The 119,172-nt window shown below is 50.9% G+C and overlaps 1 protein-coding gene across 1 annotated transcript; it reads left to right on the top strand.

Moving 5' to 3' along the window:
* Positions 1 to 9,947: 9,947 nt before the first annotated feature.
* OTOA (otoancorin) lies at positions 9,948 to 111,210 on the top strand. Its single transcript, XM_036310021.1, has 31 exons — positions 9,948 to 10,197; positions 31,601 to 31,692; positions 32,023 to 32,051; positions 32,137 to 32,167; positions 32,269 to 32,296; positions 33,978 to 34,065; positions 36,209 to 36,340; positions 38,759 to 38,994; positions 43,058 to 43,161; positions 48,743 to 48,843; positions 50,207 to 50,346; positions 52,274 to 52,397; positions 53,770 to 53,985; positions 56,853 to 57,020; positions 57,672 to 57,809; positions 58,728 to 58,783; positions 58,949 to 59,066; positions 61,388 to 61,461; positions 63,729 to 63,864; positions 64,774 to 64,964; positions 67,544 to 67,637; positions 68,211 to 68,340; positions 70,826 to 71,013; positions 73,577 to 73,732; positions 79,683 to 79,825; positions 80,023 to 80,159; positions 80,633 to 80,730; positions 82,900 to 83,095; positions 84,582 to 84,636; positions 106,739 to 106,913; positions 111,079 to 111,210. The coding sequence occupies exons 2-31, from the start codon at positions 31,602 to 31,604 to the stop codon at positions 111,208 to 111,210; spliced, it is 3,705 nt and encodes a 1,234-aa protein (XP_036165914.1). The 5' UTR covers positions 9,948 to 10,197; position 31,601.
* Positions 111,211 to 119,172: the final 7,962 nt, after the last annotated feature.

The following is a 119,172-nucleotide window of genomic DNA, read 5'->3' as shown; positions in this document are numbered from 1 at the left end:
GCCTGCAACCCAGGTACTTGCCCTTGACCAGAGTCAAATCTGAGACCCTTCAGTCCATGGGCTGATGCTCTAACCACTGAGCAACTGGCTACGGTCCGTTCCTTCTTTCCTCAGCCAATGACACCATCACCTACCTACTTTCTATAGCTTTGACTACTCTAGGTCCCTCATATAAGTGGGATCACACAATATTTGTCCATTTGTGTCGTAGCATAATAGTCTCAAGGCTCATCCATGCTGTGGACTATGCCAGAATTTCTTTCCTTTAAAAAAGAACATTTATTTTTCAATTACAGTTGACGTGCAATATTATATTAGTTTCATGTGTACAACATAATGATTAGACATTACCTGACTTACTAAGTAATCATGTCAATAAATCTCACACCCATCTGACACCATATATAGTTATTAGACTATAATTGACGATTCCCTGTGTTATACTTACATCCCTGTTACTATGTAATAGCCAACTTGTGCTTCTGAATCCTTTCGCCTTTTTCACCCTCCCCGCAAACTCCCATCTGGCAAACGTCAAAGTGGTCTCTGTATCTGAGTCTATTTCTGTCCTGTTTCTTCAGTTATTTTGTTTTTTAGATTCATTTATTGATAGACTGGAGGCCCGATGCACAAAGTTCATGCAAGGGGCTTGGCTCCTGCCGCTGCCACGGCCACCTCTGCCTTGGCCCCCGCCACCACGGTTTCATCCAAAAGGATGTCCAGTCTAATTAGCATATTATGCTTTTATTATTATAGCTATGTATTTATTGCCATTTTATTGTTCTTTTTCTTCTTCTTAAAGAAGACTCTAACATTTCATGTAATACTGGTTTGATGGTGATAAATTCCTTTAGCTTTCCCTTGTCTGGGAAGCTCTTTATCCTTCAATTCTAAATGATAGCTTTGCTGGATAGAGTAATCTTGGTTGTAGGTCCTTGCTTTTCATCACTTTGAATATTTCTCACTACTCCCTTCTGGCCTGTAATGTTTCTGTTGAGAAATTAGCTGACAGTCTTATGGTAGCTCCTTTGTAGGTAACTAACAGCTTTTCTCTTGCTGCTTTTAAGAGTCTTTTTGTCTTTAACATTTTGCATTCTTTTTTAAATTATTGATTTTCTAGAGAGAAGATAAGAGAAACATTGATGTGAGAGAGAACCATCAATCAGTTGCCTGCCACATGCACCTCCACTGGGTATTGAACCCACAACTAGGTATATGCCCTGGACAGGAATCAAACCTGTCACCTTTTGGTGTATGGGATAATGCTCCAACCAACTGAGTCACACTGGCCAGGGCTTCACTTTTTGCATTTTAATGATGATGTCTTGGTGTGGACCTCTTTGGGTTCATCTTGTTTGGGACTCTGTGTTTCTTGCACTTGTATGCCTATTTCCTTCACCAGGTTAGGGAAGTTTTCTGTCATTTTTCCAAATAGGTTTTCAATTTCTTGCTCTCTCTTCTCCTTCTGGTACCCCCATGATGCGAATGTTGATTTGCTTGAAGTTGTTCCAGGGGGTCCTTACACTATCCTCATTTTGGGGGATTATTTTTTCTTTTCGCTCTAATGATCTGACTGGGTGTTTTTTACTTCCTTAGATTTCAAATTGCTGATTTAATTCTCAGCTTCATCTACTTTATTGTTGATTCCTTGTAAATTATTCTTCATTTCAGTTAGTGTAGCCTTCATTTCTGACTGGTTCTTTTTTATGGTTTCCATGTCCTTTTTTATGCTATTGAAGTTCTCATTAAGTTTATCTACTCTTCCCCTAAGTTCATTGAGCATCCTTATAACCAGTGTTTTGAACTCTTCCTTTAGTAGATTGCTTTTCTCCATTTTGTTTTAGTTCTTTTTCTGGAGTTTTGTTCTGTTCTTTCATTTGGGCCATGTTTCTTTGTCTCCCTGTGTTTGTTTCTATGTCTCCTGGACTTGGTAGAGTGGCCTAATGTAGTAGGTGTCCTCTGGGGTCCAGTGGCACAGCCTCCCTGATTACCTGATCTGGGCACTCCAGTTGTGCCCCATCCACTGTGTAGGCTGTGTACACCCTCCTGTTGTAGTTGAGCCTTAATTGCTGTTGGCATGTCAGTGGGAGGGATTTATCCCCAGGCTGATTGGTTGCAAGGGCTGGCTGCGACCACCAACCACCGTGGAGGATCAGCTGTGCGGGAGCCCACCGTACAGCACAGGACTAACTTTAACAGAGCTCTGGTCATGCTGAGTCTAAGCCTTGAGTGTGTCACTGTGGAGGTGGTTGGGTGATGCTTCAATATGTTCTGAAGCTGTCCACTGGTTAGGCTGGCTCTGGGGCCTCCCGGGAGGTTCAGGCCAAAGTCAGTCACTGCCTGTGCCCTGTGTAGGGCCACCCAGCATGAGATACAAGGCAATCTGCAGATGGCTGATGCTAGTGCTGGGCCTGGAACCAGTTAGCGAGAGGTATGAAGCATGCTGAGACCAGATGCTGCCTGTTTGTAAAGTTTTAGGAAAGTCTGAAATGTGAGCCAAGACAGGCCTTTCTTATGGAAAAAAAACCCTGGAAATGGGTTGGGTGGGCCCACAAGTTGGGTGGGGTGGGGGTCTCAGGGAATCACCAGAGTAGGGAAAATAGTGTTAGCCAGGTTGAAGGAGTTTCAGATATGATGCCTGCCTCTGGCTCTGTGGGGGAGAGCTGATTGAAGGAATAATGGCCTCAGACAGCACTTTCGTCTGGCAGAAAGCTGTCCCCCCAGCTCTCTGACTGATGGCAGACAGTTCGGTTCCTCCCTGTGTGTCCCTGCTGCCTTTTAAGCTACTGCCCAGCGCTGGAGTGCAGAGGGAGTGTCTGAGTAAGTCCATGTGTGTGGCCCTTTAAGAGGAACACCTGGGACTCCAGCAACCTCCATGTCACTCAGTCATAATCCCCACTGGTCTTCACAGCCAGAAGTTATGGGGCCTTCTCTTCCCGGCACTAGACTCCTGAGCTGGAGGGCCCTGGTGTGGGGTTGGAGCACCCTCACTCCTCAGGGGGAACCTCTTCAGCTGAGATAGCCCTCCTGATTGTTATCTGCCACACATGGATGTGGGACCAGCATGTTCCGTATCTCTGCCCATCTATGAATCTCCATGTGCCCCCCCCCCTTCTCGTTAATCCTCATATGAGTGGAAGGGAGGAGGAGAGACACACAGAGAGAGAAACATTGATGTGAGAGATACACATCAATTGGTTGCCTCCCGCACCAGCCCCGACCAGGACCAGGGATCAAACCTGCAACCAAGGTCCATGCCCTTGGCCAGAATCGAACTCGGGACTCTTCAGTTTGTGGACTGACACTTTATCCACTGAGCCAACTGGCTAGGTTGTGGCTTCTTCTTTAAAATATAACTTGCCTCCCTTTTTCTTACTCTTTAAAAAATATATATATTTTTTACTGATTTCAGAGAGGAAGGGAGAGGGAGAGAGAGATAGAAACATCAATGATGAGAGAGAATCATTGATCAGCTGCCTCCTGCACACCCCACAGTGGAGCTCAAGCCTGCAACCTGGGCATGTGCCCTGACTGGGAAATCAACTGTGATCTCCTGGTTCATAGGTTGATGCTCAACCACTGAGCCATACTGGCTGGGCTCTTTTCCTTACTCTTTTTCTTTCTTTCTCTTCTTTTTTTTAATGTATTGATTTGAAAGAGAGAGGAAGAGAGGGAGCAAAAGAGAGAGGGAGAGAGATCTGTTGTTCCACTTATTCATTGGCTACTTCTTGTATGTGCTCTGACTGGGGATTGAACCTGCAACCTGGGTATATTGGAATGACGCTCCAACTAATTGGGCTACCCAGGCAGGGCTTTTTAAAGAAAATATTAAAAGAAACAGCAAAATTCACTGGTATTTATTAGGTGCTTGCTTTACATAAACACTCTGCTCTTATTGTAAATACAGTTAAATGAACAACCCTTGCTTGGTGGCAGTATTTTTTCCTTTTATTGGGGGTGACACTGGTTAACAATATTATACATCCCATCATCGGTACACTGTATTGTGTGTTCACCACCCAAAACCAAGTCTCCCTCCTTTCATCACTGTTTCTCTCCACTATACCCCCTTCCTCTCCAAAAAGAATAAAATACCTAGGGATAAATTTAACCAAGGAGGTAAAAGACCTGTACGCAGGAAATTATAAGACAATGAAGAAAGAAATTGAAGAAGATCCAAACAAATGGAAGCATATACTGTGTTCATGGATTGGAAGAATTAACATCATTAAAATGTCCATATTACCCGAAGCAATATATAGATTCAATGCAGTCACTATTAAACTACCAATGGCATATTTCACAGATCTAGAACAAATATTCCAAAAATGCATAGGGAACCACAAAGGCCTGAATAGCAATAGTAATCTTGAGAAAGAACAAAGTTGGAGGATCACACACTACTGATATCAAACTATACTATGAGGCCACTGTAATCAAAACAGCCTGGTACTGGCATAAAAACAGACAATGGAACAGAATAGAGAGCCCAGAAGTAAACCCACACCCTTTAGTCACCAATATTTGACAAAGGAGGCAAAAACATACAAGGGGTAAAGATAGCTTATTCAATAAATGGTGTGGGGAAAATTGGACAGATATGTGCAAGAAAGTGAAACTAGACCACCTTCTTACAACAAACATAAGAATAAACCCAAAATTGATTAAAGAAATGTTAGATTCAAAAACCATAAAAATCCTAGAAGAAAACATAGGCAGTAAAGTCTTGGATATTTCTTGTAGCAACATATTTTTTTCTGATATATCTCCTAGGGCAGTGATCGACAAACTCATTAGTCCACAGAGCCAAATATCAACAGTACAACGATTGAAATTTCTTTTGAGAGCCAAATTTTTTAAACTTAAACTATATAGGTAGGTACATTGTTATTAACTTAATTAGGGTACTCCTAAGCTGGCCTTTGCTAAAAACTTCCTCAATCTGACTGAGGTACGTTCACTGAGGTCGACCCCTTCCAACGCCCCCATCCACACTCGTCTTGTATAATTGTTTCGTCTATCTCCTTTCCGAAAACCGACTTTTGCGCATGGGCTACGAAGTTTCAATCGCACTGCACGTGGTATTTTGTGGAAGAGCCACACTCAAGGGGCCAAAGAGCCGCATGTGGCTCGTGAGCCGTGGTTTGCTGGCCACTGTCCTAGGGCAAGGGAAACAACAGTGGGTCCTTTTAAATTCTCTAGTTGTAGAACTTCCATTCAGGTCAATTTCAGGTGTTTGTGGTATAGTTTAGTTGTAATTTTGAGGTGGTTGTGGGAGGATGCCAGTACTGCCTTTACCTATGCCGCCATCTTGACTGGAAGCCTTCTTTTCTTTTTATGGCTTAAAAATACTCCATGGTATGTAGAAACTGCATTTTGCCTATTCATTCATTGGTCAATGGTCACCTGGGTTACTTCCACCTCTTAGTTACTGTGAATAATGCTGCTGTGAACATGGCTGTACAAATATTTCTTTGAGTGGCTGTTTTACTTTGCCGGGGTCCAGCCCCAGCGGGCCAGGGGTTCCCAAAGGTGTGGATGGAGTCGGCGAAGAATGATTTACATGGAGACAGCGTTCAGCTAGTCTCCGTGGATCTTCCTGTGCCTGGCTGAGGCCACAGAGGAAGATCCTGAGGCAAACTGAGCCTTTATTTTATAGTCAGAGGTAAACAAGGTAGTGGTTACCAAAGTTACCCTGTACTTGTGAGTTTCACTTGTTTACACTGTTCTTGTGAGTTTCACTTTTACACTGTTCTTTTTTTTTTTTCTATTATGATCACCAGATTATTTATTCACTTGATTCTTAGATTCACTTGTTGATAGATGCATGTTTGTTGTTCATAATTTGTATCTTTACCTTCTTCTTCCTCTTCTTAAAGGATACCTTTCAGCATTTCATATAATACTGGTTTGGTGGTGATGAACTCCTTTAGCTTTTCCTTATCTGTGAAGCTCTTTATCTGACCTTCAGTTCTGAATGATAGCTTTGCTGGATAAAGTAATCTTGGTTGTAGGTTCTTGGTATTCATCACTTTGAATATTTCTTGCCACTCCCTTCTGGCCTGAAAAGTTTCTGTTGAGAAATCAGCTGACAGTCATATGGGTATTCCCTTGTAGGTAACTGAGTTTCTTTCTCTTGCTGCTTTTAAGATTCTCTCTTTGTCTTTTGCTCTTGGTATTTTAATTATGATGTGTCTTGGTGTGGTCCTCTTTGGATTCCTTTTGTTTGGGGTTCTCTGTGCTTCCTGGACTTGTAAGTCTATTTCTTTCACCAGGTGGGGGAAGTTTTCTGTCATTATTTCTTCAAATAGGTTTTCAATATCTTGCTCTCTCTCATCTTCTGGCACGCCTATAATTCTGATGTTGGTACGCTTGAAGCTGTCCCAGAGGCTCCTTACACTATCTTCATATTTTCGGATTCTTTTTTCATTTTGCTTTTCCGGTTGGGTGTTTTTTGCTTCTTCGCATTTCGAATCTTTGACTTGATTCTTGCGCTCCTCTGGTCTGCTGTTGGGTGTCTGTATAATATTCTTTATTTCAGTCAGTGTATGCTTAATTTCTAGTTGGTTCTTTATCACAACATCGAGGGTCTCATTAGATTTCTTGAGGATCTCACTACATTTATCGGCGGTCTCACCAGTCTTTTCGAGGGCCTTACTAAGTTTATCGGCAGCTTCTAGACAGTTCTTGAGAGACCTTAAAAGTGTGGTTTTGAGCTCTATATCTTCCATTTCTGACATTTGCATCCTGTTTCTTTGTCTCCGCATTTTTTTATCTTTTCTTGGTGCACCCCCTAGTGGTCTTTGTGCACAGTCTTGTTGTAGTTAAGCCTTGATTGTTGTTGGCAATACCGGGGGTGATTTGACCTCCAGGCTAACTGGCTATTACACTGTTCTTGTTCTTGCTGCACTTCCCTCAGCCCAGATAAGATCTAGGGAGCATCACAAGGTCAAGCCTAATTATGCTTAAGAGGACTGTGCCCTCTAAGCTGGGACTTGTTTGTGACTTTGCCAACAGGCTTAGCCCTATAGCTGCTCCCCACATCACTTCTTTCAGGAATTTCTCCAGAAGTGGAAATGCTGGATGGCATGGTAATTCTTTGTCTAATTTTTGAGGAACCTCCGTACTTTATTTCAGCGACTGAACCATTTTACATCCCCACCAGCAGTGCACAGGTTTCCAGTTTCTCCACATCCTCACCAACACTTGTCATTTTCTGCTTTTCTTTAGAGTAGCCATCCTAATGGGTGTGAGGTGGTATCTCATTGTGGGTTTTTTTTTTTCATCTTCTTTTTGCATTTCTCTAATATTTGTTTTTATAGCACAACTTTATGGCACTGGTTCATTTACTAGTAATTTAGTTTGCTTTCTAAATCAATAATCACTGATGGGAGCCAGTGTTCATGGACATCAAATACTTCTTTTTAGCTATAAAATGTTATACTTTTGGAGCGTTAGAAGAATATCATTACATCACTAGAACTTAAGACTTCCCTTTGGATTTTGCAGTCAGTATGCTGTATTCATGTGGATTAAATACAAGGCCATTTAAAAATGATGTTTGGTACATGTAAAATGAAAAGTAAACATTCCCTCCCTCCCCCCCTCCTCAAATGAATGACTATGTAAAACTGGAATGTCATACACCTGTATTTCTTAAGTTCTGGAAAGTAATTAAAAACAAATAAATGTCCAAATGCTGTTTTCTTATAGCCTTTTCAGGAGTCAATACAGAATATTGGTTTTAAAGGCCTCTGACCCCTCAGCACTTTTCAAGTGGCAGGGTCCAGGTGCTTGAGCAGTCCCTTTATACTCAGCAGGACAGAGCAGGTTTCCTGCACTGGATTTTGCCATCTTGTTTTTATTATTTATTATAAGATGGCTACGACTGATCCTAAAGTCCTACCAATTGCCTATATATATAAAACCCTAATATGCAAATAGACTGAATGGCAGAACAACGGAATACCGGCTGCTAAGATGTGCACTGACCACCAAGGGGGCACGTGTGGAACATAGCAGGTTCGGCTGTGGCAGGATGGTGGAGCAGGTGAGTGGGGGCGCCAGATCAAGGCAGGGCACCCGTTGCTGTCATTGGGGCGAGCCTCTGGTGGTTACTGAAAATTCTTTCCACCTGTGTGCCGTGGTCCCGCCCAGTGCTCACACCCACTGCTGGTGCCGGCCACAATAGTTCTGTGTCTTCAGTGGGTGTGAGCAGGGCCAGCCTCTCAGTATGTGGGGGTAGTGGTGGTGGGAGCAGGGCTGCTGGCAGAGAGGGAATTGGGGGCCACAGTGGGAGGGGCCAGGCAGGGGCATGGAGTATGGGCCGAGATCCACCCCTGTGCCCACTGCAGGCTCGTGGCCCACAGTTCTTGTCAAGGTGCTCAAATTTGTGCACTGGGCCCCTAGTTGCATTAAAAGTACATGTCTATTATAGAAAATGTAGAAATTACAGGTGAAAAGAAGAAAATACTAATAAATTTTATCTTCCCCATAACCCTGACAGCACCATTAACATTTTGATATATACCCATCCACTCTTTTTCTATGCATATATATATCCACAATACAAATTTGCAAACTTTTAACATTAAAAAACTGAAAAATGAAAAGATACTTTTATTCTTTCAAGATGAATCCTGTGAAATTCATAAACAGCTACTTTCTAAACAAAAAAATGACAAAGATGGAAGACATCATTTAGGGCTTGAGAGTAAGCTTCTTGTTAAAAGTATTAAACTAAGAGCCTGAGGATAATGGGTGTTTTTGAGGATGCTGGTATTGTAACTATTTATAAATAATATAAATAACCACCAGATGAGCAACAGAACAGTACAGTTGGCAATTTCTGAAGAGAATGTCTAATTTTGTCACATAAAATGTCAGCATTAGTGAATTCAGTCATTACTTAAACGCTCTCAGGAATCGCGATGTTCCATTAAACATGGAGGATCGCGAGGCGGCCGCTAGAGTTCACAGTCACGTTTTCACTAGGACAGGGAAGGGTTAGGCCTAATCCCACCTCGCAAACCGAGTATTTCAGCATTTCCTTTCGGTTTTTTATAAAAGTGCATTCCAATGTATTACTTAATATTTGGCTTTTTGGATATAAAATCATTTCTTTGTGGTACTGTTGCTTGGTCTTTGTTAATGCCCATTTTAATCAGTGTATAACCCATGGAGTGGATGTATTATAAATTACACATCCATTTCTCTATGGTGGACACTTACTTTGGGTCTCTTTCTACCACCACCACTTTTTGTTGTTTATATACTATGTATGTTGCTGCGGCAAATACCTTGGTGCACAAACCACAAACCATTTTTACTTCTGAGGAGTGTTTTTTTTTTTCTTTCAGATAATTTGGTCACATTTACCGAACAAGGGGTCTGAACATTTTCATAGTTCTTCTCATTAAAAATATCTTCTTAGCATGAAAAATTCCAAGCACATAAAAAAGAAAGGTCTTAGGACCGCTCCTCACATCCTTCAGCCATGATCACCTCGTGGCCCATCTTGTTCCACCCACACTCCTGCCATTCCTCGGTCCCCATCATTTCCAAGCAAATCCCCGCCATCATATTCCAACTTTGTAAATATATTCCTTTAAAGGATAAGCACTCTTTTTTTTTTTTAATATATTTTATTGGTTTTTCACAGAGAGGAAGGGAGAGAGATAGAGAGTCAGAAACATGATCAGCGCCTCCTGCACATCTCCTATTGGAGATGTGCCCGCAACCCAGGTACATGCCCTTGACCGGAATCGAACCTGGGACCCTTCAGTCCGAAGGCCGACGCTCTATCCACTGAGCCAAACCGGTTTTGGCAAGGATAAGCACTCTTTAAACAGAGAGCCACATCGCACCGTCACACTGAAAAACCCAACCGTGAAATAGCTGGCGCCGATTGTTCCAGCTGTCCCGGAGACTTGGATCCGGCCCAAGCAGAGTCCCTCCGGGCGGTGCAGTGCGCGCTCCGTTCAGAGCTGACCCTCCTCCCCGCTGGCAGCCCGGCAGCGCGAGCCAGAGCGCACGGTTGTCTGCGTGGCTGCGGGGTCTGCAGGGGGAGCCCCAGGCGGGCCCGTGACCCGCGCAGCGGCCTCGGCCTCGGCTTCCACCCGCGCAGGCTGCGCCGCCCCGCCCCGCCTCGCTCCGCATCCCCACGGCGGTACTCGGAGCAGGGAGCGGGCACCGCAGGTGAGGCGCGCGCTGCAGCCCTAGAGGAGGACCCCACAGGGCCAGGCTCAGGGGATGCGGGCTGGGGGTTCGCCGCAGGGTCTCCCAGGGAAGGGGCACAAAGCATGCATGGGGCGGCAGGTGACAGGGGGCGGGCAAAGGGCGGGGATGGAGGCTTTAAGGGGTCCCAGGAAGGTGGCGTCCATGGGAGGGGTGTGTGTGTGTGTGTGTGTGATGAAACCTCCAGGAGAGGGATGCGAACCCACTTAAGAACAGCAATGACGACAACTCTGTAATATTCCAGTGGCAAAAACAATGATAATAATGGCTACTAGTCGTTAAGTTATGTGTGCCAGAGCTGGGCTTAGTTACCTAATTCACCTCAGAATTTTGTAAACAAGAAATGGGAAAATGCAGGGAAAGCAAATGCTTGGATACTAGTATGAACTTTAATAATGTTTGCATAGCCTTTGTCAGGGAGCTAGCATTGCCACCCCCTTGTACAGAGGAGGAATGAAAGCCCAGAGAGGTTAAGGGGTGTGCCCAGAGGCACACAGCTAGTAAAGGGTGGCCCACCTTCCAGCCCCCTCCTGTTCCTGCGGTGGGGCCAGCTGCCCGGAGCCTTAGGCTCCTGGCTGCTGAGCCGAGAGGCCGGAGAGCAGAGCTGGAAAATGCTGGGGTCATTCAGCCTGGGTTTGGGATCTGGCCCTGACGCTACAGCTGTGTGACCAGGGCCAGGCCGCTTGGCCTCTTGGAGCCCCTTTCCTCATCTGGGAAGTAGATAATGGTAATATTTGCCTCGAAGACCCTGCAAGGATGAAGTGTCAGGCGTGTAGAGGGGCAAATACTGAGTTCTCTCCTCTTCAGCGGTTGCTGGGATCTGCTTACCCGGCAGCGAGGCCGCCACGCATTGGGCACCCCTGCCATTCGCTTGCTGCCTGATCTCTGCGAGGCCTGAACTCCTCTACGAGACTAACCCTCAGGGCTGATGGAAAGAGTAGCCGGGAGGCAGGGCCTGGCGCCTGGAAGATGCTCAGTGAGACCATTTCTCTCTCTCCCCCGTTCATTATGGAATCTCCAGCTTCCAATTTGTTCCCTGGAGACTGAGAGGAAGAGGCATGGCTTGTCCAAGTCTCACCGTCAGGGCAGGGCTGGGACAGGCGCGCAGGCTCCATGCCCCCAGTTCAGGAAGTGCTCATCCTTGGAGTTCTACACCCTTGTGAGCCTGGCCATTCCAACACCAAGGTTTGAAATAAAGTCCAAATCCAGTTCAATCAGCCCGGTACCCTACAAGCTGGACAAGTTAGCGCATTTTGCATTATAGTAATGAAACTGGTATCTTTTTTGGGGGAGGGGGAGAATCTCCAAGTTGGTATCTGCAGCCCCATACGTAGGTGTCCATGATACAGATCTTAAATGGAGCCGCTTTGCAGGCAGTAAAACTTCATGTCGTTGTGAATAGTTGCTTTGCGTCTGGGATGGAATGCCCAGCGGTGGAGGAACCTCCCGGTGTCTTTGCAAGTTTCATAGGAAATGAAATGCGTCTCATCCGTAAGGTGAGCGGCGTGTCCTGGCTCCCGGACAGTCCCAGGAAACTGGACTGCTGGTCTCCCTGCTCATCCAAATGCTCCTAGTTTCTCAGGAGACTGTCTTGAAGGCTTGTGGTTATTTTTTGCGCTTTCATTTTAGGTTCCAACAAGGTGGTCCTGCTTGCCTGATTTCCAGCCCCTGCAGCCAATGGGGGGTCTAAGGGGCGGGGCCCAGGGAGAAAGCCATTGACTCCTAATCACCATTGCCCTGCTCTGCCTTTCAGGCCTTTTGGCCTGAAATGGGAATGAGCCAAAGGACGTTTCATTCAAACCCAGGGGCTGGGTTTCCTTGGAATGGGCGTCTGTCAGTAATTGTAAACTTCTCTGCAGAGTTAATGGGAGGCTGTACCAGAAGCACAAGCAGTGTCATTGTCCGGGAAACTGGAGAACTGACTGAGGCCAGTGCCCCAGGGCAGCTGACCAAAGGGCAGGGAGAAGACAGGGCCCTCGGGCTCCAGAGCCAGAGAGACCCAACCCAGCAGGAGTTGCGGGAGGCTGGAAAGATGTCCTGGGGCAGGACTGGTGGGCAAGCGCCGTCTGCAAAGGCTTTGAACCCAGTTTGGAAGGCGCAGCTTTGGTGTCTGGAGGTTTCTGAAGTTTTGGTTTGTTTTTGTCCTGGGCAGTAAAATGAGCGGAACTGTTTGCAGAGCTGGTTGTGGCAGCCCCCTGGGAGGATAAAGAATCTATTTGCATAACAGGCTAGACAACACCAGGGAACGCTGTGGAAGAACGGATGCCTCTGAAATACTCTGGGAAGTTGTGCATTTGGGGTTCCCGTCAAGTTCCTGTAAAGAGGGGTATCTGCACCTGGGGCGTAAGCATAGTGTAATTCCCAGACTTCATCTGACCTGACCCAGGAGTGGTCCTCCCCCTCCACTTGCCCCTGAGGACACCATATCCTCATGTTTTCCTTAGCCCTCTGCCCATTCCCATTCCTCCGCACCTACCCACCCTCCTTTATTTCATTTTTACAACATACACATTTTTTACAGTTGATAGCATTACAGATGTTTCCTATTTCTACCCCACCCATGATCCCCCTTCTCCAAGCCCCTACCCACCCACCCAGGTCTTCACCACCCTATTGCCCATGTCCGTGGGCTGTGCATATCAATATATATAAAAAGCTAGTGACCAGAGCGCTCTAACGACTGGAAGGACCGGTAGCTCTGACGCCCAAGGCAGCCAGCGAACCGGCCCATCTGGGGTGGGGCCAGTCAGCCAATCTCCCATGGCCCCTCCCCCTGGCAGCCTGCCCCTGATGGGCCTCTCCCACCCCAATTGAGGGTGGGGCAGCCGACCAACCCCCCTCCCCCCTCCCCCCTGGCTAGACCTGCTCCTGATTGACCCCTATACCCCAATAGGGGGCAGGGGGGCCAGCCATCTCCGCCCCTGATCAGCCCCCTCACTGCATTTGGGGGCAGGGCCAGCCGGCCCACCACCCACAGCTCCTCCCCACAGCTGGCCCCACCCCTGATCAGCCCCCACCACCCCAATCGGCCCTCTGTCCCTCCCCCCAGCCAGCTCTGTCTCCAATTGCTCCCCCCCCACCCACCACACCAATCATGGGTGGGCCTGGCCTGCCAACCTCCCATGGCCCCTGCCACTGACCCCTGATCGCCCCCCCCCACCCCATTTGGGTATGGGGTGGTGGGCCCACTGCCCACAGCCCCTCCCCACAGCTGGCCCACCCCCAATCGGTCCCCCTACACCAATTGGGGGCCAATTGCTCGCAGCCCCTCCCCCCAGCTGGCCTGGCCCTGATTGGGCCCTGATGGAGGTGGGCCAGCTGGCCAATCTCCCACTGTCTTCTCCTTTTGACAGGCCCAGCCCCAATCTGCCCCAATTCGTGCACTGGGCCTCTAGTAACAATATAAGTGCTTTGGTTTATGTCTTATTGTCCCCCCATTTCCACACTGAGGTGTGTCAGTCTGCTCCATGCCTCCAGGCTTCAGGCCTTATTTTGTTGGCCAATTCATTTTGTTCATTAGATTCTACAAATAAATGAGATCATGTGCTATTTGTCTTTCTCAGTTTGGCTTGTTTCACTTAGCATAATAGTCTCCAGGTCCATCCAGGCTGCCCCAAAGGGTAAGAGACCCCTCCTTTTTACAGCTGCATAGCATCCCATTGTGTAAATGTCCCACAGCTTTTTTTAATCTATTCATCTACTGATGAGCTGTTTCCAGATCTTGGCTATTGTAAATAACATTGTTATGAACATAGGGGTGCATATATTCTTTCTGATTGGTATTTTGGAGGTTTTAGGATATATTTCCAGAAGTGGGATCACTGGGTCAAATGGAAGTTCCATTTTTAAATTTTTGAGGAAACTCCATACCGTTTTCCATAATGGCTGCACCAATCTGCATTCCCACCAGCAGTGAACTAGTGATCCCTTTTCTCCACATCCTCGCCAGCACTTGCTGTTTGTTGATTTTTTGATGGTAGCCATTCTGACAGGTGTGAGGTGATATCTCATTGTGGTTTCAATTTGCATTTCTCTGATGATTAGTGGCTTTGAGCATATTTTCATATGTCTCTTGGCCATTTGTACGTTCTCTTTGGAGAAATGTCTATTCAGGTCTTCTGCCCATTTTTAATTGGATTGTTTGCTTCCTTTTGTTGAGTTGTATGAGTTCCTTATATATTTTGGATATTAACTTCTTATCAGATGTATCATTGCCAAATATGTCCTCCCTACAGTGGGCTCCCTTTTCATTTGTTGATGGTTTCTTTTCCTGTGCAGAAGCTTTTTATTTTGGTGTAGTCCCATTTGTTTATTTTCTCCTTAGTTCCCTTTGCCTGAGGCGAGGTATTGGCAAAAATTCTGCTATGTGAGATGTCTGAGATTTTACTGCCCATGTTTTCTTGTAAGATATTACGGTTTCATGCCTTACATTTAAATCTTGTACCCGTTCTGAGCCTGTTCTTGTGCGTGGTGCAGGTTGGTGGGCTAGTTTCACCTCTTTGCACGTGTCTGTCCAGTTTTCCCACACATTTGTCGAGGAGACCGTCTTTACTCCACTGTATGCTCTTGCCTTCTTTGTCAAATATTGATTGACTGCACTGGTGTGGGTCAATTTCTGGGCTCTCTGTTCGGATCCACTGGTCTAGATGCCGTTTCTTGTGCCAGTACCAGGCTGTTTTGGTATAAAGGCTTTGTAATATAGTTTGATATCTGGTATTGTGATCCCTCCAACTTTGTTCTTCTTTCTCAAGATTGCTTCAGATTTTCAGGGTCTTTTATAGTTCCATATAAATTTTTGGAGTATTTGTTCTAGTTCTGTGAAGTATACTGTTGGTATTTTAATAGGGATTGTGTTGAATCTATAGATTGCTTTGGGTAGTATACACATTTTAATGATGTCAATTCTTCCAATCCATGAACATGGTATACATTTCTACTTCTTTGTATTTTTCTCTATTTATTTTTTCAATGTCCTGTAGTTTTCCAAGTATAGGTCTTTTTCCTCTTTAGTTAAATTTATTCCTTGGTATGTTATTATTTTGTTGTTGTTGTTGCAATGGTAAATGGAATTCTTTTTTATTTTCTCTTTCTGAGAGTTCATTATTGGTGTATAAAAATGCCATGGATTTCTGGATATTGATTTTGCATCCTGCTACCTTGCCTAATTCATTAAAAAGATATATTTTATTTCAGAGAGGAATGGAGAGGGAGAGAGAGATAGAAACATCAATGATGAGAGAGAATCATTAGTTGGCTGCCTCCTGCATGCCCCACACTGGGGATCAAGCCCACAATACGGGCATGTTCCCCGACCGGGAATTGAACTGCAACCTCCTGGTTCATAGGTCAACTCCCAACCACTGAGCCACACCAGCTGAGCCCTAATTCATTTATTAAGTCTAGTAGTTTCCTGGTGGAGTCTTTAGGGTTTTCTATGTACAATATCATGTCACCTGCGAATAATGACAGTTTTACTTCCTCTTTTCCAATTTGGATGCCTTTTATCTCTTCTTCTATGATTGCTGTGGACTTCCAGGACTATGTTGAATAAGAGTGGTGAAAGCAGATATCCTTGCCTTGTTCCTGTTCTTAGGGGAAACACTTTTAGTTTTGGCCTATTGAATATTATGTTGGCTGTAGGTTTGTCATGTATGGCCTTCATTATGTTAAGGTATTATCTCTCTGTTTGCACTTTACTGAGAGTTTTTGTCAAAAAAGGGTGCTGGATTTTGTTGAATGCTTTTTCTGCATTTATTGATATGATCATGTGATTTTAATCTTTCATTTGGGTTATGTGATGTATCATATTTGTTGATTTGCAAATATTGTACCCGTCCTGCATCCCTGGAATAAATCCCATTTGAGCATGGTGTATGATCTTTTTAATATGTTGCTAGATCTGATTTGCTAATATCTTGTTGAGAATTTTAGCATCTGTGTTCATCAGGGATATTGGCCTGTGATTTTCTTTCTTTGTAGTGTCTTTATCTGGTTTTGTATTAGGATAATGCTGGCTTCATAAAAAGAGCTTGGAAGTGTTCCTTCTTCTTGAATTTTTTAGAATATTTTGAGGAGGATAAGTGCTAGTTCTTCTTTTAATGATTGGTAAAATTCACCTGTAAATCCATCCAGTCCAGGACTTTTGTTTGTTGGGAGTTTTTAAATTACTGCTTCAATTGCATCAGTTGTCATTGCCCTATTCAGGTTTTCTGATTCTTCCTGATTGAGTTTTGGAAGGTTGTATGTTTCTAGGAATTTGTCCATTTCACCCAGATTGTCCAGTTTGTTGGCATATAGTTGTTCATAGTATTTATTTACAATCCTTTGTATTTCTGTGGTGTCTATTTTTATATCTCCTCTTTCATTTCTGATTTTATTTATTTGGGTTCTTTCTCTTTGTTTCTTGATGAGTATGGCTAGGAGTTCATCACTTTTGTTTATCTTTTCAAAGAACTAGCTCTTGGATTCATTGATCTTTTGTATTGTATTTTTTGTTCTCTGTGCATTTATTTCCACTCCGATCTTTATTATTTCTTTCCTTCTACTTCCTCTGAGCTTTTCTTGCTGCTCTCTTTCTAATTCATTTATTTGTAGGGTTAGATATCTTATTAGTGCTTTTCTTGTTTTTGAGGAAGGCCTGTAGTGCTATGAACTTCACTCTCAGGACTGCTTTCCCCATGTTCCATAGGTTTTGGGTGGTTGTGTATTCATTTTCATTTGCTTACAGGAAGTTTTTAATTTTTTGCTTGATCTCATTGGTAATGCTTTCATCGTTTAATAACATGCTATTTAGCCTCCATATATTTGATTGTTTTTGAGGTGTGTTTTTTTTATTGTAGTTGATTTCTAACATCATGCCATTGTGATTGGTATTATATAAATCTTCTTGAACTTGTACAGACTTGTTTTGTGCCCTAACATGTGGTCTATCTTTGAGAATGTTCCATGTGTGCTTGAGAAGAATTTATATTCTGTTGCTTTAGGGTGAAATGTTCTGTAAATATCAGTTAGATCCATCTGATCTAGTGTGTCATTTAAGGCCTCTGTTTCCTTGTTGATTTTCTTTTTTGGTCTGGAAGATCTATCCATTGATGACAGTGGGCTGTTAAAGTCCACTACCATTATTGTCAATCTCTCCCTTAAAGTCGATCAAAAGTTTTCTTATGACCCTAGCTGGTTTGGCTCAGTAAATAGAGTGTTAGCCTGCAGATCAAAGGGTCCTGGGTTCAATTCTGGTCAAGGGCACGTACCTCAGTTTCAGGCTTCTCTCTGGCCTGGGCCCTGGTCAAGGCTCATGCAGAAGGCAACCAATCACTGTGTTTCTCTCACATCGATATTTCTGTCTTTCCCTCTCTCTAAAAATCAATGGAAAAATGTACTTGGATGAGGATTAAAAAAAAAAAAAGGTTTTTTTTTTAAAATGTACTTGGTTGCTCCTATATTGGGTGCTATATGTTTATTAGGGTTATATTTTCCTGTTGAATCATTTCCTTTAGTATTATGAAGTGGCCTTCTTTGTCTCTTGTTATGGCCTTTGTTTTGAATTCTATTTTGTCTGATATGAGTATTGCTACCCCAGCTTTTTTTTTTTTCTTTCCATTTGTATGGAATATTTTTTTCCATTCCTTCACTCTCAGTCTCTGTGTATCTTCTGAGGTGGGTCTCTTGTAGACAGCATTTATATGGGTCATGTTTTCTTTTCCATTCAGTCACCCTGTCTTTTGACTGGAGCATATAATCCATTTACATTTAAGGTTATTATTGATAGATATTTATTTATTTACATTTTTATTTTTGTTATACCTATGATCCTCTCTTTCCTTTTCTTCTTCTTCTTAAAGCAGTCTCTTTAACATTTCTTGCATTGCTGATTTGGTGGTAATGTACTCATTTAACCTTTTTTTAAATTTCACCTTCAATATTAAATAATAGCCTTGCTAGTTTCAATAGTGTTGGATTTAGGCCCTGGCTTTTCATTATTTTGAAGACTTCATGCCATTTTCTTCTGGCCTGAAGTGTTTCTATTGAGAAGTCAGCCGACATTTTAATGGGAACTCCTTTGTAGGTAATTTTCTGTCTTTCTGTTGCTGCCTTTAAGATTCTTTCTTTGTCTTTAACATTTGCCATTTTAATTATGATGTGTCTAGGTATTGGTCTCTGGGGGTTCATCTTTGTTTATGCTGTTGAGTATCTTTACCATCATTACTCTGAACTCTGTTTCAGATAAATTTTTTTTATCTCTGATTCATTTATCTCTTCTTCTGGAGAATTCTCTTGTTCTTTCATTTGGGGTTGCTTTTTGTCTCCTCATTTTGGCTGTCTGTTTGGGTTTGTGACTATGTATTAGGTAGATCCTCTACATCTCTCAATCTCTAGTGCAGGACAGTGTCAAGCACTGTTTCTGACTAATTAGATCAGGCAAAGACTCCAAGCCTTCAGAGGCTGCCTCTGCCTACAGACTGATAGGATTCTGACTAGAATTGCGCCCCCCCCCCCCCCCCCCCCGCAATCATCCTCAGGTGTGGAGAGTTTTTCAACAGGGTGGGATAGTTGCTTCTGCCTGGAGGCTAATTGTTATTTAATTAATCTCTTAAGTGGCCTCAGGGCAAGGTGTTTTCCAATAGGGTGGGTCAAGTGTCTTCCCTCCTGGCAAGGCAAATGTCTGTGTGGGAAAGATGCCCTCTGCTGCGTGAGGGAATGATTCAGCACAGGAAACCGGGGTTGTCTGCTTTCTGAGCTCTAACCCCCAAGTCCCCAATGCTGGCTTCTGCTCACACAGCTCCAGTCCACTCCGCCCTCCCTCTGCCAGAGCATAAGGTGAGTGGCTCCACAGGAAAATTTGTGCATTGGCCCTTTAAGAGGGTGCCTGTATTTTCAGCCGTCACTGGCAGATAGCAGCAACCCTGCTCCTTTTCACAGCCAGATGTTATGTGGGTACCATTCTCAGTTCTGGTCCTCTCTGATGGGGAGTCCAGCTTTGGGATTAGATGCAAGAGTTCTCAGTGGGACTCCCTCTCAGTTGAGATATCTCTCTGGGACTTCAGTTGCTGTCTGTGGGCACCTGGCCAGCCCTTTTGTGCCTCCAGTCCTCCTACAGGTCTCTATGCGGTCTCCACTTTCAGTCCTCGGGTATCAGGGTTCTCTCCAGCGAGTCTTCCGTTGATTACTCAGGAAGTTTTCCTGTATTTTAGTTGTAATTTCAGTTTGTTCCTGGGAGCATGTCCATGCAGCATTCACTTACTCTGCCGCCATTTTTAGTCTCGTGGGAAAAAATAAGAAAAATTAATAACAATAAGAATAGACAAAAATAGAATAGAACAGGATCAAAGGAAAGAGAAATTAGATATATGCAAGAAAAAAGAGATGAAAGAAAAAGGGAAAAACAAATAACAACAAAACCCAAAAATACACACACACACACACCCCAAAAAACAAAACCACACACACACACTCAAAACCTTTGGGTCCTCTATTTGCGGAGCTCACTAGAGTTTGCTCTGATGTTTAATCTGGTCCCTAGGTGTATCTATCCTGGGCTCTCCCCTGCTCTCATCCCCCCAGGAGGTTGAAGCCCTTGGTAGTCCAGTGGGAGGGGACTCCTTAGCCCAGAGGCTGGGCTGCCTTGAGTCTCACAACTTGATTGTCCCTGTTCTGAGCTGCACTCCCTTCCCCTCCCCTCATAGAGCTGGGCTCTGCGGGGGTAGCCTGGTCTTGGCTGGGATGGTTTTGTCAGACTGGTGTTGGGGTTGGTGCCAGTAGCTTGGGGGTGGTAGGCCCCTCCCCTCCTTCTAATGCCGCAGCTCTGTCTGCTTTGCTGGCAGCTCCTCTCTGCCACCTGCAGGGGCACAGACTTCCTGCCCCAGGCCGTTTCCCTCGCCTCAGGTCATTGCAGGTTGGGTCAGAAGCAGCTGTTTTGCCAGGAAAGAGGGGACCTCCCCTGTGTTCCAGGTGGGCAGGGCTGATCCTCCTTCCTTAAGCCACTGTCCAGCCCCTTTCTGCTCTCCCAAAGGAGCTCCTCCAAGAAATAGAGGGGCCCCCAGATTCAGTGTCAAGTGTGTCCTCCAGGCCCCTCCAGTGCAGGCTGGGCCTGAGCTCCACTGCCCGGCCCTTCCCACTGGTCGGAGGAGCTTCCCAGGCTGCAGGAGGGTGGGTGCCAGCGCTGCTCTATCCAGGACTTCCGCCCAGGCTTCCCTGCTGCACCCACTCATCTCCACAGCCAGTGCCCTCGGGCCTCCTCTCAGTCCCAGGCCTCCCGTCTCACCACAGATCCGCAGCCTCTTCAGTCTCCTCAGGTCCTCAGTTCTAGTAGGTCCAGGGCAGGGGAGGCCACGCCCACCTCCCAGCCTTCAGCTTAGTTCCTGCCCCGGATCCCTGGCGCTGCAGCCTAGCAGCTGGGCTCTAGGGCAGCGGTGGCAGCTCAGTGGTGGTCACACGGCGGTGGCACAGGGTCCAGGCTGGGTCCCCATCGGGCGCACCGATTCAGGCTGGGTGCGTGCCAGGTGCGCAGAGGACCCGCGGCGTCTGTTGCAGGCGCGGGGTCTGCGTTGTGACCTCTGTGGGCGCACAGGGGCGGGGCGGGGTGCACGTGGGTTCGGGCCCAGGCTGCGGTGAGTCCCGGGGCTTGGCGCCCAGCCGCTGCCACTCCCCGCAGCCTCCTTCCCAGGAGGACCTTGTAAACCCTTCACGGCGCGCGCCATCTGGAGCTGCGCCAGGGAGGGCGGCGGCGGCGCGGGGAGGGGCCCGCGCAGTCCTTAGGCGCACGGTCCAGGTGTCTGTGGTGGGCGCCTCCACCCTCTTTTATTAAAAACGCAGCAGTCATTTTGTTTTAGAAATTCGTTAATGTGCCAAATTTCAAACACATGCAAAAGTGGACACAAGAACGTAGAGAACCTCATGTACCCGACACCCATTTCCATCGTCAGCCCGCAGCCAGCATTTTTCCTGGAAGCCTGCCTGCCAGCTCCTTCCTCGCTCGCACTGTGTTGGCGCCACCTCGACGGCACGTTTCTTTCGTAAACACGCAAGTTGTGGCTCCGCGGGGCTGGCGGCATTCAGCGTGGCGCCCGGCCGCTCCGGCTCGCTCCGGCTCAGCAGGTGGAGGGCGAAGGCAGCCGCGGGCGGTCCCGTCCGGATGCCGGCCACCGGCGCCCGTGGCTGCTCCCTCCCGCAGCTGCGCGTCCGCCTGCCGCTCGGGGACTCGGCTCTGCTGCCACGGGCTGCCCCGCGCCTCGGGGTGGCGGTCGCCCTCCAGCCCAGGCCCGCCCCCGCCTTCTCCCGGCGCCTCCGCCCCCTGGGGGGTCACTGCCCCCGAAGCTGCGTCCGCTGGTCAACTCCGGGCGCACGTCCTCCGATTCAGCTGCTTCTCCATCCGGCCCTGGGACGAGCTGCACCGCTCGTCTGCCTATGGGGCTGCCATCTTCCTCTCTCTCTCCCAATTGTAATGCACGAGCACGGCTGTGCGCCAGCAGAACTTTACTGCCGGACACTCACATTTGTAGTTTGTACATGAAATCTTCCGGTCTCAGGAAATATTCTTTTGATTTTTCTTAACCATCAAAAAACGTAAAAATCATTTTTAGCTCATGAGCCACACAGAACCACGCAGCTGACTGAACTGGGCCCTTGGGTCGCAGTTTGCTGACCCCTGTTGGGGAGTCACCCGGAGGACAGCACCGGGGATGGCCTGGCGGCGGAGGCCCCCCTCTCCTGTCCTTGGAGTGCGCGCCGCCCACCCACCGTGGGAGCCGTTCTCAGGACTCGGCCTTCAGGGCGGTGTGGTTAGGACCCCCTGGGTGGTACATGTGACTGACCCCATTGAGGCCTCTGCATAAACTGTTAAGATTTGGGGGGCGGTGGGGCGGGGGGCGGAGATCTCATCTTTGTGGCCACCAGAGACAAGCCTGGTGAGTGAGCTCTCTCGTTTAAAGTGCCACCTACAGGGATCTCAATACCAGATATCAAGATGTATTACAAAGCCACTGTTCTCAAAACTGCCTGGTACTGGCACAAGAATAGGCATATAGATCAATGGAATAGAATAGAGAGCCCAGAAATCAACCCGAACCAATATGCTCAATTAATATTTGACAAAGGAGGCAAGAACATACAATGGAGCCAAGATAGTCTCTTCAATAAATGGTGTTGGGAAAATTGGACAGATATATGCAAGAAAATGAAACTAGACCACCAACTTACACCATACACAAAAATAAACTCAAAATGGATAAAGGACTTAAATGTACGACAGGAAACCATAAAAATTCTAGAGGAATACAAAGGCAACAAAATCTCAGGCATATGCCGAAGCAATTTCTTCACTGATACAGCTCCTAGGGCACTTGAAACGAAAGAGAAAATGATCAAATGGGACTACATCAAAATAAAAAGCTTCTGCACAGCAAAAGAAACCGTCAACAAAACAACGAGAAAACCCACTGTGTGGGAAAACATATTTGCCAATGTCATATCTGATAAGGGCCTAATCTCCAAAATTTATAGGGAACTCATACAACTTAACAAAAGGAAGATAAACAATCCAATCAAAAAATGGGCAAAGGACCTAAATAGACACCTTTCAAAAGAGGACATTCAGAAAGCCAAGAGACATATGAAAACATGCTCAAAGTCACTAATCATCCGAGAGATGCAAATCAAAACAACAATGAGGTACCATCTCACACCTGTCAGACTGGCTATCATCAACAAATCAACAAACGACAAGTGCTGGAGAGGATGTGGAGAAAAAGGAACACTTGTGCACTGCTGGTGGGAATGCAGACTGGTGCAGCCACTATGGAAGACAGTATGGAGTTTCCTTAAAAAACTGAAAATGGAACTCCCATTTGACCCTGTGATCCCACTTCTAGGAATATATCCCAAGAAACCAGAAACACCAATCAGAAAGGATATATGCACCCCTATGTTCATAGCAGCACAATTCACCATAGCTAAGATCTGGAAACAGCCTAAGTGCCCATCAGTAGATGAATGGATTAGAAAACTGTGGTATATCTACACGATGGAATACTATGCTGCTCTAAAAAGGAAGGAACTCTTACCATTTGCAACGTCATGGGTGGAACTGGAGAGCATTATGCTAAGTGAAATAAGCCAGTCAATGAAGGAAAAATACCACATGATCTCACTCATTCATGGATAATAGAGACCATTATAAACTTTTGAACAATAATAGATACAGAGGCAGAGCTGCCTCAAACAGATTGTCAAACTGCAGCAGGAAGGCCGGGGAGGGTTGCGGGGCAGGAGGTAGGGGGGTAAGAGATCAACCAAAGGACTTGTATGCATGCATATAAGCATAACCAGTGGACATAAGACATTGGGGGATAGGGGAGGCTAGGGGACTGTCTAGGGCGGGGGGATAAAATGGACACATATGTAATACCCTTTGTAATACTTTAAGCAATAAAAAAAAAAAAAATAAAAAATAAAGTGCCACCTACAAACCCATCTGGAGAGGCCTGTCTTTTCCTTCTTTGCCCTCCCAGTATGGGGCCAGTTTGCAAACCAACATCCCTCCTTTAATAGAGAAAGACTCCTTTAAAAATATAGCCACAATCCTGTTACCAAACTTAAAAATATTAACAATAATTCTTTAAAATCTTTAAATATCCAGTCAGGGCTCAAATTTCCCCAGGTGTCTCATGATTTTTGTTTTTATGATTTTCTTGAATCAGGATCCAAATAAAATCTCGAATCGGCTGATATATCTAGGTTTTTATTTTTAAGTTCATAGTTGTTTTTTTTTTTTCCTCTCTCTCTCTCTCTCCAATGTATTTGCTGAAGAAACTAGGTTTACCCAACATCTTAATGAAGGAAATGTGCTGGAATCAGACCTTAAAACTCCCCTCGTTTCTCCTTAAGTGTACTTTCTTGGTAATCTCCTCCAGCATTATGGGCTTAAATATATGCTGAATACTCTGTATGGAGCATCGTTCCATATACCAAATGGTTTCAGGTTCAGTTGCCAGTCAGGGTTCATACGGAAGGCAACTGAGCTCTCCCCTGCTGCAGACTCAAAGACCAGAATGCCCCCTTGCTGTCTCCACTCGGATATTTGGGAGGCATCTAAGTATGTCCACTTCCAGTGTGTTGGCTGTGCCTTCAAAATACGCCGGCCTCCAACCATGTCTCACCACCTTCCCTGCTGTCTATGGCTACGTCATTATTGTCGCCTCTTACTGGGTGTCCTTCCTTCAACCACTGCCTCCTCCTTGATAGCCTCAGTGTTATTGGTCCAGGTTTAAAAGGTAAGAGCGTGTCTCTCGCTCTTATGCGAATGTCCCTTCAGTGGCTCTCATCGCCCTCCAAGTAAAAGTCAAGGTGTTTAACAATGGCCTAATTTCACCTTTTTCTAGAACATTCTTTCCACAGACATTCCATGATTTGAATTTTGAATATATCAATCTGGATTTATGTTGTTATTTAATAAACCCACTTTATTTGTGCCAAGCATTGTTTCAAGTGATTTACAATTTTTAAAAAATCCTCACCTGAGGATTAATTGATTTTAGAGAGAGGGGAAGAGAGAAAGAGAGAGGACAGAGAGAGAGAGGGGAGGGGGGGAGAAGGGGAGAGAGAGAAGAGAGAGAGAGAGAGAGAGAGAGAGAGAGAGAGAGAGAGAGAGATATCAATCAGTTGCCTTCCATACATGCCCCAACTGGGAGTTAAACCTGCAACCTTTTGGTACATGGATCGAAGCTCCAAACAACTGAGCCATGCAGGCCAGGGCTAAGTCATTTACTATTTCTTTCTTTTTTGATTACTAATAATGGTAGCTTGCTTTTATTTATTTTAATTTAAATTCTTTATAGTTTAAAGTATTACATATGTCTCCCCCCCCCTCCATTGACCTCTCTTCAATGGGGTAACAGGAGACATATGTAATACTCCCACCCCCAGCACATGCCCTCACCCCACTACTGTCTGTGTCCATTGGCTATGCTCATATGCATGCATACAAGTCACTTGGTTGATCTCTTACTCCCCTCCCCTCTCATCTTCCCTTGCCTTCTCTTTGAGGTTTGACAGTCTGTTAGATGCTTCTATGTCTCTGGGTCTAATTTTGTGCAGTTTATGTTGTTCATTATACTCCACAAATGAGCGAGATCATGTGATATTTATCTTTCTCTGTAAGAGTTCTTTCTTTTTGACGGCAGCATAGCATTCCATCGTGTAGATGTACCATAGTTTTTTAATCCACTCATCTGCTGATGGGCACTTAGGCTGTTTCCAAATATTAGCTATTGTAAATTGTGCTGCTATGAACATAGGGATGCATATATCCTCTCTGATGGGTATTTCTGGTTTCTTAGGATATATTCCTAGAAGTGGGATCACTGTGTCAAATGGGAGTTCCATTTTTAGTTTTTTGAGGAAACTCCATACTGTCTTCCACAGTGGCTGCACCAGTCTGCATTCCCACCAGCAGTGCACAAGTGTTCCCTTTTCTCCACATCCTCACCAGCACCTGTCGTTTGTTGATGATAGCCATTCTGACAGGTGTGAGATGGTACCTCATTGTCATTTTGATTTGCATTTCTTGGAAGATTAGTGACTTTGAGCATGTTTTCATATGTCTCCAGGCCATCTCTATGTCCTCTTTTGAAAAGTGTCTATTTAGGTCCTTTACCCATTTTTTGATTGGATTGTCTGTCTTCCTTTTGTTAAGTTGTATGAGTTCCCGATAAATGTTGGAGATTAAGCCCTTATCAGATATGACATTGGCAAATATGTTCTCCCATGCAGTGGGCTCTCTTGTTGTTTTGATGATGGTTACTTTTGCTGTGTAGAAGCTTTTATTTTGATGTAGTCACATTTGTTTATTTTCTTCTTAGTTTCCAATGCCCTAGGAGCTCTATCAGTAAAGATATTGCTATGACATATGTCTGATATTTTGCTGTGTATGGATTCTTCTAAGATTTTTATGATTTCCCGTCTTACGTTTAAGTCCTTTATCCATTTTGAGTTTATTTTTGTGTGTGATATAAGTTGGTGGTCTAGTTTTACTGGTTTGCATGTACCTGTCCAATTTGACTATCTTGACTTCATTGTATGTTCATGCCTCCTTTGTCAACTATTAATTGAACATAATGGCTTGGGTCGATTTCTGGGCTCTCTGTTCTGTTCCATTGATCTATATGTCTGTTCTTGCGCCAGTACCAGGCAGTTTTGAGAACAGTGGCTTGGTAATACAGCTTGATATCTGGTATTGCAATCCCTCTGACTTTGTTCTTCTTTCTCAGGATTGCTGCAGCTATTCGGGGTCTTTTTTTTTTATTCCGGATGAATTTTGGGAGAGTTTGTTCTAGGTCTGTGCAATGTGCCGTTGGTATTTTAATGGGGATTGCATTGAATCTATAGATTGCTTTGGGTGGTATGGACATTCTAATGATGTTGATTCTACCGATCCATGTAAGTGATTTACTATTAGCCACCTTATCCTCAGACAACACCAGGATACGGGCACCATTACTTACTCCGTCTTACCGATGAGAACACAGGGGCCCAGAGAGATTAAGTAGCTTGTGCAGCATCACCCAGCTACTGAGTGGTGGAGATGAGATTCAAACCAGGCACCTGGCTTCTCAGTCCATGCTTTCCTTTTCTCTTTTGAAATAAACTTTTGTGCAGTATAACTGATATTAAAATAAAATACATCCACTTAGAGTGTGCAGTTCAGTGAGATTCGATAGCGTATGCACATTTCTGTATAACGACCACACCATCAAGATATGGGAATTTCACCCATAAAGTTTCCTCGTGCTCTTTTGCAATGAACTCCTCCCACTGCGCGCCACTGTGTGCCAGGCACTCCTGACTTGCTTCCTGTTACTGTAGACTGTTTTGTCTGTCCTAGAGTTTCATATACATTGAATCATGTGATATGTACTCTTTTGGATTGGCTTTTGTTTGGCATTACATTTTTGAGGGCATCCATATTCTTTTTTTTTTTTTTAAAAATATTTTTTTATTGATTTTTTACAGAGAGGAAGGGAAAGGGACAGAGAGTTATAAATGTTGATGAGAGAGAAACATCGATCAGCTGCCTCCTGCACACCTCCTACTGGGGATGTGCCCGCAACCAAGGTACATGCCCTTGACCGGAATCGAAACTGGGACCCTTTAGTCTGCAGGCTGACGCTTTATCTACCCAGCCAAACCAGTTAGGGCCATATTCTTACTTAAATTAGTTTATTCCTCTTCCTACGCTTATAATGTGATATTTTTCTTTGGATGCTTTAAAAATGTGTTATTTTGAAATAATTATAGATTCACAAAAAGTTGCAAAGGGGGAAAAAAAGATAAGACCCACATGTCCTCTTTCCCCAAACTCCCTCATGGTTACACCTTACATAACTGGTATAGTAGCAAAACCAGGAAATTGACATTGGTACAGTGACTATAATCTAACACAATAGTCTATATAGTAGTAGACTATAATACTCTAGTATTATAGTATAGACTATAGTATTAGACTATAATATTATAGTGTTATAGTATAGTATAGTATAGGATAATACTATAGTATTATAGTATAATACTATATATAAACTATAATACTATAGTCTAATCCATAGAACTTACTCAGCATTCACCAGTTGTACATGCACTGATTCTTATGTGCATTTGTACATGGTTTTTACAGTTTGTCACATGTGTAGATTCATGTAACCACTACCCTATTCAAGATCCAGACTGGTCCATGACCACAGACTCCTTTGTGCAGCCTTAATAGCCACACTTGCCTTCCCCTGTGGCAAACACTGATCTTTTTCTATCCTGCAAATTTACAGTGTGTAACCTTTGTGATTGCCTTTTATTTTTTCACTCAACATAATTCCCATGTGGCCCATTCAAATTACTGCATATCCATAGTTTGTAGTATTGCATGGCATGGGCATTCCACAATCTGTTTAATCATTCACCAATTGAAGGATATTTGAATTGGACCCTGTTTTTTACTAAAACGAATAAAGCTGCTATAAACATTCGTGTACGGGCTTTTATGTGAATACAGATTTTCATTTCTCCGGGTTAAATTCCCAAGAGTGCCGTTGCTGGGCTATCTGTTAAATGCATACTTAGTTTTATAAAAAGCATAAACTATTTTCCAGAGTACCTGCACCGTTTTATTTTCTCAATAAATAAATGTATGAGGATTCAGTTTCTTTGCATCCTTTCCAGCATTTAGCATTATCACTTTAAAACATTTTTTTGCCATCTGGTAGATCTATAATGATTTTATGGTTTTAATATTGATTTCCCTAGTGGCTAATGATGCTGAATATCTTTTCATGTTCTTATTTGTCTTTTGGATATCCACTTTGGTGAAATGTCTGCTCATGTGTTTTGCCTATTGACTAATTGGATTGTTTATTTATCTTTTTTACAGTTCAGTTTTGAGAGTTCTTTATAGATTCTAGATTGACTGTTTTTTTTTTGAGTGTGTGTGTGTGTGTGTGTGTGCCATTGTTTTTTTGAGCAGTTTGATTATGATGTGCTCTAGTGTGGTTTTCTTTGTTTCTTCTGCTCGGAGTCTGATGAGCTTCTTGGATTTGTGGGTTTATAGTTTTATGAAACTTGATAAGATTTTGGCCATTGTTTCTTTAAATATTTGTTCTGCCACCCTCTTTTTCCCTGGGACTCTAATTACATAAATTTAGATGTTTCATAGTGCCCCAGAGCTCTCTTACAATTTTTTTGGTCTTTTTGTCACCTGTGTTTTAGTTTGGATATTTCCTAGTGCTATGATTTTAAGTTCACCAGTCTTTCCTTTTGCAATGTCTAATCTGCTGTTAACCATTCCCAGTGCATATTTCATCCAGAGATTGTATTTTCATCTGTAGAAATTCTGTTTGAGTTTTTTGTATCTTCCATGTTTCTCCTTAACATGTTTATACTTTTCTCTACCTTCTTGAACCTACAGAGTATATATATAATGGCCATCTTTGTCTGCTAATTTGATCTTCTGTCCTTTTTGGACCTGTTTCTGCTGATTGGGTTTTTTCTTTGGTAATTATACGTATTTTCCTGCTTCTTTGTCTTGTAATTTTTGATTGGATGCTGGACATTTTGGGTGTTTACATTGCTGGTTACTGGATTTTATGATACTTCTTTAAATATTGTTTGGATGTAATCCAGGTAATTGGAATCAGTTTGGTCCTTTCAAGGCTTTCTTTTCCTAATACCCCACATGTTTGAAGATTTTTCCACTTATTCTCCACCCAGTGTGAGCTTGACTTCTGCTTTCTGGTTGGTGTTTTTTTCTATAGTCTCAGGTGGTTTCTCACATGTACAGGTATAGAAAGACACATATTCAGCCAAAGACTCGAGGGACCCTTTGGAAAATCTCCAGAACGTTCTCTCTCTGCAAGTCTTTTCTCTCCAACTGTCTCCTCAATTCAGTGAGACCTGTAGGCTCTGTTGGGATTCTCCCTCCTTGTGCTGAGGTGTGGAGACCCAGGTAGTGAGCTCGAGGACTCACAGAGCTCAGGCTGTTTCTGTGTAAAGAAAACGTCCTGAGTAGGGAGAAGCCCAGTTCTCACCCCCTTCTCGGTTCTTTCCTGTGAGCCGGTGTCTCCTTCACCACTCCACACAGAACACTTCCTCCGGTCACTGAATGTGTGAGGGCTCCCCCCACACTAGGCAATTCTGTGATGCCGGCGGGTGTCCTACACTTTAACTAAACTCTGACACTATCTGGAGAAAATGTCAGACCCCGCAGGTTGAGGGCTCAGTCCCACCAAACCTCTTCTACCCCCTTTCAGCAGCAAATGCAAGTGGTGGGTCCCCAGGTTCACACAACTTCTGTCTGATTTGCTTACAGATCGGAGGTCCCCACAACCCCCTCCTTATGTGATTAATTTGGTGGAGCAGCTCGCAGAGCTCAGGGAAATACTCATGTTTATTCACCAGTTTATTGAAGGACACGATAAAGGATGCAGATGAGCAGCTCGGTGAAGAGCTACACAGGGAGAGGTTTGGGAGGGTTCTGAGTCCAAGAACTTCTGTCATGTGGCGTGAGGGTGCGCCACCCTCCCAGTGTGGACATTTGCCAGCTTGGAAGATGTCTGAACCATGTACTGTTGGGATCTTCCTCATTTGGCATGATCAACTATTAACGTCCATTCCAGCCACTCTCTGGAGGATGGGGTAGGCCTGAACATTCCAAGCTGTTAATCATGGCTTAGTCTTTCCGGAGATCAGCTCCCATCCGGAAGCCGTCCAGGAGCCACCTAGAATCGCCTTCATGGAACAGAAGGTGCCCCGGTGCTCTTGTCACCCAGGAAATTACAAGGATTTCGGGGGCTCCGTGCAGGAGCCAGGGACAGAGAACAATACGTATTTCCTATTACCTCACGCTTTCCTTTCTCTCAGGTATCTCGGCCTTGCGTTACCTGTTGTCCAATATCTAAAAACATTTGTTCATATGTTTTGGTCGGTTTTCTAATTATTTAAAGTATGAGGTTTTATCTACTGCCAATGACCCCGTCATATCTGGAAGCGAAAGCTCAACTCCTTCCTTTTCCTCGGTGAGTGGTGTCCCATTGGGTGGATGTGCCACATTTGTTCGGGCCTTCACCTGTTGCTGGCATGCGAGTTGTTTCTAATTTTTGGCTCTTATGAATGAAACTGTACAAGTCTTTGTGTGGACATATGTGCTAATTTCTCGGGAGTAAATACCTGGGGGTGGATTCCTGGATCATAGAGTATTATATATTTAACTCTTAAGACATTGCCAAGCAGTTTTCCAAAGTGGCTGTATCAGCAACGCACGTGCAAGAGTTCTTGCTCTACATTACCACCAACACTTGGTATTATCCGGTTTTTAAATATTTAGCCATTATAGGGGGTATGTAGTGGTATCTCATTGTGGGTTAAATTTGCATGTTCTGATAACTAATGATGTTGATAATCTTTAATGTGCTTATTGGCGATTTGTATTTTTTAAATAAAGTTTATATCTTTTCTACATCCCCCCCCCCCCCCCCCCCGCCCATTGGCTATCTTCTTCTAACTGAATTGCAAGAGTTCTTTTTATATCTTGGACATACATTCTTTGTTAGATATAACAGAGTCCTTGATTTTAAGCGCTCCTCTTGCTTGGTTGAGGGGAATGGGACAGAGGGTAAGATTTTAAATAGGAGAGAGAGGCTTGCGTCTTAGACTGGGATTGGGGTTTAGATGGGGCAGAGTAGATGGAATTTTAAAATTATTTTGAAAAAACCTCAAAGGATTCTGGGTCCGTTTGTCTTTCCCTTTTGTCTTCTGAATCTTTTTAATATGTTTAAGAAATCAAACTGAAATTATTTATATATGATAATTATGCTTGAATTAATTACAGGATGGTGTCTCAGGAACCTAGGACATACGCTCCCGTCCTTTTCCTTTTTCTGAGCCATGGAGTGGCAAGTCTCGGTGCAAATTCCAGCCAGGGTGAGTCCCAAGGGAGGAAAACCCCCACGGTTCCCACACACCGGAGGGGACGGAGAGGGGATGGGCCAGCTTAGGTACTTGATGCTGTGAGGTATTCTGGAGTGTGTGTGTCCCGGCGCGCGCAGGAGCACACGTAGGGTTTTCACGGTTATGCTAAAAGGGGTTTTCAGACCCAGGTTTTCTCACACTGGGCACATGTAGGTACAGGCTATTAAAACCCACTATAATTTTCCTTCACGGCTTTTAGGGGGACTCTTATCTGAACCCACATTTGTATCTTTGAAGGCTGCACAGTTCAATTCTAGTTATGCATTCACTGTTTTCTTACAGATTTGCATCCATTGCTGCAAAAAATGGCGGTGAGTATTCCTTTTTCTCTTTTTAACCCAGGCCTCCTCTGCGGTTTTGGATGTTATGCGTAACTGCTGTCCCTTTGCCTTTTAGGAAGAAATAATAGATGGGAGCTACCTGAATGGTAATGTCCCCACTTGCTGCTTCTAAGAATCTCACACCGAATGTGACCGATCTCTCTGGAGCGACTCGTTTTAAGCATCTCTCATTTTATTCCCCTTCTAGCGTTCCTGGATCTCATACAGTTTCAAAGGTAACCTGCCCTTGGGGAGAGGGGTGTGAGGGGGGAATGGGGTAGACTTTCAGTAAAAGCTCTTCATGAAAGTCTCTTAGTTGTAAAAGTAATACATTGCATTACAAACAATGTCAACCAGAGCACAAGTGTGTTTTTTAAGTAGACACACGTGTTCCACAGACGTATTCCTCTCTGCTCTGGCACAGGGGCTGACGGTCACCGAGTGCTCGCTCTGTAGGGGGACTGTTCTCCGTGCTTTACGCAGAGAAACCCGTTGGGTCCTCACTGCACCCTGGGCGGCCCTGCTGCTGTCCCAGTAGAGAGGATGGTGACACGGGGGCCCAGGGAGGATGCGTCCGGCCACGCCGCCCCGGGAAGGGGGGAGCTCCACACCACGGCCTTCACCGTGGTGTCGTCCGTGCTGCCGACGGCGGTGGGCGGTGTGAGATACCTGGGACACAAGGCAGGGTCCTGGAGAGTCTTCGGGAAGGACAAATGTTAGCAGCTAATTTTAACACCACGAGTACCCCGAGGGAGAAGAAATGGAGGCCTTGGGGCCTCCTGACAGGGCGCCCAATTATGCTAAAGTGATAGACCCGCATAAACACTCCTCTCCCTAAGATAACTCCAAAGGGTAGTTTTGGGTATTTTTTCAGGCTGAAGTGTTTATTTATTAATTTGTTATTCATTCATCACTTACCACAAAAATGGGCTCATGGAAGGCCTTCTAGTGGCTCACAGCAGGAGGGTTTACCGCCGCCAGGCTCGCCACTATCTGGAGCCGACGCCTGGCCATAGCTTTTCAGTGGTGAGTGATGCCCCGCTAGGCTCTCGCCGTGCTTGCCGGCCTTCCGCCTGTTACTGGATGTTGGAGTTGGTCCCAGTTTTTGGCTGTTGTGAACGGAGCTGTGCATTTTCTGTGTGTTGGGCACCGGGTGAAGCACTTTCCCTGTGTAAGCAAATTGAATCCTGACAATTGTATAACACAGAAAGGGAAACTGAGGCACAGGGCAACTCAGTAAACTGCTTAAGGCCGCACAGTTGAGTGACTGAGCCAACATTCAAATCCAGGTTCCGAGCCCACTCTTCACAATGCTATTCCAGCCTCTCATGGTGCACACAGCACCTGCTTTTATTTATTATTATTTTTTAAAAAAATATATTTTTATTGATTTCAAAGAGGAAAGTTGAGGGAGAGAGAGATAGAAACATCAGTGATGAGAGAGAATCACTGATTGGCTGTCACCTGCATGCCCCCTACTGGGGATCAAGCCTGCAACCTGGGCATGTGCTCTTGACTGGAATCGAATCTGGGACCTTCAGTCCGCAGGCCGACACTGTATCCAGTGAGCTAAACCTGTTAGGGCATATTTTTAAACTTAATTTAGTGAGGACCTTTCTCAGTTCATCTGTTTGAACTGTAGCTGATTTAAGTGGGTTGTTTTGGGAAGTGGAATAGTGCACGCAGCTCAGAGATTGCTAGTTGTCCTTGGGAGAATGGGATCCAGGCCGATTCCTAAATTGGACCCCCCCCCCCGACCCACCCACTGTGCCCCTTCCTCCGCACGCACGGTTTCTAGCATCCCAGCCGCCCCCCCATCCTCTCCGACTTCCATCCCCCGGCCACTCAGCCAGCAGGAGGACTGCCCAGCACAGGGAGCTGCCGTGGTGACCTCCTCCCGTCTGTCTCTGACTGAAGCTCCCACCTGTGGACGGCGGACCTGGCCCACGGAGTCCTGGCCTACCTGAACGCACGGGGCGTGGCCTTCACCATCCCCAGCCTGCAGGTGTGTGTCGGCGCCCTCCCCGTGTGCTCCCTGGCTGTGCTCAGGGGCAGACTCCGGCCAAGGAAGTGGAGAGTGGGCCAGGTGTAGTGCTAGGCTTCGCCCCCAAAGAAACGTGTTCTGTCCAGTTTTTCTTAAAACACAACACAAGTTCTTTGTCTAGCTCTTATCTTTCCGGCTTTGATGGAGACGTGGTGCGTTAGGGTATAAGCTGAGCTGCCGTAACAGAGACCCCAAATTACAGCGCTCAAGCAGTTTCGCTTCTTTCTGTCTTATGTAATAGTCCACACCTAAGTGGGAGATCCGGAGAGGACATTACCAAAGACCTTCCAGAGACCAGGCTCCTTCTGTCTTACCATTTTGTCATCCTCTAGGCTGTTGCCCACATCCTGAAGCAGCACATCCATTCTCCACCCAGGGCGGGGCGGGGGATGGGGGCGGTGGTGGCGGGGGGGGGGGGGGGGGGAGGGAGTGAAGGTGGGCATCTTTTCCTTAAGGATGTGACCTGCACTCCCACACTGCCTTCTGCTGACCTTTCTTGGCTCCCAGTCCATGGTCACGTCACTGCAGGCCTTTCTCAGAGGCCACGGACCAGCTCGGACGCGTGGGATTCTATTGCTAAAAGGAACAACAGGGCAGTGGATCTTCGGGTATAAGTATCAGTACCTCAGTCATGATCCAAGAAATATTTTTCTTCACTTTTAACTCAACCACAAGCAGGAATCATGTTAGTCGATGGCAGTGGATCTGTGCCTCAGCGGGTGGTAGGGCTGGTGCGCGTGTCTTCGCCATGACACTGGGACTAGCTCACACAGAGAACTGAGGGAATATGCTCCCAGGATTCAAGAACCGTTCTCTGATTCAGCAAAGAATTCATGTCATGGAGGAAGGACGGTCTGACATCTCTGTTGTTTCCATGTTTACTTGATGAAAACAAAAATATCAGCCTACACTCGCAGCTGCACTGCCTTGGAGAGCTGGTGGTTAGCCATTCACCAGGATACCCACCTTTATCTCTACTGCTCATCAGTCTGTGGCAGTTTAAGATAAGAAATGCCTGACCCTTTCTCTCTAGCATGTGGTTTCTCATGAAATATATCTATCTATATAAAAAGCTAATATACAAAGTGTCCCCTGGGGAGTTCGACCTGGAGACCGGGAGTTCAATCGCTTGCTATGACGTGTGCTGACCACCAGGGGGAGGCACGGAACATGGCGGGTGACCAGCAGTGGCAGCGGGATGCTGAGGGAGCGAGGGAAGGAAGGGGCGGGGAATCTGATCAGCCCTGATCGCTGGCCAGGCCTAGGGACCCTACCCATGCACGAATTTCATGCACTGGGCCTCTAGTATATACATATTAGTAGTTATACTGTCTGTCTTCATATATATGTAAATATATACTAGATATTGAGCTAATGAATGAATGATAATACTATAATACTATCATTGAACCACAAACAAAAAGTATAAGTATGTCCCGTGCAATATTTGGGATACGCTTATGCTAAAAACATTATTCATTGCTGACCTGCAATTTAGACTTAACTGGGTATCCTGTGTTTTATCTAGCAAACTGGCTAAGTAACGTGCCCGAGGCCGCACGGCTAGTACGTGGCAGGGTGGGGCTTGCACATGGCTGTCTGGCTCTGGAGACCACCTTTGCCCATGGTACATGCTGCTTGCCTTTCTGCAGCAGCCCTGTCTGAGGGAGGCTGAGGGGGGAACCCCCAGGGAGCAGAGGGAACCTGTCGGGAGAGGCTGCGGAGGGAGGGAATTTGCTCTTGCTCCCAGAATGCTTGTCTTGCCCTCGTAGCTTGGGGCTTGGGGGAGTGCCCACCTGGGGTGAACTTTCTGGATTTGAAACCTCCAATCCCTCCCGGGACCAGGCAGGCTTCGGAGAAGTGGCTGGCTGGCGGGGTGGGAGCTGGTTGTCACAGGCGGGACCGTCCAGCATCACCGAATCTGTTTTCCGAGAGAAGTTGGAGGTCTGCATTGTTGTGAGGAACAGCCTTCTCTAAACGCTGGCAGCTGATGAGCCCTCCCCCGCCTTCCTGTCAGGTGCTGCTGGGGCCTTGAGCTGGGCTGCCTGTGCTCAGGCTCTGGTCCTGTCCCTGTCCTCACGCACTCTCCTCACACCATGTCCAGGCGGCCGTGGAGCACCACCTGGAGCAGCGTCTGTTCCAGCCCCAGAAGCTGCGGGAGGACCTGCGGGGAGCCGACGCGGGGCAGTTCCGCACCGCCCTGCAGTGCCTCGGGGGAGACAAGGAGGACCGCTGGGTGAGGTTCCCAGGGGGAGTCAGCGAATGGAGCCTGATTCAGGTTCTGAGTTTGCTCTCTTTTTTAAAAAATATGTTTTTATTGATTTTAGAGGGAGAGGAAGGGAGAGGGAGAGAGAGATAGAAACATCCATGACGAGAGAGAAAGAGAGAGAAACGTGATCGGCTGCCTCCTGCACGCCCACCAGCGATGGAGCCGCAGCCCGGGCTTGTGCCCTGACTGACCGGGAACCCATCCAGTGACCTCTTGGCTCCTGGGTTGACGCTCAACCACTGAGCCACACCGGCCGGGCAGGGCAGTGTGCCGTCTCCTTCTCCCTCCCCAACCCCCTGACAGTTTTGGGCTGAGATTTTCTCACTTTCTCTGAAGATCAAAGGAAGGGTCGTCTGATTCACATTCTGATGGCACCAGGGGTTTGGCTTAAGAACACATGTAATGGGTGCTATGCCCCCAGGGACACTGGGTTCAGAGATAAAAGACTGTCCCTGACCTCAAGGAGTTGACAGTCTGGAGTGGAGACAAAAATCAGATCATGTTCACAAAAGCTGGTGATGTGAGAGCCAAGCGCGGCCTCAGACCCAGAAGGCCCGTAGGGCCCAGCCCGGCCGGCCAGGCACCCGAGGCTCTGAGATTCCTGTCAGAGGCAGGTCTGTGGGTCAGTGTCCCCAGAAGGAGTTGAACAATTACACATTTTCATCCTCACGGGTTCACTTCAAAGCCTGTGATTAAAATAGAATGGACGCATTGAACCCGTGAGCTTTGTAGTAGAAATGTACTGTTTCCTTTAGAAATGAATTGAACTTTTGAAAAAATACAGAGTAAATAATAGAAAAGGAAGTGCCAGTTTATGTAAAATGGGGATTCCCATGAAAGCGACGCTGATTAATGCGCACTGTGGGTTCCCCTGTGCCCGGCGCTCTCCCAGGGAAGGGCCCGGAAGCTGTTTCTGAAAAGGGCCTGGTGTCTGCCGCGCTCGAGGCTTTGCAGGCCTGCAGCGGCACAGCGGCTCACCTTGCCCTGGGGAGGCACCACAGGTGGCAGGTGAGTGAGTGGGCGTGGAGGCTCCAGTGACACTGTCCCCAGCTTGTGGGCCGCGTCTGCCAACAGTGCTCTCAGGACGGACCCTGGGCGGGCGCTGACTTCTCTCAGGACCTCCTGAAACAGGGCCGGAGGAATCTGACCGTTTCGATACTCAGAGGAGGAGATGAGGGGAGAGATTGGGCGGTCACCTCGGGCTGTGGGGCTTAAAGGCGTGGCCTCCTGGCGCGCTGTGAGCCTGCTGCCACCGGCTGAGCCCACGGCCCTTCTCAGAATAATGTGTTAAATCTATAAAATAAAATAGAAATGGCGACAAAGGAAGCCAATTCTATTGAAATACATTCATCAAAATGTGTAAATATAACACTGTGGACTGTCTCCTAAGCACCTACCGTGTATTGTCTCCTTCCAGGTGGGTTAGAGGCAGGCACTCGTTCTATCTCATTAAAGAGGGGGACGCGGACTTTAAGGCTGAGGTGATTCGCTCAGGAACACACGCACAGTAAGCGCAGGGCCTGGGGTCTGAATCTGAGGATGCCTGGCCCTTGGACACATGGGCTCACCCTATAGGAGGGCCGAGGGCACCTCCAAGAAGACACACGGCTTGGCTCAGCGCTTGGTGCGTGGTCAGTGCTCAGTAAATGGTGGCTGTTATTTTCGGAGGGTGTGTGGGTGAAGGACAATGGGCCCAATCAGGTGTGACAGCCCTGTCAGCATTGCTGGGTTCTGTGGCTCACAGGATTCATTCAGTCACTCATTCACTCATTCAAGAGGTTATTTCTCAAGGTTGTCTACGTACCAGGCATTCTGTTGGGCACATGGCTTGGGCCTCAGGGACCCCCTGGATCAACCTCACACTAGAATCAGGTGCCAGGGCTCCGGCCACCCCAGTGAGGTCAGATGCTGCGATGGTGCTGGGCGCCTGCCCAGTGAGGCTGACGTGCTGACCGAGTTGACCACCGGCTTGGAGGAGAGACAGCCATGAGCATCTCGGATGCATCACAGAGCTTGGCTCAAGGTGCTCCTAGGAGCACGTACTGGGGGAAGAATTGATCTGACTGAAGTAGGAGGTGATCAGAGAGGACATCAACGATGTTACGCCTGAGCTCAGCCTTGGGGGATGAGCTGGGTTTCAGTAGGGGGAGGAGTTGGGGAGGAATTCCAGCTGGAACAGGGCCGGGGTGTGGCAGTCACGGGCATCTCAGAACAGGCTGTGCAGTGTGGGTGGGCAGGTGGAGGCCTTGACGTGGAGAAGGGTTACCATGGCAGCGTGGGGTCACACAGTGGTCCTTCCTTTCCTCCTGCTGCCAAGTGGGTCCCTTCAGCGCCTCTGCGTCGAGAGACCACGCTCAAGACCACCCGCTTCCTTTGTGCCTTTAGGAGCTGGAAGGCGTCGTCATCGACGTGGGGGAGATTCGGAAACAAGCCTTGCAGAGCCCGGGCGTGAACCGCAGCCTGCTTCTCATCACGCTGGAGAGGTGCTTCCAGGAGCTGAGCTCCCTGGAGTGCGTGGCGGTCCTGGGCAAGGTGCTGCGGGGGTCCCCGGGCCGCTTCCTGCAGCCCGGCCTCCTGGCGAGGCTGCCCGCGGGCCTGCGCGAGGACGCCTTCAGGAACCTGTGAGTGTCCCCCTCACTCCGCTCGCCGCCCTCCGGTTCCTGTGAGTCCAGGCGGTGACACAGGGTGTCCAAAACATGTATGCGCACTGAGTGATCATGAAGTCTGTTTATTAACATGCCGTTCATTTTCAAAATTTAAAAGCATCTACAGAAATGAATAATTTTTTTTGTCAATGCCTGTTTCAAACTGAGGACCCTTCTGGTCCAGGCGCTGCTGATAACGCGCTGGAATCGCAACATCAAGAATCACTTTGTGCGGTATCTGTGCGCCCTCAATTCGTCAACTGTTGCTGGCTTTGTACCGTAAATTTTATCTTTTATGTCTCCCCAGACAAGAAAGTCCAGTGGATAAATTTTCTTTGTTCAAAGCTTATTCTGGCTTCACCCATTATTTCAAATCGGTTAACCCCGAAAAGGAGTGACAATTGAGCGAACTATCTGCTGTTAGAGCGTGTCTACATTTTTATACACACTTGGATAGAAAGGCAATGCTCGTGCTTCAGCTGCATTTTCAAACTCCCAGTAGCATTTTAGGATGAATTTCCTTTGTCCAGAGCTTAGTCTGGCTGAAAAGAAAGAAGGATCCATTGGGCCCCAGGTGTGAGAGGGTGGCACGTGTTTTGGGACACCCTGTACATGGCAGAGGGGAGAGGGCAGGTGGGACCGGCCCATGTGTGAGGTCTGGAACAGAAGCCGGAAACCTGTGGAGGTTAGAGATGGCTTGATTAGCATCTTCCAAATTCCAGTCACTCCGGACCTCACAATTTTTGCCACATCAACACACATCTGTGCTATTATTTACTTCCTGTTTTTCTTTATAGTGACTCAATGTTTTCCTTGGTATTTATTTAAAAAGCAAGTTTGATATCATTACTGCAAATGGGAAATGAGTATTATTTGTCTTAAGTAAAAGTAGTCATAAAAGTAAAAATGATGCCCTAGCTGGCTTGGCTCAGTGGATAGAGCATCAGCCTGCGGACTGGGGGGCCCGGGTTCGATTCTGGCCAAGGGCACATGCCTGGGTTGCGGGCTCGATCCCCAGTGGGGGGGGTGCAGGAGGCAGCCGAGCAATGATTCTCTCTCATCATTGATGTTTCTATTTCTCTCTCCTGCTCCCTTCCTCTCTGAAATCAATAAAGAAATATATTTTTTACAAAAAGTAAAAATGATAACAAAAAACCGGTGCCACTCAGTGCCAGTGAGGCTGGTGACTCCCAGTGCCTGAGCCTCCTGTGGGCGGAAAGGAGCTGGGCCTGAAGGTGCCCTCGCACCGACCCCCTCCCAAGGCGGGGCTGGCGTGCGCTGCAGGGGTGGGGGGTAGGGGTGGGAGTAGGGGTGGGGGTAGGGCGGAGGGTGGAGGTGGAGATGGGGGTGAGGGTAGGGGAGGGGGGATGGGGGGCAGCACCTCGCCTGTGAAATCACACCTTGGGTGTGGGACGCCCAGTTAGAGGGCTGTGTCCGGGACTTGACAGGCCCTAGGCATTTCGACCCTTGCCAGCTCCCCTTTTACTAATTATATCTCTCTATGCCCTAAAGGGCCTTTCCAAACCTAAAAACGATTTAGATGAAGAAAAGACCGGCGAGGCAACCACTTGGGCGAGCCTGTGTGTATGTTTGCTTTCAGCAGCCGGAGGACTGCGGGGAAGCAGGCCGTGTCCTGGCCTCATTCTGTCGCAGGGGCCGTTCTGGGCCGGCCCTTTGCTCTGTGCCATCACACAGCCCGCTCCACTCGGTCTCCTGCTCCCCGGCCCCCCCCCCCCCCCCCAGGCTGATGTGCGTGGGAGTGGACGTGGAGAGAACGTGATCGGGAGAGGAATTTCACTGGCCACTGCTCATCTGATTCAAGTGTCAGAAAACCCATTCAAAGTTTTTTCGAAATTCTTGTTTCCAAAAGGGAATCATCGGATCCTGTAGTTGAATAGTTTCAGGCGCAGGTAAATCCAGAAGCTCACATCGCGGCGGGAACATCTTTGGACTGTCGTCTCCCAGCTCTGCCATCCTGACGTCGGCCCCCCCCCCCCCCCCCCCGCCCGCCCCTGCGAGCGAGGCCTTTCGCCGTCTTCAGAGCGCCCAGCCCAGAGGGGCAGCAGGTCCGGCAAAGTCCCGACCTGATTCTCACTGGTCCCGACTGGGTCACATGCTGTTCTGGGTCCAATCACTGTTGCAAATGGATCTAATACGCTCAATGCTTAGGTGGGTGACAGTCCCGCGCAAACCTCGTGGGTGAACCAGGAATGGAGAAGTGTTTCTACAAGAGAAATCGAGGTGCTTTGTGAAGAAGAGGGCTGTAGATGGCCCCTGCAAACACGTTCTATGGACCCTGGATAACAGGGGGGAAAGGTCACGGACCTCGCGGACAGAAAGACGCGGAATAATGCCGATCTAACATTCCCTGACCCCGGTTCTCAGCGCCCGAGTGGGGCCCGGAATATGCCCCCACGCCTCCTGAAGACACACTAACGCGTCATCCAAACAGCCTCTTCTTTTATGGATAAGGGATCTGAGGCCAAAAGCGGAGACGGCGTCCGCGGTGGGTGGCCCCGGGGGGCTTGCCTTCCTCTTGCCAGTTTTGTCCTTTTCCTACTCGGCCCGCCACCCCTCTTCTTCTTGTGGGGATGATGCCTTTAATCTCTCCCTCGTTTTTCAGACGAGGAAACTGAGGCACGAAGAGAATAACTCCCCCCAGGTCAGACTACAGGGACCGCAGAGCCAGCGTGTTTGCTGGTGGGTGAGGTTTCCCATGAAGGAGGCTCACCATTTCCCCAGAACCCCGTGTGCTGCCCTGTCACCCCCTCAGGCCTGGCAAACAACAGACAGAAAGAAGCCAATGAAAACAAAAACACAGAAAGAAGATATTAAGAAGGACTTCAGGGAAAGTTTGCTTGTTCGCTGTGACGTGACTGGGAGAGTGGCCAGGGGAAAATCTAAGCTTGGAAAAGGCTGGGGACGTGTCCGGTGGGGAGTTGGTTTTAGTGGTGGGGGGTGGGGGGAGCAGGGAGACTCCTGGGAGAGGAGACCCAGCTGCTTTGCAGGTTAAACAGGGTGGTGAGCTGTGCCGCATGCTGTGATGGGTCAACTCGTCTTTGGGCCAAACGGGACCAGCAGGAGGTCACGGTGACGGGTCACAGGAGGGGGTGGAGGTGAGGAGACCAGACCTCAGTGGCGAACAGGGACCGACACTCGGCCCAGCGGCATGTCTACAAGCAGCACGGCAGACGCTGGCAGGTGTGGTGAGGACGTGGCGAAGCCGGGCCCGCACACGCTGCTGCTGAGAACCAGAAACGGTGCAGTGACTTTGGAAAACAGTCTGGCAGTTTCTCAAAAGGCTACTTGTAGGGCTGCCACCTCGCCCAGCCACATCCACACCCGGGCATGTATCCAAGAGAAATGACAGTGTGTGTCCACAGAAACCCTGTGCATGGATGGTTGCGGCAGCATGGTCATAACAGACCGGGGGGGGGGGGGTCCTCCGAGCCCACCAGCTGGTGAACGGGTGAAGAGCACGTGGTGTGTCCGCACAGGCACGGGAAGGAAGGAAGTGCTAACGGGCGTGAGCCTTGGCAACATGACGCCGAACGGAAGAAGCCGGTCCCCCCTCGTCTGATTCCGTGATCTGAAATGTCCGGAAGCGGCAAAGCCACAGAGACAGGAAGTAGACGCGGGTCTGTAGGAGTGGGCGCTAGCGGTTGAGGGCGCGGGGTTCTCCGTGAGGTGCTTATCATGTTCTAACGCCGATTGTGGTAACGGTTGTACAACTCTGTGGTTGTCCTGGACGCCACCAGCGTGTGCACTTTAAATGGGAATTGTATGGTATGTGATTACAACTTCAATCAGGATGCTACCAAACAGTGGCCTTGAGGTGAGGACGTGGAGACCAGTCTTGGGAAGGGTCCAACGGAGGCAGAGGAGGAATGGGAAACAGGCTCCGAACAGCAAGGGGCAGGAGGTTTCCAACACGGAAGGGGCGGGGGGGGGGGGGGGGGGGCTTGGGCATGAGCCGTCTGTCCCTCAAGCCAGCCTCCACCGTCTGTTCCTTAATTGACACCTGTGTTGTGTCCTTTAGGTCCGCGGTGTTCAAAGACCTCTACGACCAAACCCCGGCCCGTTCCCAGAGAGCCCTCTACTCCTGGATGGCGGGCGCGCTGCGGGCGTCCTCCAGCGCCACCGGTGAGCCTGCTGGCGGCCCCACCCGAGGGCCGACCATTCTCGAAACAGCTGCCGCGTCTCGGAAGATGGGGCTTCGAGTTCAGTGTCACTCAGGGTTTTTACCTGCTTCTCCCCAAACCTGCAGGAAGAGTTTGTGTGGCTCGTGGAATAAGACACGAACCCCGCTTCCCCAGGCCTGAAATCAGGCTGCATCCGTGTCTCCCAGAGGGCACCCCGGCTCCTGGTGGGATGGAAGTGGGTGCCTCCGAGACTTGATGAGAGCCTTTGGAGTGAGGCCACAGGTTCAAAATCTGTATGAAAACCTCTGTGTGAAAGTGGCACAAGGTGACCTTTAAAAATAAAATCTAGCCTGGCACACATGGCTCAGTGGTTGAGCATTGACCTATGAACCAGAAGGTCACGGTTCGATTCCCAGTCAGGGCACATGCCCAGGTTGCAGGCTCCATCCCCAGTAGGAGGCGTGCAGGAGGCAGACGGTCAATGATTCTCTCTCATCATTGATGTTTCTATCTCACTCCCTCTCCCTTCCTCTTTGAAATCAATAAAAATATATTTAAACAAATAAAAAATAAAATATAGGAAATAAAGCACAGAAGTTTAGCCCTAAGCTTCCTGGCAACCAAAGCAGAAATAGGTCAGGATGCATTTGTTTGAGAGATGCTCATTGAAAACCTGCATGTCGCTCCAGGGGCACACAGAGTCCAGTTCCTAGAGACAGGAAGTAGCATGCTGGTCGTGTGGCTGGGGGCGGGGTGGGGGGAGGGGGGGGGGAGGGTTCCCGTTTAGGGAGCAGAGGTCCGGTTTTGCAAGCTGAGGGAGTTCTGAGGTGGACGGCAGGAGGGCCGACAGCCGTGGGTGTGCTAGAGGCACTGTGCTGTGCACGCAAGGTGGTCAGACGGAAGATTTAGGGGGCGCATTTGCCCAGAGCTGAAAACGAGCGATACAGAAAAAGCATGGCTCTGTGGGTGAGCAATGCCAACAGTTCTTTAGTAGCTTTAGCTTGTGGAGTGTTTAATGTTAGCAGTACACACAGGGCAGACTTTCAAAACACCTTTAGAAAGCCTCCCATCTGTCGGCCACTTGGGACAGAGGAACGGGAGACAGTCTTCGCTGACGCGGAGCTACTGCTGTACCCGAGGGGAGGTGCAGAGACCGGCAGGCTTGGCACGCATTTCGCACAAAGGGACAGAGTAAATACGTTAGACTTCGTGCACCTACGGGCTCTGCCTCCACGAGTCAGCTCTGGCGTTACAGCGGAAGCAGACATAGGCAGTAGATGAACAGGGCTCGCAGGGCCCCATAAAACCTTGATGGGCACTGAAATCTGAATTTCATGTAATTTTCATGGGTCACAAAATATTCTTTCTTTTTTGATTTTTCTTTCAATGATTGAAAAGTGTAAAAACCAGGCTTGCCGGTGGCACAAGCACAGGTGGTGCGCTGTGGCCTGCAGGCCCTGGGCCAGGCAGGCAGGGACGACCTAGCGTTTCCACTGGTCCAAATGCGCGATCCCTCCCAAGTGGGGATGGCGTCGGGCCGCCGGCTCTGCAGGGGGGCCAGGCTCTGCCAGAGCCGTGGGGTGGGGGTGGCTCTGCGTGCGGGGACAGAGGGAACCTGTGGGGTTGGAGGGTGGGGAGTCACCCCCTCCCCCCCGCCAATTCTCTATCCTCCTGGAGCCACCCTGCTAATCACCACATCAAATGTCCCGAGTTCCCATCTAGGGGATCCTGTGCTCACCCCAAAGCTTGGTTCCTGTTGGGGGAGTCACCCTGTTGTTCCTGTGGCTCAGCCCTGCAGCAGCACTGCCATCATTGCTCCTGGTGACGACTCACTGCACCCCGTAAAGGCTCCCTGCCTCCTTCTTCCCCCCAAATGCCAACAATGAAGTTGTTGTTTATAAAAGTCTTTCACTGGAGCAGTGGTGGCCAGTTCTAGCTCAGGGAAACTTGAAACTGGATCCTGGACATAACTGCTCTTAAAAAATTTAAAAACTTTTCAATATGCCCAGCTCAGTGGTTGAGTGTCAGCCCTTGAACCAGGAGGTCATGGTTTGATCCCCAGTCCGGGCACATGCTTGGGTTTCAGGCTCGATCCCCAATAGGAGGCATGCAGGAGGCAGCTGGTCAATGATTCTCATCATGGATGTTTCCATCCCTTTTCCCTTCTTCCTTCCTCTCTCTTAGGTCAATAAAAACATATTTTAAAAAGTACTTAAATTTTTTTCAATCAGAGTTGACACACAGTATTATATTAGTGCCAGATGTACACCATAGTGACCAGACATTCTGTACCTTATGAAGTGGTCCCTCCGGTAAGTGCAGCGCCCACCTGGCACCGCACACAGTTACGCAACACTACTGACCATAATCCCTGTGCTGCACTGTACACCTGGGGCTATTTCATAACTTCCAACTGCACTGTTTAATCTCATCACCACTCCCCCAGCCCGATCCCCTCTGGCCACCATCAGTCTGTTCTCTGCGCTTATGAGTCTGTTTCAGTTTTGTTCATTTATTTTGTTTTTTTAGATTCCACATGTGAGTGAGATCACGTGGTCTTTTCTCTGTCCAACATTTCACTTAGCATAATGCCCTCGAGATCCATCAGTGTTGTCACAAATTAAAAAAATTTTTTTGGGGTTAAACCTCATCTGAGGATATTTTTTCCATTGATTTTTAGAGACAGTAGAAGGAAGGGAGGGGAGGCGGGAGGGAAAGAGAAGGAGAGAGAGGAGAGAGAAAAGGAGAGAAAGAGCGAGCGAGATGTGAGAGACACACATTGTTTGGTTGCCTCCTGACTGAGCTCCAACTGGGGCCGGGGATCGAACCTGCAACCAGGTATGTGCCCTTGAACGGAATTGAGCCCGAGACCCTTTATTGCTCAAGTGGATGCTATAACCAGTGAGCAACACCAGCCAGGGCAAGATTTTATTCTTTTTTTATTGTTTAAAGTATTACATATGTCTCCTTTTTCCCCATTGACCCCTCCCCCTGGCCACTCCCACCCCCGAGGGCAGGCCCCCACCACCCCAGGGCTTGTGTCCATGGGTTATGCTTATATGCATCCCTACAAGTCCTTTGGTTGATCTCTAACCCCCCCTCCCCTGCCCCTTGTCTCTGAATCTATTTTTGTTCATCAGTTTATGTTGATCATTATATTCCACAAATGAGTGAGATCATGTGATATTTATCTTTCTCCGCCTGGCTTATTTCGCTTAGCGTAATGCTCTCCAGGTCCATCCATGCTGTTGCAAATGGTAAAAGTTCCTTCTTTTTTTACAGTAGTGTTGTATTCCATTGTGTAGATGTACCACAGTTTTTAATCCATTCATCTACTGATGGGCACTTAGGCTGTTTCCAAATCTTAGCTATGGTGAATTATGCTGCTATGAACATAGGAGTGCATATATTCTTTCTGATTGGTGTTTCTAGCTTCTTGGGATATATTCCTAGAAGTGGGATCACTGGGTCAAATGGGAGTTCCATTTTTAGTTTTTTGAGGAAACTCCATACTGTTTTCCACAGTGGCTGCACCAGTCTGCATTCCCACCAGCAGTGCCCTAGGGTTTTTTTTTTCTCCGCATCCTGGCCAGCACTTGTTGTTTGTTGATTTGTTGATGATAGCCATTCTGACAGGTGTGAGATGGTATCTCATAGTTGTTTTGATTTGCATCTCTCGGATGATTAGTGACTTTGAGCATGTTTTCATACGTCTCTTGGCCTTCTGTATGTTCTCTTTCGAAAAGTGTCTATTTAGGTCCTTTGCCCATTTTTTGATTGGATTGTTTATCTTCCTTTTGTTAAGTTGTGTGATTTCTCTGTAAATTTTGGAGATTAAACCCTTATCAGAGATAACAGTGGGCTTCTTGTTGTTTTGTTGATGGTTTCTAAGATTTTATTCTTTTTCCTAGCTGAGTAATACTCCGTTGTTGACATGTACCACTTCTCTACCCACTCAGCTGCTGATGGGCGCCTGGGCTGCTCCCTGTCCCAGCTCTTGTAGATAATGCTGGGGCGCAGACAGCTTTTCAAGCCAGTGTCTTCGTTTCCTCCAGAGAAATGCCCCGGGGGGGTGCTGGGCCGTAGGCCGCTCTATTTTTATGTTTTGAGGGCCCTCATACTGTCCATCGTGGCTGCACCGTGGGCCGTAGGCCATTCTATTTTTATGTTTTGAGGGCCCTCATACTGTCCATCGTGGCTGCACCGTGGGCCGTAGGCCGCTCTATTTTTATGTTTTGAGGGCCCTCATACTGTCCATCGTGGCTGCACCGTGGGCCGTAGGCCGCTCTATTTTTATGTTTTGAGGGCCCTCATACTGTCCATCGTGGCTGCACCGTGGGCCGTAGGCCGCTCTATTTTTATGTTTTGAGGACTCTCATACTGTCCATCGTGGCTGCACCATGGGCCGTAGGCCATTCTATTTTTATGTTTTGAGGGCCCTCATACTGTCCATCGTGGCTGCACCGTGGGCCGTAGGCCGCTCTATTTTTATGTTTTGAGGGCCCTCATACTGTCCATCGTGGCTGCACCGTGGGCCGTAGGCCATTCTATTTTTATGTTTTGAGGGCCCTCATACTGTCCATCGTGGCTGCACCGTGGGCCGTAGGCCGCTCTATTTTTATGTTTTGAGGACCCTCATACTGTCCATCGTGGCTGCACCGGTCTGCACTCCCATTCACGCCGCACGAGGGCCCCTTTTCTCCACATGATGGCTCTTCAAGTTCTGTTGACATCCCACTGACGGGGAAATTCAAACAGCGTGGCGAGTCCTCTGGGAGTTCAGAGGAGAGAGAGTACTGCTGGCTGGGAGACAAGGTGGGCTGTAGGGAAGAGGAGATGTGTGAGCTCAATCTCGAAGGTAGGATTTGGAAGCAGAAGGGTATCGGGGTGGGGAACGTCAGGCCCGCGGGCCGTATAAGTCCCTCGAAACCATTTGGTCTGGCCCTGCCAAGGCATTGGGGGTGAGTTAGTTAAATGTTTGACCAAATACAGCAGGCTCATTTTTAAGTTGATCATTTTGTATGGCCCGTAAATGACGTTATAAACATCCAAATGACGCTTGGCAGAAGGAAGGTTCCCCAGCCCCGGTTAGGTGAAAGACATTCTAGCTCACGGGAAGGGCCTGAGCACGCAGAGCTGGGCAAACATGTGGGGTGCGTACAAGTGGTTTGGTCTGGCTCGAGCCTAGTAACATGGTGATAATCAGCAAGGATGATAACTATTATTAGTAATAAAAGAGTCAGATATATTTAAAGTTACCAGGTTACTTAGTAACTAAGTGAGCTACAACAAAGCTCTATTCTGTGGTCTGAAGTCTTAACAAATAACCTGCATCTCTAACAGCCCCCGGGGCTGCTGGCCTGTGCAGGCAGCACACTGCTGAGTGACAAAGCCCCGTTGGCAGCACCTGCGCCTCCCAGTGCGCGGCGAGCGTCCGGGGGCCAGGGTGCTGCCCGTGAACGCCATCGGATGAGCTAACGGGTTCATGAATGCAGGAAGGAGGTCCTGCCACCAAGCCCACCGCAGTGCAGGGCTCTTACTCACTCATTCACTTACAAACCCATTCATTCATTTGCTTGCAGATGGGTCTGCTTCGTGGGTCAGCGCAGAAACCTTATGGATTTTGGGCAGATACATGGTTCACCTACCCCTTGAAGAAATTACGAAAATCAGTCCCATGGAAGTAAGTCGGGAAGGCACACTTGCTAACTCACCGGGACGAGGTCAGCCAGCAGCCCAGGGTAGCCGGGTCTCTAAGAAAACGCTTGGAGAGCGGCCTCAAGCCGTCAGCCCCCGACTGTGTTCTAGTGCAGACGAACCAGAAAAGGGAAGGGTTGTGGCCACTGAGACAGCTCTGACGCGAGCCAACATGACAGGAGGTTGGCTGTGAACCAAAAATCACTTGAGTATTGTCATCCTCCAGAAAGGCCACGGAAAATAGCGCTAGCGTTTCCCGGCCAGGAGGCGTGGACCTGAGTGGAAGCAACATGGAGTTAGCAGCACTGAGCTCCGTCCTGAGCTGCTTAGCTCATGGCCAGCCTGTTGCTCTCCTGGTGTTGACCCAGTGACCCTGACTCTGGGCTGCAGCCTCCTAAGCACACCGCCAACCGGAGGCGCTCACGGAGCGGTGGGCTCGCCTCCGCCTCTATTCCGAGCGCCCAGCTGGCCAGTCATCTACCCTCAGCGAGAGAAGTCTTTGCAGCAAGTGACAGGCTGTTCAAGGGCCGACTGACCCAGCAACGCCCGGCTATTACGAAGCCAGAGGCAGCACGCGGCTCCTCTTTCTACCTGGGAGGCAGGGCACGTGTTGAATGTCTTGATTTTGTAACCTGATTACAACATGGGTTAACCCCGCTGTGCCCTCCCAGCGCTGAGTCCGGGAGGTGGGAAGGCAGGTTAGATTCCGAGGAAGCTGGGCAGGGGCATTGCTACGATCAGATCCCACACGCACCTTTTCTTCTGCGTCTAGAAGTGTGGGGAAGGGCGGGGAAAGCAGGACCCCGCCGAGGGCACGTCACAGGGGCAACGGGCAGTCTCTGGGGGAGAGGCAGCTGTACGAGGCTTTTAAGCACAGAAAACAGTGCAGTGAAACATCGGGACATTAAGGGGACGGCCTTGGACACAGGCAAAAAGTGAGCAGGAATAGAAAGATACTAATATGCTGCTCAGATTCCTTCTATTCTAGTTCACTTTTCAGTCTTACAAAGGATACATGTTTTTAATTTCCTGAGGCCACTTATAAACTCACTCATCTATTCAAAAAACTGATTCCCCAAAGCAGGAAATGAGTGGGCCACATTCTCTAACCCCAGTATAACAAATCTAGAAGTAAATGCGCAAATATTAGCTTAAAAAAGTCCAGCGTCATGGGTGGTAGAAGTAATGCTCCTTAAATACCAGGGGGCTTTCTGAGGCAGGAAGGGGCCGTGAGCTCGTCCACGGCAGCGGGAACGGCGCACCGTGTCTGGGATGGCGCAGCGCAGACCCCAGGCGGGTGCCGCGGCCACGCCCGTCCTCCGCATGACCTTTCTGTGCTTGTCCACCAGATCGGGCTGTTCATCAGCTATGACAACGCCACCAAGCAGCTGGACACCGTCTATGACATCACGCCGGAGCTGGCCCAGGCGTTCCTGGAGCGGATCGGCTCCTCCGACTTCGACATGAGGAACGCCTCCACCGTCCACAGGCAGGGCCCTCCGCGCTTTGCCCAAGATGCGCTCTAAGCTCAGGTTCCTCTGAGCAGCAAAGGCTCTGGGCGGGAAGGGGAGTGGCTGGTCCATGAATAGTCTCGGAGGAGGGGCTTCTCCAGAGACCTCTCCAGGGCCTGAGGGGGCATAGAGGCTTTCTGGGGTGTCCTGGGTGCCAGGCATTTTATGCAACGTTGTCAAGCTCAGGGTTTAACCCTCGGCACGCTGTCCGTCCCAAGGTAAATGTGTAATTCCCAGTGAGCTGGGCGAGTGTTGGAAACAGTCCTGGGTCCCCATACTGTGAACCCTTGTTCTCTAGACTCTCCGGTGGGTTGTTAGACCCCAGATGAGATCAGCTCTAGAATTTAGGGGTTTTAATGGGATCCTCCAGGAGCCATTGCCAGCAGGAGCTGTGCCCAGGAAGAGTCCGAATGTCGGGGGATGGGCATGCAGTGTGTGTGTGCGCGCGCGCGTGTGTGTGTGAATACCCAGGCCTTGCTGTCTCCTCCAACATCACCTACCACCTCCAAGTTTTTCAAGCTCACTTGTGAGAATGTTCTTACATAAAACTGTTACCCCTTCTTCCTCCATCCCTAGTAATTCTCACCAGCAGCCTGGGTCCCCTGTTTCTATGGTTATATGAAGGATACCTTAGTGCAGCAGTTCTCAACCTGTGGGTCGCGACCCCTTTGGCGGTCGAACGACCCTTTCACAGAGTCTCCTAAGACCATCCTGCCTATCAGATATTTACATGACGATTCATAACAGTAGCAACACTACAGTTATGAAGTAGCAACGAAAATAATTTTATGGTTGGGTCACAACATGAGGAACTGTATTAAAGGGCTGCGACATTAGGAAGGTTGAGAACCGCTGCCTTAGTGGGCCCTGAGCCAGGCCTGGTGTGATCCTGGCTCTGCAACTTATCAGCCGTGTGATTCTGGCCGTGTTCACGCCCCACTCTGTGCCCCCTTTTCTCTGCCCGTGAAAGGGAGGCCAGGGCCTGCCCACCTCACTGAGTCCTTGTAAGGACCACACACAGGACACAGTTATGTCTCAAGAAATGTTAGTTATTCTCAACGCACTTATGCACATTCAGCCTTTGCCCCCCCTTTGTCTTTCTCATTCGACACAATTTCAGACCCTCCCCCACCCGGTTGCTCTCCCGTGGAGACGCCCGAGCATGCCCGTGTCCCGGGAGGGCGGGGCCAGGTGGGGCATGGCCAACGGGGCGGTCACCACGCCACGTCCAGGAGACAGCACGGAATGCTACGAGCAGCCAGGACCGAACGTGCGGTCCGTCCCCACCAGGAAGTGTGCTAACCTTCAGCATGCCTCTCCACACACGCGCAGCGTTCCCCACCCTGCACCCACCACATGTGCTACGTGTGCTCATGAACAAGCAAACCTGCCCTGTCAAAGCCTCCGGGCCGGGCCCTGTGCAGACGGGCCGTGGGCAGCAGCCTGGCCGCCCTGTGCAGACAGACTGTGGGCAGCAGCCTGGCCGCCCTGTGCAGACGGGCCGTGGGCAGCAGCCTGGCAGAGAAGTCAGGTGACCTGCCGAGTCCACTGGCCCGAAGCTGGGCTCTTCACCACGGGGACGGCGCTCCCAGCTGGACCAGGGTCACATCCTACTGCTGCTTGACACGCCTCCGTCTCCTTGGTTTTCTGTCCTTTGGAGGTCATTATCTCCTGGTGTGGTTTGCAAAGCATCCTGGCCATGAATCTGGGCCCCAGAGAACCCCTGGCGGGCAGCGCCGTCTCCCAGGAAAGGGGCGTCGCTGTGGCTAACTCTGCACCAGGCTGCTCTCAGGCCCCCCCCCCAGGAGGAGAGCTGACCGCTGGACCCAGCTCCGAGCCCAGCCCCGCTGCTAGTCCTGTGCAGGTCCCTGCGCCCTGCGCCAGGCTCCTTCTCCTCTCACACAGGCTGGGGCTGCTCGTCTGTTTCTATGGAGACCTGGAGCTGCTGGACGCCGCCCTGGCCCGAGTCCTCCTCCACCAGATGATCAAGTGCAGCCGTCTCCGGGGCTTCCAGGCTGGTGTCCAGAAGGTGCGGATGGGATGCACAGCCCGGGCCGGGGCCTCAGTTTTACTGGCCAGAGAAATGGGGAGTCTTGCCCGGCCTTTGAGAGAAACACGTAAGGTTAGTCGGGACCTAGGTCCAGCCAGAGTAGACGGTGCCTCAAACACACGAGCTTAACACGGGAAGGAGCTACACAAAACTGGAGGACAAAGCTTGGTGAGATCAAAATTCTCTCAGAATGGCCACCTCAAAGTTAGAGGAACGGGTCACTGGGGGATGGTAAGTGCAGCTATTGAGTCCTCAAGTGGAGCCAGAATGCGTGTCTGACCAGCGCCCAGGTGATGTGCTGCTGCCGCCCAAAGACCACACGTGAGCAGTGCTGCTCTAGCGCCCTCGCTGAGCAGGTGTGGAAGCAGATGCGGGAGCAGGTGCGGGAGCAGAGCACTAGGGAAGGAAAGCAGCTGCGTTGGGGGAACAGGTGCTGGGACAGCCATTTCTTTCACTTCACTCTGCTGCCCCCCAGTGGCCCTTTCAGGACGGCCCGGAACACGGGGCACACACATCTGAAGTGAATACATAGGTTCTTCATACAAATTCAGGTGTTAGAACACGAACCGTGCTTGCTTTTTTCCTTTTGTGCAGAGGTCATGTTAAAGTGGCGACATGGAAGCAATTGGGAAACACACGTGACTAGTGCTAGACAGACATAAAATCATTGTTCAGGCGGTCATAGAAGCGTGGAATTTTGTAAGATATCATTTTAAGTGGAAAATATAAAAAAGTGCACTTCTGTTCATATCCCATTATGTAAAAATATGTACTGTGGTTTATTTACGAAGTACACGTTTGTGAAGGCATAGAGGTCTTCGCAGCGGCAGTTATTTGTATGCGGCAGGGTTTTCAGGAGACTTACCTTTGCTACCACTGGGAATGACGTTGCATAGATTGCATATCACCATGAGAACCCCTGGGTGTTTCCGGAAAGGAAGACAGCCATGCACACCGTGGTAGAGTGCAAGGCCACAAAGGAAAGCAGATACTCTGCGAGGGCGTGGCACTATGGGTAAAGCTGAGAAGGTTCCTCCTGCCATGCTTTCAGGCTGATTCAGTAACAGTTAGTATTTAAATGAAGCACAAGGTCAAGGCCGGAGGAGGCGGTGTGCTCACTAGGGTGACTCTCTGTCTGGGCCTGGCAGGAGTCCCTCCCTGGCTGGATTCCTCTCCACTGGCGAGGCAGGGTGCCGGGGGGCAGGGTGCCGGGGGGCAGGGCGCCGGGTGGCCGGTTGCCGGGGGGCAGGGTGCCGGGTGGCGTTGTGGCGCCGTTCCCCCCAGGGTGCAGTCAGAGGGAACTCCTGTGCTATCTGCTATGGACCCTCACGGCAGCTTGCTCCCCCGCCAGCTCAAGGCCGACCTCCTGGACATTGCCAGGGGGAACCAGACACTCAACGAGACCCTGGGCTCCTTGTCGGATGCGATCGTGGGCCTGACCCACCGTCAGCTGGAGTCCCTGTCCCCCGAGGCTGTGCACGGCGCCATCGCTACCCTCAGCCAGGTGTCGGGCTGGGCCAAGAGCCAGGTGATCATCTTGTCCGCCAAGTACTTGGCCCATGAGAAGGTCAGTGGGAACGCTGAACTCTTTTTTTAAAAATATTTTTATTGATTTCAGAGAGGAAGGGAGAGGGAGAGAGAGAGAGAAACATCAATGATGAGAGAGAATCATTGATTGGCTGCCTCCTTCATGCCTCCCACTGGGCATTGAGCCCGTAACCCAGGCATGTGCTACAATCAAACCATAACCTTCTGGTTCATAGGTTGACTCTCAACCGCTGAGCCATGCCAGCCGGGCTGAACTCATTTTTTGTTCTTGTTAATCCTCACCTGAGGACATTTTTTTCCATTGTTTTTCAGAGAGTGGAAGAGAGGGAAAGAAGGGGAGAGAGAGTGAGATAAACATTTAGGTGAGGAGACACATTGAATGGTTGCCTCCCATCTGCGCCCCCACTGAGGGTGGGGCGTGACTCTGCAACCCAGGTACATGCTCTTGACTGGAAATGGAATGATCCACCCTTTTCGTGATGGCTCTACCCACTGAGCCATCAGCCAGGCCTCTAAACTCTTCCACGCCTGGCACCCAAGGGCCAGTTCTGTGCACACGGCGGACAGTGCCGAGGACGACTCCTGCATTCAAACCCTTGTCCTCCCATTGGCTAGCTGCACGTTTGCTACCTTGGACGGTCGGCTTAGCTTCCCTTTGCCTCAGTTTCCCTATTTGTAACATAAGATGGGTGACAATCACATCTGTTCGCAGGCGGCTGCGTGGGTTACGCAGTCAGTACCCGGGAGGAGGTGGGACAGCACGTGGCCTGCGTGCGCTCTGCGGTGTGAGCCCTCGCTGTTGAGCAAAGCGTGAGGTTCCCTCAGGACTTTCTTGCCCGCTGTTGAGGCTGCAGCACACTGCTCATCCCGTGTCAGCGATGATGCTCTTTCATTCCAGCCTGGGCTGCACAGACGGCACCGTCCCCACAGAAGGCCCTGCCTTGCGGGATTAGGCAGTCCCAGCTCTGTCTCCTGCATGCGGTCCTGGCAATTGTTGCTCGGGTGGGAAGTGGGCCTTTTGCTTGGGTATTAGCCTCTGTGCTGGGCCCGATAGGAAGGGCTCCAGAGACCTGAGCCCTCCACAGTGTGGGTCCTGCTCTGCAGTCCACAGTCAGCCCTTCCCAGGAAGCAGAGTGGCTCCCGAGGATCGACTGGGGCCAATCCCAATATGACAACGGCCGCTTTTATTAAGCACTGACCCTGGCCTGGGCCCTGTTCTCAGCGAGCTAATCATTTAGCCCTCCCACACCCCACGGGATTGACAGGGTCATAACCGATTCTCCAGGTCGTTCCCGTGGGGCACACAGCATCGACGGGCATGGCCACGGCCGCAGGAAAGGCACATGGCTGGGACTGGCCCAGGGCACCTGGCTTCGGAGCCTGCTCGCTCAGCTCCATGCTGGCGGCCTCGTCATGGCGCCAGGAACACAGCCAGCCCATCCTCACTGGCCTCCGGGCCGAGGCTGCCCATGCACCTGTCCCTTCCAGCCTTGTGGCGACTGTCGTCTGAAGGCGTGGCAGCCCTTTCCTGCTTTGACTGGGGACACTGGCTCACTGGCATTTCCCTGTGGACGGGTGTCGGGGGCTGAGGGACCTGTCTTGTTCCTCCATCTCTGGACGAGTGGCTCGTCTTCTCCTGGTAGAAGGTGGCTTCTGTCAGGAAGCTGCATTGGAAAGGTCCTGCCTTCTTGGGAGCAGTTAGAGGCTATCCATCCTTTAGAGCAGCGGTTCTCAACCTGTGGGTCGCGACCCCTTTGGAGGTCGAACGACCCTTTCACAAGGGTTGCCTAAGACCCTCCTGCATATCAGATATTTACATGACGATTCATAACAGTAGCAACATCACAGTTATGAAGTCGCAACGAAAATAATTTTATGGTTGGGTCACAACATGAACTGTATTTAAAGGGCCAGAAGGCCGAGCATAACTGAGGGAAGCTACACATCCAGCCTCTTGTAGAACCAAGGAATCCGCCTGCTGACAGGGAAACCCTGCATCTTCACTCGGATGCGGAGGGAACATGCATCGCCTCTGAGGGTGCCAGCTCCAGCCACAGGTCTCAGAAAGCATCAGGCTCATGTCCTGAAACACACCTTGATTATTTTAAAATGTGTGTTTATTGACTTCAGAGAGGAAGGGGGAGAGAGACATCAGTGAGCGAGAATCACTGGTCGGCTGCCTCCTGCACGCCCCCTCCTGGGGTTGAGCCCACAACCCGGGCCTGTGCCCTGGCCAGGAATCGAACCTGGGACCCTTCAGTGCGGAGGCTGACGCTTAATCCACTGAACCAAACTGGAGCTGAAGCATGTCTTTATTTCAGTGGAGTTTCTGCCTGGAGCTAACAGCGTGGGCTTCGCCATGCCAGCTGTGTGCCGGGTGACAGGGTGAGAGCGTGGGCTGCCTCCAGCACTGAGAGAGGGGCCGGGGCTGGTCCCTGAGAGCCCGGGGCCCACCGAGGGGCAGTGGCTGGTCCGTTCCTGCCCACTGTTGCCCGTGTGGGCCCATATTTTGAAAAGCCAGAGACTCATCCGGATTTTTGTGGGAATTCCCCACATGTGAAACCTCAGCTAGTTCAGGTTAAACATGAAGCAGCCCTTGGCGGTCAGCTGTGGCACTCGGGCCCTGCTTCAGGTACGTGTGCTGTGGCCTCAGGCAGCAGAGCACCCCCCACCCCCGCCCCCCGGCCGCGGGGCCCGTACTGCTCCATCCTGTTCTGTTCTGACATTTACTCTCTTTCCCGAGAGAGGAATTCTGGAAGGTCTGGGAGGCAGCACACCCGCCACCCGGTGCCCGCCCTGCCACCTGGCGCGCAGTGGGCCTGGCCAGCGCCCTGCAGGCGAAAGGCCTTACTTAGCACAGCCTCGCCCCTCTTGCTGGTCCCCCAGGTGCTGTCCTTCCACAGCGTCAGCCAGATGGGCGTGCTGCTGGCGGGCGTCGGCGCCCAGGCCTTCGCGGGCATGGACCCCTGGGCCCTGGCGCAGGTCCTGAGAGGCGCCAGCTCCCTGCACGTGTCCAGCCTGTCGCCGGCCCAGCAGCAAGGCATCCTCAGCAAGGTGAGAGGGGCCGTCCCCCCCAGCGTGTGGTTTGGGGTCTGTGAGGGGCGGGGTTGGCCCAGCCTCTGGGGAGGGGTTCCGAGCCGGGTTCCTCCAGAGAGCCCGGCCGTGTGGTACTTCTCCCCAGACCCCACTGCTCTCCCGAGCGCAGCAGACCTGGGAGACGCTGCTTAACCGAGGCTCCTGGATAGAATAACACGTGAAAGCTGACTTTCCAATCTCAAAGTGCCCTGAAGTCCTGCGTGCTTCCCAGAGCCTTCAGGCTTCAAAGTCAGCCAGTTCCTCCTCGCTTGGCAGGGGCCTTCGGGGCACCCTCTTCCCTCAGACTTGCCTTTTCCAATCGCAAAATCTGTTAGAAACCAAACATGAGAGATCTGCCCCCACGTCAACACCTGGCACAGCAGAGCACTGATTGTTAAAATAAGGAGCGCAGGCTTTGAGATAAGACAGACTTGGGCCCTGAATCTCACTATCAACCAATTTCTCACTAAGCCTCAGTTTTCTTGGCTGTAAAATGGGGGCAGTGATGGTTCCCAGCAAGTGGGATGGATTTTGTGCTGGGAGGCGCTTGGCAGGGTGCCTGGCCTGTCCCCAGAACTCGGCGCACCGTCCGCACGGCTGTCAGTGAGGGAGTGTCCTCTCACTTTGCAGGTGGCCGGAGCCGGAGGTGCCCCGGGTGCCGTGGAAGTCCCGGGGGCTTTCTTTAAGGAAGTGTCTCTCTTCGATTTAAGGAGGGAACTTGGACTCAACTCCACTGTCCTACAGGAGAAGGCGCTGCGGAGGAGTCAGGTACGATGCTGAGGCTGGATACCAGTTCCCAGGGTGTTCGAGGGGTCCCCACCCCAGCAACCCCACCAGCAAGGCCTTCCCAGCACTGGCTGAGGGGGTCCTAGATGACCTCAGCTCTAGCTGCCGGGGAGCGGGACCCCGGGAAGGGCTGTGTCCCACAGACTGTCCCGCTGCAGCTGCCAGCGCTGTCCGGCGGCTCCGGTGCTGCCGCCCGCCTGCTGTAGGCGGGGCTCCGGCCACCCCTCCGTGGGTTCCGTTAATTTGCTGGAGCGGCTCCCAGAACTCAGAGCAGCGCTTTATTCACCGGGTCACTGGTTTTTAGGAAAGGATGGACCAGCCTGCGGGAGCCGAGCGTGGGGAAGGGGCCGCTCTCCCCGGGTCAGCCCCCCCCACCCCCCCGCCCCCCGCCCCTTCACCAGCCCTGAAGCTCTCAGAACCCTGCCCTTTGGGTGTTCGTGGAGGCGTCATCGCACAGGCATGACTGATGAGCTCCCTGGCCAGCGGCCATTGAGCTTCTAGCCCCCTCCCTCCCCAGAGGTCAGGGTGGGCCTGAAAGCCCCACCTCCTGATCACACAGCCGCTTCCCCCCTTTGCTTGCTGGGATGGCCTGTGTCCAGGAACTAGCAGGTGGGCCTGGACAACGCGTAGGAAAGGAGTGGCAGCCCTGCTCCCTGCAGCGGGCTCTCCCTCCTGCACACCTCTGGCCTGGTGTGGGAGCCTGGCCCGCCACCCGCTCACCTCCCAGCTCTGCCACTTAGCAACTGTGTGGTCCTGGGCAAGTCACAGCCTGGGAAGCCTCTGTCTTCCCATCTGTAAAATGGGCCGTGGTGTGCCTTCCCCACAGGGCTTCCGGGTGCTGGGCCCACCACATGCTTGTCGCGGTGAATGCCCCCAGCTGGCATTGTTCTCTCCCCTCAGGCTTTGTTCCTGTATGAGCTGCTGTCCCAGACCAGCAGGCCGGCCGAGCTCCTGAGGTAGGGGAAGGGGAGCACAGCTCGCCAGCTCGTTGGAGCCTGATTTCCCCGCAGGGAGAGTTGGACCGTCCCTCCTGTGGCCCATGCCAGGTGGGCTATGCCTTCTCCGTCTCCCCCTTCCCTGTCTTACCCAACCGCTCTTCCCGCCCCTGTCCTGTTCTCTAGTGCCGGGCAGCTGGTCAAGGGCGTGGCGTGCTCCCACATCGACGCCATGGGCGCCGACTCCTTCCTGGCCCACTTCCAGTATTTTGAGAACAACCTCTCTCTGCTTTCACCGTATCAGGTACTTTTCTGTTTCTGCTTCTCTCTTTCTACCCGAGGAGCCGCCCCTGCATCGTCTGGCTCTGAAGCTATTGATGCCGGCAATATTCTGTGCAAATGATGGTGGGGGGCCAAATACTGAGCCAGGCCTTCTCCAGTTTCTGTCCTTTTTTAGAAAAGTACATTTTTATTGATTTCAGAGAGGAAGGGAGAGGGAGTGGAAACATCAGTGATGAGAGAGAATCATTGATCGGCTGCCTCCTGCCCACTTGCTCCTGGGAATGGAGCCCACAACCCGGGCCTGTGCCCAGGGATCGAGCTGTGACCTCCTGGCTCATAGGTCGACGCTCAACCCCTGAGCCACGCCGGCCGGGCTCCGGTTTCTTCCTTAGATGCTCTGAATGCCCCTGCCTTCAAAGCCGGAGTTGCCACGGGTTGGTTACTTCACACTCTGCCCCGAGCCTTAAAACACCCCTGGGAGGCGCAGTGTGCTCACAGTTACGTTCTGAGACCGAAGGCCGTGCCGTCATCCACGTGCCACCCGGCCAGGGCGGGGCCAGGACAGACGCTGCCCCAAGGGCATTTTCTTTCTCACTTAACACTTCCTTCTCCAATGGCCACGGACACGCTTCCACGCCTCGGGGAGACCCGCGGTGCCTGCGTTGACGCGCTGAGCGCTCAGAGGAGAGAGAGAAGGTCTCATGTGACATGCTCGTCTCACACAAACAAAACACAAGGACGCAGGGACACTGTGCTGGGCATGTCTTTGGCCTTGACTGAGGTCATGGCTTCACGGTGTTCACATACTCATCAAAGTGTACACTTTAAGTGCAGTGTAGTTCTTTGCACTTACAGTTACAATTACAGTTCAGTACGACTGCCAAAAATACAGGTTGCAGGCTTTCTCTGAGAGCAGGTCTGGGCGACCCCAGTGGGCTGCCTCCTCACCTCTCCCTGGTGGGAACTTCCCTCAGCAGCACGTGAGCGTCCACCAGGCAGAGGCGGGGGTGGAAGGGGTGGGGGGGGGGAGGGGAGAGGCCAGCCGCTTGGAGGAGGCCTGATGTCTGAGCAGAGCCCCCCAAACAACTCCTCTCCCTGACTCCCCTGTTCTTCAACCTTCAAATACCCCTTCAGTAGAAAAGTTGTCTTTTTTTCTTTATACATTTTGCTAAAAACATGTAATTATCAAATGAAAAATAGAAAGAAAGTGAAATTTCCCCTAGAACAGTGGTTCTCAGCAGGGGACCACTCTCTGGAGACACATTCGGCCGCCACACTTGAGGGAGGTGCTCCTGGCGTCCAGTGTGTGGGGGGCAGGGCTGCGGCTTCACACCCCAAATGCAGACAGCAGCGCCCAGCACATGGGATCCCCCCTCCCTTTGCCAGCGCCCAGCACACGCCCCCTCCCCGCGCCAGTGCCCAGCACACGCCCCCCTCCTGTGCCAGTGCCCAGCACACACCCCGCTCCTGTGCCAGCGCCCAGCACACACCCCCCTCCTGTGCCAGCGCCCAGCACACACCCCCCTCCTGTGCCAGCGCCCAGCACACACACCCCTCCTGTGCCAGCACCCAGCACGCGCCCCCCCTCCTGTGCCAGTGCCCAGCACACACCCCCCTCCTGTGCCAGCGCCCAGCACACACCCCCCTCCTGTGCCAGCGCCCAGCACACACACCCCTCCTGTGCCAGCGCCCAGCACACGGCCCCCCTCCCCACGCCAGCACCCAGCATGTGCCCCCCATGCCAGTGCTCAGCAGATGGCACCCACCCTGGGGCCAGCAGGGCTGCGGCTAGACTGCTGCAGGGCAACGGCAGGGAACGCTGGCTCCTGACTCTGAGGGCTGGGGTGTGAATAAACACATTTACCTGTAACTTAAAAAGCACCAATGAGCTCATACTGTGTACACTGTTCTGTTTAACTTTATATACAACACATTGTGTATGTATAAAATAGGGCCTGGGCATCATGCATATTAATATCTGTAAATCTACCTGCGGAAACAGGTAATTGTGTAGTGTTCCGTTGTATGGCTAATTTACCTAATGCACCGTAATTTACCTAACCAGTCAGTCCCCTACTGAGGGACACGACGGCGACATCTTCCCTTTTTGCCGTTATAAACAGATCTGTGGTGAGCATTCTTAGACTTAAATTTTTGTGTCCATCTTGCTGCTGCCTCAGTTTCCTCGTGCACAAACCAGGCACAGTGGGTCCCTGCACCCTAGGGTGCTCTATAAATAAGACGCCTCTGTAAGGGCTGAGCGCAGTGCTTGGACCGAGAGCACAGTCTTGCTTGCTCTTCCTATCACTTCACTAAATGCCGACAACTTCTTAAATCTTTCAGGTTAATTGTTTGGCGTGGAAAGCCTGGGAGGTTTCCAGGTCCCTTACGCAGCCCTTCCTCTTGGCTTCGCTCCCGTGAGTGAACGTGGGCCCCCTCTCTGGCTCAGCAGTAAGATTGAGGGACCCGCCCACACCAAAGTGCTTCTCTCCCTCTGGGTTTGGTGAGGAGCCAGAGGCGGCGTGGAGAGCGCCCTGGACGGTGACGCCCTCGAGACCCAGGTGTAAATTCTGGGCCCGCACAGACATTTCAGACCCTTGCTTTTTCTTGTTATTTATTTAAAAACTGAAGCCAAAGCAGCCCCGGCCCAGGAGCAGATCCGGCCGGGGCTGACCTCACCGCTGTGCCCACGCTCCCGGAGGCAGGGCTGGGGGAGCTGTGGGGCTTTGCCGGGACCTGTGGGCACTCAGGTCTGGGGGCAGTCCTACTTTCCAAATACGGTCTGGACACGGTTTCTCTCTTCCTCCTCTTGCTGTTACTGTCTTCGTTCATTCAAAAAATATTTATTGAATGCTTACTATGTACTAGCTCTTAGAAAGAACTAAATTTTCCCCATAAAGACCTTACAAGCTCATAGGGGAAAAACAGGTAAGCATGAAACCAATTATAATATCAAGTTGATATTTAATTGAAAGTGATAGAATCTGAACTCAAATTGGCTTAGGCAATAAAAGGCAATTTTGTATTTAGGCGGCTGGAACGTCCAGGGATGGATTTCAGGCATGGCTAGATCCAGGGGCTAAAATTATGCCATCTGTGTCTTAGCCCAGCTTCTCTGTCGCCTTCTCTGTCAGACAGATTCTCTCTCCGTGGTGGCCCCTGGCAGCCCCAAGGTTATATCTTCCTAGTTTTCATGTTTGGGGAAAAGAAAGACGTCCTCTTCCCATTCTTCTTAATAAGACTTGGGTTTGACTCCCATGGGCCTGCACTGGGCCAGTTTGCCCTTCTTGACCCAATCGCTGGGCTTGGAAGGATGGATGACTTGACTGGAGCTGAGAGTGAATGGGCACCGCACCAAAGCACAAGGTCTCAGACAGGGGTTCTCAACCTGTGGGTCGCGACCCCTTTGGCGGTCGAATGACCCTTTCACAGGGGTCATCTATCATCCTGCATATCAGATATTTACATTACAATTCATAACAGTAGCAACATTACAATTATGAAGCCGCAACGAAAATAATTTTATGGTTGGGTCACAACACGAGGAACTGTATTTAAAGGGCCAGAAGTTTTTTTTTTTTTTTTTTAAATATATTTTATTGATTTTTTACAGAGAGGAAGGGAGAGAGATAGAGAGTTAGAAACATCGATGAGCGAGAAACATCGATCAGCTGCCTCCTGCACATCTCCCACTGGGGATGTGCCCGCAACCCAGGTACATGCCCTTGACCGGAATCGAACCTGGGACCTTTCAGTCCGCAGGCCGACGCTCTATCCACTGAGCCAAACCGGTTTCGGCAAGGGCCAGAAGTTTTGAGAGCCACTGGCATAGAGGAAGAAGAACATGTCAGATTTAGTTTTGAAAGAGTCAAGTGGCGATGAGTTAGGGCACATGGGTCGAGAACAGTCTTTCTTAGCCTTTATTTGGTTATTGCCTCCCTGCGGAGGACCTTTTAGTTTCTCCCAATGAGAGAAATGGCAAGGGATGGTGGTGTTGGAGGGCTGGGCTTTGGTGGGTCACAAATCACTGTAGTAACACTAGTTTCCCTCCCTGCCTTCCTGCCCTGAACCGTCTCTCGCCCTGGGGGTGACGTTGCACCTGCTGCGGACACACAGCCAAGAGCTGAGGGGCAGTTCTGGCTGGAGATGATGGGACTGGGAGTCATTTCTCTTGCTCTCTTCACTCCTCACGTTTCTCACTTTCTATTTTATTCTCTTTCCTTTCTCTATTTTATCTTCATTTTCTCCTCATCTCTCCTGAACTGGTCCATCAGTCAACATGTGTTTATGGAGTTACTATTCTGAGATCAATGCTGCCAGAGCATAGGAGAGGAGCATGATGGGAAGTTTGGTTCCCATCCCTAGGGGAGGAGCATGATGGGAAGTTTGGTTCCCATCCCTAGGGGAGGAGCATGATGGGAAGTTTGGTTCCCATCCCTAGGGGAGGAGCATGATGGGAAGTTTGGTTCCCACCAGTAGGAGAGGGGCATGATGGGAAGTTTGGTTCCTATCCCTAGGAGAGAAGCACGATGGGTGGGAGGCTTCCAACCTGCCCAAAGGAGCCACCTCCCCGGGGAACACACATTAAAGAGCCTCTGTGATAAGCCCCTGGGCATGCAGACCCGGTGTCCAGGGCAACCCAGAGCAGCCATGTCTTCCTGTCTTGGTCCCCACCTCTCTCCAGGGCTCGCTACCTGGCTTCCGTGCCAGCCTCCCGATGTGCGCCCCTTCTGATTGGCCTGGGGAAGATCCGGTTGGACTCCTTGGTGTTAGATCCCCACAAAAGGACTCTGGTCCTCGGGAAAGTGCAGCAGTGCCTGGTAAGGAGCCTTTCTGGGTGACACTGTCACTGACGTCCCGCTCCCCCGGGGCCCTGGGGAGCCCTGGGATCTGGCTGGGGTCTCAGCCCCATGTGGGCCTGAAGCTGGCTCGGAAGCCGCTGGGTTGGGCGGTCTTGTCCCTGGTGCTGGAGGCTGCTGTTCTGGGTTCGAAGGAGGGCAGGCTGCTCTGGGGCCCGGGAGGAGCCCAGCACAGTGTCTGGGCTCTAGACACGCCTCTGCGGGTGGCTGTCTACAGGCTGTGGGAGAGTGACCTCCCCCCCGCCCCCAAGCCCCCGTCCCTGTCTGCACGTGGCCTGAGCACTTCCTGCACAGGGCTGTGGAGGGCCCGGCATAGGCGAGGTGCTGCTCAATACCCAAGCCCAGCGGGACCGGCCTTGCCGCCAGCTGGCAGTTCCTTCGTCTTTAAAGGGGATGTTATTAGCAGTTACATCTTACAGTTACTCTGGAGATGAATGTGGACCAAGACCTGCAAACACTAGCATGGGCCCGGCATGGCGGGCACCCAGGAAATGCCAGCTCTGCCTGCCACGCTGAGGAAGAGCTCTGAAGGCTTTTCAGGGCCGCACACACTTGCTGCTGCTTTTCTTGTTCACGTCCTATTGTCACATGGCTCCAGCTCTGGGGTGTCCTCAGAGCAACGGAACGATGACAGCCCTCATTACCCCATCCACCCCGTGCCAGGCCTCTGTCCACACAGCTCCCCTAGGTCTCCCAGGGGTACTCAGGCCTTCCTGGGCAAGGTCAGGCCCCGGGCTCTCTGCACTGGTCCATGGCAGGGTGGCTGGGACAGATCCCAGGGCTCTTTGAGGTTGGGGTGGGAAGTGATTTTAAGGGGCCACCATGTGGGGCCCCGCTGGGTCCTGCCATGGCACCGCGTGTCGGTTTCAGAACAACTCCATTGCCGACGAGTACACCGTGGACATAGTGGGGAACCTGCTCTGCCACTTGCCGGCGGCCGTCATCCAGCACGGAGTGTCCCCCGGGGCCTGGGCCACAGCCCTGCACGGCCTCAGAGCCTGCCCAGACCTGAGCCCCGAGCAGAGGGCTGCGGTGAGGCTGCGGCTGCTGGAGCAGCACGGGTGAGCAGTTGGGCGCAGCTGCAGGTGGGCCTGGCGGGCACAGGGGCACAAGCCCTGGCCCTCCGGCCCTCAGGCAGAGAGTCTCTTGCCTAGGATGAGGCTAGACACTTGCATTTACTCTGCCAATTGGTCTTCTTTTGGCCTCAGACTCCCTGTAAAGTGAGAACCATGGTAGCTGCTTTCAGGCCTCACGTGGCTGTCCCCACACATCTTGGCATATGGAAAGGGAAAGTGTTGTTGTTATGACATGGTAATAATGACAACGGTGATGATATAAATAATCGAGGTATTGTCACTCTCAGTGAGTGAGAATTCCCTCAGAAAACAGAGCTGTTTTTTCCCATCTGAAAATTGGTCAGATAGGGGAGTAGGGCCTAGCCATCAGTCAATGGTTAGACAACAAATGTTTTTGAAGAAATGGCTGTATCCCAGGCACTGTACTATTATATAGAGTTAAGAGTATGGAGTTGGGAGCAAGAATCCTTGGGTTAAAATTTTGTTTCTATCATCCACTGCCTGTGTGACCTGGGAAAAATTACCAGATTTCTTTGCACTTTATTTTCACATCTGTAGAATGGGACAGTGATAGCCCCCATAGGATTGGTGTGATGAGGAACTGAGTTAATGCATACAAAGTATTACAACAGTGCCCAGCCCACAGTACTGAGTATGTGGCAACCGTGCTACTGTTAGAACCAAAGATGTGGCAGTTCATGAGATGGGTGTGGTTCCTGTCCTCATGGAGCTAAGGTCTAGCGGGATTTTATATATATTATAAATATATTATATATAAATATATATATTAGAGGCCGGGTGCACAAATTTTGCACATTGAAAGGAAATTAATTAGAAGAAATATTTTAGAGCCTGGGGTGGGACCACGGGAGGTTGGCTCCAGGGCTTGTCCAGCCCAACTCGCCCAGTCCTGATTGGCCTGACCCCAGCAGCAAAGCTCACCCACCGGTCGGAGCGTCTGCCCCCTGGTGGTCAGTGTGCATCATAGTGACTGGTCGAATGGTTGAATGAATGGTCGAATGAACGGTCGGATACTTAGCATATTAGGCACACACACACACACACACATATTGTTAATCCTCACAGAGAATATTTTTCCATTGATTTTTGGACAGAATGGAAGGGAGATGGAGAGACTGAGAGAGAGAGAGAGAGAGACATTGATGTGAGAGAAAGACATCAATTGGTTGCCTCCGCACTCACTTCCTGACCAGGGCCAAGGATTGAGCCTGCAACCAAAGTAGGTGCCCTTGACTGGAAGCGAACCCGGGACTCTTGAGTCCGTGGGCCGATGCTCTATCCACTGAGCAAACCGGCTAGGGCTGGGATAATACTAGTATTTTTAATCTAAGACAGTGGTTCTCAACCTTCCTAATGCCGCGACCCCTTAATACAGCTCCTCATGTTGTGGTGACCCTCAATTTCATTGTTACAAATTGAACATAATTAAAGCATAGTGATTAATCACAAAAACAATATGTAATTATATATGTGTTTTCTGATGGTCTTAGGCGACCCCAAAGGGGTTGCAACCCACAGGTTGAGAACCGCTGATCTAAGAGATAAGGGGGAGCTTTTTGGCCAGGGTTGGCTTGCGTAGGCTTAAGAGAGGGGTTATCGCTACTAACTGGGCAGCCCCCCTAGAAAAGCCACCGAATATGGTGTGAGACACTTTACTGTAGACAGTTGTGGTCTCTGTACGAACAACAGTGGATTCTGTATTAGTGCTGTCAGTATCCTGACAACTTCAAGAGGACATTTTGTCTAGTTATAAGGGAAGACTCTTATGGCAATTTAAAGAAACACATAGATCATTACTGTTCTATTGAAGAAGGGGGGGAAGGAAATGACTGAAATTTAACAATTCAATTCAAGCTACAAATGGGAATTTGTTGAGTTCAGAAATTGAATGTAATGGAAAACTGCAGGGATGGACTTCAGGCATGGTTGGATCCAGGAGCTCAAATGGTATCATCAGGAATTTTTCTCCTATCACTCAGCTCTGTGTTCTTTTTTTTTTTTTTTAATATATTTTATTGATTTTTTACAGAGAGAAAGGGAGAGAGAGATAGAGAGTTAGAAACATCGATGAGAGAGAAACATCGATGAGAGAGAAACATCGATCAGCTGCCTCCTGCACATCTCCCACTGGGGATGTGCGCACAACCCAGGTACATGCCCTTGACCAGAATCGAACCTGGGACCTTTCAGTCCGCAGGCCGATGCTCTATCCACTGAGCCAAACCGGTTTCGGCAGCTCTGTGTTCTTGGGTGTGGTTTTATTATCGCCACTGGTGATAGGAGTGGCCTCCAATATCCTTTTTACTACTCCAAATACCAGAAGAAAGAGAGAGAGAGAGCTTCTTTAGTAGTTCCATCAAAATTCCTAGGGATGGTTCTGATTGGCGAGCCTGCATCACATGCACATTGGCTTGGCCAGGGAAGTGGGCCCATGTGATTGGCCGTCTCTCCACACAGGAAGATAGTCTGTTTCTGAAAGAAAGGCTGCTGGGGACAAGGACAACGGCACGGCTTCCAATTTATTGCTGATTATCTCTTCTTAGACCCCCTCAGAACTGGACGGCCGAGACGACGAAGGACTTGGGACCCTTCCTAGTACTTTTCTCAGGAGATGAATTAAGCTCTGTTGCCGCAAAGGTACCTCTGTGTTCGCTTGCTCGGAGGCTGAGGGGTCTGAAGGGGAGAGACAGTGTGGTCCGTCACACTCCCCTGGGTTTGCTGCCAGTGTGTTTTCTGGAACTTCCTCCCTGCCCCAAGGGCTCAGATGTTGGCAGCTCCACCCCAGGACCCCGAGGTGCAGGACGAGGGAGTACGGCCATCGCTGCCTGAGCTCCGACCCCTCCACGTGCCCTCTCGCGGGCGCGCAGCCTGCCGGCCGTGATTAGCTATCGCTCTGCTCTTTCTACACGCATGCTTGTTCCAGGTCTGCATGCACCGGTGCCATGTGCACACACACGCCAGCCTGTGTGAATGACGTCACTTACATTATTGAACATTTGTTGAATTATTACGGAGGTTGAGTGTTGTTTTATACGATCCTTTGTAGAAACCAGGTCAGCTGGGCTGGGGTTAAATTGCTGTGAGCAGCTGCTATGCTAGAGGGAAGGAAAGCCTGAACCAGTAAGTCCCGGCATAGCTTACCGGCGCTCAGTTTGCGTTCACTGCGCTGTGTTATTGTTCCTCCTCATTCATCTTCTCTACCTCACACAGTTTCCCGATATCCTTCAGCAAGCAGCTTCCAAGATGGTCGGGATCTTGCCCCCCAAAGAATTCCTCTGGGCTGTCTTTGAATCTGTTCGGAACAGCAGTGAGAGGGGCCCTGGCGCTGCCCCCAGCCCTGGTGAGTGAACGGGGTACCTGAGCCCGTGCCATGCACGAGAGCTTCTGCGGAGTCGCTGGCATCAAGAGGCCTCCTCTCTGGGGGACTGGGCTGGTGCAATGATTGCAGAGCAACAGCATGGCAAGAATCCACAACCAACCGGCCCCCCTTGTGTAGTGACCTGAAGGCACGGCTGCGTCCTGACCCGGGCCGTAGTTTCCTGGTGGACACGGGCAACCGCATTTCACTGCGGCTGCTTCCGGGCCCCAGGGGCTGAGGGGCTGTTTGCAGCGCTGGGCCAGGCTGGCTGGGTTTGAGCCCTGGGTCTGCCGCGTGCTGACTGTGTGATCTGGGTTAGCTTTTTAACTCCCCTGTGCCTCAGTGTTCATCCTCTGTAAAATGGCACAGTAAAATTCCTACCTGAGTAGGTTATGCAAGCATGTCAAACTCGCGGCCGGCGGGCCGCATGCCTCGTTTAATATGTGGCCTGCCGGCCAGGAGTTCGACATGCTTGTGTGAGGACTAATGGCTTTTAAACCTCTAACACGTTCCCACGGAGCCTGGCGTATAGGACATGCTCAGGGAGTGTTAGGTGTTTTTATTTAAAAAAGGTACTTTTGTTGATTTCACGTTCAAATGTTTTGGGGGTAGCCAGACAGTAAATGACGCAGTTGTAGGTTCAGTGGTGCTAAGTGCCATGAAGGAAAATAAACCAAGGGAAGGGGTCAGGGAGCATGGGTGGGGCTGCCGTTTGAGAGGGACGTTTCAGTGAGAACCTGACACTCGAATAGAGACCTGAGGGCATGTGGGAGGGGCCGTGGGCATTGGGCTTTAGAGTGTTCCAGGCGGAAGGAAGGACGGGTGACGGGGTGGGGTGACGCCGGCCTGCCCTCGGGGCCTTGGCAAGAGGCCTGAGCACTGGGCCTCACCCTGGGGAGGGGCTCCGGGCGTCCAGCAGAGAGAGAGCCGACCTGATTTATGTTTCCCTGGGTGGCCGCCACTCCTCGTGCTGTCTCACCCTCCCCTGCCCTGTGAGGTGGGCACAGTGATCGCTCCCACGTCCTCCCCCGAGGAAATGGAGGTTTGGAGAGACGAAGAGACGTGGCCACAGTCGCAGCGTTAGTAAGTGGCAGCTCTTGGGTGTGTCCCCCAGTACGGGGGAGTTCCCCACTGTCCTCAGAGCCGCGCAGCCAGAGGTCAGGTTGCAACACTCCTCGTCTGCACACGGGAGGACGCGGCTCAGTGCGTGGTCTGAGCTGCCAGCAGGGCTTCTGGGTGGATTGCCGCTGTGTTTATAGCAGCTGGTGGCTTAGCAGGGTTATGACTTGGCTTCATTTCAGTCAACCTGCGTGTGTGCCGATTCATTCAACAAATGCATGCTGCGCACCCGTCCTGTGCCCGGAACACAGCGGCGGGACGGCTCCGGTCGCACTGCTGGCCGTTCTGGTCCTCTGGGTCCCCACTCCCCGCCCCCCCCCTGTTTTCCCTGGGGCGGGGAGGGCAGCCAGGAGGGTGGGTCTTCTGCCCCCTCCGAGCGGGGTAGGGTGACAGTGTTTGAGGGGTGCACACAGTGCCTCTGACCCGGTCCAGCTCCACCTCTCGGTTGGAATCCAGCGAATTTGCATTGCAGATGCCCCGAGAGGGAGTGGCCCAGGCGTGGGAAGCGCCGGGTGGGGCTGGTGCCGGCGTCTGGTCGGCATCGGGCGTCCAGGGCTGCTTTTAAGACAAGGAGCCGTGGGTTGTCTCCCTGGTGGGCACCTCTGGGCCACAGTCTCTCATCTCCGTGTTGAGTTTGGTAGCTGGTTTCAGGCAGGTTTCCCGCTGTTCAGAGTGAGATGGTGGTTTCTGCTGCTGCAACAAAGCCACAGCCCACTTCTCCTCCCTGGGCGGAAGGCCACAGCCCCTCCATGGTTTTTATGGAGGGCAAGTCATCCTCCCGCCCCACTCTTAGGAGTGGTCCTTTCTCATATTCTGAAACCCTTAACTCTGGGTTTCAAACTCAGATGGATGGGTGGGTGGCAGGTGGCGTTAATAACAGAAGTGTGTCCTGAGTGTTCACTGCCTCCCTGACACTGCGTGCTTTGCGGGTGATAACGCGGAGTCCGCACAAGAGTCTGACAGGGTGACTTCCCCTCGCTGTCTATGGAGGAAGCAGGTACAGAGGGTTAAGTAGCTTTGGGTTTGAATTTGCAGCCAGGACCTCCACCAGCAGCTCCTGCTGCCCTCAGGGCAGTTTGCAGTCTAGCTGTGATGCAGCAAAACTCCTACTGGGTGCATGTGGCTGTGCAAAACATTGGCATTTTCACGATTTTGTTACCAGGTAGTTAGCAAGAAGTGGGGCTCAAACGGTCCCTGGTCCCTGCTGTCAGCTCCTCCATTGCATTGCCTCTCGGGGATGGAGCCGACAGGAACATTACTCATGTCGGCACAGAAACACTCCATTTCCTGAGCTGCTTTCCTCCACTCCCCCGCCCCCCGCCCCCGCCTCTGCATCTCCCCATCTCAGGTTGCCATGGAGTTGAGGCTCCCTCTTCCGAGGACATCTTCAAGTTGGCCGAAGCCAATGCCTGCTGGGCCCCCCAGGACCTGCGCTGCCTGGAGGAAGCCACGTTTCTCAGGAGCGTGGAGCTTCTGGGGGCCGTTGGGGGCTTCCTCCGGCCTCAGCTGACCGCCCTAAAGGAGAAGGCGATTCAGGTACAGTCCACCTGGGAGGGATGTTAACAGAAGGAAAACCCAACCCCACGCGCCCAGTGGGTCTGCCACGGAGAGCCGAGCCAGCAAGGAGCGTCACCTGTTTTCTTGTTGCAATTTCACTGCGTGAAGGATCCAGGCCTCCCCTCTGTACCTCAGTTTCCTCCCCGGGCTACGCAAAGACTGTCCAGTGGGCGCTCCGTGAACCCCATGTGTGGGTGAACCCCAACTGTGGGTGAACCCCATTATGGGTGAACCCATCCTGTGGGTAAACCCCATCTGTAGTGAACCCATTCTGTGGGTGAGCCCCATCCTGAGGGTGAACCCCATCTGTGTAAACCCCATCTGTGGGTGAACCCATCCTGAGGGTGAACCCCATCTGTGGGTGAGCCCGTCCTGTGTGTGGTCTGGGCCTGAACAGGATGGTTTCTAGGAGGTGCTCTTTTTCTTCCTCCCCCTGAGCCCCAGCTGAAGAGAGCCAGAAGTTTGCCATTTTTATTGTTTCAGCTGTTAGGAGAGTTGTAGAATATATTATTAGAGGCCCGGTGCACAGCATTCATGCACTGGGGAGGGGGTCCCTCAGCCCGGCCTCTGCCCTCTCACAGTCCAGGACCCCTCAGGGGATGTCCGCCTGCTGGCTTAGGTCCGCTCGCTGCTCCTTAGCACTGCCTCAGAGGCAGGACAGGCTCCTGCCACCGCTGCTGCGCTAGACAACTGTGAGCCCGGCTTCTGGCTGAGTGGTGCTCCCCCTGTGGGAGTGCACTGACCACCAGGGGGCAGCTCCTGCATTGAGCTTCTGCTCCCTGGTGGTCAGTGCACATCATAGCAACCAGTCATTCCTCTGTTCGGTTGATTTGCATTTTAGGGTTTTATTATATAGCAGCGGTTCTCAACCTGTGGGGCACAACCCCTTTGGCAGTCAAACGACCCTTTCACAGGGGTCGCCTAAGACCATCCTGCATATCAGACATTTACATTATGATTCATAACAGTAGCAACATTACAGTTATGAAGTAGCAACGAAAATAATTTTATGGTTGGGTCACAACATGAGGAACTGTATTTAAAGGGCCAGAAAGTTGAGAACCATTGTTGTATAGGATTACAAAAAAGTCAGAAAATAAGAAAGGAGATTAGTCATAATCTCTCAGCTAGAGAAAAGCACTATTAATATTTTGGTATATTCACCTGAAGCTAACTTGATTTCTGTGTATACTAGTATATGTAAAATATATTTACTATTTCATACTAAAAAAATAGTGTCACACTTACCTACTATTCAATAACATCAGCCCACACCCAACACTATACAATGTATATTTTCCACATCAGAAATATAAATTTATGTCTGTATTTTAAAAAGCTGTATGATATTTTATTTTATGACTGGTTCTTATTTATTTAGCTAATTAGTAGATTTTATTATTTTTTAGAATATATTTCTATTGATTTCAGAGAGGAAGGAAGAGGGAGAGAGAGATAAAAACATCAATGATGAGAAAGAATCATTGACTGACTGCCTCCTGCACACCAAGTCGTGTGCCCTGACCAGGAATCAAACAGTGACCTCCTGGTTCATACATTGACAATCAACCACTGAGCAACACCAGCTGAGCATAATTGATAGACTTTTAGATTGTTTATATTTTTAATGCCTCAAGGTCCATATTTGCACATATTTCTTTGGGTACTTGTCTCATTATTTACTTAGGTTAAATTTCCAGAGATAGAATTTCTGGGTAAAAGAGTATAAATATTTTTAAAAGTTTTATTATATACTAGAGGCCTGGTGCACAAAATTCATACAGTCGGTGGGGGCGGGGAGGGGTGTCCCTCAGCCTGGCCTGCGCCCTCTTGCAGTCTGGGAGACCTTGGGGGATGTCTGACTGATGGCTTAGGCCCGTTCCCTGTCAGTTGGACATCCTTAGTGCTACTGCAGAGGCAGGAGAGGCTCCTGCCACCGCTGCTGTGCTTGCCAGCCATGAGCCCGGCTTGTGGCTGAGTGGTGCTCCCCCTGTGGGAGTGCACTGACCAGCACCAATAAATGCTCATTCATTTTACTCCTTATCAGTATCATCAGCCTACATGGTATTCTTTGATTGTTGTTAATGTACATTTTAAAAAGTTATGACTGAGAGGGAATTTCCCCTCATATGTTTATTTATTCTTTTTAAAAAATATATATATTTTATTGATTTTTTACAGAGAGGAAGGGAGAGGAATAGAGAGTTAGAAACATCGATGAGAGAGAAACATCGATCAGCTGCCTCCTGCACACTGCCTACTGGGGATGTGCCCGCAACCAAGGTACATGCCCTTGACTGGAATCGAACCTGGGGCCCTTGGGTCCGCAGGCCGACGCTCTATCCACTGAGCCAAACCAGTCAGGGCTGTTTATTTATTCTTTTAGGAATTTTCTGTTCATATCTTTTGCCTATTTTTAAAAAAATATAATCATCTTTTTCTTAATGATTCACAAAATAAGTTTATATATTAGGTTTACCCTATGTCTGTTTTAAATACTGTCAGTGAAGCTCAGTCTAAGCTGGCTTCTTTCCCTCTGAAGGTCTGGGGCGCGCCTTCTTACTGGAGAGAACACCACATCGTCTCGCTGGGCCGCATTGCTCTGGCTCTGAACGAGAGTGAGCTGGAGCAGCTGCACCTCAGCTCCATCGACACCGTGGCTTCGCTGAGCCAGCAGTCAGAGTGGACCCCAGGACAGGTCGGTAGATGTTGCTGCACAGGACGGTGCCCAACGAACTAAGCCACCCCGTCCAGGGCTGGGTACTCCATCATCACTGTCATTTGGGATCTGTTTTTATGGAGTACTTTTTCTCCTAATTATGAGCCATGTTTTCTCATATGCAAGCGTAATAATTTTGACCGGCTGGTGGGCACTGTGAGTTTTATAGTTTTGAGTGCTTGATTTAGTTATACTCCTTTGACGAGTACGGGGCTTCGTTCTGCCACACATTTAAATGACCTTCAGATCAGTTTGACTTGGGGGCCTTCCTTTTGAACTTGATTAGGATGAGTGTAGAGGGACCTTCATTCTGCGGTTAGTTATCCCCATGACTGAGACATGGTTCTGAGAGGAGGGCCTAATACTGCTCTGTGTATTTCAAGCCCTCTCTCCTCAGGCTGGTGGGAATGTGGACTCTCTCCAGCTCCACATGAGCCCTGAGAATTGTCCAGCCCACTGCGTTCTGATGCCTCATCCTGATATGTACGTGGGGTTTTGCTTCCTGCCGGTGCAGATCAGTACTCAGCTGACTTGAGAGGACCTCCCTCTAGATCCCGGGAGTGAGCTGACTGTGCAGGGCTTTCCTCGCCAATTATAGGGGCCCTGACCTCTCCAAACGAGATCTCCGTATCCTCAACTAAGCTGGACCACTGGGCGTGTTTGGATTCCCTTCCCTGCTCCACGGCCTGGAAATGGCATTTCGGCAGTGAACAAGGGCAGTTTTAGGGGTCACCTTACTTGCTTTCCTTTTCTTAGGATTATAGTCCTATGCTGCTTGTTGTCCAACATCTGAAGACAGTCCTTTTATATGGTTTGTTCAGTTTTCTTGTTGTTTTTTTGTTGGAGGGCGAGTCCTGTGTCAGTTAATCCTTCATGTGCCCGAAACAGTCGCTGTGGGCACTGGGTAATGACGTCAAGTAGCAACGCCCGGCTTCCTCTCCCTAGCGACTAGCCTCCTCGGAGTTTCTTCAGCCCAGGAACACGACTTGCTTTATAGCCAGGTGCAAACATTTTACAATTTAACCAAATGTATATGAAGCGTTTTCCTGTGCCTCATATCATTTGATCCTCACAGAAGTCCTGGAGTAGGTAGGTAGGAAACTTGGTAGAATCCTATTTTCTTTTCATGAGCTGGAAAATGGAGATTTAGAAAGTTTAGAAACTTTACATGACTGAAAAGAAGTAAGAAATGGTGAACCTTAAAATGACTTCGGGTTTTCTCACTGTGCAGAATATAGTCAAACACGGCTGCAGTGAAATATTTTGTCCTTTGTTCTCCCTGCATTATCTACAATAATAATCTACATCATGTTGATATTTACTGCTGTGTTGCTGACAATTACCTGAAAGAGAGGTTGGGTTGCTTCACTGGGCTGGAAAAAGTTTAGCTAAATCAGAAAGCAGGTCTAATTAAGCAAGTTTATATATATATATGGCTAAGTTGATTCACACATGAGTGATACATATAAAGCTCTCACTGGCGCCAATTGCACGTGTGTATTTCAGTCTGTCATTGTTGATCATGAATTTGGTTGACACTTCTATTATAGAGAAAGGGAAAATAGCGATATTAAAATATTTCTTCTAGTTAATTTCCTTACAATGTGCACAAATCCATGCACCAGGACACTAGTCCTATATAATAAAAGGGTAATATGCAAATTGTCCCCTCGACTGGGAGTTTGACCAGAGTTCGACCAGGGGGTGGAGCCAGCCTGCCAACAGCCTGCGGCCCCTCCCCCTGGCCGCTGGGCCCTATCGGCCCCGATCAGGGCAGGCTGGCTGAACCCCACCGGTGCACAAATTTGTGCACTGGGCCTCTAGTATATGTAAAAAGAAAAAGCCCCAGCATTGACTCTCTCATGTGACTGCCTCTCCTGACAGCCGCTGTGGTCAGGGGTAGAATATGCCGCTGGTCAGGGAGTGGCTCCATCTCCCCATGTCCAGATGAACTGAGAGTGGGATGGGTGTGTGGTAGGCTTCATACAAGTCCCCAAAGGTGTCTGGGTCCTGATCCCTAGAACCCGTGAATATGTTAGCTTGTGTGGCAAAGCGCTTTGCAGATGTGACTAATTAAGGACCTTGAGATGGGGAGTTACCCTGGATTGTCCGGTGAGCCCAATGTGATCATAAGTGTTCTCTTAAACGGAGGCAGGAGGGCCGCAGACAGAGGGCGTGACGATGGAAGCGGAGGACAGAGACCCGAGGTGCGGTGCTGCCGGCTGCGGGATGGGCTGAGTCAGGGGTGGAAGCCAGAGGCAAGGGGAGGACTTCTCTCTAGGCTCCAGGAAGAAACGCCCTCCCACCCACCTTAGGACTTAGGGGCTCAGGGACTGTGACAGAATGCGTGTGTGTTGTGTTAACCCACTACATTTGTGGCAAGTAGTTAGAGCAGCAAGAGGGAATAAATACTGAGCGGTTTGCCAAAGGCATGGTGTCAACAAAGAGAGAATGGATGCAGGGCAGGCCAACGAAGGTGTGTCCCCCACGCTTAGGACCACGTGCATGTAAGGCTGCGTGGCCCCACTCAAATAGGACAGGTGTGCCTTGTGTCCGCTGGAGCTGGGTGATGGGGAGGTCCTGGCCACGAGGGTTCCATGAGCTAATACATGTGAAGCACTGAACAACGCCTGGCACAGAGCGTTCAGTCAAAATTAGCTGTTTTCATTGTCAGCATCAGCATCGTCAGCGTCATCATCATTACACTTTCTCCTTCTGGCAGTTGAATGGTCTCCCCATTTGCAAGATGAGAAGGTTAGACGCAGCGATCAGGTTCCTTCCACTCTGACATTCCGTAGTTCTGGGGTTCCGTGGCTCGCGAACTGGTTTTGACTGGTTTGAGAAGTGCCATACCGCATTTTGATATCAACACCTTCCTCACTCTCATTCAAGAGGTGCTCATCCTGGGCTCTGTCCTTTTGCGGCAACTTTAACTTCCACGGGCCGCAGTGAGATTTGTCCGTGTGTTTGAAGAAATGTGCAGACCTAATATTTGCTTGTATCATTTGTGCTCAGTTTCTCGCCATTCGCTGCCAGTCAAGCCCTTAAGTGCATGCCCTCGATTAATAGACCTGGCGGAACTGCATTAACAGCGAGCCAGCTTAAAACCAGCAGCAGGAGAAATAACCTCGTCTAGAAGCTGGCGAATGAACAGAGATCAGAGCTTACAGCTCTTCCTTTTTCAGTGGGTATTATTGCCTACGAGTATTAGTATTAATTGTGCTGAGATCATTACAGATACCCGGTCCAGTCATTCAAGTAACTGTGATTTAGCTCCTCACCGGGCAGGCTGAGCTTGCGTTTTCCAGCTTCCAGTGGCAAGGACAATTTAATACCACATCTTCAAAGTCATTTTATTTCAATTGTATTTTTGCACTTTCATTTTAAAATGGGCATGCCTGATAGCTGGGGGAGCACATATTGCTACGAACCAATTAGTGAAACCTGGTTGAGAACACTCATAAAAAGAGTTTATCTCTACCTTTTCCCTGACCCGATGTCTTCAGGAGGGCAGGCTCTGGGGTCCGCCTGCGAGTGTTATCCTAGGACTATTATTTACTAGCTGTGCAACCTGGGCTTAGTTACTTAACCTCTCTGCGCCTCAGTTTCCTCCTCTGTGAAGTAGGGATAATATTCATGCTTCATGGGGCAGCTGTGATGAGTAGGTGAGGTGGGGTAGGTGAAGTGCTGGCACACAGTAAGCATTCAGTATTATTAGCTATTGTTTTGGGTGCGTATACATGCCAGTCAAAGACACTGAAGTGTGAGTGTGGTGTCACTGAAGTTCCCCATGGAACAGTGAGCTTGGCAATCATTACGGAAACATGGGAGATCTCCCTGAGGACAATCCACCGCATGGAGGCAGCATCAGATGCCACTTCCCAGGAGTGCACGTTGCCTACAACTTCTGCAGCTCGCCGTTCAGCTGTCCTCCATGCTCCATTCTCTACCGTGTGCCAGCATTGTGCTAGGCGCTGGGGATACAATAGTGAACTGGCTGGATAAGGTGTGTGTCTTTATTGGTTCTACTTGGTGATACAGACAAAAAACTGAGCAATTAAGGTGGAAAATTTTAAAAATTGTGATCAGTGAGAAGGATCAAGTGGTCAAAGCACTCATAGAAACAGCAAGGAGGGAGGCTGTTTGAGATGGGAAAGCAACAGCCACGTGAACACTGGAATTCCATTGCTACAAGTCACATTTTTAAAAAATATCCCAATCATTGCCAGAACTTTCAACACTGCATGATTCTCCTGGTGTCAGGGGGATGGACTGAGGTTAAAGGAACGTGGGACGTTCACGGTGTCCCTGTGATCCTCACGCCATTCCAGAGGTGCTTGTCCTTGGCTGTCTCCTCCCCAGCTTTGCCTTGTGAGCGCTTGTCCTCTTGCATCTTTGCAGCGGCCTCCACGAGCGCTGAGGGCACCAGGCGTTCTCACGCAGCTCTTCTCCAGTAGATGGACTTGGATCCTTCCTCAGGGCCAGCGCAGGCAGATCAGATACTGTCAGGGCTCATTTCGTTACAAGTGGCAGGAAACCCAACTCAAAGTGGCTTGAGCAAGAAAAGGAATTTATTGATTCCCATAACTGCGAAGCTCAAGTGTGGAGTTCAGATATGGCTGGACCCAGGGACTTCAACACTGTTATTAGGATTCTGTCTCCCACCATTTAAAAAGATATTTTTATTGATCTTAGAGAGGAAGGGGGAGGGAGAGAAAGACAGAAACACCGATGATGAGAGAAGGACCATTCATTGGCTGCCTCCTGCACGCCCCACACTGGTGACTGAGCCCACAACCCGGACATGTGCCCTGACCCAAAATTGAACCATTGACCTCCTGGCTCATAGGTCGATGCTCAACCACTGAGCCATGCCAGCCTGGCTCCTGCCATTTTGGACCCAGCTTTCCTTTTGGTTGGCTTCATTAGAGGCAGGTTCTTTCCATGTGATGAGTTCTAGTAGAGTCAGGTGTTTCTCCTTCCCAGGTCCAGTCCAGAGTAAAGAAAGCTTTTCTCTCCTAATTATTCCAGCTAAAGTCCTGGTAGGTTATGACTGGATCACATGTCCAGTCTAGAACCAATTACTGCAGTCCAGCTAAGAGATGACTTAACTGGTCAGAGCAGGCCATGGGATCACCCCTGGAACTCAGAATGCCCCCCAGAAAGGTCATAAACAATGGATGGCCATGGTGTAGAATTTCAGGGACCCTACACATGGGATCACCCCTGGAACTCAGAATACCCCCCAGAAAGGTCATAAACAATGGATGGCCATCTGTAGAATTTCAGGGACCCTACACATCAGTCCCCTTACAGGAAAGTTCATTGAAGAGATCCCGTGTTTTTTCAACACCACAGCATTTGATGTGCTGCTCTCTGGAACTGAAGAGTGAGGGCAACTTATGTAGGACCTTAGAGAAAGGAAGGTTCATTCTGGCTCAGATAGTCAGGAAAGACTTCAAGGAGAAGATGACATTGGACTTGAAACCCCCAAATAAACGGATGGTTGAATTTTAATAGTGGGAACGAGGAATGACATTTCAGATGGAAGGACTGATTTGAGCACCTGCTCAAAGGCAGACGAGTGTAAGGCTTTGTCAGAAATCTGTGGAAACAGTTATTGGAAAAGTTTGGATTCTGGTGCAGAAGAACTTAAATGTCCAAGCTTCTGAAGATTATGAGCGACTGAGGCACAGCCAGGAGGCAGTTCCTTTAATGTTGGTGGAGGCTGCAAGAACTTCTGCCTACAGACACTTCCTTAGACCGGAGCACAGACCCGGAGGCCAGCCGGGTGCAGGGGCGCCATGGTTGGAATGGGCACTGGGTCTGGGAGTGGGGTGGGGGATCCACCAGGAGGCTGCTGAGTTATCCCCTCAGGCATCTTGATCACCCCTGGGTACTTCATCTCCCATCCCTCTTCATTTTGTAGGCTAAATCCATCCTGCAAGGATTCCTGGAGGACTCAGGCTACCGCATCCAGGACCTGAAGAGCTTCCACTTAGTAGGACTTGGTACAACTCTGTGTGCCATGAATGTCACCGAAATCTCACTTATACAGATCTCAGAATTCAGGTAACCAAGTAAAAGTGTGCAAAATGGCCGAGGACGGGCGGGTCGTTCCTTCAGCAGGATCCTCTGCTTCTGATGCCTGGCACCCTTCTGGGCACAAACGGGGTGGGGTGAGCTGGGTCCTGTTCTGGTGCTGAGCCGACACCTTTTTTGGCTGGAGAGTCTCCCAAGCTCACACGATGTCCCTCCCTGTTAACCAGAGTGGTGGTGGCCAGAATCGGGACCCTGCCCTGCAGCACCCATGTCTTGGCCGAGTTCAAGAGGAAGGCAGAACTTGTGTTTGGGGATCCCACCAAGTGGTCCAGCTCTGTCTTGCAGGAACTCGGAACTATTGCCGGTGAGAGTCACCTTGACCTTGCCCTTCTCCTTTTCTGACCTTAGACCTGGGGACAGGAAAAGAATCCTGGGCTTGTGTAGCGACATCTGTGTAGTTCCCATAAAACCTGGATGTCAGCACACGAAGTTGCAGAGAGTGGGGTCGCAAGTCTGACTTTTGAACAATCTCTCTTGGTGGTTTTGTGCACCCAAAAGTGGTTTAGAAGGTGATGGAATTGACTGCTAAATAGGTTTACACTTGATCTGAAAATGCGCCTTCTGAGTATACATTTCACCGTAGGAGACCAATCAGGGCTAAGGTGACCTGCGTTGCTTTTCTGAGTTGATTAGGACACAGTTCCAGAGAGGCTCTCAGGGCCTGCTGGAGGGATGCGCACCTCCGCCACGCAGACCGCACCGTCTGCAGCATCATTAATAAAACAAGGTGCGTTCCGCTGTCTTGAAGCAAATCCTGTGGTTCCTTTTTCTCCCCAGCGGGATTAACGAAGGAAGAGCTCCGGGTGCTCGACAAGGATTTGATGCCGTATTTCCAACCATCAGCAATCAGATGCCTTCCAGCTGAGATATTCAAAGTAGGTCCTCCGTTTCTTAAGCTTGACCCCATTTCATATCACACCAGGAAGCAGATGGCGGGCCTTGCATTCTGCAGGCACCACTGGCTTCTGCTCAGGGGCCAGAGGCGAGCTGCATGCCACCGATGGACGTGTCAAAAGATAATTTTTTCAGTATTTTTTAAAAGAGTTTTTTCTTAAATGTTTAACTTATGTTTTAATTGTATTTATTTATTTTAAAATATATTTTTTTATTGATTTCAGAGAGGAAGGGAGAGAGAGAGATAGAAACATCAGTGATGAGAGAATCATGGATTGGCTGCCTCCTGCATGCCCCATACTGGGGATGGAGCCCACTACCCAGGCATGTGCCCCAAACTGGGAATGAACCGTGACCTCCTGGTTTATAGGTCGATGCCCAACTGCTGAGCGACACTGGCCGAGCTAGTTGTATTTTTTTTTTTAAGTTGTATTCTCTTCATAGCAAATGGCACCGACTTTCTGTTTATAATGACATGACAGGTTCATATTCCCTTATCCCAAACCCTTGGGGACAGGTGTATTTTAGAATTCAGGATTTTCTAGATTTTAGAAAGATCACTTTGACTGTACAGTATGTGACTTCACAGCCCCAGCAGTACCTGGGGAGGCACCAGTAAGCACACGCATTGGTATTTCTGCTGGGAAACGGGTATTTCTGGCCAGCCACACTAATTGAGATAGAGACTCTAAATGGCTTCACAGCCGTTCAGGTCAGGCTCAGCTGGCAAGTAAGTTCGTGTTAAATTTTAGAAAAAACTTTCCATTTGCAGACTTTCTTGGACTTCAGAGTTGGAGATGGGGGGCTGTGGTCCTGGGTAATATTTCCTTTAAAAATACATTTCAGTAAACACATTTGAATTGATTTAAAGAAACGTGTTTAAAAAGCCGCAGCAGGACAGGTGACACGCTACCATGGAAAACACTAGAGGGTGGAATTGGACCCCCTGAAGTGAGGGAAGCAGGTGTGCCGGCAGAGGCCCTTGCTTCCTGCCCAGGCGCTGCTGGGGGAGTGTGCTGGGACAGTCCGCTGGTCGGGACTGGCCTGGCGCTCCTGCTGGGTAAGTGGGAACACATCCCACCCCCTCAGCTGGATCAGACACACAAAGGAGCTTAGACAAACTCTTGATGCCACATTATTGGTCCATTTCAAGCCACAAAGCAGAACCTGAACCATTCCAATGGCCAGGACAGCTCCCAGCAGGGCAGGCTCCTGGCTGCTTCGAGGAGTAGTCCCCGAGGCCATTGAGCACCCCCTGCCACACACCCCGGGGTCTGCCTGGGACAGGCAGCTTGGTCCTGAACGCTGGCACGTTGCTGAGCGCTTGCTCATGGTCTGGTATGGAGTGCAGCCTGTGGTATTAATTCCAGAAATCCCTACTGACCACCTACGTTGGCTAGGCTGCAGGCCCAGCGCTCCTGGGCATGCCCGGGAAGGACGAGCACAGTGTCTCAGCCTGGAAGAGAGCCTCCGGGGTGCAGGGGGCCGGGTGGGTGGCGGGGACCTGGGAGGCTGCTCGTCTCTGGCACAGCAGTGTGGGGTGATGGCGGGGTGACGCGGGCCCAGGTGCTGGTCTTCCTTTCCTTGAAATCTCTGAGAATGAAATGTTGGCAGCCGCTTTGAATTTGTTTTGTAAAATACAGTGCAGCAGGCCCAGAGGTTCAATCTGGCCTCTGGGTGGCGAGTCAGCAACATTAGAAAAATAATGTTTGTGATACAGACTGTGAATGGTAGATCAAGGTGGAAGCCGGAGCAGCCACGCTGTGTGTGTGTGTGTGTGTGTGTGTGTGAGTGTGAGTGAGTGAGAGAGAGAGAGAGAGAGAGAGAGAGAGAGAGAGAGAGGAAGCGATACTGACTTCAGGGGGGTCTCCATGGGAGCTCAGCTCCCTTTAACGCCTCCATAGCGCCTTCAACCTCCGCTCTCACAGGCCGCCCGCCGCAGTGTTGGCCACGAGGCCTGGCTAGAATTCTACAACGTTGCATTTATTTGGCTTATTTTAGTGGTTACTGATGGTTAAGTCAGTCTGGGTTTGCATTTTTGGAAATGTGCATTTAGAAAATGTTTATTTCGGTAGCGAAAGCGCCTGATTTTAAGGAGAAACTGTAAAGCAGGCCCGACCCTGTCCCCGAGCGCTGCCCTCCCCCCGCAGGAGCTCTCTCCCCAGCAGATCGCCGCCCTGGGCCCCGAGAACGCGGCCGCCGTGACCCCGGCCCAGCGCCGGCTGCTCCGCGCGCCGCAGCTGCAGAGCCTCCAGCGGGCGCTAGATGGCGCCAAGACGCGCCCCTGGCTGGATGCTCCCCCGAGCCCAAGCCCCAGCCGGACGCCCTCCTCCCCTTCTCACCCAGGTGAGCGGGACAGCCCCTGCCCACCCCCACCCCTGTGCTCATTCCTGTCCGGTCCTGGGCCTGGGCGGGAAGGGCCTAAGATGCAAGACCGGGTCTCTGGGTCACTGGAGATTCTGCCTTCAGAGAAAAGTCCTGTCTTTACCAAACGCGGGACAGTGACTCAACTCCCCGCTGCCCGTGAAAGTCACCGGTGCAGGGCAGCCTTTATTTATTTATTTTTTAAAAAAATATTCCTTTATTGATTTCAGAGAGGAAGGGAGAGGGAGAGAGATAGAAACATCAATGATGAGAAGGAATCACTGATGGGCTGGCTGCCTTCTGCACGCCTCCTACTGGGGATGGAGCCTGCAACCTGGGCATGTGCCCTGACCAGGAATGGATCCCGGGACCCTTCAGTCTTCAGTCGGATCTCTATCCGCTGAGCCAAACCGGCCAGGACCAGGGCAGCTTTTAAAAGCTGCCAGTGTCACGGGCCTCACCCAGAACCCACTGAATCAGAGCCGCTTACAACTAAATTCCCTTCACCAGTGACTTTGCCTCTGCCTGCCTTCTCGCTGTGCAGTATTAATTAATACATCTAACCAGTATAATTGGGCACCTGCTGTGTGCCAGGCCTGTAGGAGGGGCTGGGAATGCCGAGGTGAGCAAGACAGGCCCAGCTGCCTTGTAAATGAACAAGATGATTTCAAAGCTGGTACGAGCAGGGAAGGAAAGACGCTGGGAGGGAGTGAGTAGGGCCTAGTCCAGCCGTGGGCAAACTACGGCCCGCGGGCCGGATCCGACCCGTTCAGCTGTTCTATCCGGCCCGCGGAGCCGAAGGAGCGGAGGGTTCTCTTGCTCTCCCCTCCGCTCCTTCACCAGCAGCAGTGTTAACATGTATTAGTTCACACAATCACTCCATCCATGCTTTTGTTCCGGCCCTCCGGTCCAGTTTAAGAACCCATTGTGGCCCTCGAGTCAAAAAGTTTGCCCACGTGTCAGCATTTTGAAAAACCCTAACTTAACTCTGGTGCCGTGTCACATAGAGAAATTTTTTGATATTTGCAACCATAGTAAAACAAAGGCTTATATTTTTGATATTTATTTTATATATTTAAATGCCATTTAACAAAGAAAAATCAACCAAAAAAAAAAGAGTTCACGTGCCATAGGTTTGCCATCACTGAATCCTCTCTCCCTCCATCATGGCCAGGCCTTTAATCTCGTTTCCTAAACTTGCTTCATGATCTGACCCTTAGAATTCAGATTCCTGGGCCTTGCTGAACCGGAATCTGGGGGGGGGGGGGGGGGGGGGTGGGGGGGGTCTGCATTTTTAATCAGCTCCGCAAGTGGCTCTTCTGTGAAGGCAGCTGTGGCCCTGCCCATTCACACTCTCAGTACATCCTCACCCTCCACCCCCCTTTGGGGCATCATTCCCTTTAAGGGACAGAGGAGCTGTATGTGCCGCCCGCCTGGGGGACCTGTCCTTCTCTGTGTTTCCCTGCAGGAGCCTCCGCCTCCCGGGCTCTCTGGCTTGGCTGCCCGCTGCTGGTCCTGGCGCGGTGAGCGGCCTGCCCGCACCCCCTCCACTGCCCGCGCTGCGCTGGAGGCCCGGCCCAGAGCCTCCGCCAGGGCGGGGTGAAACGAAGGTCTCGGAGGCCACGCTGGCTCCGTGCTCGGCCCAGTCCTCGGCCCATCCCAGCCTCTCGCTGGCCAGGCCGGGCAGAAGCTTTCGGGAAGGGGGTTAGGGGAGCGCGGCTGCCATCGGCCTGCGGACCTCCGGGCGGGCGGCTGCCCTTCTCCGGGAGGCAGAGCGCGCAGCAGGGCTCCTGGGGCTCCCGGCTCCCGGGGTCTCCTCAGCGTGGCCAGGGCGGACCGGCTTCCTGCCTGGCTGCTGGGACTCATCGGCGTTCCGAGGGGTTCCATTGCTTGGGAATTAAAACCTTTAACACGATTCAATGTTAAATCAATTTAAAAATACATTTTCCAGACGCCTGCATTCCGCCGGGAGTCAGCCAGTGGACGGCTGGTTCCCGTGAGTTCTTTTGGCCCCGCTGCTCCAGGACAGGGTGGGATGGACTGAAATAAAAGGCAACACTGCGAAGCCAGTCACCGCGGCTGTGGCCAGCAGGGCTGTGGCCCGCAGGCAGACAGCCTTTTGGGGGCTGGGAGAGGTACTTATCCAAGTTTCAGGCCGCTCTTGGCCTTCGGCTCAGGGAGGCAAAGCTCAGGAAGGGGGCAGTGTGTGCTGTGCCTTCTGGGTGACACCCAGCCAGGTGCCCTCCCCACTCCGCTGTGGCTGTGGCCACTGGGCACTCCCCTCCCGCCAGCACATCCCGCCCCTCCCCTTCCCTGACAGGTGGGTGGGTTTTTAAAAGGGGCATGGCCTGGCTGGTATGGCTCGGTGGATAGAGCCTCGGCCTGTGGACTGAAAGGTTCCAGGCTCGACTCTGGTCAAGGGCATGGGCCTCAGTTGCAGGCTCAATCAGGTGTGTGCGGGAGGCAACCCATCGATGTGTGTCTCTCTCACATCGATGTTTCTCTCTCTCTGTCTCTCCCCTCCCTACACTCTCTGAAAAACCAATGGGAAAATATCCTCCAGTGAGGATTCACAGCAACAAAGTAACATGGGTGGACAGAGGCCCAGGTCGGGCCGCTTGTTGGTTACAGCATCGTCCTGACACACCAAGGTGGCGGGTTCGATCCCCGGTGAGGGCACGTACAAGAACCAACCAATGAGTGTATAAGTAAGTGGGACAACAAATCGATGTTCCTCTCTCTCCCTCCCTCTAAAATAATAACCATAAAAAGAAATATGACAAAGAGACAGAAGACAAAACGCCCTTCATTCTCCTCAGAGGAGCCTGGCGCTCCTGGGTCTGAGTGGTGCTGAGGCCCTGGCCTCACGGTGGCAGCAACACGGCCACATACGTGCTTCGTGCCTCAGAGATGGCCCGGCGGGCTGTGAGGGCTGCGGGCCGCCGGGGCCTCAGTGCCACCTCTGCCCGAGAGGACGCTCATGTCCATCAGAGAAGACACGCAGCAACCGTAACCCAGCAGCCTGGGCAGGTGTGCAGAGACGGACGGGCATATGTGAGATGTCACAGGTGGTTAGGACAGGGAACGAAAAGGCTGGCGTTTGGAAGGGGTGGCCCGGCAGGTGCCATGTAGGCGAGGATTGGGTTTCCTGTCATCAGCCGGGACGGGGAAGGGCACCGATCCTCCCCAGCCAGACCATTTCTGCGGGTACAGCCCACGCCGCCCGGGTAGCTGGGCGGGGCCGTGTCTGTGCACATTTGGAGCAGAAAGGCCCCGATCTCACAGGCACCCTGTGAACGTGAACGCTGCATTATCCTGCGGCGACAGTGAACAGCCCTCCTTGCAGTCAGACTTCACCCACAGATGGCAGGACTGTGTCCCGCTGTCCCTGCCCGTCATGTGCTCTAATCTTTTCCTGGACCCGGGCCCGTTTTGGAGGGCCCGCTCTGCCGGGCACTGCTCCGAGGGCTCACCTCCCCCTCATCACGACCCTCAGGGGGTGCTGCTATGATCCCCACTTTCCAGGTCAGGGGACAGGAACTCTTGTCACAGGCCTGTCTCATGGTAGGAATTGAATGCTGGTTTTTTATCTCCTGCAGAGCAGCCTCCTTTAACTTCTCTAATAAATTAGATCAGAGAGAGATTCTATAAATTCCTTCACCTCTGCTTCTGGCAGGAGGCCAGCGTGCCTCACAGCACATATAATTGGGGATGGCCTCAGGCAGGAAGACAAATCCAGCTTGTGCCCCACAGGCCCCGGGTGCAGGGTGCAGGGTGCAGGGTGCAGTGCTGTGCCCGTGGGGAGGGCTGCTCTGCTCACCTCGCAGTGCCAGCCCTGTGGGTGCACCCTGGTCTCCATCTGCACCCCCAGCTGGATGCAGGCAGCACAGTCACCTGCAGGCAGGTGCCAGGTGCCAGCACTGGTCCTGACTGGTCAGCACCGGGCCATGCTGGCTGTGCTGAATATCACCCCACCAGCTCCTTTGGCTGAACTCCCCCTTCAGGCCACTCCAGACACTGGGCCTGGCGTGAAGGCGGGCGTCTCTCCGAAGGCTTTCCAGGTCAGGGAACGACACGTGGGGTAGGCACATCGCCCGTCTTCAGGAGCGAGCACCCCGGGCGAAGCCATGGCGCTCCCCAGGTGCGTGGTCACCTCGCCTCTCCGCTCCCTTGGGGTCTACCGCATGTTCATCCGCTCCCTGCCGGTCAGGCTGCGGGGCCCGCTCTCCACGCTGCCTCTCCGTGACGCACCCCGAGGCCCAGGGACAGGAGACCCGGGGCTCTGACGGCAGCCCAGCGGGTTCCCATGGTGTCCAGCCCAGTCCCGGACCTGTGTCCCGGGAAGGGTTTGGGATGGGAGAATGGACATGGCCACTGACCAGCGTGGACCCCCATCAGAAGCCAAGCTGCGGTGGGCGGGGCCTGTCTGCCAGCTCCTGAGGGCTCCCAGCCCACAGCCCCAGCAGCTGGGCCGCGGGCGGTGGTCGTTACTTACTTGTTGGATAGATGCGTGAAACCACTTCCCTCCTCGCACCAAACTGAACTCAGCTGGACCTTTGATCGGACAAATGTTGGGAAACTTCAGCCCCAGGGCACCTGGGGAAATACCATCGGAATATACTCATTTAACAAGACTTCCCGAGAGCCAGCTTCTACCAGCCCCTGCGCGGGGCCTGCGGACACAGCACAACCCGGCCCATGGCGCTCCGTCCTGCTGGGCACGGGGAGGAGGTGACACACACACACATCAGGGATGATAACGCCGGAGGGAGAACTAAACTTGAAGGAAGAACTGGGAGCTTCAGGTGGTGGTGGTGGTGGCTGGCGGCGGGCGGAGGGGGGGGGGAGGTGTTGCGGGGGGGGGGGGGGGGAATAAGTTTTAAGTAAAAATCGGGTGGCCAGGGGGAGCCTCATAGAAACGAGGATGATTGAGCAGAGATTTGAGGGAGGCAAGGGGGTTCACGCATATCTACCATCTATCTAATCGCCTGTCTGTCCATCTATGCAGGCAACCACCCATCACCTACCCATCTAGTCATCTATCTATCTATCCATCTATGCAGGCAGTCACCCATCGCCTACCCATCTAGTCATCTATCTATCTATCCATCTATGCAGGCAGTCACCCATCGCCTACCCATCTAGTCATCTATCTATCTATCCATCTATGCAGGCAATCACCCATCGCCTACCCATCTAGTCATCTATCTATCTATCTATCTATCTATAGCTCTATGTGTATCTATATCTACGTAGCATCATCTCCAGGCATAAGGGCAAAAGAGAACTAAAAGGAATAGAAGAGACATTTGTTTATGGAGGGCAAGAGCAAGCAATATAGAAGTCAGAAGCTTATCTGGCTTTTCTTTCTCTTGTTGAATGAGGTGGGGCATTTTCTAAGGGTCCCATCAGTTCATGAAATCCTTCTCTGGGGGAGCTGGCATTTGGGGAGGTCTTGGCCAGAGGGGTCGCTCCGGGTGGCCCGCGACAGCTCTCTCCCGGTGACACCGGGCTTCCTAGGAAGGGCTGCGGCTCCTGGAGCTCCCCTGGGCCCCTCTTGCATTCGTTTCATGGTGTCCGGCTTCCCTCAGTTGCTTCCTTGAGAAGGGGCCCTCCATCCGCGCAGTTTGACGAGCTCATTGTGGCAGGAGATTTACTGGGGCCTTGGCTTCCTGGTCCTTGCCCGGATCCTAGACGGGGCGGGGCTCTGTCCTCACTCCGCGCTGCTGGCAGCCGCTAGGTCCCTCTGAGTGACCTGTGGGCCCCTCTCCACTACATCCCTGCCGAGAGCCGGGGAAGGTCCTGGAGTCAGGCCTGGCTGGACCCAAAGGCTCCAACCGAGTCCCCAGGAGTTGGTTTCCCTCTTGCGGTCTCTTCGCTCTGCCCTCTCTCAGCCTGGCTTCGCTTTCAGGTGGGTCCTCTTTGATGGCAGCACCATCAGCATTAGATGTACAGCCAGACATTTTAGCAATGGAGAGAGAGAGAGGAAGAAAGAGAGAGGGGGGAGAGAGAGAGAGAGAGAGAAGAGGGAGAGGGGGGAGAGAGAGAGGAAGAGAGAAAGAGAGAGAGAGGGAGGGAGATAGAGGGAGGGAGAGAGAGAAGGAGAGAGAGGAAGAGAGGAGGGAGAGAGAGAGGGAGAGAGATTGTCTTTCCTGGTCGTGCCAGCAAAGGCCCCTGGAGTTGCTGTGAATGGGCCTACCTGAGGCCGGCGCCCATCTCTGCGCTGACCACTGTGGCCAGGACAATGGAGCGCACCCACTGGCCACTCCAGGTGAGGTTCCCTCAGTACTGCCCGTGATCACAGTAACTGAACAGGAAAGAGCTGACCCCATTAGAGTTCAGTTACCGAAGTGTGGCGGCAGGACTCTGAGATGGCTCCCAACTCCCTGGCGTGCAGGCCCTGTGACATCTCACTCGGAGGTGCAGGGAAGCGCCAGGTGATACAATGCCACTCCCAGGACTAGGTGCTGATCGGTTAACTCTGCGTTAATTACAAGGGAGATACCTGGGTGGGCCCGGCCTAATCAGGTGCACCCTGTAAAGGAACGAGGCCCTTCTGAGGTCAGGGATATTTCGCGTGTGCGCGAGCCCATGGAGGGCCACATGGCAAGGGCAAGGTGGACTCTGGGAGGTGAGAGGTCCCTGGCTGACAACCAGCAAGGAAACAGAGAACTCTGAAGTCTGAAAACAGCCAGCCCTCTTGGAAGGGGACCCCAGCCCCAGCTGACAGGAGATGCCTGCCCAGTGAGACCTGAGCAGAGGGCCGAGCTGAGCCGGGCTCAGGCTGTCCCCGACCGACCGCCCGACCAACTGCACTGTGCCTTCATAAGTGTGTACTTACGCTGCTACCTTGCTGTTGATTTGTAGCCATAGAAAACCGAAACACAGAATGAGGGGAAGGAGGAGGCAGACATCTCTGGTTGAAACATACCAGCTCTGGCATTAAAGCTTGGCCTGGAAAATGGTCTATGTCCAGCCATCCCGCCCCGCCCCGCCCCGGGAGAAGTTTCCCTGGGAGGGCATTCCACTTGTTTTCAGTCCCTCCCTCCAGGCCCTTTTGCTTCTTGGGAGAAGGGCGGCCTGGTATGTTTATCTTGTACCCTTGTCATTTATAGTGACGCACCATCAGTTCTTCCTTCCTCACAATGCTGTGAGTTTCCTTAATGGAAACATCCCTCTGAGACTGTCATTCATGTGAATTAGGTGGGGTTAATCCTACCTTTGTTTCCAGGTCTAGGCTCTCGATTTACGGAAACCAATCTGTACATCCCATTCCCCAGGCCACAGTGATTGATTTAGGGATGGACCAGTGAGAGCCAGGTGTGGATTTTTATGCAACTACTAGAGGCCCCGTGTGGGAAATCTGTGCACTGGGGTGGGGTGGGGGGGTCACTCAGCCCAGCTTGTGCACTCTTGTAGTCCAGGAGCCCTTGGGGATGTCCCTTATGGGGAGCGGGCCTAAGCCATCCGTCGGACATCCTTAGTGCTGTGGCAGAGGTGGGAGAGGCTCCTGCCATCACTGCTGCACTTGCCAGCCATGGGCCCAGCTCAGGGCTTCTGGCTGAGCGGCACTCCCCCTGTGGGAGTGCACTGACTACCAGGGGGCAGCTCCTGCATTTAGCATCTGCCCCCTGGTGGTCAGTGCGCATCATAGTGACCGGTTGTTCTGCTGTTTGGTCAATTTGCATATTAGCCTTTTATTATATAGGATTGGAGGAGGGGGGCAGTGCTGACTCTTTCCTTCTGGACATGAGTTGGTCAGTGATCTTGAAATTGTGAGAGGAGACGCTGTATGACGAATGGAATTAAGACATTGAAAGAGGAATGGAATTAAGAAATGGTGTGAGAAAAACCAGGTCTGGTAGAAATTATTGAAGCCTGGATCAAACCACACCTGCAATTGTGCGCAGGACCATTCATATGTGAAGAACAAATTCCTGACACCTACAGCTGGATCGAGTGACTCCTCTTCCCTGTTTATTCTTAATTTTTGGTGTCCACAGATTGTTTTTATTTTTTAATATTTTTATTGATTTCAGAGAGGAAGGGAGAGGGAGAGAGAGAGAGAAACATCAACAGTGAGAATCACTGATTAGCTGTCTCCTGCACGCCCCCCACTGGGGATTGATCCCACAAGCCAGGCATGCACCCCAGACCGGAATCGAACCTGGGACCCTTCAGTCCACAGGCCGATGCTCTATCCACTGAGCCAAATCAGCCAGGGCCACAGGTTGTTTTTATTGTGGGTGCAGCTGATCATGCAGTGCCATTTGCTCTCTAACCAGTAGGTATGGACATGGTGCACACAGCCCCGAACAGCCCCAAGCTTTCCCCTGAACCTGGCTCAGATGAACCTGAGTGATGGGTTACAAGGACCCTGTTTTTGAAAACTGTCTTCACACAGATGATAAAATGGAAAAATAGTGTTCAGGCTTTTCCTTGCCTTGAGCCCTGGGCCTGTTCTGGAGATGCCTCTCATCAGAGATTTGTCCCAACTCCAGGGGCCTCCTTGTTGGGAATTTGGCTCAGGGGCTGAGTCATACCTGATGGAGTCCAGGTCCAAGTCCACTTTTCCCGCTGGGCCGGCCCCTCCCCCCCGAGGGCACTCTTGTCTCCTGCTTTTCTTCCTGCTGAGAGCCTCGCAGGGCAGGGCTCTGGAGGCGGAGGGCCGTCAGTTCTCTTGCATGGCCGGGGTTTGCTGGCACAGCTGCCAGCTCTTATCACGTCTGCTTTCCTAGGTGGCACCCAGCAGTGGCTTGTCATGTGACTTCCTGTGACAGTGGCTCAGGTCCTGGCACAGATGCTGGGCTTTCCTCCTTTTCGGTGTGTGGTGTGTGACTGTCCTTGTGGCCAGACCCCTGCACTGGTCTTGTCAAGTGCTTGGCTCTCGGCACGAAAGAACGGTACACAGTGATGCTGCTCCCTGGAAACACGCTCGCCGACCTGCCCTCTGCCCCCCACAAGGCCTGCCACTCCTGCACCGCGTGCCCCGGGGCGTGCTCAGCGACCTCTCCAGGGCACGGCGCTGCACACCCAGTGACACTCCAGCTTTGAGCAGTCGGAGCTGCTCCAGTGGCTCAGGCTCTGGGTGGATGCACCGGGGTGGCTGAGGGCGGGCCCTTCAGTCCTTCTAAGCAGGACACACACCTTCCCTTCCAGAGAAGACTTCATTTACAATGCTGTTTGGGGTTTTCCATGAGCTTCTGAGAGCCCAAGGCATCTGCTCAGTCCCAGAACGGGTGACTCTGTACTTCCTCCAAGCTCAGAAGAAGCCGCCTGGCTCTTTGTGCTTTGGGTTCTCTCCCCTCTTCTCCACTTTGCTCTCCTGCTCTGGCTTCCAGGGAGAATGGCCAAGGGGCCCAGCAGCAGAGTGGAGGGCCTGGCCTCCTCCTGCCAGCGAGGGTTTCTGTGCATCCTGGACTCCTGGACTCCACAGCTCCTGGGGGGGGGGGCAGTGGGGGGACGACTCTTTCTCTGGTTCCAGAAGCTTCTCTCTCTCTTTTAGACCTGGTGGTAAGGGCTCCCCACTGCCGATGTTCGAGGGTACTTCACATCCCATGTTTTCTCTTAACCCTGCCCACACCTCTGTCATAATGCCTTTGTTAAACGCCCTCCATGATGCGGCCGGAGGGTGCCATCCTCTCCCTGCCAGGACCTGACCTGTGCATTGTGCAGAGAGTGCTAGTTATTTCTGATGTCGGCACCCCAAGTTGTTGACAAACCCCTCCAGGTGTCCAGCAGAACAAAGCCCCCTCTGTTAAGCACAGCGCCTTTCTTAGGGAGTGATATGGGCTATAGATTGATCAAATGTCTGTTACAAAAGTCTGCCAGTTTCTTCTTGTATATATTGTTGTTCAACAGCTTAAAGCTGTTGAAAAATGCATGCAAACAACATTTTAATAGAACAAAGAAAGTTCCCAATGACACTGTTCTGATACCCTTGTATGTTGGTAACAGGAAAGGCCCAAAGGGAAGGCCAAGTAGGATGGGCATGCATTTGCCAGGGAGCTGCACTGTAACACTCCCCAGGGCCTGGGCAGGAGAACAGACACATGGCCTGTCAGGCCTGGGTGACACAGGGAAGGAACTTGTCAGTCAGTCACACCTGGCAACAGGTCTTTGGCCAGGATAGTGGCCACTGCAAGCACAGGAAGATCTGAAATACTGAAGATCCTGAACAAAGAAGTCTGCGCGCTTGCCCCGAGGTTTGCGTCCCCGGCTTGTAGGACTCTCACACCTGCAGTCGCTGATGGACTGCAACCAGCCTGATGCTGCCCCGGACCCAGCTCCACCAGGGAACAGAGACTCTGCACACTGGCTCCGCACTGCTGAATCCCAGCGGCACCTCTTCCCAGACGGATTAAGGGAAATGGGACTTCAGGACCCAGGGATGTCATTCGCTCACACTCCCCTGCAGTCTCAGAAAAGTCTTTTTCTTCAGATGTCGTAAGAACCCCACTCCCATGGGCAACGGAGAACGGACGTCCATGCCTTTCCCGGATGACAGTCTGACTCCAGCTGTCATGTCCCATGTGAAGGCGGAGGACATCCCACTGAAGAAAGTTTTAAGCCCTGTGCTTTCTGGCATCTCAGTTCGTGTCTAAGACAAGAAGGTGCTACAGAAATGCAGTTAGCGACACTCTTGGGAAAACATGGGCTAGAAGAGAACTGAAGACCACATATCATCCACTGAACTTGACATAATTTTAGAGGCTGAGGCTGTGAAATGTTTAGGTGAAGCTGGAGGAACACAGGCGAGTTCTCGAGGTGCCGGTTTTGGTTTGGTTTGTTCATACAGGGAAACCCCGAGAGAGCTGAGACTTTGTTAAATACCTAACACAGTCCCTGCAAGAAAGATAAATGCAGGTGCTTAAGTACATTACCTGCCAGCAAAAATGCAGTGAAGTAATTGTAGTGATGGCTAAAAAAGAAAAAGAACCAAGGAAAACTTCAGGAGCAAATTATATAAAAACATACCAGCATGTGGCCATTTCTGATTCTTCACCTGTGTGTGAGCTGCCAACAGCTCTCACCTGGGTCCGTGCAAGAACTTCCTAGCTGTTCCCCTTGTCTCAGATGTGTTCCTTTAGGGTTTCCTTTAAAAAAATAGTTTTATTGATTTCAGAGAGGAAGGGAGAGGGAGAGAGAGAGAGAAAGAAACATCAATGATGAGAGAGAATCATTGATCGGCTGCCTCCTGCATGCCCCACACTGGGGATTGAGCCCACAACCCCGGCATGTGCCCTGACTGGGCATCGAACCGTGATCTCCTGGTTCATAGGTTGATGCTCAACCACTGAGCCACACCTGCCAGTCTAGGACCTACTTTTAACACAACAACCAGTGCTTCCTATAAAAAGGTGGAAACAACCCAGAAGTCCATCAACTGACGAATGGATAAACAAGATGTGGTCTATCCATGTGATGGCATGAAACACTGACACATGATACAACATGGATAAGCCTTGAAAACACGATGTTACATGAAAGCCAGTCACAAAGGCCATCTACTGTAGGATTTCATTTACATGAAAGGTCCAGAATCCACAGAGATAGAAACTAGACTAGTGGTTGCCAGGACTACTAGTGGGCAGGGCTTCTTTTTTTGGGGGGATGACAATGTTGTAAAATGTACTGTGGTGATGGTTGTACAACTCTGTGAATGTACCAAAAACCCAGGAACCTGTACACTTTAAAAGAGTGAATTGCACGGTGTATGAGTTACACCCCAATTACAGCTACGAGAACAAAGGCGATTAGCGCGGCTTGAGCAAGAATACACTCAGCTGGGCCACTTTACACGGAGAGTAAACGATTCGTAGAATCCAGTAGCACATCATAGAGAGAGGATGACAGGGTCAGAGAAGCTGCTTAGGGACACGTAAGAGGAATGGCAATCCTCCGCCCACAGCCTTCTGGGGGTTTCCATGCTCAAGTCAAATCCAAGTTCCTGAGGTCCCCGCCGAGGCCGGCACTGGCTCCACGCTGCTGCCGGGGCTTCCGCCTCCCCCACGCCCGCCTCTGCCGGGGTCCAGCCCCAGCGGTCCAGGGGTTCTCGAAGGTGAGGACAGCGTTGGCGAAGAATGAAGGACACAGAGACAGCGTTCAGATCATCAACATAGTTGGGTTCTTTTTTTATTGTCCTGTTACAGCTGTATTTATACCACTTGATTCTATAAACATGCCTCTATATCATGGTATGTTTTGAGTCCTCCCTTGATCTTCTACAGTTCCTTGTTTTATGTTTATAGTTTCTTATCTGACCATTGCTAAAAATCTTATCTCTATCTAGATCTGTTGATTTTAATCCTATCCATTCCATTCCAAAGGTTAGGGCTAGTTTGTTATCTCCATTCCAAGGTCACCACTCTACTGCTCTTCTGTTAAGCTACAAGGAAGTAACTGCAGGAGATTATCCTTTCTATGGCCCAAGTAAAGGTTATGTCCTTTTAGCCTTGCTGGTGGTCTTCCTTGGGACTGCCCTGCGTCAGCGGGTTTTCAGGGGCATAGGCTTTGGTGCTTTCTCTGGTGGGTAGACCCCTGGGGATGTGGGCCTAGCAAGTCCCAAATCTGTTGTCCACAGTCTTAGTCTAAGTTCTTCATAAGTAGTACACGGTATTTCTGTAACACTCGGGGGTTTTACTGATTTATTCTCTTCCTTAGTCCCGTTAATCCCTAACTCCAGGGACACATCCCCACCTGGGGAAACAACCAGGTAGCCCTGGTTAGAACACATAGCGCTAAGAAGGGGAGCAAACATATTAAGAACAGTATGCCCTATATGCCAGGTCCCTTGAAACATAAGCTGTGTGGATATTTTTTCCCTGCAGCGACTGTGTCAAGCAGCAAGGGTGGAATGGCTTCCGGCACGCCTCACCCTCCCCACTCCACACCCGCCTCTCCCCACCCCCCATGCCTGCCTCTTGTGGGCCCCCTCCCGGGCCTGCAGGGCTGGCAGGGTCCTCTCCTGCGAGGTGCACACAGCCCCCAGGGTGGTCTCTCACCTGGAGGCCTTTGCTCCAGGGTCACCTCTGCGCCACCTCCCGGACGCCGATGTGAGGTGCTGCCTGTGGCCGCTGGAAATGGGGTCCTTTCACAGGGCTGTGAGGAAAGCTTTTCGGTAGATGCACACATGGGAGGATGATGTTTAGGGGAATAGAAATGGAGGCTGCCCTGCCCCAGGGCCCTCTCCGTCCATCCTGCCTGCCTCGTGCCCAGAGGGGCAGTCCCCAGGGGATCTGGGTCATGCGGAGCTTAGCCAGCTCAGCCCTGCCCGGCCAGTGTCGCCTCTGCCTGGCTGGGCTCCCTCGGCGCCGCCCTGCTGGCCCAGGCCCCGTGAGGGGCTGCCCTTGGAGCCCCCATGGCAGCTGCACTGAGAACCAGGTGCTCCTTCAAAGTAACCAATCAGCTCCCCAGCCTTCACAGGCTTCTGGGTCCTCCCCACCAATCCATTTCCCAGATTTCCTGGGGTTCTGTGTCCCTTATCCAATCAGATCCTTTCCCCAAGCTAGACTCCGCCCCTGTGGCCACCATCTTAGTTCCCACTGCACTACCTCAAAGTGCAGCACCTCCACTGTGCCTTCTTGGCCTCTACTGCACATGCACCCAGCGGGGGCATTTCTCTCATCCGGACTCGGGGCAGGAGGGCTGTTAATCCCGTGGCCGGCAGTGCTGAGGGGCCTGGGGAGCCTAGAAGCCCTGCATCTTCCTAGGAGGCAGGCTCCCGAGCTTGTTATGCTTAACTAGAGGCCCAATGCACAAAATTCGAGCATGTAGGGGAGAGGGTTCCCTCAGTCTGGCCTGCACCCTCTCCAATCCGAGACTGCTGGCTCCTAACCGCTGGCCTGCCTGCCTGTCTGATCATCCCTAACCACTCTGCCTGCCTGCCTGATCACCCCTAACTGCTCCCCTGCCGGCCTGATTGCCCCTAACCACTCTGCCTGCCTGGTCACCCCTAACTGCTCCCCTGCCTGCCTGAATGCCCCTAACCACTCTGCCTGCCTGATCACCCCTAACTGCTCCCCTGCCTGCCTGATCACCCCTAACTGCTCCCCTGCCTGCCTGATTGCCCCTAACCACCCTGCCACCCAGCTTAGTCCGGAAGGTCGTTCAGCTGTCCAGTCTAATTAGCATATAATGTGTTTATTAGTATAGATAACGGCTGATTCCCTTTGCTCCCTCCCTTTATTGACATTTAACTGCCTATGTTAACAAAGGCACGCTCCCGGTATGTTCAGCTTTTCTTTCCTGCTTCAGTGTTCTCTGTAGCACACGTGACCTACTGCATAGTTTACTTAGCTTTTGGTTTATTGTCTGTCTCCATCCCCACCCAGAAGGTAAGCTCTATGGCAGGGATTTCATTTTATTTTATTTTATTTTTATTTTACTGTTGTATCCACAGTACCTAGAACAGTGTCTGGTACATAGTAGACACTCAATAAATATTTGTTGGATAAATGAATGAAAAGCTACCATGTGTTCAAGAAGTCATTGTATGCAGCACAGGAAAACAGTAGTTATTAAGGAAATGTGTCATCCTGCAAATAGTGTAGGGACATGCCATGCAAGTTGTCAAATAGGTTAAACTTCTTTTGAAATTGCAGACTCTTTATTTGTACAACTTCCCCCTTACTTTTCCACCCTACCTCTCATGCAATTGCCTGGAGAATCATTAAACATCATTTAATAAGTGAGCCTTCTCTGCTCTTATCCCAGAATATACCGAGTTGTCCACATGAGAAGTAGCTAAATTCCAAGTTAGTGGTTAAGAGTGGCTGTCCCAAGGACCTGGAAAGACATTTCTCAGAAGCTGGTACGCAGATGACCATAGATACACGGAAAGATGCTCAACATCACTAATCACCAGGGAAATGCAAATCAAAACCACAATGAGATGTCACCTCACATCGGTCAGAATGGCTACCATCAATAAATCAACAAACAACAAGTGTTGGTGAGGATGTAGAAAAAAGGGATCCTTGGGCACTGTGGGTGGGGATGCAGATTGGTGCAACCACTGTGGAAAACAGTATGGAGGCTCCTCAAAAATTAAAAATGGAACTGCCTCATGACCCAGTAATCCCTCTTCTGGGTATATATCCAAAGGAAATGAAGTCAGCATCTCAAAGAGATACTTGCACCCCATGTTCTATTCAGCATTATTCACAATAGCCCAAGACAAGGAAACAACCCAAATGTCCATCAATGAATGAATGGATAAAGAAACTGGTTTATACTGTGGGGACTAAAAAATATTAATACTTTTCCTCCCACCTTCTAAGTTCTTCTGGCTGACCAGTAACCAAACTAACAGAGAAAGATTAACAGGAGAAAATAAAAATTTAATACATGAACTTGGGGAATTCACAAAGACATAGATAAATTTATGAAAATTCCAAAGACAGCAAGGCAATGTTGGGTGTGTAAGACATTTTTGGACAAAGAGAAAGGAGGGAGAACGGGGTATTAGATTCCAGAAGAGAGACTGGATGATTGACAGGTGGTTGAGGAAGAGCAGGACACACATGACATGAAATCCTTGCCAGTGACTCAGAAACAATGGGACACAGGAGTATCTGGCAGACACCAGCCTGCAGCCCTCTTGTTTACCACACTTACTTCACATTAGACTAAGGTAGCATCCCAAGATCTCCTTCCTGAAGCAGGTTTCTCTGTCTGAATATCTTGGGTAGGAATGGGGGGAGGGTCAAAGGTTTTTTCTGAATCTTTGGTTTCTTAATAAACACTTTGAAATCAATATCCCTGAAAGCAGATCCAGGGTGTCCGAATTTTAATCTCTTTGGTACATACACAATGGAATATTATTTAATACTAGAGGCCTGGTGCACGAATTTGTGCACAGGTAGGGTCCGGTGGCCTGCCCTGATGGGGGCCCATTGGGCCAGACTGGTGGGGGGGAGGAGCCATGGGCAGTTGGCCCTGATCAGGGTGGGGGGCAGTTGGGGGCAGGGCCGGCCAGGGGGAGGGGCTGCGGGCAGTTGGCCGGCCAGCCCCACCCCCAATTGGGGTGTTGGGGGCTGTCTGGGGGGCCAGGCCCGCCGGGGGTGGGGGGGATTGGGGCCCGGATCAGGCTGGTTGGCTGCCGCAGTGCGCATCATAGGCACCGGTCGTTCCAGTTGTTCTGGTTGTTCCGCCGTTCTGGCTGCTGGGCTTTTATATATATAGATTAAAAAAGAAGGAAATTCTGCTATTTGTAACTACATGGATGAACCTGAACACATTGTGCTGAGTGAAATAAGCCCAGATACAAAGACATGTACTGTATGGTTTCACTTATATGTGGAATCTAAAGAAGTTGAATCTATAGAAGCAGGAAGTAGAACGGTGGTTGCCTAGGGCTCAGGGTGGGAAATGGAGAAGTTGGTCAAACAGTACAAAGTTTCAGTTACGCAAGAGGAGTAGGTCTTGGAGAACAAGGGAATTTGCTCTCTTGGTTCCTCTTGGCACGTGACTCCTGACTAGTGGGGCCATTTGCTCCTACCTCCCTGCCTTTGTCCACGTGGCCTATGTGGACCCCACACGCAATGGACTCAGGGGCTGCGGTCAGCCTGATGCTGACCTGGACCCAGCTCCAACACGGGGAGCGAACTCTGGACATGGGCTTTGCTTCTAGCTCTCCTGAAACCCCAGCTACACGTCTCCTGTGACTGGACCGAGGGAAATGGGACTTGGAAACACAGGGATTTAATTCCACGCAATTAAAAATAACTCGCTCTTCCATGCGAGTCTCAGAAAGGCCTTTTTCTCGGGATAGTGTAAGCAGTCCACCCCCACAGCACACAGTGGGGGAGAGGACGCATTTCCGGTGTCATTTCCACCACACACACAAGGTAACTGTGAGGAGGTGGATGAGGTAATTATCTTGATTGCGGTAACCGTTTCACCAGGTAGGCGCATGTCAAATCACATTGTACACTTTAAATACAGGCAATGCTATTTACCATTTATACCTAAATAAAGCGAGAAAGAATATTTTACAAAAAGGAAACAAAAGAGGGGCTGCCCAGCCAATACAACAGACTCGGCTTCTATGAACAATACTGATGGCTTTTTCTTGACCTAAGAAGCGTCTAAACCTGTAAGGATTTTTGTGAGTTTATTTGGGCCAAACTGATAGCAATTGCCAGGAAGCAGGACCTCAGCAGAGTGAGCTAGTGTTCCAGAGAATGGCAGCTTATACATTGCAGTCGGAGCAGGGGCCTCGGGGTGACATGAAATTCATTGGCGGTAGCTTAGGGAGGCGGGAGAAAGCAAAGGCCGGGCGTCTCTGGGATTGGCTAAAAAGTGAATAGACACATGCTTCCTTCACAGGGGTGGGCACCGGATATTAACAGTTGACCTGATAAAAATAGCAATGAGGGGGGGTCGTGGTCTCCACAGAGCGGTGCTGTGCGTTGAGGGGTCTGGAAAGAAGGAAATTACTTGGACCTTCCAGCGATATGTTATGTTATCGTAGATGCAAAAAGACAATAGACAGGCTCAGTGAGGGCAAAGATTGGCCTTTGTCAGGGAAGATAGCGGCCCAGGACATGACCATCAGCCATGACCTACCTTTAGCCAGAGAGTTTTAATTTAAGACCATCCTTTGTGGCTACTTTAGGTCTCTGAGTTTGTAAGGCCACCAGGCAGGCCTCCCCTGAGCTGTCAGGCTTCGTGTGTGGCCCCCTTTTCCTCCACACTCTGCGATGGCATGAATCTATGGCACGTGTCTCCGGGTCACGGAGGCCAGAGTCTAACTCTCTCTTTGAGATTCTCCAGCAGACACCAAGGTGAATTCCCCACGGGGCACGACCCTATATTTTACATCAAACCCATCGAAAGCACAATATTCAACTTGCTGAAAGTCTCTCCGCCGTCTCATGTGACACTGTGAGATAGAGACTCAGTTTTCAGTTTACTGAGACCGAGGTTCTTGGTGTTCATCTGGCCACCAGACTATTTTGTGTGCGGATCTGTAATGCCACAAATTGTTCATCTCTGAAATTGCGTTATGCGTTTACAAAGCAATCTGTATATGTTAAGGGTTGTGCATTCTGGGAAACATCTGTACTTCAGTTTCTAGGTAAAATAAAAGGAGAAAGAATGGGCCTTGGACTTGTAATGTATGGAACTGGGAATCCAAAGTTTAAAACAAGGGTGAAGGCTGAGAGACAATAGCAGGGAAGGGCTGGGCCTGAGGAGGGCTGCAGACCAAAGCCCCATTCACACCCGGGGGGATGAGCACCAGGGGGACAGGCTACCGCCGGGGATGCCCAGAGCCAGCAGGGGGCCTACAGTTCCTGTAGGTGAATTACTTCAGCCAGATGAATTTTAAAACGTGCCTCCCCCTATGTAGGGTGGACTGATTACCAAAAGGTTGAAGTCCGCTGGACCAGGCCAGATGGCTCTCCTAGTGACCAGAGCGAGGACTGGACTTGTCCCACTGGTCAGCTTGGCCAGGTGCTTTGTGCGGTGCACACACAGCCCAGGGGCTGGGAGCCCAGGGCACCTGCTGCCCCTCCCATTGCGGAGCTCAGCCACTCGGACGGCTGAGGAAAGCATTTTACACTGTGAACGAAGTCCAGGTAAATCTGTGTGTAAATAAGGAATGCTGTCCTGGGGACTGGTAACACCCACCCGAGTCAGAATCTAGAAGCTTCACTTGAGATTTGCTTATCTGACAACCTGGTTCCTTCCTTAGAGAAAAAATTAAATGATTGAACTGATCGGGGCTTCTGTGACATTTCAGCAGAATTTGAACGTACTTGTGTGTCTTCTAGGCTGACTTGGAAATTAACACTTGAATATATGTCAGAGGGACCTACTTGGTTTTAAATAGTCTCTTATTCTTTGTGATATATTGGCAACTATGAGTTAATTTAGCCCTAAATAGTTCAAAGCCCTTTCTGTTTGAGCTCTGAGAATAATGTTTTTCTTCTTTTCAAAGGTGTAATATTTCTGCTAACAGTAAAGGAAGATAACAAAGATCAGCAGCTTCAGGGCTCTTTGAGGACAAAATGGCATTCGGACTCGGACATTCATTACCGTGAGGAGTCATCTCCACTCTGGGGCCTGTGACTGGAGGTCGGTCTGCCCGGTGCATTTCTTCGCTGAAACTCCAGGTGCATGCGTGGCCATTTTGAAGAGCAGAGAGATGAGCAGCTGCTATTGGCTTTCTAAACCTTCTCAGAGGCATTTAGCAATTGGCCACCGGTTTGGTTAAGTTTATTTTCCATACTCTGAGGCGAAGGCAGGGTGGCTGTTACCCTCTCCCCACACCTCAGAAATAGGGCCTCAGAGGAGGAGGGCAGAGGTTCCGAAGGGTTAGAAACAAAAGTGGGGTGGGGAGAGAGACCCTAATTGCCATGGGAACAGGAAACCGTGTGAGAGAGTTGCGGGTTTAGGATTGCTGGCTAACAGTGGATTATTTTACCTAACTCTCGGTGCTGTGACGAGAATTAAGAAGATCATGGGTACAAAGAGCTTTAAAGTGCCTGGTCAATGTTAGCTACTGTGTTATTTATTCTCAGGGTTCCGTGTGGGCTCTCCAGTACACTGGAGGGTGTGTGTGCCGAGGTTATGGGGGAATGACCGCGTGGTTGGTCCCTGGGCCCAGTGAGCCCTTCAGGGTTTAGGCTGAGGAAGGAGTGGCGGCCCTGGGAGAGCCCAGGGGAGGAGACAACTTTGCCACAAGCGCTGGGGACCGGCCACCACTCTGGTAGCTCCTGGGGCCATGGCCTCACAGCTCAGACTTTGGCAAGGGGGGGATGCGTGTGGTGTTGTGACGCCGTGGCTTTTCATGACTTGCATTCCACTCTTGCAGCTCCGATGAATTGTGAAGCGTTTTGTTCCTCCTCGAAGCATGTAGAAGTACAATCACAGAGTGTTTCCAAACTGATCGCCACCATTAATTTTTAAATTGCATTTTATTTTTAAAATTATAATCCCTTATTTTGAAACAGCGTAAGTTTCATGAGTTATATATACCTTTTCTGTATACCCACCACCCCATTTCCCTCGATCATATTTTCACAATCCTATATAGTGTCAAACTAGGAAATGGCTGTTGACATAATACTATTCAATTTACTTATTAATTGCTTAATTGGTTTAATCTGGGCATTATCCAGAAGCAGCTACCTCAAACCTTGGAATTACTGGCCCAAGAAGTTGCAATTAGGCTCCATGAAAATAGCCAACAGCTTATACTTTGGAAATTTCCATGGTGACATCCCCTTGTTGTGAGGGGTCAGTGTGAATTTTCTCACCATGGCCACTCTTTCTTGAAACCATGAGTGTGGTTCCAGGATAGCTTGTTGGCGGGAATTTTGTTCTGCATTTGTTTGAGCAAATGAGGTAGCAATCATGATAGGGACCAGGAAAATCATGTCAAACTGATCCCATTGGCATAAAATATAATAAAAGATGAGGGACTATTAACCAGACAATAATATTTAAAGGACTTGCTGATAGTAGAAGAGAACCCAGCTCTTTGCTCAGCTTTGTGGAGGGAATTGCTTTGGATATGAAAGTTGATGGCTGGGGGACTTATGGACTGAAAAGGGGTGTCACCTCAGTATTGCATACAAAGAAAGGAGAGGCAATTTGGGTGGAGGTGAGTGGGTGGCAAAGAGAAGACAAAAGCTAGCCCTCTTGAAGAATAGCAATATTACGAAGGACAAAGTTGAAGACATGGGCAAAAAGAGGAGACTCAAAAGAGGGCAGTCATGAGTACTGCCCATTGGTACTCTCCTCAGCCAGCCATGTGCTATCCCCTCAGCCCGCACCGGAACCTGGAGAGGCAAGTGGTGGTCTTGTTCACAGGAGGAAGCTGAGGCTTGGGTGTGACGTTGGAGGTGGTCAGAGAAGAATGGGTTTTAAAAAGGGGATGTGGTTGCTGTCCTACTGACATTCTTGACACTCTCTCCTCTGCTCTGGACAGTCATCCTCTTTCCAAGTGCTGTCTCGTCACCTGCAAAACAGGTCTCCAGTTCACCCACTCCTATGCGCCTCCTCGGCCACCACTCTTGGTTACCACCATGTCTCACCTGTACGTGGCAACAGCTGAGGCCCTCTCTTCCTCTTTTGCCTCCTGCCAGCCTGTTTTTCCAGGACGAATGTGTATCTGCTATAGCAATTCCCTGCAAAGGCTCCCTTCAGTGACCGGCACATCCCAAACCCTGATTGTGGCCCGCAGATCCCAGCATGGCCGGGTCTTCACTGCCCTCAGCTGCACCGCCTTGCTGACTGCCCTTCATTTCCCCGACTACGCCCTCTCTTTCCTTCCCCCTGGTCGCCTTGTGTGTTGTTCCCTCTACTTAAAACATTTCTCCTTCCACTTTGAGCCACTGACATCAGACATGTTGTGGACTGAATGTCTGTGTTATGTTAAAATCCTGCCCTGCCATGTGGTGGCATGAGGAGGTGGGCCTTTGGCAAGCAATTAGAATTAGATGAGGTCACGAGGGGGAGCCCTAATGAGTGGGATTAGTGCCCTTCTGAGAGTCCCGAGAGAGCCTGCTTCCTCTCCCTGCTCTCTGCCACGTGGAGACACAATGAGAAGATGAAGACTATAATTTGGAGATGGATTCTCACCAGCACCCGACTCTGCTGACAGCCTGACCTTGCGTTTCCAGCCTCCAGAGCTGTGCGGAGTAAGTTTCTGTTGTTTACAGGACACCCAGTCTCTGCTATTCTATTATATTCTAAGATAGGGACTCACCTAAAACACCAGTTCTCTAACTCTCCAAATTAAAGTAGGCCTTCTGGACTAACTTAGAGTAGTATGCTTTTCTTCAGAATGCATTTACAATGTATAGTTACATGTTTGTTCAATGATTTATATCATAAAGCCCATGCGGCCATGAACTTTTGCTCTCCATTGTATTTCCAGGCCCACGCAGTGGGAATAGGCACTCAATAAATATTCGTCAATATTATCGAGTGATCAATGAATCAATGACTGACTGGATATGTATAGGATTGCTGACAGTTCTGGCTTTTGGGACTTTAGTATCATTTTTCATTTACTTTCTTAAAAAACAGTAAGTTTAAAGTTATACTTTTACCTAGAACATATGAGTTTGAAGGAAAAATTTGGAATCAGTGATACGTGACAAGTAGTGGCTGAATGTCCACACAGCCCAGTGCCCTTGAGCTGGGACTCTGCCTCTGAGTTTGCAGCGTGAACTTGACCACAAAGATGCTGAGTGCAATGCCAGCCACAAGTAGCAGTAAAGCAGCCGCGGTGGTGTCACTCTGAAAGCATAAGCTATTCTGAGCTGCTTGTTTCCATAATGGGTTCTTTATGGAGCTGCTAAAACGGGCCCAAACCATATGTCTCTGCCTGGAGAGAAGTCTGAGCACCGATCGCCTGAAACACCGCGCTGGCAGGGACACTGCAAACCACGTGTGCGGCTTTGGAGGCCACGCATGCGTCTCTGCCTCGCAGAAGGGAAGTCTGGGTGCAGAGCAGCATGTTGAGACGTCCAACCCAACAAGCAGGGCAGGTCAGAGTCACTGGGGGAACAGGCAACGGCAGGAAACCGGGGGCCGGGGGCTGTGGACATTGTTGAAATTATTCTGGGCCAAAAAGAGGCAGCCAAGTTGAAAAAGGTGCCCTTAGTGAGTGGTGCATCCAGTGGGCTCAAAAGGCGTGCCCAAGGGCCTGGGAGCGGCCGGGCTGCGCCTGCACGTTTTCACGAAGAACCGCCGTGTCCGCCGTTTTTCGGTCTTCAGTGTAAGGAAGGCTCCAGGCTGCCCGTCCGCTCCGTGCTGAGTGCTCGGCCGCCGGCCCTGCCAGGACAGAGGGCGCCGCTCTGTGATGTCTGACTTTTCAGAAACGGAAAGACCAGTGCACCAGTGTCTCGCTAATAACAATCTCGAGGGGAATTCTCATTTTCCCCGGTGGCCAGTCACTTACTCACGCATCAGAGCAGGGCAGCAAGTGCGATGCTGCTCCTCCTGTGGGGTGTGCTGCCGGCCCCGGCGAAGGCGCAGAGCCCGGGTGCTCAGTGAGCCTGACGCCTCCTCCTCCGTGGCCCACGACCAGGGCGTGTGGGTCCTTCCAGAGGTTCTCTCCCGCCCGCCTGTGCGCGCACACGCATGCAGTTCCTTTTTCCTATGTTCTCTCTCTTTTTAGGTCAGATTCACTAACAAAATCCACCACTTTAAACTGTGATTTAGTGGCATTAAGTCCGTTTACACGTCGTGCAACTGCCATCTCTATCTTCTTCCCAAGGCCGTGTTCTCCTGCGCCCCAGGACTTCTTCTCACTTCACAGTATGTCCTGGAGATGGTCGCACACCAGGAGGCACGGTTGCCCTGTTCCCTCTTCCGTCCACTGTGTCCTGTGCCAGGCCTGGCGGTGAGTGCTCGGAGCTCTTTTAAGAAGGGCCTGTCGGAAGCCTGCAGCCCTCAGGGCCCCCAGCTGCATGCACCAGGCCTGAGCGAGGGGGTGGGGCCCTGTCCGCTAGTGCTTGCTGCCCGGGCTGGCTGGGGCCTCTGTCAGGGCCTCTACATTGTGCTCTGGTGGCAGCTGCCCTGCCCACTCCCCCTTCCTCCTTTCCTTCCCAGCCGGTCCTCCCCGGTGCACCTCTGGTGCTGTCCTGCGTCTGCTTCTCATAGCGTCACCGACACGCACCAGCCCCGCAGGCCGCGCCTCCAGCCTGCCAGTGACCACCGAGTCCTCCTGCTGCTGCACATCCTCGCACACCGGCGCCTGCGAGGCCTCTGGGGGCTCCTGGAGCGTATGCTGTGGGGCAGTTTCGGTTTTGCCTACGAGCTTTGGATGCACATGGCTGTACAGTCCCATCACGCAGGGAGGGCACAGTTGTTCTCTCACACCCTTGCCAACAAAGTGTAGGATCACATTGAAATGTTCCCCACTTTATAGGCACAGAATACAATGTCCTAGTGGCTTTTTAAAAAAAATATGTTCTTATTGATTTCTGAGAGGAAGGGAGAGGGAGAGAGAGAGAAACATCAATGAGGAGAGAATCATTGATCGGCTGCATCCTGCCCGCCCCCCACTGGAGATCGAGCCCACGACCCTGGGCATGTGCCCTGACCGGGAATCGAACCGTGACCTCCTGGTTCATAGGTTGATGCTCAACCACTGAGCCATGCCAGCCAGGCTGTCCTCAGAGTTTTAATTGCTTTTATTTTTATTATGAGTGAGCTTGAACAGATTTTCAATGGCTTAAAGGTGATGGCAAGCAAAAGAAAACAGGGCTTCATATTTTTTTTTTTTTTTTAAATATATTTTATTGATTTTTTACAGAGAGGAAGGGAGAGAGATAGAGAGTCAGAAACATCGATGAGAGAGAAACATCGATCAGCCGCCTCCTGCACATCCCCCACTGGGGAAGTGCCTGCAACCCAGGTACATGCCCTTGACCGGAATCGAACCTAGGACCTTTCAGTCCGCAGGCCGACGCTCTATCCGCTGAGCCAAACCGGCTTTGGCCAGGGCTTCATATTAAAACAAGCGAGTGCTTAAACAACTTGCACTAAAATTTTAAAGAAAAAACAGCCCTAGCCGGTTTGGCTCAGTGGACAGAGCGTTGGTCCTTGGGATGAAGGTCCCGGGTTCAATTCCAGTCAAGGGCACATGCCTAGGTTGCTAGCTCGATCCTTGGCCCTGGTCGGGCACGTGCGGGAGGCAATCCATTGATGTGTCTCCCTCACATTGAGATTTCTCCCCCTCCCTTTCACTCTCTCTAAAATTAGGTTAAGACATTAAGTCTGTTTAGTTAAAAATATACAATGATTAAAAATAATTTTTTGTGTGTTGCCATGAGCTGACGATTAGAATGTGTTAATGCCGACCATTAACTAAACTCTGCCAGTCTCACAAGATACAGGGTTTGCAGAAGGGATTAGGTGCCCGGCCGTCCTGAGGAGCCTGTGGGGAAGGGCGGTGGGGGATTGTCCTGTCTCGGGGCAGGAGCACAGGGGCGGAGAGGATGCTGGGAGAGTCCGAGCTCTGGCCAAGGCTGGTGGGGTTGGTGTTCTACAGCCATTCGTTTTGGATGCTGTTCTGAGACCCAGTTTCTCTTCCTGACTCCCCAGGAGCAGGAACTTGGTGAGGTGTATGTTCGCCTAGGGCAGTGGTCGGCAAACTGCGGCTTGCGAGCCACATGCGGCTCTTTGGCCCCTTGGGTGTGGCTCTTCCACAAAATACCAACTTCTGCGCATGGGCCATGAAGTTTCAATCGCACTACGTGCACTCCCGCACGTGGTATTTTGTGGAAGAGCCACACTCCAGGGGCCAGAGAGCCGCATGTGGCTCGCGAGCCGGTTTGCCGACCACTGGCCTAGACCAGTGGTTCTCAACCGTCCTAATGCCGCGACCCTTTAATACAGTTCCTCATGTTGTGGTGACCCCCAACCATAAAATCATTTTCGTTGCTACTTCATAACTGTAATGTTGCTACTGTTATGAATCGAATGTAAATATCTGATATGCAGGATCTATTTTCATTGTTACAAATTGAACATAATTAAAGCATAGTGATTAATCACAAAACCAATATGCAATGCTTCAGAAACATGGGTCTAGCTCACTTCTCTGTGTTCCAGCTCAGGGTGGTCCCGGGCAGGGCAGGAAGCTTGGTCCCGTGAGCTCATCCAGAGTCGCAGGTTCCTTCTGTGTGTCGGCTTCGCCTGTCCCTGGGGCCCTGCCTTTGCTGCCAACTAAGCTGGCCCAGCAGCACCACACGGCTCCCAGCTCCGGGAGAGGCCTGAAGGGCTGACTGACGATGGCTGCAGACGTTCCTCTCCTTCTGAGGACATGGAGACGCTGACACATCCCCTCCACTCACAGTTCCTTGGTGAGAGTTTAGTTACATGGCCACGCTCAGTTGCCGAGAAGTGAGATTCCAGTCGGTGGCCACGTGCCCTGTGGAACCCTTGGGGGAATGTACAGAGAGAAGGGGTAGGTGTGGGGAGACAATGGGCCTCTCTGCCACCTGAGTTTAGAGTCTGGCAGATGCAGAAAGACAATAATTTTGCATCTGTCCTCAGTTCCATCCATTCCAAGATCCCAAACTGGTCCCAGGAGTGGGCCAAACAGTGAGGAAGAGACGCTGGTGCCGCTTTCTTCTTCGATCCTTTTCTTTCTTTCAGAATCTGTATCAAGGAGGCAGGCTATGTGAGGCGGAAGCCATTTGGTCACTCAGCAGACCAGTAATGGAGCGCCTGCTATGTGCCAGGCACTGCCTAGGCACTGGGCACCGAGAGGTCCTCACGGAGCTCCCAGGAGAAGGAGGAAATGGACACGAATCAAAGCACTGCACTTAGACATTGACCACAGTTGTGATGCACTCCCTGAGGGAAAGCAGATGATCCCGTGGGAGAGGATGAGACATAGACCTCATTTATGTTAGAGATGGAGAGAGGGCATGGAGAAAGTGGTGTGTAAGCTGAGACCTAAAAAGTGGTTGTGTTGTCCTGCTGGTGTGGCTCAGTGGTTGAGCATCAACCTATGGACCAGGAAGTCACGGTTCGATTCCCGGTTAGGGCACATGCCTGGGTTTCGGGCTTGATCCCCAGTAGGGGGTGTGCAGGAGGCATCCAATCAATGGTGCTCACTCATCATTGATGTTTCCCTCTCTCCCTCTCCTTTCCTCTCTGAAATAAATAAAATTACATTAAAAATAAAAAATTTAAAAGTAGATGGTGGATGAGGGAGGGGAAAGAGTGATCTAGGCAGAGGGCTCAGAACAGTGGGCGGGGGAGGGTGAAGTGTGGCTGGAGGGAGAGGCGGGGAACTTCTCCCCAGCCTCTAGGCCATGTGTGTCTTAGCCACACACTCCAGCCCGCAGTGGCTGACAGTGACTGCTTTCTTAGCTTCTGACTCCGCAGGTCTGCAATCCACGCTGGGTCAGCTGGTTGGTTTGTGATCTGGGCTGAGCTCCCTTTGGCATCTGCAGTCAGCTCTGGGCCAGCAGGTGCCTCTGCTTGTGGGGGTAGCTGGCCCTCGGCGGGCACTCCTCTCTGTGGGCTCCCCTTCTCCACGAGGCTAGGCCAGGCGGCGTGGCCCCGTGGCGGCAGGAGTCTAAGAGGAAGTGGAAGCAGGCGAGGCCACTGAGACGTCCGCTCAGCACCGCACTCCATCATTCCCGCCACATTGTATTGGCCAGAGCGCGCCCCACAGCCAGCCCCGTCGCGGAGGCATCGCGGCCTCCTGATGGGAGGAGCTGAGGGTCACATTGTAAAGGGTGGGCGGCAGGGAGGGGCGGACACTGAGGGCATTTTGAACCACGTAAGGAGTTTGTGTGATCGGAACTCAGGAGACTTTTACGCAGAAACTAGCAGCAGCAGGGCACGTGGCGGGGATGGGGACTGTGTGTTCACGTCTTACCTTGTTGGCTGGGCTGTGAGCTCTTTGGATGCAGGTGTGTGGTCCCCTCATCGGTCTGGACACAGGCCCACCTGCCAGCTCAGCCCCTCAGCTGGAAGTGGGAATGGAGCGTATGCTTTCAGCGTCTGCAGGCTCCCAGCAGGGCGCTGCGGAGGGGTTGCCGTCCAGACACTTAGCCGTGTGCAGCTGCGAAGCTAACGCCTCACCACGAGCTGAGCTGCGAAGAATCGCAGACTTGTCTCAGTTATAATTTGTTTGTTGGGGCGTTTGAATGCCGGTCCCAACGTCCCTCTCACAACAAACATAGTTGCCCAAACAGATGTCTCTTCTGAACACCCTTTAAGGCATTATTTCACCAAGTGTGGTGTGCTGGCTGTTAAGCTCTTGTCTCTCAATGGCCCCGTCCGTCTAGGCTGCAGTCTGGGATGCCAGCCGGCTGTTCTGTTGGTAGGAAGCCGGCAGGGGGGAGGCAGGGGAAGGGACCCCCCCCTTGTTCGCTTGCCCTCCCAGGTAGCATCACCGGCAACGGCTCCCTTCCTTGGCGGGGAAGTAAGTTACACCTGCAGTCGTCCGTCCTCCGTTTTTCTCCCCGCGCCCCCAGAACCAGCCCCCAGAACCAGCCCCCAGAACCAGCCCCCGGAACCAGCCCCCGGAACCAGCCCCCAGAACCAGCCCCCGGAGCCCCCGGAGAGCCCAGCACTGTCTGGGCGTCGTCTCCTCCTTGGAGGTCTGAGCCCCAGCTCTGTCTCAGGGGCTCTCCTTCCAAGCTTCTGGGTTCCAGCAGCCCCACATTCCGCTCCTGCAGGAGGCGGCCGGCCGCACTCACACTCCCGGGCGGCTGTGTTCCCGGTTGCGTGTTAGTCTCCCACACTGTTTAAAAAATGCCGGCAAAACAGACGTGTGCAGCTTCTGTTGTCTTTCCTGAATCTCGATTGTTACACATGGGCTATAAGATTATTTTAAATGGTACCAAGTTGAACATTTAAAAAATATTTGAATGAGTATTTATTTAGCATATTGTGCATTATCAAAAGAAATAGATAACAAACATAGCAAACTCATTAGCTGTAACATATTATTGCTAAAGATTAAAAAATACATTAGAATGAGCTGAATTAAAGAACAACGTTAAACAGCCGGTACACAGCCACGCATGGAGATGGGATAGAATGAGAGTTGGAAAGCACTGAATGAAGCCATTCCCCCTGGCCCATTACCCTAGTAATTAGCTCTTTTAGTGGGAAAACTGTCTTGGTTCCAAAAAGAAACAGGATAGAGGGAAGTGAGAAGAGCCGCGGAGTCTGACTTCCTGCATCTCTTACTGTTCCCGGGCCCACGTGTGATCCTACCCGGTTCCAAGGCGCAGCCAGACCCATCTTGCCCAGCACCGGGCACCAGGCACCAGGCACCGGGGCAGCCGGCAGCTGGCCCCGCAGAGCTCTCTGCTCAGACCCCCGACAAGGGTGCGGCGGGCACCGGGGACTCCATTCCTACTGAGCAGGGGGCTACGGAGAGTTAACACTGGAGCCCAGACCCCGTGTCCCGTCACCACGAGCTCGCTGGACGCAGGGACACTCTGAGGCCACACGCCGCCCTGGGGAGACGTGCAGCGAGGTTGGCAGAGGAGGGCCACTCAGACCTGCCTGGCCAGCCGCTGAGATGCCACCCTGTGCTGAGAAGTCCAATTCCATCTCCTCTTGCTTAGTGACCAGGAGGCGAGGGGGGCCGTTTTGAGTGAGGAATCGGGTGGGAGTGCGGGGGCCCCGGCAGGACGGGCAGCGCCAGGAGGAGGGGCTGGAAGGGGACGTGGGTTATGTGACAGGAGCGGAAGGACGTGGAAACTTGGTGTCTTCGGAAACTCAGCGGCAGAGGCCGGCCGGTGCCGGTCCCTCCGTCACCCGCACCCGGTGTCGCGGGCCTGGCTCTGATTTCAGTTCCGAGAGAACAGCTGAGGTAGGTGGACGCGGTGGGACAGAAGTGGTAGGAAGCATTCCTCGCGACCCTGAGGGTGACAGCGAACACCTCCCCTGTGACAGGCAGCCCTTCTCAGAGCCACCGTGGCCTCCAGGGGAATCTGCCGGGCTGGCCTTTCCCAGCTGGTGCCTTCAGGGGACAATCCTCTGGGAGCAGAGGCTCAGAGTTGGAGGCAAAAGGCTTTCAGCACCGAGGTAACCTTTTGGGCTACTTCCTACACTGTCTTCCCAGGACGGGCTTGCTATTCCTGGACAGGTTGTCCCGAGCGCCTCGCCACCCAACATCCTTTGAAACACCGTTTTCTTAATCAATCACAAAGCGGCCAAGTGCAGGGACAAGAACTTCAGAGCAACCTTCTCCTGGATTTCTGAAATACCTCCATCTTGTTCCTTTTCTCCGCCTTATGTCTAACCAGCTCTCTGACCCCCATCCTGGGGCCGTTCAGCCAGCAAATGTTTACTGAGCGCCCGACACGGCAGCTTCTCTCTCTACCTGGAGGGACTTAACCTCTATGTTTTCACTCAGTGATTTTCACTGGGGTTCTCCGCTCCCATGACATGAGGTACCTGCCACCGCACAAGAGCTCTGACAATGTTGGCAGCAGGGTTAGCACGTAGATGAACATATTGGGTCTGGCAACCCCACAAAGCCACCATTTCCGTGCGGAGGTCCCGGACCTAAGGATGCCCAGTTGAGGTTCTCTGGAGGAAGACATTTCTGAATATGAGGAGGGTAGAGGGACCCTCCCTGAAGTAATCACCACCGAGTAACAGTAGCAACAACACCCGGGGCGTGGGAGACGGAAACACTGCCGCAGAGAGCCACGATGTGGTCCAACCGGACACCCAACAGCTACCGAAATAATCTGCACGATAAAGTCAAAAGCATGTGGATTGGCGTTTGCAGCCCTCCGCCACAGGCTCCGAAGGCACCTATGGGATGCACCGAGCAAGCTCACCGTGTCAACGCCGAGGCTGCTTGCTCACCGGTAGACATACGGAAGGTACACCTGGCCGAAAGCTTAAGAAAACCTTAAGCTCAGCTGATTGGGGAAGCCTCAGGAACTAGAAGCACAAAGCGACTCATGTATCCTTGGCTTCACTTCTATCACTGAGCATGAATGGGACACCCAGCCACAGTGGTTCTTGGAACGCAAACTACTGGTCAGCGGGCCCACAAGGCACTGAAGGAGCGCCTTCCATCCCAGCATCCCGTGCGGCAGTGAGAAGGAAGTTAGACGGGAAGGGACGGAGCGTCGCCTGGACTCGCCTTTGTCCCTGCAACAGAGCTCCGTCTCCGGCCATCCCACCACGGGTCTCACTCACGTCACACCCACCGCAGTGTCTGTGATCGGAGATGTTTCGGAGAAGACCTGTGCCCAAGAGATGCCCCAGCTGGGTTATGAGCGGGAGCAGAGTCGCCCGCACAGAGCTGCCTCCATCACATAGCTGCACATGCTCTGAGCCGAGCTTCCTCCTGGCATTTTAAAGCAGGAATTGCAGCCAGTCCTTGTCCTTCAGCCTGAGATGGTATGAAACTGCCACCACAGCTCAGTGGGGTCGTTTCACCCTCCATGTGCGCTCTGGTGCCGTCAGAAGAGACGCCTTTTGGGGGTCCCCATGGAAACATTAGTGGCTGGAAAGTTTTTTTCAGCTGTAACTTTAACTGAGAAAACGTCTGGACATGGATGGAGTGTCTGGCGCTCTTGACAACACACACGACTTCTCACTTTGCTGGTGGCACTGCTCGCTTCCTGACTGTCCCCGTCAGCATCAAAGGGTTGGACCACATCTTGTAAGGAATCTTCCTTGTGCCATGAGAGCTGGCCTCCTGAGGGGTTTTCATCACAAAATGGACACATGATATGTGTTTCTTATTGAAACAGGCTTGTTGCACAAATCCCCAAGCTGTTGATTGAACATTGGACAGAATTGCCACCTTTAGGTGGGAACGGAAGTCTGTGCGGAGCACGTTGGCTGCAAATCTGCCACCTTGACTGACTCGGAGGACTCTACTGGTCCCGTGAATGAAGCACATCTTTCCATTTAGGGTCCTTCAGTGGCCATTATGGATGTTGCGGAAAAACCACGAGTTTGTTTGGCTAAACAAGCACGCGCAGGTGGACAGCTTTCCAGACCTCACAAGGCTGCGGGCGTGACGGGCAGACTGCCTGCCGGCGATGGGCTGGCCGACTCATGCTGCCCAGAGCCCAGCCGCCTGAGAGCACCGAACTCGCCGAGGGCTGCTTACACTCACTCTCTTCAGATGGAATCGCGTCACTTCTTCCCCCTTGACCCAGACTCAGTAACACGAGGACAAAGCAAGGAAGCAACATGGGTGCAATTTAAAATCTCTCGGAGCATTTTGTTTTTACTGACACAGCCCCACCCTAAACTGGCAAAGGATGTTAATTTTTTCTTTTCCCATGCAGTTTTGGGGTTCAGAGTTTGGACCCCTGCTGCCATTTAAATACAAATCTGAAACTGATTTGGTGTTGAAATCAAAGACCACTCCATGATTCCAACTTTTTATACCAGACAAGCAATCACAGCAATCTCATTCAAATGTGATTACAAGCAGATTGGAAAATTTTTGGGTTATGTGCAATTTTAGATCTATTCCTGGTATCACTCAAATAGAACTTGTATCTTAAAATAAGTTGTAAAGAAATGAGACCAAGACTTTTAAAAAACTTGCTTTTAACTTCTCTATATGCAGAAAATAAAAACATTTCCAATGTATAAAAAATGTAAATGCACAAGTTCTGGCGTGTGCTTTTCACACCTTAGCGCGCTCTGTTCATTTGCATGAGCCTTCTCACCTCTCTGCGGCCCTGGCCTGTGTTCCAGCCGACGGCCCTGCTCCATAATCCCAGTTCTCCGACTACTGCCTAGACTCTTTTTCTTTGACTTCTGTATGGGCATTGCATCCTTGTTCCGCATTAATACATGGCTAACCTCAAGATCCAGGGCTGCCCTCGGCCTGTCTGCGACTTCGCTTCCCGCTTCCCGCGGACATTCGTAGTTACTTGCTCCTGGCAGTGTTGCCTTACCTCAGTGCAAGGAGCCTGGTTTCCAATGACATTACTCAGTGAGTGAAGTTTCTGTTTAAAACGCAATTAAAAATTGAGCTGGAAAGCAGGGGTCGGCACACCTTTTCTGCCAGGGGCCAATAGTAAGTGCTGTTGGCTTTGTGGTCTCGGCTGCAGACACTGGGTGCGGCCACCTTGGCCAGCAGGCCTCGTCTGCTGTGTCCTGGTTTAAAGGAAGTTGTTATTGAAACAAGAGTTCAGGGCATGAGTGCATACAGCAGAAATCTCAGCTGGGATGTAAATGCATTCGTGTGTGTATTCAGAGAGCTGGGAGCGCGTGTATGTGTGCGCGCCCAGAGAATGGGCTGTGCTGGTCCTGCAGAGCGGCCCTTCCCCACCCTCGGCAGCCCCTCACCTGCCCATCATTGCACATCTATGGCAGCCTGCGCCCATTTTGTAGATCAGGAAACTGAGGTCCAGAGAGGTTAAGAATGCAGAAGGTCACAGAGCTGGTAAGTGGAGGGAATAGGGCTTGACCCAAGACCCACATACCTGACTGCAATGCTACTGCGCCCCAATGATTGGCTGGGAGATGTTTCTTCCCTCCGTGATTCCGTGTAACATAAACTGGCCCGGTCTTTGGGAAATCGTCAGTCTTTGCACACACCCTCAGTGTCCTCCTTCACAATGTCCCGCCACGGCCACCTGAGCAGTGTAGACGGGAGAGCCTGTTGGTCTGCACCAGGGCGGGCCGAGGACCTGCTGCAGCCAGAGGCCCAGGCTCTGTGAAGGTGGCGGCACCCGGTCTGTCCCAGTGGCCAGGGACACTTGCCTGCGTATGGGCATAGGAACCCCACAGCACAGGAACCCCACTGCACGCCTGGATGCACACTCACCAGATGTTGGACCCCTGGGCACTGGCATGTATGGCATGAATAAGTTGTTGCTCCGCATAACCATTTGGAGGAGTGTATTCATTTCACAAACTGCCACACACGGGGTGGCTCCAAACAACAGAAAGTTGTTCTCTCCGTTCCGGAGGCTGGAGGTCTGAGAGCCGGGCGGCGGCAGCGCGGGCTCCCGCCCCTGCTCCGAGGAGGGCCCTGCTTGCCTCCTGGCTCCCCGTGGGTGGCGCCCCTCGGCTTGGACAGCCATTGCCCTTATCTCAGGCTTGCCTTCCGAGATTTCCGCCTCTGTCACCGCATGTGGGCTTCCCTGTGTGTCTGTCTCTATGGCTCCAAGTCTCTTCTCAGGACACCAGTCACTGCATTTAGGGGCTTATCCTAAATCCATGCTCACCTCGTCTTAATGGCATCTGCAAAGACCCATTTCCGGGTAAAGTCCCATTTGCAGGCACCAGGAGTGAGGATATCAACGTATCTTCCTTGGTGCCATATGACCCAATAGGCACAATTATTACTCCATTTCACAGAGGAGGATCCAAGGTACTGGGAGGTTAAGAATCTGTCCGGAACCACACAGTAGTTAGTGGTGCCAGCATCGGGCTCAGGGTTGCTGGGCGTCCGTGCTCTTAGCCGCTGTGCTCACAACTGCTTTGCCTGCAGCTGCCTGGCCTGGCCTTTCAGGCACGCCAGCCCTCTCACAGCACCCGTGACGACAAACACGCACGGAATTAGCCACATGTCATTGTCTAAAGCCCCGTGGCCTTGTGGGGTGGCTCCCAGGGGCCCGAGGAGGGGCAGGGGCTGGGCTGCGCGTGGGGAGTTCCTCCCTATCTCCGTCCGAGTGACTGGGTGGGCACGCGCTCAGCTCCTGCTGCCACCTGGGTTATTGGAATTCTGTGCTCATGTTAATAATGAACAATATTAAAGCAGGCTGGGGAGGCAGGGAGATGCAGGCATTGGAAGGAACAAAGAGGTTTTAATGTGTGGAGTCTCGGTTCTGGGGAAGATGAGGGACATGAGGTCGGTTGTTGAAACAGAAGCAACCATGCCGTGGTCTTGCACCACCATCCCCTCGCTCATGCCGGACGGGGCAGCCCCGAGTCAGCCGAGACCCAGGCGTCTCTCCGTGGTGCGTGTACATCTCAGGTCAGGCTGCTCTGAGGGGAGGAGAGGAATCCAGGGAAGAAATCTTACTGCGTGATGTGCTTCCTACAGAAAATGCAAGCACAAAGCCGATGACCTGGTTCAGTACATCAGCCCAGAACCACGCAGTCTGCACTTTGCATTTCTTGCCATAAGGCCGCTCTACGCCCTGTGAGGATGCCCGCCTCTCCTTGCCACCCCGAGAGGTCAGCGTCCCCAGGGTCTGTCTGCCACATCCCTCCCTTCGCTCCCCGCCTGGCTGGGCAGCCTCCCCTCCAGCTCCCACCGCTGGCGACTGTGTCCTGAGGGCTTCCAGGTCGCACCTTCCCAGGTGCCTGACATTGGTTTCCCTTCTCAGTCACTTAAAATCTTGTTGAATCGGCACTGCATTTTCAGAGCTGAAATCCAGACAGTGTCAGCAGAGTCAGCAAAATTCTCCCTCCCTCGGTGTCTTGTACCTGCCTAGTCGCTACCTCACAGGAGATCATTGCTGGTACTTACGACTCCTTCCAGAGTCCCCAGAAAATATGGTATTTTCCCCTCAGATGTGCCATGTTACACATATTCTGCACTTTGATCATGGCAGTGTTTAGAGAACTTCTCCATTTTTTTTTCCTTTTTAAGTTTATAATTGCACATCATCCCCTTGTCTGCTGCCCTGTAATTTATTTCACTGGTCTTCTTTCTACTGATGGACATTTGACTTGTTTCCAGCCACTTGCTGTTCTGGTTAATATTCTGTGTCAGTTTGACTGGGGCCCCACGAGGGGCCAAATATTTGGTTAAATCCTATTTCTGGGTGTGTCTGTGAGGGTGTTTCTGGATGAGATGAACACTTGGTTCAGTGGACGGAGTAAGCATTGACCTCCCTAATGTGGGTGGGCCTCTCCAGCCCACTGAAGGCCTGAAGAGAATAATAGCTGAGTAAGGAAGGTACAGTGGGGCCTTGACTTAAGAGTTTCATTCGTTCCGAGACCAAGCTCTTTAAGGAGCTCGTTAACTCAAATTACTCTGTCCACTCAATGCAGAACATTGGCCGAGAGACAGCTGGTCTCTCAAAAAACTCGTTAGTCGGGACACTCGTAAGTCAAGGCCCCACTCTATAGACATCTCTATACTGGAGGCCTGGTAAATGAAACCCATGCACTTGGGGTGGGGGTGCAGTCCCTCGGCCTGCCTGTGCCCTTTCGCAGTCCGGGAGCCCTTGGGGGATGTTCTACTGATGGCTTAGGCCCGCTCCTAGTGCAGGCCTAAGCCAGCAGCTGGACATCCTTAGCACTGCCACAGAGGCGGGAGAGGCTTCTGCCACTGCCACTGTGCTCACCAGCCGTGAGCCCCATTTCTGGTGGCGCTCCCCCTGTGGGAGCACACTGATCCCCAGGGGGCAGCTCCTGCGTTGAGTGTCTGCCCCCTGGTGGTCAGTGCACATCATAGCAACTGGTCGTTCTGCTGTTCGGTCGATTTGCATATTATCCTTTTATTATATAGGATATCTCTACATCTTTCCATATTTATCTGTCTGTGTCTATCTCTCTCTCTCTGCCTGTCTTCGAGCTAGGACATTGGTCTTTTGCATTCGAACTCAGGCTCAGACTGGAACCATACCACTCACTCTCCTGAGTTCGAACTTCTGGGTCTCTAT

This window comes from Myotis myotis, unplaced genomic scaffold (genome assembly GCF_014108235.1).
Source record: "Myotis myotis isolate mMyoMyo1 unplaced genomic scaffold, mMyoMyo1.p scaffold_m19_p_5, whole genome shotgun sequence".
Classification (NCBI taxonomy): Eukaryota; Metazoa; Chordata; class Mammalia; order Chiroptera; family Vespertilionidae; genus Myotis; species Myotis myotis.
Note: the sequence above shows the minus strand (reverse complement) of the source record. Positions and strands in the feature narration are given on the sequence as shown.

Excerpts from the sequence above, each read along its gene's own strand:
- OTOA (XM_036310021.1), top strand. The coding sequence starts at position 31,602 with ATGGTGTCTCAGGAACCTAGGACATACGCTCCCGTCCTTTTCCTTTTT. Across the intron at positions 57,021-57,671 it reads AGCAAGGCATCCTCAGCAAG|GTGGCCGGAGCCGGAGGTGC; the intron begins GTGAGAGGGGCC and ends CTCACTTTGCAG. Across the intron at positions 57,810-58,727 it reads AGGCGCTGCGGAGGAGTCAG|GCTTTGTTCCTGTATGAGCT; the intron begins GTACGATGCTGA and ends CTCTCCCCTCAG.